This window comes from Corythoichthys intestinalis, chromosome 13 (genome assembly GCF_030265065.1).
Source record: "Corythoichthys intestinalis isolate RoL2023-P3 chromosome 13, ASM3026506v1, whole genome shotgun sequence".
In the NCBI taxonomy this organism is placed as follows: Eukaryota; Metazoa; Chordata; class Actinopteri; order Syngnathiformes; family Syngnathidae; genus Corythoichthys; species Corythoichthys intestinalis.
The window spans coordinates 2,041,618-2,185,796 of record NC_080407.1 but is presented as its reverse complement, the minus strand read 5'-3'; the positions used below and the strand labels follow the sequence as shown (position 1 = coordinate 2,185,796).

The window sequence follows — 144,179 nt, the reverse complement described above, 5'->3', positions numbered from 1 at the left end:
CAAATCATGGTGGAAAATAGTCCGGACAGTCAGGAGGCTGCAGCTGAAAAATAGGAAAGGGGACACCGGGTGACTAATGATGAAGAGACTAGACAACTAGATATTCACATTGGAAAATAGAAATGAAATAAGACAAGTGGTAGGTAGAGTGAGAAAAAGGAGATAGAACTCAGTGGCTGTACTTCCCCCAGCATTATAGCTTCTAGTGCAGCTTGGACTAAACTGTGAGTCTACTCCGACTTCAACTAGCCTGACCATGAACTTTGTCGAATAGGAACGTTTTTAATCTAATCTTAAATGTGCAGACTGTCTCGGCTTCTTTAACATTGGCTGTAAGCTGATTCCATAAAACAGGGGCTTGGTGGCTAAAGGCTCTAGCTCCGACAGTACTTTTAGAAACCCTGGGAACTACCAGTAGACCTGCATTCTGAGAGCGAAGTGTTCTGTTGGGGCAGTATGGAACCAGAGCATCGGTGAGATAAGATGGCCCCAACCCATTAATGGTCTTAAATGTAAGAAGGAGGATTTTAAATTGAATTCTAAACTCGACTGGAAGCCAGTGAAGGTCCTGGAGCACAGGGGTGATGTGCTCTCTTCGATTGGTTCCTGTTAAATGTCTTGCTGCTGCGTTTTGGACTAGCTGAAGACCTTTTAGAGAACTTTTAGGACAAGCTGCAAGTAGGGAGTTACAGTAATCCAATCTCGATGTAACGAACGCGCGAATTAATTTTTCTGCATCGTTTTTAGATAAAATATTTCTAATTTTGGCTATGTTGCGCAGGTGAAAGAAGGGCGTTCTGCAGGTTTGTTTAATGTGAGCTTTAAACGATAAGTCAGGGTCGAGAACTCCTAGGTTTTTAACTGTGGTGCTGGAGGCTACACTTACATTGTCCAGAGTGACTATCTGGGCAGCTAAAGAGTCTCTCACACTTTTCGGACCTATTATAAGGACTTCTGTCTTTTCGGGGGTTAAGTAGAAGATAGTTAAGTGCTCATCCAGGTATTTATATCTCGGACGCAGGTGCTTAGTTTGTCCACTTGCCTGATCTGCTCAGGTTTAATTGATAAATACAGTTACACTTAGAGTTACCTGAGACACTATTATGGAGGAAGATTTTGGTAGCAACTTGTTGGTTCATTTTTATTTATTTTTTTAGACATTGACACCTTTTCCAAACGATATCTCGATTCTTGGCAGGAGCATATCGATAACCTTTTGGGATACAAAGTATCACGATATATCAATATTTCGATATTTTGTCACTCCTATACGGTATACATTTTAGTTTAGTGAAAACAAAGCTTACCCAGCCTTCGCACTTGCGTGTTTTGCAGTAGTAATAACTGCCTCTACAGATAACAAATCACCTTCATTGCCGTGCGTTACTGGATCACTTCATTAAGACGCTTAGATGCCCATTAATGTCACTTTATTTATTTCATCCTGGTTGGCGCGCCGACCGCAGGCTTCCGCAAGTGAAACAACATTATCATCATGACAGTGTGCTGCAATCCATTTACCAGAGGGCTCTCTGTAATAGCTCTCCAGGTACGTTCACATTTGCAGCAACTGCTTCCGAACAGAAGGAGGAGATGCGCACAGTAATCACTGTGTTTTTGCAGAGAAAACGGCGTTATTATTCAAACTTCACTGTGAATAATTGAGCAAGTGAATGTGCTGGGAAGGGCCCAGAAATGAGACAGTAATTCTGCTTGTGTGTGTACCTTCTTAGCATTCGCCTGCTGCCTCTGCTTTGAGGAGCAGCCATTACTAATCGCTAAGAAATTTCCTCCTTTTCCTACCTGCGGGGCCTGTCAGGTCATAAATGAAAAGGAATTAAGTAGAAATCCATACGTTTCCGAGACTACCTCCATCCAACCCCCACCTCGTGCAACCCCGACGCCGTATATCATTAGAGGAGCAAATTAAACATTAGCGCTTGGGCTGCCGCTAGTTTGGGCTAATTGCTAATCAGCAGTAAAAGTTGCCTGGCACGGAATATTGCTTACCATAAGCTAAAGGTAATTTGCTTCTCAAGGAGAGCTAGACCCGCTCGTCTGTTGTTGTCCAGAGCCCATGCCTAATTACTGCCGGAGGGTGATGACAGTCACTCAATGAAGATTAAGACGGAGGCGAAAAATGGAAATGTGCCATAATGTTGGCATAAACTAGAAGTGCTTCCTTCTGCTTTTCTTTGCCTCAGACTGCTTGAAGGAATGCAGTTTGGTCGGAGAAATCTGAAACACCATGTGACAAAACAGCCACAACAGACTAGGGTAATGAGTTTTGCGGGTGATCATACATTCACAAAAGGGGACACATACTGTTGATAAGTCAACTAGAGTTATGTACAGTGGGGCAAATAAGTATTTAGTCAACCACTAATTGTGCAAGTTCTCCCACTTGAAAATATTAGAGAGGCCTGTCAACATGGGTAAAGCTCAACCATGAGAGACAGTGTGGGGGAAAAAAAACACAGAATATCACAGTGTTTGATTTTTAAAGAATTCATTTGCAAATCATGATGAAAAATAAGTATTTGGTCAACACCAAAAGTTCATCTCAATACTTTGTTATGTACCCTTTGTTGGCAATAACAGAGGCCAAATGTTTTCTGTAACTCTTCATAAGCTTTTCACACACTTTTGCTGGTATTTTGGCCCATTCCTCCATGCAGATCTCCTCTAGAGCAGTGATGTTTTGGGGCTGTCATTGGGCAACACGGACTTTCAACTCCCTCCTCACACCAACAAGAACGATAAGCAAAAATCCCAGAACCACACGGGGTTACCTAGTGAATGACCTACAGGGAGCTGGGACCACAGTAACAAAGGCTACTATCAGTAACACAATGCGCCGTCAGGGACTCAAATCCTGCACTGCCAGACGTGTCCCCCTGCTGAAGAAAGTACACGTCCAGGCCCGTCTGCAGTTCGCTAGAGAACATTTGGATGATCCAGAAGAGGACTGGGAGAATGTGTTATGGTCAGATGAAAGTTAAGATAGAACTTTTTAGTAGAAACACAGGTTCTTGTGTTTGGAGGCGAAAGAATACTGAATTGCATCTGAAGAACACCATACCCACTGTGAAGCATGGGGGTGGAAACATCATACTTTGGGGCTGTTTTTCTGCAACGGGACCAGGATGACTGATCTGTGTAAAGGAAAGAATGAATGGGCCCATGTATCGAGAGATTTTGAGTGAAAATCTCCTTCCATCAGCAAGGGCATTGAAGATGAGACGTGACTGGGTCTTTCAGCATTACAGTGATCCCAAACACACAGCCAGGGGAACAAAGGAGTGGCTTCGTAAGAAGCAATTCAAGGACCTGGAGTGCATCTCAACCCCATAGAAAATCTGTGGAGGGAGTTGAAAGTCCGTGTTGCCCCAACAACAGCCCCAAAACATCACTGCTCTAGAGGAGATCTGCATGGAGGAATGGGTCAAAATACCAGCAACAGTGTGTGAAAAGCTTGTGAAGAGTGTCAGAAAACGTTTAGCCTCCATTAGTGTCAACAAAGGGTACATAACAAAGTATTGAGAAGAACTTTTGGTATTGACCAAATACTTATTTTCCACCATGATTTGCAAATAAATTCTTTCAAAATCAAGCAATGTGATTTTCTTGGTTTTTTTTCCACATTGTGTCTCTCATGGTTGAGGTTTACCCATGTTGACAATTACAGGTCTCTCTAATATTTCCAAGTGGGAGAACTTATTTGCCCCACTGTATGTATGAAAACTGGGTTTAGGTAAAGAATTGAGTTCCATTTGTTGTTGTAAGAATATTGAAAAATCTCTTAGCATGACACGAGCAAGCTCATCTCTAGAATCTATTCTACTCAGAGTTTAGGAAAATTATCTGCCACAGCAGAAATGTACCCAGACACATCCAACTCAAAACCAGATCCATCTTGATTTGCCTTTTGTTATTCCCTTTTTGGAATGGATCTGCAGTCAGAGACTTGCTAGTCAGTTGGCTGCCGCTTCCCTTGTCCCCACCCCCCCCCAAGCAGATGCACTGGGACACGTTTAGATTGGCCGTTGGAAATACCAACTCTGAGTTAGTGAAGTCCAAGTTATGATGGATTGGGTCATTAAACTAGGAGCATTGTTGGGGAAGATAAGGAGCAGCTGCGTTGGCAGATGAAGAACAAGTGACAAGGAGAAGGGGAAAAATTATGTGGCGGATAGAATGAGAAAGTAAGGATGTTGGTCAGAAAGGCAATAAGATACAAAGTTCTGATCAGTTGAATTCCAGAGACAACTACTTAATTCATGCTTTAACATGTATTTTAATGCATAAAAGCATTGTCCGTTCGTTCCTATAGATATGACACGCTGAAACCTTGCCTTACCTGAATATTTAGTGGCATAAATGTTCTCTTACTTGCAAATCATCAGAATAGTGCGCACTTAAAATGTCATGTCTGCTTCTCACAAAATTTTCAGAGAGGACGCTACATTATAGCACACCTTAATGATACTGACCTGCCCAAATACCAAGGAGATTAGAATGCCAACATGAGTCTTTTTAAAATGATAGCTCAAAACTTCCCATAGTCCCTCACTGGTGCTTTTGGAGGCTCCAATTTAACTGCCCGACTCCTTATTTACTTACTCCAAAACAGCTCCAGATCATTATGTACAGTAAGTAGTTAGATACTAGACGATCAGGGAGGAAAGGATATGTTTGCGGTGTGAAAGGCAGCCTGGTTGGATACCACAACACTCCAATCAATACATCGTTATAGATCATAATCATGTGAAGGGTATAATCGCCTAAAACCTATCAATTATAGAGAGAGAGATAGCCAGGGCCTCCAAATCCTGGCCCGCAGCCCTCTTCCTCCTTGGATTAGGATCTGAGATTGGGTCGGGATCATAGGGGCTGCGCCCGGGCTGACCAGATATCAGATTAATGACCACTCCAGGGGCACACATCTCAGCCAGTCGTTACAGAGAGAGGGAGCAGCCAGTTACTGAAAAATAAATAATACATCATTTGGTCTGGGAGCTGACATAATTATCGCCTAAGACGCCGGCTCTGTGGATAGTACATGAAATATCTCAGACAGAATGATGTCAGTCTGTTTGGATAGCACTGGGCACATGTGATGGGGGAAGCCAGATTGTTCCTTTGCAAACACTATAGAAAAGAACGGATGGTTGGATGCAACTGTGCATTCTCTTCAGTTCTGGATCCGTTTGATGTCGGTTTTATTTTCCATGGAAGGACAATCTAAGATTATTCTGTTCCAGAATGGAGTCTGACCGTCTTGAACCTGAGCGAAAGCCTGCCACAGTGTGCTTCCGATCATAGAGATACCACATTTTTCCTGCCCTGCGAGGCCAAGCTGGTAAGCCACTGGCATCCCCCTGCTCAAACACCTTGTTGCCAACAGCAAGGCAATTAAAGTCACAGGAAGTCATTTCGCATGCGTGTGTCTGCAGCCCAAATCTCCAATCAGGAACCTGCCTGTGAGGTGAGGCTCTCTTTGCTTCCCACAACTGCCATATGTGGAGCCCTCCTGCCTTCAGCTCCCCCTACCTCTCTGCTTTCACTGAAAAAAAAAAAACAGCCTGACTGTTATGAAAAAAATGCAACTACAAAAACAAATATGTATATTTTCAATTTATCTCACCTCACATACCTGTCTGTTCCCCACAAGACTTGGCATCTCTCCTGGCTGCCCCTCCAACTCGGTATTTAAATTCAGAATTCCTAAGCGGATTTTCTCAATTTAGCTATACTTTTAATCTTTGGCGAAATGAGTGATGACTTCTTTCAATAAAAAAAAAAAAAAAAGAGGGGGGAAAAAAAACTGACAGGCTTACAGCGCACACCGGCGGATTAGTTTCCCGTGGAGATGAGGTTTTCCTTTGTGCTGCCGTGTGTCTGTTTGATGGGGTTTAACAGGAAGCGTTGGTGCTGAAATTGGATGCAGCGGGGATGGTGGCTAGATGGCCCGGGTTCGATACAGACCCCCCGCACTGCAACTTTGCCCCGTGCCTATTCCTTCATTCCCCCCCCTTTCCCTCGGGTCTAGTGACTGAGCCTTTAAAGACTCATAAAATGAGGGCCGGATACACAAACAGAAATAGTGCTGGCACCAACACACTAACAAATATGCACACTCCGTCTAAAAACGCCTCTTTTGAAAAGTCCATATTAAATCCCACCTGCGGCCTAATCTGCTGCATCGTCAACACTTTGTTGTGACGGATGCACACCACGCTGGTTGTCAGTGTTTGATCATCATGGGACCTTGACTTACGATTTTTAAGGTCCATGCTTAAAAACTCAACTTACAGTGCCCTCCATAATTATTGTCACCCCTGAAAAAGATGTGGTTTTTAGCTTCTAGTATTTTTTTTTTAATTCAAATAATATGGGACCTTAATGGAAAAAAAGAGAAAAGCCCAACCTTCAATACAAGTGCATTCATTCAGTGGGGAAAAAATCCCACATAGAGAAAAAAAATATTTGAAATCAAATAATGTGTGTCACAATTATTAGCACCCCTGGTGTTAATACTTTGTACAACCCCCTTTTGCCAACATCTGACCAAAGAACACGGTCCCAGTTGAAGCCTGGGACCGTGTGTATTTTTGTGTGAGACCAAGATTGAGCTTTTTGGCAACAAACACTCTAAGTGGGTCTGGCGTGCCACGAAAGATGCGCATGCTGAAAAGCACCTCATACCCACTGTGAAGTATGGGGGTGGGTCAGTGATGCTGTGGGGCTGTTTCGCTTCCAACGGCCCTGGGAACCTTGTTAGGGTGCATGGCATCATGAATGCTTTGAAATACCAGGACATTTTCAATCAAAATCTGTTGCCCTCTGCCCGAAAGCTGAAGATGGGTCATCACTGGGTCTTTCAGCAAGACAATGACCCTAAACATATGGCCAAATCTACACAGAAATGGTTCACCAGACACAAAATCAAGCTCCTCCCATGGTCATCTCAGTCCCCAGACCTTGTTTTGTTGACAAAAGCGCGTTGTACAAAGTATTAACACCAGGGGTGCTCATAATTGTGACACACATTATTTGATGTCAAATATTTTTTTCTTTATGTGGGATTTTTTTCCCCACTGAATGAATGCACTTGTATTGAAGGTTGGATTTTTCTCTTTTTTTCCATTAATGTCCCATATTATTTGAATTTTTTAAAAAATTATTAGAAGCTAAAAAACATCTTTTTCAGGGGTGCCAATAATTATGGAGTACACTGTATCTCCAATCATATTTCCTCATGAAAACGAATGGAAATGCCACTCATTCATTCTACCCTACAACACAAACTTCTGACTGAATTCTTCAAATTATGCCAATACTTAGGGGCCGTTTACATGGTGACTCTCCGAGAATACGAAAAATTTCAGATTTGCATTTGCGTCTCCATTCGAACAGTGTCGCATTTCCGCATGAAAACGATGTATTCATGCCAGGCCCTACGGGGCAGTGCAGATTTACAGGGCGACAGAGAATGATGCACTTTGACCCCACCAAGCTCCTCAGCCCGGAAAAAATATGCCCGCCCACTCGAAGCAATGGCATTTTTCTTTTGTTCATAAAGGCACAAAAATGGAAACATTCAACATATTGAATTTAAAAATATTATTAAAACAGTAAATTAAAGCCGACATTCCGCCATATGTGCTGTTTTTAATGTTGATGGAGAAAATATTATGTGACCCGAAGTGAATTAGCACATTATGCCTTATGATAAATTCAATCCGGGTCAAAGGGCGGAATGATTGGGGAAAATATTACCCTTTGTGATGTATGATTGCTTCTGTGACATAGATTGTAACAACTTCTATTGTTTTTCACCTTGTTCCCGTAGTTAGGAGACACGCTTGAGTAGGGAATCTCACGAGATAAAAGTTTTGCACCCATAATACTTACCATTTGTTGCATCTGTTGCAGCACAGCTCATTTGTCCCATGTGAAAAGTCCTTTTTCAAGGGGGCTGAACCAAAAGTAGCTTTAATGTTTGTCATTAGACGGGGCCGCGCCACTCGGAGGCGGAAGTTGGCCTCTACGCCTCCGAGGGGTGCGTCCTTACAAAAGCGGACGTTTCCGGGCGACCCGTGAAGTCGCCCAGCTTTGTCCTTTTGCCGCTTTACTGGAGTGTTGCTGGCTTCCCACTCATTTTGTCACGGTAAGCGATTTTCATTGCTAAGGGGACAACTAGTTGTGCTGTAACGATAACGCGGGGATTCTGGGATTGACAAACTCAAATCTAGCGTCACGTTACCATTGTTTTTGATACTTGTTGCTTGCTCTTGTGGGATTGTAATCAATAAATCCCATTTATTCTGCATTTTCTAATCAATAAACATCGTCTATTGAGCAAAAGTGTGCCTGTTACTAATTCACTGCGAACCTGGAAATTTCGGAAAACATGTTTAGTAGCATCGCTGCGCACGCTCAATGTGATGTGTATGAATGCTGACGTTAACGGTGCGGTCTTGCGCCGCGGGAGCCTTTGATATGCATGCCGAGGAAGCCCCCCTCAATCCTCCGCAATCGGATTCTTCCACTTTGGAGGCAGGATTCAGAATTTTTCGTCTTTGCCGACACCATATACACGCGAGGCGAGTCCGCTACTCAGTCATTGCATCTTTGTGTCGCAGAGTCGCCATGTAAACTGCCCCATAAAGTGATGTTAGCCAAGCCGTAAGTTACTTTAAAGGTCAACGTCATGACAGATGGGCTCAGCTTGACTGGGCTCAGACAGTCTGAGACACTTGGCTAGATGGGAACCGGGCTCTGGGGTTCCCCAAAGCAGCCATGCTCAAAGACTGGGTATCTATAGCCCACCATTATTGCTATAACTCCTTAATCCAGTATAGAGGATTTAAGCTTCTTTGTTTGCTCATTTGACTGTGTGGGTGCCATATCCCAAAGCTGGGCGCAGGATTAGTCAGGCATTGTGTCAGTGGTTTGTGATGATGCCGGGTAGTCGGGAGGGGGGGGGACTGCTTGATTAAACATTGGGAAAAAAAACAATATGAGGTTTCATTTGCGGAAGACCTGCAATGAGGCAGAGGGCTCCCACAGGGACACTAAAGCTCTGGAATACATGGGACACTACGGTTTAAATAATCTGTTGACTCATTTTTTTTAATCGACGCAACCTTGCTCACCAGCAGCCGGAGAGGCATTTTAAAGAAGCTCACAGTGCAAAGAGCCATTCTCATCATTTCCTTTCTTACATATAAAACGGCAGCCAGCGCTCAGGCTGAGAAGCGTGACAAATCACTGGATGGAGTCTTCCCGACTGCACCTTTTTCTATGAGGTCGGGCGAGCAATAGGGATGAGAGTGGGCGGGTTTTGGCATTCCTTTTGGCACCAGGCACTTGACCTACTTTTTAATTAATTGGGATGCATTACCTCCCCAAAAAAAGGCTGTAATGAAAACCATAATGACATTTGGTAAAACGGCAAGAGACTGAATGGATGAATTACAAACCAAACCGTTGACCCCCAGGAGGCATCGCACCTATTGTGATGTGTGTAAGCCGAGCAAGAAGAATAAGCGCAACACCTTTTTGGAGGAATGTTTACAGCAGGAAAGCTTTTAAAGCCCACAAGCGTACATTTTCCAAAGCGGGGTACAACCTTGAACCTAGTGATCAAAGTCAGCAAAAGACCGATTCTCAGATGTGGTTGAATGTTTATCTTGAGCTAGGGGTAAGGTGTACCGATTAGGAGTGGGAACAGCTTGGTACCTCACGATACGATACGATATGGCAATACAACGATTATCAATACACTGGTCAGGAAATCACTCTAGAATATTCTACAAACAACTAATAAACAGAAAAACAAGCTTCTGCTGTGAATTGGAATGAGTGTACTGCAAGTAGACGTCCCATCCATTTGAACTGGGAGGGTGGCAGCGAATGAACATTCGTTCATTCGCTGCCATCCCTCCCACTTCAAACGGATGGAACGTCTATGGCCATCCGTGGCAGCCAATGCCAGGCAATGAGGTCATTTTGGACTATTTAACCCTTAAATACCTGCAACATGAAGCAATTATCAGAGAATCCCAAAATTTGAAAAATAAGGTCCTAATGAAACCTTTTTTTCCACTTTGTAAAAAGAAAAGTCAAAATGAATATGTGTAATAAGTAGGAGTGGGAACCTTAGGGTACCTAACGATACGATACAATTCGCGATACAAGGCTCACGATAACGATTATCTCACGATATCACAATACAGCTATTCTCAATATATTGGTCAGAAATTTGATACATGATATTCTACGATATAAGTGTTGAAACGAAAAGAAAAAAAAAGATATTTCAAAATAGAAAAAGTACTGTTTAAGTCATTTATTAAACAGTGACACCTTTTCAGTGCAACATTGCTGTAAAATATAAATCTACTGCAAATTGTGTGCCTGCACATATAGAGGAAACAAACCACAACCACTGATATTTCTTTGAGAGCTCATGATGAATGGCACCCTTAATTTCTTTAAAGTTTTAAATCTTAAAAAAAAAAAATTAACAGTGCTGTAGGCGTCAGTCAGCAGTTGAGCTTGGAGTGGGGCGATAATAAAATTGGTGGGTCTTTTCTTCATATGTGACCTTTGTTGCCAAAAGCATTGGTTTGAGCACTTCCACCATCTGCTTCAGCATTTGAGATGTCCGCCTCAGTCACAATTTTCCTCACCTTAAAAACAACAAAATAAAACAAAAAATATTAGTTACTTAATAGCTTTTGAGTTGAAATCCTGATTTTTTTTGTGTGTGTTGGAAGTATTGAATGAATTAAAACATTTCGAATTGAATGTATAGAAATTAAAAATGCAATAATTACCTATTTTTAAAATGTAGGCTACATTAATTATCATGCACATCACCTTATATATCTTGGAAGCTCGTCAAACCCTTTTTATAGCTTATTGCATTAAAATGGCAGTAATAACAGTTTGTGTTGTAAACTAGATAGAAAGTGGTTCTAAAATAATATCAAATAAATCAGTAAGTTCATGTAGGCTTATTCGATATTCGTTTTCATCCATTTTAGGGTCCTGGTTTATTTTATATCACTCAACACCAAAAGTCATCAAAATAATACATGCAAAATAAAAAATCTATTACATTGCAAAACTTTCTTACCTCAAGTGATGAAAGTGAAGCAGTGAAGAAATCCGTGTCCACTTCGTCACCAGCTAGCAGTGAACCTTATTTTTGTTAGACAATTCTTGCATACAGCAAAGTCCTTGTTCACCTTACTTCCTTTCTTGCTGGTGTAAAATCTAAAGTGTGTCCGTCCACATGTGTGATTTGTAGCAATATTTTTCTCACTTTTTCCTCCACCGTTCCTACGAAGCTTTATTTTTTTCAACCCATTTGGAGCTCCCTCTCTTCTTTAGACGGCTTGCGCGCACTTTACCTTCACCGCCACTCTTGAGCGCTCCTAGTGGACCGCCAAGGAATTGCCCAACAAACAGCAGTTTACAGCATCTAATGGGCAATATGTCAATTAAAAGTATCGATACTTGGCGGGAGCATATCGATAATCGATCGGGTTGCAAAATATCGCGATATATTGCTGTATCGAGATATTATCGCACTCTTTGTAATAAGTAGAGGCAAGCGAAATTTCCGATCCTTAAATTATTCGCGATTCGGCCGTGGAAGATTCGAGAACGATTCACAAACTTTCAAATTTTGATTATTGAATTATACCAGGTAAAGCGGAACTAAAACACAGTCAGCGCGGTCTTTGGGACGCAATGAGGAACGGACCGAGAGTAAATATCATGTTCAACTCATGCCGCTAGATAAAAAAAAAAAAAAAAAAATTATACCTGACTGCGGCCGACAGCCGCTACAAACAACGCCCGGTTGCTAGTTGCTACAAACAAACGGCTACAGTAGATATCATATATATGTAGAAATAGATGCAAAATGACAGACGACGGCGATGGTAGAACATGTATTATTGAACAGAGATGCAAAATGACGGACTTGCCGGCGTTAGTAAACAGCCGCCATCTTAAAGCAGTAGACTTCTCTAGAAGGCTCTGTTGTAGCGAATCTAATTAACTTTTTATCTAAAAATACTCCTAAATCGGCAAAATCTTGTCTTGAATATATCTTTAAATGATGAAACAGTTTTAAAACTTTGACATGTCAAAAGTAGACAGAAGGGAAATTATGTAATAACGGGAGCAACTTTAACAACTGTAACGGTCGATTCACAACAATAAATTAATTGAATGTAGTTTAAAGCTGCTGATACAGAATGGGGACTGGAGTATTTTATTTACTGTTATTTTTGTATATTTGTTTACTGTTATATGTTAACTTGATACTGAAATAGTAGTTTGGTTTAGCCTGAGAGGATTTTTGAACAATTTTGGAACTAATGTACAAAACATTTAAAGGAAAAAAAAAAAAGGAGGGGGATGCATCAATAATCGTTTTATAATCGAATCGGAGCCTCTGCATCGTAATCGTAATCGAATCGTTAGGTGCCCAAAGATTCCCAGCTCTAGTAAAAAGCGCTCTAATATCTATGACCCCTTGCCAAATCCTGTTTATTTTTCTCATGGAACCTGCAGATGCATGTGTTGACTTGCATCCATCATTTTTTTTTTTTTTTCAAAAAGAAATCAAAATTCTGAATTAGTCTCAAAATCATGAAATTTTAGGTGTATCAAATGTGATACATTTGGCAATAAAGGGTTAAGGTCTTTTACCTGTTGATTTTCAGTTACTTCCTGTTGATTTGGGGGTATTTTACGGGTCACTTCCTGTTTATTTTGAGTTACAGAAGAGGAAGTGACCTGGGAATCACCCAAATGAATAGACAGTGACTCAAACTCAACAGGAACTGAACTGTAAATGCCCTGAAAATCGGACAGAATGACTGTGAATGCTCTGGTTTCAAACGTTCCATGTCTAAATGGATTCGGCGTCGTGCACCGTCAATGCAGAGTTAACTGAGACACTATTATTATTTTGGTAGCAACTTGTCGTTTTTTTTTTTTTTTTCCTTTTTTTAGACATTGACACCTTTTTAAAACGATATCTCGATTCTTGGCAGGACCATATCGATAACCTTTTGTGATACAAAGTATCACGATACATCACTATTTTGATATTTTGTCACATCCCTAGTACCGAACAAGCAATTTTCTGTTTCTTATACAGGTTGGTATGCATTTTCGCTGCCATTGACGGTAATAGATGTCTGATCCATTTGAACTAGGATGTTTCCAGTTGAAATGGCCAAAACATCCTTCGCAGTTAATGGCAACTGATAATTGAAGGTAGTATCTTGATGCCGTGGATTTCGCGATGAAACGCGTCATGGTAACAGAAGTATCGCTCAAGAAAGGGCCGTCCCCTCAAAACTTAATCCATTTCTTCTTCTATTTCTATATTTTTTGAATTTCCAATATTTGACAAAAGCTTGTCACAGGCACTTGGGAACTTCAAATGTCTCCTTTCACACAAGTAGAGCAGGTGAGACAGGGTCCAGAAAGAAATAGAACAAAGAAGCATATTATTACAGGCAATTAGAGCCTCTCATTTCCCAAGTCTACCTGACATCAGAGAGAATAATTCAAGTCCCTGCTTTTATTCTTTATGATTTTCATTCTGACCTCTCAGGGTTCCAGCCATAATGCGTTTCCGCAATTAGCCTTGTTATGTCAATGCCGCTCAAAAATTTGAGTGCAGGATTCCTAATTACCTTATATAAAGTACATAACCTGACTGAAACACGCTTACCACAGTGGCTGCCATTGACACTGCCAACCACTCCCATTGAAAATGGTTTGGACATCTATTGCCGTCAATGATATAAAACGGGCTAAACGGCACCCGCCCCCTTTACAATCTAGACATCCCACGCCAATTCGCGCTTCAAAATTTGCGGTTTCAGTTATTCGCAGATTTTTGAGGTACTGTATAAGGCTCCCTTTACACTTGAGTCATCTTCATCATCAAAGTGCGCAGGTGTTTCTTCATCGTCATCATCATTGTCAGTGAAGGAAGGAGCCGCTGGAGTCTAATGTGTTATTTTATTTTTTTTCCATTTTTTTTCGAGTTTCAATTTTTTTTTTTTTCCCGATTTATTTATTATCATCATCGATATCATTGCAGTTACAAGCTTTGTGATATTATTAACCTGAAGAAGCAAAACCCCAAAATTAAAAAATGTAAAGTTGTATGCCGTGCTTGAAAACCATTTATAAAAACATACATATGGCGGAAAACACTAAGTTGACTTGAAGTTCTGCTCTGAGGCCCGCAATTTGGCCAAATTTCAAAACTGGCCGATATGACCGTGTGATACATCATCAAGCTTAAAATTTCAATTTTCTGGGGGAAGAAAAAATTTGGACTGGAGGGCATTTAAAAAAAACAACAACTCTGAACTGGAGGTGCGAGTATGAGAGAGCATAATTAAAGACGCCACAATTTGTTTCGATCACCGAAGTATCACTGAATGTCAAGACACATTTGTCAATGGCCACCGCTGGATTTTGGGTGATTTTATGGGTGAAACATGGTAATGTAACAAGGGTCGAGATGCGGAAATCGCAGACATCAAGGAGTGGTCGGGATGCTCTTTTTCATATATTAAACATTTATATTAACGTTATATATTAAACGCTTTAAAAAAAATAATTTTCCTTTGTTTGGATCGATAATTTATCATCTAACACATCAGGGAAAATCTGACAGTAACTAAAAAAAATACATTTAACCGATAGTTATGAGGTAGGCATCCATGAAGGTGTGCATAATTTGGGTTTTTTTGTTGTTTTTTTAAACGAAATATCAATTAATGATTCTAAGCTAAAAATGACAGCTATTTTGAATAATAAATATAATTACTTACCTTCCTTTTATGGCTGGGTTGAAACAAAAGTGATTGTGCGACGTCTGTAAACAGGGGTTACCCCACTAACCCCACTATTTGAAGAGTACTGCTTTAGCTTAAGTTTAAGAACCACTGTCTTACATGCATGTCTTTCCAATACTGTCAAATCTGAACAAATACAGTGAACACAATAAACTGTACTGGTGCACGATAATTATCGGTCCAATAATAGAATTTATGACGTCATCCCGATAAATCCAATAACATTTATAATCGGACCGATAATATGTACTGTTCTGGCTTTACAGTTTATACACTAGTCTGGGAAATCAGTTGACCATTTGGGGGGCATTGCTCCCACCTGCTGGTCAGAATAATTCACTGCATCTATTTTTTGTTACAGTAGTTTCGTTCAATTACTTAGACATTGCGGTGTCTAACGGTAGCATTGACAGTCGTGAATGCTTTCTTTTACGTTTCCGCTTCGGAAATATATGTAAGTATTTTATGTTTACTATAACATATGGATGTGCAATATATGTTTACTTCTGTGGTGAAGGGTCATATGTACAGAACTTCATAAGTTGTGTTATAGAAGCCAGCCAATGCTTTAGTAGCTCAAGCTAGTGTGCAATGCTATACATATAATAGTTGTGTATATAAGTGTATTTTGCAGCTTGTTGTGTATTGAATATGTGTATTTTTCTGTTGTACTTTCACAATACTAAGACAAGTGTCTTCCCATAAAAGCAAGAAAAGACCAAGCCTTGTGGTTTATGGAAGTGCATCCATTCTTAGCTGGCTGTCGGGCAGTGCAGAAGTGAAACGCACTGTTTTATTCATGTCATTATAAAAAATCTAGTGAGATCAAAGGCAAATCTATGTTGAATTCATCACTAGTTGTTGTTGTTGTTGTTTTTTTAACCTCCAGGTGTTCAAAAACTTATAAAAAATTATATATTTATTATCGGTTATTGATATCGGTATCGGCTTTGAGGAGCAGGAAGTTATCGATATCGATTTTTTAAAAATGGATATCGTGTACCCCTAATAAAGTGGCCCCGCCTCTACTCCCAATTTTCTCGAGAGGGTCTCCATTAACCGCGATAAACTAGCGATCGCTGTGATGACTAGGTGTACCTAATGAAGTGACTAAGGCCAAGGCTTGGCAGCAAACGCCTTTTGCGCATCGCCTTCCCACTTCCTTTCCGCCCTCGTGCTCCCGTTCGCTCGCTCCCTCTCTCTTGCTATTTGAAGCAACTATTAGTGTTTTAACACCACAGGAAAGCGGCTTCATTGAAATGCAATGAAAACTGCGTGGAGAAGGCAAAGTTAACTAATGGGCTCAAATTTTCAAACGAATGCAAGATTAAAGTCAATTGAATCTCCCATTGGGTTTTGACTGAAACCCTTTGAAAAGAAGCCCCACAGTGGGTTTCAGAAATGAAAAATAGGGCTTGTTCTAAAATATTAATAACATTTTATACCCTCATTATAGTGAGCAATAACATTTGTTCAGAAACGCGTCTTTACCTTGAGGTGCCTTTCAGTTTTTTGGGTTTTGTTTTTGGAGAGAATGTCTTCGCCTTTTCACCTCAGTCATCCTTCAACACTATGTAACTCATTGACACACCAGAGGGTGGGATATCATTGCAAATATATTCATATTTGATCCGGGGGCCAGGAAAACCAGCCGCCTTCTGTGATGCTTATTTCATTGTGAGCGTTTTCGGTGAGCCGTGATCCCGTTAAAATGAATGAGAGGGGAAGACGTTCCCTGACAATATTATCGCGTGTTGGCTGCCAAGAAAACGGAGAAGGAGGGAAAAAAACATGTCAAGGAGCGGAACTGAAGAATAACCAACAGAGGAATGGGGAAGAAAGAGGAAAAGAAGGTGTTGTCTGACTTTAAACCTTAGAGAGAGAACCGCCGAGATTCCTTGGAGGGCGTTTTCACCCCCTTTCCTGCACTATTATTTAAGGAGCACACGCAGCAGATCCTACATCAACTATGATGGCCTACTTTTTCAACTTTATATACCATGAATTAAATATATCGTACAACACGGGCCCACGTTCCGATAAACGAAGCCTGCGCGAACAACATTGGGGAAACTCGCTCTCGTTCTTCCACGAAGGATTCTTTGTCTTTGGCTTTTACTGACACGCATCTCTCGGGGAGTCTTTGGAGGATTTTTAAAAAATGTGTCAAAAATCGCATCGGAGCTGCGAGACAAAGAGCAGCAGGCCCGAAGGAGTGACAGGAGGAGGATCTGAAAACTCTTGCATCGCACGTAACGGGCTAGAAGTCATTAAAAACATCACTGCCGGCCTAATTAAGACGGGACATCTGGTCTTTCCTCACAGAATGGATCGCAGCAGAGTACAAATAACTCCTCTATGACAAGTTGAGAGGTGTCATACATCTCAGTGATCGTCAATCAACATGGGAGTTATGGGAGCGCCTTCATCATTAATGAGCAAATGCTTTGTTTTTGCCATTTAAAGAAAACAGATTAAAAATATATAATTAAAAAAAAAAACAAGGATCCCCCCCCCCCCCCCCCCCCCCGTGTTCCAAAACTGCTCAATATCCCTTTTATGTTGCTGCCAATTAGGTGGAATAAACTTTACGCTGTCTTTGATGATAGCAGGGAAAAAATTAAGTTGGCTTGAGTTTCGCAGCACCGATATCTTCCATTAAATGGGTCGATCAAGGATTTGGCTTTAGCTAAAAGAACATACAATACGTGTGGAAAATGTACACAATCAATTGTTCTTATTGCTGCTGTTAAATTGAAAGGCAAGTCAAGGCAAATGTATTTATACAGCACAATTCAACACAAGGCAATTCAAAGTGCTTTACATCACATGAAGATCATAAAAATCGCATTAAATCAATAGAACATAAAAACAAAGACAATCGAAACAGGAAATAAAATTATAAATAAAAATCGCATTTAATCACGAGTAGAATAAAAATTTTTTTTTTAAAATACTACTACTACTAATAATAATAATAATTGAAATCAGCAATGTAGATAAAGCACAAGAGTAATAGAAAGCAAATAGATTGACATATATAGACAGTTATGGATATGCAGTGTTAAAAGCGTTTTTAGCTCTGATTTAAAGGAGTTCACAATTTTAGCATACTTCAGACCTTCTGTTCCAGAGGTGAGGAGCATAATAACTAAATGCTGCCTCACCCTGCTTGGTTCTTGTTCTTGGAACATAAAGGAGACCGGTTCCAGACGACCTTAGGGGTCTCGATGTTTCATAGGAATCTAACAAATCAAGCATGTATTTTGGTCCGAGGCAATTAAGTGTTTTGTAGTATTTTATAGTCTATCCTTTGACTCACTGGAAGCCAGTGTAATGATTTCAAAACCGGTGTAATGTGGTCCATTTTCTTTGTATCTGTGAGGACTCTGGCTGTAGCATTCTGTACTAGCTGCAGCTTCCTGACTGATTTTTTATCATGACCTGTGAATATACCGTTGCAAAAGCTTAAAGTGATCCTCGATCTTCAAGACAAGTAATTCTTAAAAGATAAATATTAGTATGAGTTATAATAATTTCATATTAAAACCCCTCTTAATGTTTTCGTTTTAATCAAATTTGTAAAATTATTTTAAATGATAGGTCTCCATTATTGTTACGTCGCAGTGCGTGACGTCACCGGGGCGAACTTCCAGCGTGTCACTCCTAGCTACCCCAACATGTCGTTGGTTCTACCCTTCCAATTTGAACCAGATCGGAAAAGTGAAGAGGAGGACAGCACTGTCGGACGTTCACAAGACGAGCAGCAAAGGCAAAATGAGAACAGGAAATACAGTCCCTTATAAGAGAATAATTGGGCAAAACTGGTGATGTACTCGCAGCAAGTGCTTCTCAATGATAACGGAGCAGAGAGTGTATGCTGTTGAGAAGTCCGTTTTTTGTTGGCAGATCTTCAAGGTAAGATATTGCGTTTTCAAACTTATCCCAGTATAATTATTAGAGGTGTGCAAAATTTCCGATTCTTAGATTATTCGCGATTCGGCCATGGAAGATTCGAGAACGATTCACAAACATCCAAATTCCGATTATTGAAATATGCCAAGTAAAGCGGAAGTACAACACACTCAGCGCGCCGCGCGGACTTCGGGACAGAACGGAGCGGGAGTAGCTAAACATTATGCTTCTCATTAACCGGCCCCTCGGGTAATGCCAACGCTCAACTCACGGCTCTAGCTCAACTCATGCCACGAGATAAAAAAACACAACAACATACCTGACTGCTGCCGAAAAGCTGCTACAAGTACAGCTAAGCTACATAATGTTACGGTAGATATCATTTATATAGGACTAGATGGATTATAGACTCGGTAGCGTTAGCAGCACATCTGCAAAAAGCTAGATGCGGGCGTTAGTAAACAGCCGCCATCTTAAAGCAGTAAACTTCCCTGCAATGCTGTTGTAGCGAACCTTCCAAGCAAACCTAATTAACTTTTTATCTAAAATACTCCTAAATCGGTAAAATATTGACTTGAATCTATCTTTAAAATAGTTTTAAAACTTTCACATGTCAAAAGTAGACAAAAGGGAAATTATGGAATAACGGGAGCAATTTTAACAACTTTAACGGTTGATTCACAACATTAAATTAATTGAATGTAGTTTAAAGCTGCTGATACAGAATGGGGACTGGAGTTTTTTTATTTAATGTTATTTTTGTATATTTGTTTACTGCTATATGTTAACTTGATACTGAAATAGTAGTTTGGTTTAGCCTGAGAGTATTTTTGAACAATTTTGGAACTAATGTACAAAACTTTATTTTATAAAAAAAAAAAAAAAAGGAGGGGGGTGCATCAATAATCGTTTTATAATCGAATCGGAGCCTCTGTATCGTAATCGTAATCGAATCGTTAGGTGCCCAAAGATTCCCAGCTCTAATAATTATGTTGATTGTTAGTGTCCAGAGCTGTCGTATGCTTTACATACAGTACAAGCCAACAGTTTGACGGGAACAAATCCTGGAATCGAGTGTAATCCATGTCTTGTACATTGTAACGCGTGGTAGGTAGGATACGTGCGTAAAAGTACCAAAAAGGGGAGAAGCTTTTATTCACACAAAAAATAATATTTTCACCTTGACCACTCGTCACTCGGGAGCTCAGTGGTACGCACACACGCGTTCCCAGACGAACCCCAACATAAAAGTAAGGTCCATGTCAGAGTCACTGTCATCACTGTAGCGTGCCATAGTGCTTTGATTATTTGGTATGACTTGGGGAAAACTCCCATGAAGAATAGTCAACAAAAAAGATAGCAATAGTAATCCAAATCCGCGTTTTTTTCACTCACTCAAAGATCCAGGAGTTAGACCGATTGTATGGCAATGTTGCAACTGCGATCTGGCCGTCGAATCCACAAAATGGACTGATCCCAAAAGCCGCTGTGGGACCGACGAATCCAGAAACTAGACAAATCGGAAACCATTATTGCAGCCGCGCTGGGACCGTCGGATCCAGAAATTAGACGGATCCCTTACTTGACTGAGGATCCAGGAAAAATGTGCGGGCACCAGTTGTAACGCGTGGTAGGTAGGATACAAGCATACAGGGACCAAAAAGGGGAGAAGCTTCCACTTTTGCACATTTATTCACAATAAATAATAATTCCACCTTGACCATTCACGTCACTCCACTTGTTACCATTTGACTGGAAATTGCATCCAAAAGCAACACATCGTGGCATTTTACTAAGCGAGTTTAGGCAGCAATACGCAATTGTTGTACACGCTACACATTTGGAAACATCCCATTTAGGTCACATGGCGCCAACTATCGGTCAAAATATGTACTAAATATGATAAAATATTGCCATTGATTCAACATTTTATGTGTTTCTAACAACATGTTTTAGTACAAGAGAACAATTGTGGTTTATTAGAGCCTACATGTATTTAAGGTAGAGGATCACTTTAAAGCAATGCTTTTGATGACACTATTTCTTAAACAAACGCTGTGTTACCTGAATTTCCGAAATCCAAACCTATGAGAATCGGTAGAACTTACTGTCTTTCCGTATGCAGCACCATGACTTTCCTCTATTAGGCATCGCGCTTTGTTTTTTTTGTTGTTTTTTTTTTTTGGGTTATGTTTTTTTTTTTTTTTTTAACCATAGATACCGAAGGAGCCAATGCATGAAAATAATTGGAGCCCAAGGGGTAATATTTGTTCTCCTGAAATAATAATTATTCCTATGGTCTTTGTGTGCCAACAGTGAGTCACAGAGGGAGAGCAAAATCCACCATTATGTTTTCATCAATAAGCGTTTGAGGAGGTCTGTGGAGGCAGCTGTATTTCGTGCATGTCAACAGACCAACTGTTTACATGGCTCACACAACTCCAGCCGCATGCTCATTTACCTTGTGACTTTATGATGGACCACTTTTTTTTTTTTTCGCCACCAGCGGATTAAAACGGGTTTAAAATAGCTTCAAATAGCTTTTCAAAATGAATCATGACAACGATCAGGGACTATATGCTGCTTTTCATTATTGATTTTAAAAACATTTCCACTCTTTATCTTTTTTGGGGGGGTAAGACAAACCAAATCAATAATAGGTTGTCCAACTGCCTAACTCTTTGGATGCCATTGGCAGCGATAGATGTCCGTACTAGACATGTGCCGATTACCGGTTTCAAGGTATGAATACATCAAGGTTTTAAAACCACAAAAATCTTCCCGGGGTGTGGCCTCCCCTCTGCCTGGGCTGCCGGCCGCGGGAGCGGGGGGAGGTCGGGGCTCCGATCTCGCGTCACCCCGCGGCGGCTCCTTGACGTTCTCCTGCTTCCGCCTGGGCATCCGTCTCTGCCTGGGCATCCGCCCTGCGCTCCGTCGCTGGTCTCTGGCTGGGCTCCGGCGGCGGACCATGCCCTACCCTGGGCTTGGTGGTCTGTTGCGTGTCCCACAGCGTGTTGTGCCGGTTTGGGGGCTGCGGTTGAGGCTCGCGGGCCGGTTGGGAGACAGGGGTGGGGTTGGCGTGGGGTCAGTGGTGCGTCCCCTGTTTCCATCCCTGAAGGCTGGTTGATGGGGGGACCTGGATCCCAGGGGGTGACGATGGCTCCTTTGCTGGGCTGCACAGCCGACCCCCACTCCCGCCCGCCCTCACTTCCCAGGCTGGCCGGATGTGGGCCGTGGCCCTGGGGTGGCGCCCGTGCGGCGTCTCCGCTCGTCTGCGTGGCTGTCGCGTGTTTGGTGGGGCTCGCGTGCGGCTCAATGTGATTGGGCACGCTCGGGTGGGGGACCCCGGTGCCAGGATGTGTGATGGGGCGGCGTAGGGTCGGTTGCTGACGGGCTTAGACTCACAAGGGATTCACACGATTACTGATTTCTAGATCACAGAGCTGATTGTACACTCCACCCCTCCCAATCACTTAGCTTATAGACTCCCCCAGCCCCCTCCCCTTCTTTCCCTGGTCAACAGGCCCCCATATGGTGTCAATCGGAAATACATCTAGCTGACGATAGCATATTCATTGTTAGTGTAGGAGTGTATTTCTTGTTGTTGTTTGGTTTTCTTTTCTTTCTTTGCTTGTCTTTCTTTTCTTATGTTCCCCCATGACCCCTTCCTGTTCGCTGCTTTGTCATAATAAACGAGGTATGTGAAACCATTTCAGACCAACTGGAAACTTAAACTTCCATTCTCCATGTCAAACAGCAGAACAGGACAGTTTTTTTTTTTTTTTTTAAGAAAAAAAGGTTTCAAAACCACAAAAATTTTCCATCATACCGTCGCTAAGGTAGTAGCTATGTTTTTTAATGTCCAAAAAATGCATGGAGAAATCCCTCGCTTGCACCTGTAAGGCTTCTTAACCCTCCCCCACCAGTTGTTTCTCAGTGTCAGTGACTCAGCTGTGCTACATGATGGCTGGAGGAGGTAAAACTCCTGAACTTTTTCCCCCATCGAAGAATACGAAATGGCTGGTATGGGAATACTTCGGCTACAGAAAAGTTCCAGAGGGCCGTGACTTAGGGGAAGAGATGTACATGTAAATCATGCTTGCAGAGGGTGGCTGCCGAGGAGGCAATACCTCCAATATGAGCTCACATTTATACAAATTAAAGGTTAGTAAACACTGTCATGAACGTTTCCCAGTTACGAGAGTTAACACCAGCGTGTTTAGTGTGTGTAGCTGTGGTAAATGTGGTGGGTTTTTTCTCGCAACTGAGTTGAGAAAGAGAGTGTGTATAATGTAAACATGATATGAGTCATACACACGTGTTTTTATGGAAGATAATTCAATTATTTTTGTTCTGTTGGTCATAATGTTGAGCTATGGCTGTGGGTTTAGGCTCACCTAAAGGACTGCATTTATTTGGATTTTATTTCGAATATTTTGTTGTCGTTTTTTAAATTGATTTTTACTTCACATTATACTACGTTCCAATTTGCTAATATGTTCTGAAAAACAGAAATCCTGTTCAATGGATTTTTTTTTTGTTTTTAAACCCAGATATCTCAAACACATTTTAGAGCTTTAATTGCAATACTGTGAAACAGTGATATTTTTGCTTAAGGTTTTCATACCGTCGGAATATCATACCGGCACATGCCTAGTCCATACCATTTGAAGTGGAAGTAAAAAGTAACGTAAAAGTTTTTCAGTGATATTGACAATAAATGGCGATGCGATTGGATGTCTGTCAGTGACAGCCAATGAGCTAATGTGTGTATTTTGGAATCGCACAGCCAGTGAAGAGAAGTTGCCGCAACCAACAATCTTAAAGTAGATAACATTAAAAGCCAAATATTTGCAGTATCTGAAACCTGGTATCTAAAGTAGCACACTTGTAATCCAGTCCTTTTTTTTTTTTTTTTTTTTTAATCTTTTGTTTTTGTCTCCCCACTTCCTGATAAGGTCAAAAAAGCGAGTGCGGCTTACAACAGAAACTCTTTCGAATCAATACCACTTCCTTTCCCAGCCCTTAAAAAAACCTTTAAGTACATCAAAGAAGTCTTTAGCAGGTTGAAAATAAGGCAATTTGTATGTAAATGGCTAATAAAGCAGAACTTTAACTAATGCATGAGCTTTCCCATTATTGACATGCGATAGTTGAAAATCGCTTGGTTCCTTGATAGCTGCTGTCTTATCTCGGCAAGGATTTGCTTATCCTCCTCTTATAATAAATGTTTCCTGCAATATTAAGCAATCCTCCAAGGAGGTAAATACTCCGATGCAGTTGATTATTTAGCCAGGTAGGCTAATTTCTTCATACTGCCACAGCCGAGGAGCAGCGGCCACATTATATTACCTGCAAGCAAAATATCAATTTCAAATTGAAATTAGGATGCATTATTGATTGACCCGTGATATTGTTCCCCCGAGAGCAAGTGCCAATGGGTTATTGTTTAATATGAATGATAATGCTGAGCCTCTATCTGGAAATAAGGTCCTGGTGTCCTACCTTGGTCTGTGGAATAAACTCTGATTGCTTCAATGGGATTGTCACGGAAGCAATACTGGACGAATATGAAATTCTCTTATACAGTGGGGCAAATACGTATTTCGTCAACCACTAATTGTGCAAGTTCTCCCACTTGAAAATATTAGAGAGGCCTGTAATTGTCAACATGGGTAAACCTCAACCATGAGGGACAGAATGTGGGAAAAAAAACAACAGAAAAACACATTGTTTGATTTTTAAAGAAATTATTTGCAAATCATGGTGGAAAATAAGTATTTGGTCAATACCAAAAGTTCATCTCAATACTTTGTTATGTACCATTTGTTGGCAATAATGGAGGCCAAACGTTTTCTGTAACTCTTCACAAGCTTTTCCCACACTGTTGCTGGTATTTTGGCCCATTCCTCCATGCAGATCTCCTCTAGAGCAATGATGTTTTGAGGCTGTCGTTGGGCAACACGGACTTTCAACTCCCTCCACAAATTTTCTATGGGGTTGAGATCTGGAGACTGCATGACTTTGAAATGCTTCATACGAAGCCACTCCTTTGTTGTCCTGGCTGTGTGTTTGGGATTATTGTCATGCTGAAAGACGCAGCCACATCTCATCTTCAATGCCCTTGCTGATGGAAGGAGATTTTCACTCAAAATCTCTCGATACATGGCCCCATTCATTCTTTCCTTTACACAGATCAGTCGTCCTGGTCCATTTGCAGAAAAACAGCCCCGAAGCATGATGTTTCCACCCCCATGCTTCACAGTGGGTTTGGTGTTCTTCGGATGCAATTCAGTATTCTTTCTCCTCCAAACACGAGAAGCTGTTTTTTTACCAAAAAATTCTATTTTGGTTTCATCTGACCATAACAAATTCTCCCAGTCCTCTTCTGGATCATCCAAATGCTCTCTAGCGAACCGCAGACGGGCCTGGACGTGTACTTTCTTCAGCAGGGGGACACGTCTGGCAGTGCAGGATTTGAGTCCCTGGCTGCGCATTGTGTTACTGAGAGTAGCCTTTGTTACTGTGGTCCCAGCCCTCTGTAGGTCATTGACTAGGTCCCCCCGTGTGGTTCTGGGATTTTTGCTCACCGTTCTTGTTATCATTTTGACGCCACGGGGTGAGATCTTGCATGGAGCCCCAGATCGAGGGAGATTATCAGTGGTCTTGTATGTCATCCATTTTCTACTAATTGCTCCTACAGTTGATTTCTTTACACCAGGCGTTTTACCTGTTGCAGATTCAGTCTTCCCAGTCTGGTGCAGGTCTACAATTTTGTCTCTGGTGTCCTTCGACAGCTCTTTGGTCTTGGCCATAGTGGAGTTTGGAGTATGACTGACTGACGTTGTGGACAGGTGTCTTTTATACCAATGATGAGTTAAAACAGGTGCCATTAATACAGGTAACGAGTGGAGCCTCGTTAGACCTCGTTAGAAGAAGTTAGACCTCATTGACAGCCAGAAATCTTGCTTGTTTGTAGGTGACCAAATACATATTTTCCACTCTAATTTGGTAAAAATCAATCAATGTGATATATTTTTTTTTTCCCACATTCTGTCTCTCATGGTTGAGGTTTACCCATGTTGACAATTACAGGCCTCTCTAATCTTTTCAAGTAGGAGAACTTGCACAATTAGTGGTTGACTAAATACTTATTTGCCCCACTGTATTTAGATCCACACATAAATGTAAGTTTTGAGGGAAATTGTTTCAGTTTCGCTACAACTTCTGACCAAATTATAACAGTAATTATAATTCTGTTCTGCACCAGCAAAATCTTTGACTGTTTTGAAGGCCCCAAGCATCACAAGCAGTATATCACAGGGAAGGACTTTTTGTGTTAATGATGCTTTCCTGCTTGTTGCGAGCCTGGAAAGCTTCCCTAAGACGTGACTCCATGCTAAGCTTAGTCTGCCAGCACACATGTCGCCGCACGCTGTTTGCTCATTAGCACCGGTCAGCTTAATTCTGGCCACCTTTAGGCTGTGTTGGGCTCTGTGGTGCCGTGGCAAATTACAAGTCACACTGCAAAATAAACACTTTGAAGGCGAAAGAATGTCAACTTGATAATAACAAACTATGTTGTATAGGAGTGGGAACCTCTTGGTACCTCACAATACAATACGATTTGCGATACAAAGCTCACGATAAAGATTATAGATACATTGGTCAGTAAATCATTCTAAGATATTCTACAAACAACTAACAGAAAAACAGGCTTCGAGTGTGAATTGGAATTAGTTTATCACTAGTAGACGTCCAATCCATTTGAAGTAGGAGGGTGGCAAATTCGCTGCCATCCCTCCCACTTCAAACGGATTGAACGTCTATGTCAGTGGCAGTCAGTGCCAGTCAATTAGGTAATTTTGGGCCATTTAATGTCTCACTGGAACAGCACCAAACAAAAGTTCCAGCATCATCACCTTGTCAAGAGTCAGGAATCTGCATTGGACAAGGTGATGATGCTGGAACTTTTGTTTGGTGCCATTCCAGTGAGATTTACAAAGATGATTGCCTGGACAAGACATCAAAATTCACTCAGTCCTTGATGATATGGGGCTGCATGTCTGGCAAAGGCACTGGGGAGATGGCTGTGGTTAAATCTTCAATAAATGCACAAGTTTACATTGAAGTTTTAGACAGCTTTCTTATCCCTTCAATTGAAAATATGTTTGTCATTTTCCAAGATGACAATGCATCATGCCACAGAGCTAAAACTGTTCAAGCATTCCTTGGAGAAAGACTCATCCAGTCAGTCATGGCCTGCAAATAGCCCAGATCCCAACCCTATTGATAACATGTGGTGGAAAATTGAAAAAATTGGTCCACAGCAAGGCTCCGACCTGCACGGATGATCTGGCAACTGCAATCAAAGAGAGGTGGCACCAAATTGATGAAGAATACTCATCAAGTCCATGCCTCCGAGACTGCAAGCTGTAATAAAAGCCAGAGGTGGTGCTACTAAATACTAGAGATGTGTTTGAATTGTTATTTCTTTGTTTGTTTCTTATGATTCCATTTTTTTTTTTCCCTCAGAATTGAGTGATTCCATAAATATTTCCCTGCACTTGCTCTATAAAATTAACATTTACTGACCACCACAATATTTTTTATTCATTTCTTTTAGTGTTTTCTGAATGCTAAAGAGTTGCACTTTTGAAGTAATTCATTTAGGGCTGCAGCTATCGAATATTTTAGTAGTCGATTAATCGATGGACTAGTTAGTTTGAATAATCGAGTAATCGGCTAAGGAACATGAAAAATTAAAATACCTTAGCTGAGCCTCAAACGGTATAATTTTTTTGTTTTAAATGGGGATCTATGTACAACAAAAGAACAATTGGCTAACTTGCATAGAAAAAGTCCACTAGCTTAAATGCTAAAGTTTTTTTTGTTTTGTTTTGTTTTTTACAATGCTCTTAACAAACGGTTCAGACACATTCCCACAAAAAAACGGCTAAATATACCTATAAACTAAATTATGAATGCATTAAAAAACATTAGCGCATAAAAAAAAACTTAGCTTACGTTGGGCTTTACAGGGAGCAGTTGGATCCAGCCATGTGAAAAGAGGCAGACCAGAGGGCAGTGTATCCACCCTAATCAATAAAACTAAATGCAAACACTTTAAAAAAAAAAAAAAAAAATACAATGCTTCTTTAATTAAACAAATCCTCAAAGCAACAAAATTTAATCAGAATATTTTTTTTCTCATCGAATACTCGAGTTAATCGATTAATCGTTGCAGCACTAAATTCATTATTTTTTTCAAGCTTTTTACCTGAGTTTGTTCTAAATGTCTGAGTGAGTGCTCGTCCAAGACTGCTGATTCCATACTTTTTGCTAGGGGTTGTATTATGGTGGAAGATTTTGACAACAACTTGTTGGTTCCTTTTTTTATTTATTTATTTTTTTAAACATTCACACCTTTTTAAAACGATATCTCAATTCTTGGCAGGAGCATATCGATATCCTTTTGGGATACAAAGTATCACGATATATTAGCGTTTCGATATTTTGTCATACCCCTAATATAGATCCTACCCACCGACGTCACAAAATCACGCGATCGCTGTATTGTTCCGCCCCCTTGTCCGTCATTTTGTGTCTGTATTATCAATGGTCTCAATTGATCGAGCAATTTATAATGCATTTCATGGAAGACCCGGTGCTTTCGGATGCGTTGCATAAAAGGCGTTATGTGGAAAAGCTTCAGTTTATCCATTCGCCAGATCCATATTTGATGCCTAAATCGATGTTTTTCGACCCGCTGTCTCTGCTAGCTACCCTGATATTTACAACTATCTTGTCCACACAAAATCAGCCTATTCTCACGAAAGTTTGAAAAACTTTAAGAGCTTGGAGGCTTATAAATACTTCGTTGCTGGTTGGGTGAAACAGGTCCTCGTCCACGAAAATTCGGCAGGAATCTATCTTGTGCTTGGAAACGTGAGTTATGAAATTTTCAATTCAAAACCTTTTGTTCTTGCTAACATCCACTGTCAAGTCTAATGTATTTCATGTCATTTGTCAATGGAGCTAGGGCTTTTAATGTTTATATGGTTTAGCGATAGCACTCTCACTACATACATACGTGTGTGTTGTCGGCGATTAGCCTAGCAATGATCTTAATTGTGGTTGTCAGCCCAAAACCCTCTAAATATATATTAAATGCATCTTACCAGATATAAAATGACTACTACATAATCTGTGGTAATCGTTTGGAGCCCAGTTTTCTCGTCGAATCGCAGCAGCCCATCTCGCTCTCTCCTCTCCGGGTCTCTCGGAATCCGGTAGAACTTTAAGTCTCTCCGTCTATCTTCTCTGTTATTGCAACCGACCGCCACACACGCCTTCACCATTTTGATTATTAATGTTAACGAGCAAAAAAAACACGCCGTAAATAGGAGGAATGTACGCAGCCGTAACAGGTAAACATGATGTGTTGACGGACAAATGGGCGGCACCAGTCAGGAGAGCAGAGTTGTGACGTCACGTGGGTAGGGTCTATTGTCGCTTAAAGCAATCTTGGAAATGGCATGTCACTCCACTTTATGGTAGTTTCCTGCTCAAATCTGAAAAGTTATATTCATTTATTGACACTGAAAGAGTTCATTTCCACTACCTCCCATCAAGAAACTGATTTCGCCAGGATTTCCACTTGTGTGATTCAACCCAACCAGCGGCTGTTTGGGTTTGATCCAGTTGTCTGTCACAAGCTCTGGCTGCTGATAAGTACATCCAGTTGTAGGGCATTGATTAATTCATGGTGTTGCCTTTAAATATGCACAATATGGCAATCCACAGAGACAAGCGTTTCGTCTCCAGAGGAACAGATGAGGCGACGCACTGCCAAAGGAAACAGACCAAGGGTGGTTAATTATTAAAAACGTCAAAAAATAATCAGTGACATGGGCGGAAACACTACGAGACTTGTGAATGATGGATGTTCAGCGCGACCAGTTTTTGTGAAACCACCCCTCTAGTTAATATCATCAAATACACTGAAAAATACCGTAATTTCATGACTATAAGGCGCACCACAAATTTACTTGTAGAATCTAGGGAAAATTATTGTACCCGTTTATAACGCGCACCCTATTATTATAATTAATCGTAATTAATCGCAATTCAAACCATCTATAAAATATGCCATATTTGTCTGTAAATTATTGTTGCAATGGAAAGATGAGACACAAGATGGATATATACATTCAACATACGGTACATAAGTACTGTATTTGTTTATTCTAACAATAAATCAACAAGATGGCATTACCATTATTAACATTCTGTTAAAGCGATCCATTGATAGAAAGGCTTCTAGTTCTTAAAAGATAAATGTTAGTACAAGTTATAGAAATTTTAGATTAAAACCCCTCTTAATGTTTTCGTTTTAATTTCAATCAAAAAATAAACTAGTAGCACGCCATTGTCGATGCCAATAATTACTTACACAAATCTAACGGGTGCTGAAGCCTATAAAATCAGTCGCACCCAAGCGCCAGCAGAGGGCGACAAAACTCCGAAAAACACAACAAGTACACATTTCACTGTGCTGTCATTTTATTGTTTGAGCGGGGCATGTGTGTTTATTCCGTCAAATATTTTAACGTGATTAATTTAAAAAATTAATTACTGCCCGTTAACGCAATAATTTTGACAGCCCTATTCAAAACATTACCATAAACTGACAATATTTACGGTAATAATATGATTTGGCAACTTCTCCAACTTACCAGAATCTGGGAGAAAACAAAACAGATGTGACTTTTCTTTTAAAGGCTGCTGTATAACTTGCTCGTTTCATCATGATGAAAAAAATGTTTCTTCCATGGATTGATACGGTAAAATGAAAGTGAGAACGTAAGTCGGAAACCCGAGAGAGCTCATCGCTGTCGACACGTCAGTAACAATAGGAACTATTGTTATTTGGGTTTGAGTTTCCCGAGGGACAGATATAGTTGACGGACACACACAGGAAGTCTGTGTTGTTATGTTTGTTATGGTCCGAGTTGCGGAGCTGCAATAAACGTCGACTCAAATGAGTTCAAGAAACTAAATTCTGTGCTTTATGAAATGTGAAAAAAGCTGAATTTAACACAGACGAAATGATTTGGCCGATCAGCGTGAAGTATTACCGAAACAAAATGGTGACGTCACGTACCGTAATTGTCGGCAACGGATCGCCGCATACGTTTCTTTAACCCAACGTGGCCGTGTCAATTAAAAAAAAAAAAAATCGGTTTATATATATTAGGGCTGTCAAAATTATCGCGTTAACGGGCGGTAATTAATTTTTTAAAATTAATCAGGTTAAAATATTTGACGCAATTAATGCACATGCCCCGCTCAGATTAAAATGACAGCAGTGTAATGTCCGCTTGTTTTTGTCGTTTGGCGCCCTCTGCTGGCGCTTGGGTCCAAATGATTTTATGGGTTTGGGGAGTGAGCATGGTGTAATGACATCAACAATGGCGAGCTACTAGTTTATTTTTTTGATTGAAAATTTTGCAAATTTTAGTAAAACGAAAACATTAAGAGGGGTTTTAAATATAAAATTTCTATAACTTGCACTAACATTTATCTTTTAAGAACTACAAGTTTTTCTATCCATGGATCGCTTTAAGAGAATGTTAATAATGTTAATGCCATCTTGTTGATTTATTGTTATAATAAACAAATACAGTACTTATGTACCGTATGTTGAATGTATATATCCGTCTTGTGTCTTATCTTTTCATTCCAACAATAATTTACAGAAAAATATGGCATATTTTATAGATGGTTTGAATTGCGATTAATTACGATTAATTAATTTTTAAGCTGTAATTAACTCGATTAAAAATTTTAATCTTTTGACAGCCCTAATATACATATATTTCTGTCTCCATCCATGTACCCGTTTATAATGCGCACCATGATTTTACAAGTTGATTTTGGGGGGGGGGGGGTAGTGCGCGTTATATTCGGGAAATTACGGTAAGTTTTTCCTTCAGAAAAGTGGAATGTAATTGTTACATCCACTCAATATCCCGATTAAATGCAGTAAGTGAAAGGCCCCATTATTGGAATCCATTGGTGCGGATTGTCTGGCATATCCTTATTACTAGGAAATTGCAATATTGACCAAATGTCAGCTGAGGAGCAATACAATGATTGAATAAAAGAGGATACATAATCGAAGCTCGGGATTCTGAACAACAAGTCTGGGAAATTCTCGGAATGATTAGCGCAGGTGGATGGACGCTCACATCCATTTCGACTTGTGTTAGTTTATTTGAACGATAATATAGTCTTCCGGGCAAAAATATAGAAGCTTGTTCAGTATCAACATATTGTTGGTGTAAATTGAGACAATCACAGGATAGGATGGAATTCTCCTTCAAAATGTGCCCCCCATCTGTTTGAAGCAGACCCCCAGAGCAAGCGTCGCTAACACACACTGTTTGATGAGCGCTACACTTGCCTAATGGACCTGCACGAGCTCATTTGTTTGAAGCAATTATTTCGAGGCAACTTTGTCAGTGAAGTTTCCTCTCAGACTCCGAAGATTACTAGCTCAGAGTGACTGAAAGGCATCAGGACATTTTCTTTTGAAAGAAAAAGCGTGGAAAGCCATGTGTTGATACAGAAGCAATTTCAACACATACCATCAGTCAAATTAGTACTGCGTAATAAGATAAAAATATTCTATCACGATGTAGGCAGTTTTTTATCACTTTAATGACAAGATTTGTAATATTTTTATTTGACACACCAGAAGGTGGGATAGTATTGCATATACAGTGGTATGAAAAAGTATCTGAACGGTGATCTGATCCATGCCAAAATCACACAGATGAAAAAACAGTGTCTGCTTGAACTAAAACCCCTCAAACAAACAGGTTTTCTTGCCTGGCACAGCCAGACTATTCTCCCTGTATTTTTCAAACACTGTCAGATTTGTTTATTTGCGTGACGTGTTCTTAATGAGTAACGTCACTCTTGCGCGCCGAAAGTCGTGTCTACAACAATACGGATGGCGAACGGGAGAGCTGAGAATATGTTTCAATCCGCGGTAAAACCAGTTTTAAATGACCAAAACACATCGAAACAAGTCATTGACAACAGTCAACATGGCTCGCGCTAGCCATGTTGAATAAACGTCTCCATTCTCCGCTCACGCTAATTACTTGTCGCTTTTACAACGTCACGTCTGCCCGTCGCTGATTGGTCCACTCCGCTGTCTGTTTGCTGTGGCTTGCTCCGCCCTTGGAATTTGATCCGCCGGATGGTCGGTATACCAATCTGGTATACCAGGCAATAGGTTTTCATATTTTAATGAGGATAGCATGCAAACAATGACAGAAGGGGGAAAAATAAGTAAGTGAACTCACTGCCTAAGGACACTTAAAGAGCAATTGAAACCAATTTTTACCAAACATTTTAAGTCAGGTGTGTGCCCAGTCACTGATGAGCGGTTTAAAGCTGCCCTGCCCACTATAAAACACACACCTGGTAAGAATTGTCTTGATGAGAAGCATTGTCTGATTTGCATCATGGCTCGGTCAAAAGAGCTGTCTGAACACCTGCGATCAAAAATTGTTGATTTGTGTAAGGCTGGGAAAGGATACAAAAGCATCTATATAAATCTGGATGTTCATCAATCGACAGTCATAGAAGTTGTCTATAAATGGAGAGAGTTTGGCACAGTTGCCTCTCTCCCAGGGAGTGGCCGTCCACCAAAGATGACGCCAAGAATTTGGCGCAGAATACTCAGAGAGGTAAAAAAAGAACCCTAGAGTGTCTGCTAAAGACTTACAGAAATCACTGGCACAGTCCAATATCTCTGTGCTCACATCAACTATATGTAAAACTATGGCCAAGAATGGTGTTCATGGAAGGACTCCACGGAGGAAGCCACTGCTGTCTAAAAAAAAAAACAACGGTGTAACATGTTTAATGTTCGCAAAATGGCACTTGGACACTCCATAAAAATTTTGGCAAAATATTTTTTGGACTGATGAAACCAAAGTTGAATTGATTGGGAGTAATACACAACGTCATGTGTGGAGGAAAAATGGAACGGCTTACCAACATCAACACCTCATCTCCACCATGAAGCATGGTGAAGGGAGCATCATGTTTTGGGACTGTTTTGCTGCCCCAGGGCCTGGACAACTTGCAATCATTTAATGGAAGAATAATTTCAAAAGTTCATCAGGATGTTTTTCAGGAAAACCTGAGACCCTCTGTCAGACAGTTGAAGCTAAAAAGAGGATGGATGCTGCAAAAAGACAATGATCCAAAACACAGAAGTAAATCAACTTCAGAATGGTTTCAGACGAACAAAATATACGTTCTGGAGTGGCCAAGTCAAAGTCCAGACTTGAACCCCATTGAGATGCTGTGGCATGACCTAAAGACAGCGATTCATGCCAGACATCCCAGGAACTGAACTCCAGCAGTTTGGTAGAGAAGAATGGGCCTAGATTAGTCCTGATCGATGTGCCAGACTTATCTGCAGCTACAGGAAGCATCTGGTTGAAGTTATTGCTGCCAAAAGGGAGGGCCACAAAATATTAAATGTGATGGTTCACTTACTTATTTTTCCCCCTTCTGTCATTGTTTGCATACTATCTTCATTAAAATATCAAAACCTATAAACGTTTGGGTGTTTTTTTGTTAAAGCAGACACAGTTTTTTCATCTGTGTGATTTTGACAAAGATCAGATCACATTTGATGGTGATTTTATGCCGATATGTGAGAAGTTCCAAAACGTTCAGGTACTTTTTCATGCCAGTCAGGGCCGGCCCAGGCCATTTGGGGGCCCTAGGCAAAATAATGCTAAGTGGCCCATATTTTTGGCCCACCATTTCGTCACAGTGTACTGTGAAACCCATACATGCAATCCAACCCATACGTCCATATTTTGTATATTAATCAGATTTCGTTGCACTGCATACTTCAAACTTCTCACCCCAAATGATTGTCAGAACTTACAGTAGATAGCGCCAAACCTTTTTCTAAAAGAGGAAGTTAAGGAAGGACTTTTATTTTTTTAAGCTTGCAGTTAAGGATCAAAACTCACCAAAGTCAAATAAAGCAAACTGTAGTAAACAAAATGGAATATAAATTAAACAATTTCCAAATTGGGGGCCCCCTAGTGGTCAGGGACCCTAAGCAGCTGCATAGTCTGCGTATAGGCTGGGCCGGCCCTGATGCCACTGTATATTCAAATACAAAATAAATCATTCATAATCAATTTTCGTCATATCGCGCAACGATTGTGACAGTGAGCCAGGGTCACTAAACACGCATGAGATGTCGCCAAAATAAACCCTCCCTCAAAGACGAAGCGCCGTCGCGAGTTGACGAGCAACACCTGACATGTAAGGACATTAAATAGCACATTTTTCATCGCTCAACTATTTTGGATTTCCAAACCTTGGCGGATTTCCATCGCTCATCCTCCCCCACGACTGATCAGAAGAACGCATTTGAAAACAGCCCTTAGCCAAGCTTAAAGGAGTCTAAGACGAGAGATGGGGATGGGGGTGGGATCTCAAAATGGCTACAGAAGATGACAGGCCCAATGTGTTGCCGAGCCGGGATCGCTCGGCTTGATCCTTTTGTGATTCCCTTTTTTTCTCCGGCATATCAATCCCCTGGATGGATAAGAGTGAGACAGCTCTTCCTGTTTCTCCTGTCTCCATTAGCTCCCCGGCGGATCCGCCTGATGTGAAGTGACTCCAGCTATAATCTCTCGCTAAGTTTGTGTGTTGTACAACTTGGCACGGTTTAACTCAACTTCCCAGATTCTTTTCTTAGGGTGCTAAGAAGCGTGCGTCCCCTTTTTTCTCCAGAGTCGCTGCAATATTGTGGCCTCACACACTCAATAATGCAGTCAAAAGTGTCTTATTCTGGCTCAATCCAGGAGGGAAATCATTCTCTAACAGTTTCCTTTCATAAGTACCGTTCGGGGCTTAGCTCCGCTGTGTTTATCCCAGCCCACAAATCACTTTAGCGAATGGTCAGAGAACAAAATAAATGATGGCTGAGGTTTCCCAGATGGCGTTAGGAGTTATCAATATGATTTGATTGAGGGGGGGGGGAAAAGTGGAAAGCTGTAATTTTGTGCCTAGCCGTGCATAAAATCCACTCGGACCGTCTTGAGTAATGTTTATCCTCCTTTCCTCATAACAAGCAGAATAAGTCCACTTGACATGAAGAGCAGCATCCAATACCTCAGCCGGAGTGATTCTGAAAAGGACCGAGGTGACTCGCCTCTGCCGGAATTTTCACTTTATAACAAGCTCCCCCTCTCGCAATATATTCCGAGGCGCTTGTTACCGGCGGGCGGAGATGGCATCTCAAACGACACGTAGCGTGTAACGAAACGTGATCCACGTATTTCGCCCAGGTCCCTGGAAGCATATGATCACATGGGGATTAGCCCCATAACCAACTCTCTGACAGAGCAGTCAATTAAAATAGGGCGACTTGTTAAAAAATATAAATAATTAAAAAGAACACCGAGAGAGATGTAAAAAGAGTTTTCTTGTACATCAACCGCGTCAGCCTCCGCCGTATGTGAGTTGAAGCCCTCTCCATCCCTGAGGGGCTTTGAACCCCAAAGGAGTATAATCTACATGCCTAATTTACGGTTTGACGACACAATGGATTTCAGTCAAATACTTTCAGGTCTGCTATACGCTGCAAAATCATGTTTTGGAGCTTCTTCAATTACTTATATTATGGCTCTGTCCTTCTTGGGTGTCACTATTTAAATGTATTTTTAGGTCAATTAAGGCGCCTTAAAACGGTGGAACCGACTCCCTCTTTTCAACAGGGGTGTGTCGACTGTTTATATTGCAGTTCTGCCGCTGACAGTGACTCATTCTAGTAAGAAAAAGTACTTCCCAAAAGGGAAATCAAAATCCAGAGGAAAGTTGTAATGGATTTTATATTCAATAGCGATGTAGATTATTTATTCATGTTTTCTTTCAGAAGGGTCCCCATTTAACAATGTTTATTATGGCTGTAACTGAAATTTGCAGTGGTGTAAAACTTCAGTGTTTCCAAGCCAGTAATCAGTCTGACATAAAAGTTTCAAATATTATTAGTATTATTATTACATAATATAAAATTATTGTGGGAAAAATCCCACATAAAGAAAAAAATATTTGACATCAAATAATGTGTGTCACAATTATTAGCACCCCTGGTGTTAATACTTTGTACAACCCCCTTTTGCCAACAAAATAAGGTTTGGGGACTGAGATGGCCATGGGAGGAGCTTGATTTTGTGTCTGGTGAACCATCTCTGTGTAGATTTGGCCATATGTTTATGGTCATTGTCTTGCTGAAAGACCCAGTGACGACCCATCTTCAGCTTTCGGGCAACAGATTTTGATTGAAAATGTCCTGGTATTTCAAAGCATTCATGATGCCATGCACCCTAACAAGGTTCCCAGGGCCTTTGGAAGCGAAACAGCCCCACAGCATCACTGACCCACCCCCATACTTCACAGTGGGTATGAGGTGCTTTTCAGCATGCGCATCTTTCGTGGCACGCCAGACCCACTTAGAGTGTTTGTTGCCAAAAAGCTCAAACTTGGTCTCCCAGGCTCTCCCAGGCGTCAACTGGGACCGTGTGCTTTGGTCAGATGATGTCAATGAATTTTTTCTTTATGTGGGATATTTTCCCCACTGAATGAATGCACTTGTATTGAACGTTGGATTTTTCTCTTTTTTTCCATTAAGGTCCCATATTATTTGAATAAAAAAGAAATATTAGAAGCTAAAAACACATCTTTTTCAGGGGTGCCAATAATTATGGAGGGCACTGTAAACCGCAGCTGTCCTCACTGTATTAACACCAAAAGATATTAACCGGTAACACTTTATTTGACAGCGGCATCATGCGACTGTCATAAGAATTGGCTGCAAAGCTTGCCGCCACCTGCTGTCAACGCTGTTGTTGTCCAGCATGCCTCTTAGCATGCATTGCAGCACTACAGATGTAAATACCCTAATTTTTGGACTATAAGCCGCTACTTTTTTCCCCTCATTTTGAATCCTGCGGTTTATAGTCCAGTGGGGCTTATTTGATGATTTATTTGGGTTAATAGGTAACACTTTGTTTGACAGCGGCATCATAAGACTGTCATAAGAACGTCACAATTATGACATGACACGACACTATCATGGGCATTACTGAATTATTATGACAGATGTCAAAATGTGTCATGTTGCATATTATGTCACTAACTCCATTTATGTCCAGCTCAGATCTTTTACGTCCATTCAAAAGTGAGATAATTTGCTGGATGACACTAACCGACATCTATTATAAGCATTCAATAATGCCTATGACAGTGTAATGTAATTATGACAGTATTATGACACCACTATCCAAGAAAATGTTACCAAATACCATAACTAGCAATTAATACAGTAACTGAAGAAATAGTTAGCACAGGACATGAATTTTGATTGTTTTTACATCTGTAGCTCTGCAATGCATGCTCGGAGGAATGTTGGATGACAACAGTGTTGACAGCAGGTGGCAGCAGAGGTTGACTGTCTCCCCCAAGGGAGCAGTGATGGTCAAATGAGGATTTTTAAAACAGTAAGGCTTTGCACTAAATTGGTTCAAAGCTTAATGGTGGTTCATTTGGTTTCATGACAATCTTATGATGCCATTGTCAAATGAAGTGTTACCAGTTAATATCTTTAAGTGTAAATATCCCATAATACAATGAGGACAAGTGCGGCTTATAGTCCAGTGCGGCTTATCTATGAACAAATGCCGTTTTAATGTCAATTTGGTGGTTGGCGGCTTATAGTCAGGTGCGCCTTAAAGTGCAGAAATTACGGTAACTATTAAAATTCACATTCTGTGCTAATTATTTCTTCATTTACTGTTACAGTTGTTTCATTAACTGCTAGTTATGGTATTTGGTAACACTTTATTTGATAGTGGCGTCATAAGACTGTCATTAGACAATCATAATTATGACATGACACTGTCATGAGCATGAGTGAATGCTTATAACAGATATCATTTTGTGTTATCCGGCAAGTGATCTCACATCTGAATGGATGTAAAAGAGCCAAGATGACACTTAATGATATAAACATTCAGTATTGCCCATGATAGTGTCATGTCATAATTATAACGGTCTTATGACAGTCTTATGACGCCGCTGTCAAATAAAGTGTTACCTATTAACCCAAATAAATAGAAAAATAAGCCGCACTGGACTATAAGCCGCAGAATTCAAAATGAAGGGAAAAAAAGTAGCAGCTTATAGTCTGAAAATTACGGTAATCAAAAGTCCAAATTAAGTTGCAGTAACTTCCTGGCCACAAGGTTTATCGCCATTTCGGCTGTTAACTCATGCATAAAAAAAAATTTTAAAAAAAGCAAGATGGATTTTTTTTTTTTTAAATCATTTCACAGATAGCAAACAACAGGTGCTATTGGAAAGAAGAGTGACAGAGCCTGCAGCCTTGTGAAATGAAGTGATTAGCCATCTTAATTAGCTGTCGTCTTTGGCCCTGGCCTTCTCTGCATGATGGAAAGTTGTGCTTAGAGGATCAATATGGAGTAAAACAACAGCCACCCACAAGGCTCCTCTTAATCAACCATTGCTTGGCTTGAAAGCTGGGGGGGTGCAAGGGGAAAGTGGCAAGAAACTCGGGTGGAGGGTACTATCCACTCACTTGATTGGCATCTGATGGCATTTTTTCCCGTTTAATAGAGCAATAGTCATTTTTCTAACTGCCATATAATTTACCGGTCGTCGGGACGCATTTGCGCCCTCTTGTGGGATTAATAGCATATTAAGAAATATATCGTATTCCAGGTTCACGTGATGCTGTTCATTGTGTCAAAACTACGATCATGAGAAAATTCACACATGACGCATATAGTGGATGCAACATTCATTTCTGTTGGCTGCGTGGCGCGCCACTAAAATTGATGAATTATTCTGTTTATCTCCTATTCCACAATGACTAATCTGCATATACTGTATACAAAATGTACACGGGTTTAATTCTTTCTCATGGTTTTTTATTTCATAATGCAAAACAGGCGAATTAACAATATGAAAATCAAGAATTTCTCATTTCCAAAATGAATGAACTCACCTATTTTTGCAGTGCTTTGCATTTTAGTGCACCAATTAGCAACAGCGGAGTACAAAAAAAAAAAAAAAAAAACAGATCTGTGACCCAATTTTGTCCCAGTCTCTAGTTTGGGAAAAGTAGCTTTGAGGCATTGTAGGAAGATCAGGTTGGCGATGCCTAAAAATTGATGCAGACTTTTCATGGGAGACCAGGGGTTTAAGGGAGTACAATATTTCTGTTATTTCAATATTCATGACTTGAGTGTTGTTACATTTCAATTCTTTACTCTCCATTTTTTTTTTCTTGTAAAGCTGCCAATATAACCACTTAAAGTGCCCGTGACAGGATAAAAATCTTAAATAGCATTATTATGTGAATTAAAATCACATTTTGAGACAATTTGACTACATACACACAATTTGGCAAAGCGTAGATGACGAGAAATTAGTCTTTTAATCTGCCGTTTAGCCCCGCCTGTCATTATAGCGCTCTAGCGTCCCCAGATGGATGATGACATCGGCAGGGTCACGATTTCAGCTGATTTAGGATTCAGCCCATTGAGGGGGAAAGATTCAGAACGTGGAAAATGCAACAGACAGAAGCAAAATGTCATCGTTGTTTCAATCACTCTAATATTTTTACAGGATATTTTTTTTTAATTTTCCCCCAATTGCTAAATAAATGGTATGCTCATGACAAATAACAGTCTTGTGCTAAATGGAATATGAAATATTAAAAATGAATTTATTCTGTTCAACAGGGCAAAATTACTGCATAATGGTCAAAACTGCTGAATTTTTGCACCTCCTGAAGGGTATTTTATGCCACCGGAGTTATCCGGCTTTTTCATTTCCCCACCCTGGCTTCGGAGCGTAAACAAAACAGGAGGCGTGACAGCTAGCCGACATGCTAACCAGAACCAAGCTGCTTTTCCAAGTCTTTTTCACACCTTTCGAAAACGAAAGATCACACAAAACCACCCAGACTCATGTAACACACAACGGCTTCACCGATCGGCCAGCCCCCGGCGGCGAGCAAGTTACGGGTCGTCGTTCTGCTGCGCCCCAGTGGCGGGCAGTGCTTGTCACCGGGGAGGGGAGGGGAAACGCCGAAAATGTAAACAAAACAGACGGATTGTTATCAACCACAAAATACAAGCCACCTCCTCATTAAAACATTTGCCATGATCCCAGTATTTGGCACTTTACAAAACACGATGTTTACTCCTTGTCCGTCCAATGGTTCCTCGGTTGTCGGACTTGTTTTGGCCATTGTGGAGGATCTTTTAGAAATCCAAATAGCCTCACACCACTCTCCCTGGTGTAGCAGCAAAAGCCTGCAGCACATTGGGCTGGCGGGATGCAAAAAATAAACGAATGAATCCGCAAAATCAGCTGAAACTGCAGTCCTTCTGCATGGTATATAGTAATGGTTGTTTTGTGAAGATAATCTCTACCGCTGACGTCACATTGGCCTTCTTCCTCAACCTGAGACTAGAGCTGGAAGTCACTCATTTTCATGGCGCAGAATTCAAAAAATTTAATAAATATATTAGGGCTGTCAAAATTATCGGGTCAACGGGCGGTAATTATTCTTTTTTAATTAATCACGTTAAAATATTTGACGCATTTAACGCACATGCCCCACTCAAACAGATTGAAATGACAGCACAGTGTCATATCCAATTGTTGCTTGTGTTTTTTGGTGTTTTGTCGCCCTCTGCTGGCACTTGGGTGTGACAGATTTTTTTGGGTTTCAGCACCATGAGCATTGTGTAATTATTGACATCAACAATGGTGAGCTATTAGTTTATTTTTTTGTTTGTAAATTTTACAAATTTTATTGAAACGAAAACATTAAGAGGGGTTTTAATATAAAATTTCTATAACTTGTACTAACATTTATCTTTTAAGAACTACAAGTCTTTCTATCCATGGATCGCTTTAACGGAATGTTAATAATGTTAATGCCATCTTGTTGATTTATTGTTATAATAAATACAGTACTTATGTACAGTATGTTGAATTTATATATCTGTCTTGTGTCTTATCTTTCCATTCCAACAATAATTTACTGAAAAATATGGCATATTTTATAGTTGGTTTGAATTGCGATTAATTAATTTTTAAACTGTGATTAACTCAATTCAAAATCTTAATGGTTTGACAGCCCTAAAATATATCGATCGCTTCCACACACATCCAAGCTGTCCATTTCATTCAGGAGCACAAAATACCATGTGCAATATGAAAGAAACAAGCTTTTCTGTTTGGTTTTGTGTTGGTTTTCTCCTAGTGTGACTTGTCCCTGTGATTGCCCATTGATTTCACCTGTTGTGCCTCCTAGTTCATCCTCCAACCTGCATCCTCCTGTGCTCACCTGTTCCTCGTTGTGTCGTTACCCCTTGTCTATGTGTGTGTGTGTATTTAAGCTCCCAGTTTCTTTTCACTCCTTGTTGCGTCATTGTCTATGTCGATGTCGAAGTCCCGTTGAAGTCCTCGTGTTTTAGTCCCTCCGATAAAGTAAGTTTTGTTTGAACCTTGCATTTTTGATCCCCAGTACTTTTGGTTGTACTTTGTGCTTTTGTTAGTTATTATTGAAACGTTTTTTGAGTTCACCGCCACCTGCCTTGCTGCCTTTTGTTTCCCTGCATTTGGGTCCACACCACCTGCCTGCCCGGTTTTCCTGACATTTTTGATGTCACAGGCACTTGAATGACTTATTTTATCACAAAATGTGACTTTTTTTCCCCTTGGAGCTTGCCCCATACATCTTGGTTTCTATGTCAAGCAACTTTTTCTTAGTTCACGTCTCTAAATCCACCGCGTGTCTGCTTTTAGTTTGTTTCCCGTGTTGACCTTTGTCTCTTTTGTCACTGTGTCTTACAGGATACCACAGGCAAATGATTATGGAGAAGACGTCTGGGAAGCAATATCCCATCTTCAGCGACGAGGAGAACGGTCCTCATAGGTATTAAATTGACTGTTCATTCTTGTGTGTGTCGCGGCGACGACCGCAAATCCAATATAAATGTCCCATTCTGGGTGGCACACTTTGACTGTCAACTGACTGCAATCAGGGATTGTCGGCGAGAGATTAAAAGATATTTTCCTCTTCAGGCGGAGTAAATTGGTTTTGGATTAAGGCTGATTGATTGCTGCTGAGGTATACAGCGGTCTGTTTGAGATGTTCAGTTTCGGAACACACAAGTAATTTCAGACCAAGCTACTCAAGGAAATCGCACCGGATGGAATCGATAGATATTATGTAGCAGTTACCAGCACTGCGCTGTTCAAGGTTATCATCATTAAAGGCTTGAGGAAATATTATTCAAAGGAAAATCTCGGAGTTTGCATGTTAATATGAAATCCGGGAGTGTAGCACATGTTAATGACGAGGTGTGAGGTTCCAACGCTTCCAACTTTTTGGCTCAAGCAAACTTTCAGTCAACAGCGGTGCCTTGACTTTAGAATTTTATACTCGTCATGCAAACCACATCTCTAATGATCTTTCCCCATTGAGCTGAAAGGAAAATGCCATTCATCTGTTCCTTTATAGAAACGCAACCAATGGTGCTTGAAATATGCCTTAAAGTGGAGACGCAATATGATGTTGACCTTTCCTACAAAGGCGATTAGAAGACAGCAAGTCCAACTGATGTGTTATCACATAATCACGAAGTGATTTTTTTTTCTTCGACTTCATACACGGGGGTCCGTGTGATCTGAGATACCGTGATGGAGAAAAAAATGTCAGTCGGTGTCTTAACCGCTGTGGAGCAGGTTGGTTTGACAACATGGGTTACCATGGTGATGTGTCCCGCTGAAAAGTAAATTAGCTTTTTGAGCCAAACTGAAGATGCCTTGCCATCACAGCATTTTTTTGTTGCTTAAGTAAAAAAAATTTTTTTAAAATAGGAAAACGGCAAAGATGGTTTCAACTTCTCAGCAAGATACAGTGGGGCAAATAAGTATTTCGTCAACCACCAATTGTGCAAGTTCTCCCACTTGAAAATATTAGAGAGGCCTGTAATTGTCAACATGGGTAAACCTCAACCATGAGAGACAGAATGTGGAAAAAAAAACAGAAAATCACATTGTTTGATTTTTAAAGAATGTATTTGCAAATCATGGTGTAAAATAAGTATTTGGTCTATACCAAAAGTTCATCTCAATACTTGGTTATGTACTCTTTGTTGCCAATAACGGAGGCCAAACGTTTTCTGTAACTCTTCACAAGCTTTTCACACACTGTTGCTGGTATTTTGGCCCATTCCTCCATGCATATCTCCTCTAGAGCAGTGATGTTTTGGGGCTGTCGTTGTGCAACACAGACTTTCCACTCCCTCCTCACTCCGTGGCGTCAAAATGATAACAAGAACGGGGAGCAAAAATCCCAGGACCACACGGGGGGACCTAGTGAATGACCTAGAGAGAGCTGGGACCACAATAACAAAGGCTACTATCAGTAACACAATCCTGCACTGCCAGACGTGTCCCCCTGCTGAAGAAAGTACACGTCCAGGCCCGTCTGCGATTCGCTAGAAAGCATTTGGATGATCCAGAAGAGGACAGGGAGAATGTGTTATGGTCAGATGAACCCAAAATAGAAGTTTTTGGGTAGAAACACAGGTTCTCTTGTTTGGAGGAAAAAGAATACTGAATTGCACCATACCCACTGTGAAGCATGGGGGTGGAAACATCATGCTTTGGGGCTGTTTTTCTGCAAAGGGACCAGGACGACTGATCCGTGTAAAGCAAAGTCCGGCCCGGGGGCCAAATGCGGCCCGTGGTCAAATTTCATCCGGCCCCCAGCCTCTGTCGTAAAATCAATAATGTCTGGCCCGCATAATGAAATGGTAAGAAGTACTGCTACCAGCATCTGAAGTAGCTTACACACTAAATGCTGCTCCTCATTTACCCACTAAAAGAAAAAAAGAAGAAAAAAAAAAGGGAATTTGACTGTGACGCCCGACTCTGTAAGGATAAGTGGAAATTGGACTATTTCTTCACTAAAATACGCAACAACTGTGTCTGCCTCATTTGCAAAGAGACAGTCGCTGTTTTTAAAGAGTTCAATGTGAGGCGATATTACCCAAAAAAACACACTGACATGTCCGACAAGATTACAGGGAAGATTCGCAGCGGGAAATTGAAGCAAGCTAGTTTAATTTCACAGCAGCAGTATTTTGCAAGAGGCCAAGAGTTGAAAGAGAACGCAACAAAGGCTAGCTGCGAGATTGTTGACATTACTCATTAAAAAATAATAATAAAGCAAATGTGACACACAGAATGGCTTGCTAAAATTTGCTCAAATATATTGTTCTAATCTACGTAAAGGACGTCAGCCAAGTTCGGCCCCCCACATTTTTACCACACCAAATCTGGCCCCCTTTGCAAAAAGTTTGGACACCCCTGGTGAAAAGGAAAGAATGAATGGGGCCATGTATCGGGAGATTTTGAGTGAAAATCTCCTTCCATCAGCAAGGGCATTGAAGATGAGACGTGGCTGGGTCTTTCAGCATGACAATGATCCCAAACACACAGCCAGGGCAACAAAGGAGTTGCTTCGTAAGAAGCATTTCAAGATCCTGGAGTGGCTTAGCCAGTCTCCAGATTTCAACCCCATAGAAAATCTGCGGAGGGAGTTGAAAGTCCATGTTGCCCAACAACAGCCCCGAAACATCGCTGCTCTAGAGGAGATCTGCATGGAGGAATGGGCCAAAATACCAGCAACAGTGTGTGAAAAGCTTGTGAAGAGTTACAGAAAACGTTTGGCCTCTGTTATTGCCAACAAAGTATTGAGATGAACTTTTGGTATTGACCAAATACTTATTTTTCACCATGATTTGCAAATAAATTATTTAAAAATCAAACAATGTGATTTTCTGGGGGGGGTTTCCACATTCTGTCTCTCATGGTTGAACTTTAACCATGTTGACAATCACAGGCCTTTCTAATATTTTGAAGTGGGAGAACTTGCACAATTAGTGGTTGACTAAATACTTATTTGCCCCACTGTACATTAAATTCAAAATAACGCAAAATATATTTTCCATAAATTGTCCCGTTTACGGCTCAGATGTGATTAAAGACATTCAATGACATTTTAACTAATAAAAACACTACATTAGTAGCTATTAGATCTTATTTTTTCCCGCACCAGGGATAGGGCTTGTCACAGGGCTCATTTTCCATCGTAAAATCTCACGACATTCCATTCGATTTGAGCCGATGGATTTAATTGAAATAACACATCTCACGTTTGAATTTTAAGTGGCGTTTCCATCATCTCTCGGTCTCTGGATTTTATTTGCTGTTCCGAGTCAAACGGATGAATGAAACGGCCTAGAACGCCAGCGCCGGGCGGCGGGCTCTTCTGACTGCCGATGTCCTCCTGTTTTATATTCCGACGAAATGAATAGACGTTTGAATTAAGTAATCTCCACTAACTCTCTGAGGGGTAATAAGATGGGTCAGTACTCTTTGGCCCGTGTCTCTCTTTGGATTTGCACAGTTCCCTTCTGACCTATTACTGAAGGAAGGTGATTCTCGGGACTTTTTGTCAGAGGAGAAACTTGTGTCCGTCGAAAGAGAAAATTGCCCTGTGAGGGAAAATTGTCATTAAAATTACGTCTACCTTGACCCCCTCACTTCAAGGTCGTAGCAATTATTTTGCACGTCTTTAAGGGACGCCTTTGCCGGTCGTTAGTGGAAGACTCTCCCTTGGGTTACCTCCCTTGGGAAGAGTGGGTCATGTTTGTAGGGGTCTCAAGGACAAGGGCCCAGTCCTTAAGATCTTAAATGACCTGAGAAGTGACTCGACTGAGGGAAATGATAGTCGGAATACGAGAACTAGTTGATCATGGGAAGTCAAATATGTTCAATCCATAGACTTCCAAAATCTATTGACCTGACACTTTGTCATTCTTTGCGTCACGCCTTATCAGAGGGGGGCGAGCTTACGCTTGGATTTAACTAACCCTGCCTTCTTCCCGTAGTTAGCTGGGATAGGCTCCAGCACCTCCGCGGCCCTCGTGAGGAAAAGCGGCATGGAAAACGAACGAATGAATGGATTTAACTACGAAAGCTGTACCGCATACAAACAGGAAGGATTGTCTCTGGAGTGATTTGTTCGAGGACTCAAGGTAAATATTGAATTTTTCATACCATGCAGGGCCGGCCCAGGCCATTTGGGGGCCCTAAGCAAAATAATGCTAAGGGGCCCATATTTTTGGCCCACAATTTCGTCACAGCGTACTGTGAAACCCATACACGCAATCCAAGCCATACGTCCATATTTTGTATATTAATCAGATTTTGTTGCACTGCATACTTCAAACTTCTCACCCCAAATGATTGTCAGTACTTGCGGTAGCTAGCGCCAAACCTTTTTCTAAAAGAGGAAAGAAAGAAGTTAAGAAAGAACTTTTATTTTTTTAAGCTTGTAATCAAGTATCAAAACTCACAAAAGTCAAATAAAGCAAACTGTAGTAAACAAAATAGAATATAAATTAAACAAATGCCAGATTGGGGGCCCCCTAGGGGTCAGGGGCCCTAAGCAGCTGCATAGTCTGCATATAGGCTGGGCCGGCCCTGATACCATGCATGCGTGATTGTAGCATTTATTCACAGGAATTTTCTTCTTTACACGTGGAGGCGGCTAATTTTCGTAACTGACTAGTCTCATAGTTGGCAATATTTACGCGAAATAATTGCTACCTGCACATTTTTTCTTTTGCTTTTAACCAATAATCGGGACTGTTTTATGTCAATATCTATAATGAAGTCAGGGATTCAAGCATTTATTCACAAGAATTTTTGCCAGAAAAGCTCCTTTTACATCACGCAGCCGCTAGCCTCATTCGCTAACATAGTAGCATGGTACTTCGTCAATATACGTAAAATAAACACTACCTGTACGGTTTCTTTGCTTTTAACCAAAAATCGAGACAGTTTTACGTCCATATCTATCAAGAATTATTCACAAGAATTTTTGCCAGAAAAGCTCCTTTTACATCACGCGGCCGCTAGCCTCATTCGCTAACATAGTAGCATGCTACTTCATCAATATACATAAAATAAACACTAACTGTACGGTTCATTTGCATTTAACCAAGAATCGAGACTGTTTTACGTCCGTATCTACGAAGAATTCGGGGATTTAAAGCATTTATTCACAAGAATTCTTGCCAGAAAAGCTCCTTTTACATCACGCGGCTGCTAGCCTCATTCGCTAACATAGTAGCGTGCTACTTCATCAATATACGTAAAATAAACGCTAACCGTACGGTTTCTTTGCTTTTAACCAAGAATCGAGACTGTTTTACGTCCATATCTATCAAGAATTATTCACAAGAATGTTTGCCAGAAAAGCTCTGTTTACATCAGGCAGCCGCTAGCCTCATTCGCTAACATAGTACCATGGTACTTTGTCAATATACATAAAATAAATGCTAACCGTACGGTTTCTTTGCTTTTGACCAAGAATCGAGACTGTTTTACGTCCATGTCTATGAAGAATTCAGGGATTTAAGCATTTATTCACAAGAATTTTTGCTGGAAAAGCTCCTTTTACGCCAGGCAACCGCTAGCCTCATTCGCTAACATAGTAGCATGGTACTTCATCAATATACGTAAAATACACGGTAACCGTATGGTTTCTTTGCTTTTAAACAAGAATTGAGACTGTTTTACGTCTATATCTATGAAGAATACTGGGATTTAAGCATTTATTCACAATAATTTTTGCAGGAAAAGCTCTGTTTACGCCAGGCAGCTGCTAGCCTCACTGGCTAACAGTATACAGCGTATAATGATAATAAAGGGATATTCTATTCTAAAATAAGTTGTCTTTGTATATAGAATCTATTTACATATTATTTATCATTGATTCTGCATGTTTTCCTCATGTGTTAAGTTTCTGATGTTAAATTGAATGATTTATTAGCTGTTGAAACCTTGCAGTAATTTAAAAAAAAAATTAGTTGCTATTTTGGTCAAAAACTTATATATGTTAAAAATAGCTATTGATCCTGAAAATATAGGTGATTATCTCTGCATTTGGTGATTTTTGTGCATCTAGTGTAAAATCTGAGACTTTTATAGCCATTTTAAGTTGTTTTATACTTATATAGAAAATAATTTAGCGGGATTTTATAAGGGAACGACTTTTTAAAATTTTTATGCAGCTGCTCTCGGTTTCCCGTGTCATGTCAATAGGTTATGAAGTCAATGGTTCAATCTTTCAGTCAAGTCAACATGTGATTGCAGTCTCAATAAAACATTTATTCTGTCTTGAGCGGTCTTAATTTAACTTCTAATAATGTTGAACAGTGGCCATTTTTGGTATGTGCGACAACACTCTTTTCCCATTCATCACTAAATTGCTCTCCAACCGTCGTCATAAGTGCTGCGACGATTAATCGATTAACTCGAGTATTCGATTAGAAAAAAAGATTTGAATTAAATTTTGCTGCTTTGAGTATTCGTTTCATTAAAGTGGCGTTGTAATGGTTTGTTTTTGAAAGTGTTTGCATTTAGTTTTAATGATTTGGGTGGATACACTGCCCTCTAGTCTGCCTCATTTTACATGGCCAAATCCAGCTGCTCCCTGTTTAGACCAACATAAGCTAGGTTTTTGCTTGTATATTTAGCTGTTTTCTGTGGGAATATGCGTTGGAACCATTTGTTAAGAGCATTGTTTAAAAAATAAAATTTAAAAAAAAGGATTTTATAGCATTTAAGTTAGTGAGCATTCGCTATGTAAGTTAGCCAATTGTTATTTTGTTGTACATATGTAATATTTAATATACTTTTTTTTTTTCTTTTATAATACCGTTTGATGCCCAGCTCAGGTATTTTAATTTTTTCATGTTTACCCGATTACTCGATTATTCGAACTAACTAGTTCATCGATTAATCCACTACTAAAATAATCGATAGCTGCAGCCCTAGTGTGTTATCAAACGTTTAAGTAAGAAATAAGATTTTTTTTATTTTTTTTTTAAGATCTAGAAGTTTTTGAGTGAAAACCGTAAAAAAGTTTTTTTTTTTTTTTTTTTTTTTTTTTAGTCTGTTGGCTGTTTTCAACAGTGTACATCGAAAATAAAGACATTGATTGACTGAAAATGGTTCAATATTCGATGAAATGTCTTTTTTTCTCATGTATATTTATAATTACTACTTACCTAAAATATATATATATATATATATATATATATATATATATCTTATCCAATGACTCGATTAATCAATAGAATTTTCAGTCGAATACTCGATTACTAAAATATTTGATAGCTGCAGCCCTCGTCGTCATGGTAAGTGCCCTCGTTTTTTCGAAAGTGCAAATGTATGACATTAGCATCTCCCTCGTGATTTCTTGTTTTAGCACAGCGGCTAATTAGCCGGATGTTAGGAGTGGCACTGATTGGCATTACAAAAAAGCTGCACGATCACTATTCTACTCTTCAGTGCGGCACCCAGTCTCTCCTTTCAAAGTTGCCATCAGAGGAATTATTTAAGATAAAAGACATTATAGGGAGGGGGGGGGGGGCTCCCTTGACAGATATTATCATTACAACCCTTTATGAAAAGTTTTTTTTTTTCCTAAACTTCCTGTGTCACTCACACTGACTCCCAACGGGCAGGGAGACAAGGGGGAATATAGGGGGGAGTGAGTGAGCACTGTCAGCTGGAGTAAGTGTGACTTCACTACAAAAGGTTAGCACATCTGACTGTCAATAGTAAAGTCTTGTGGGTGGGTGGGAGGAGACATTGGAGGTGAGCTGGTGAAGGTGGGAGGGGGTTTGGGTGATGCTGGGTTGGAGGGGGGGCGGCTGCGCTTTGAGAGAAAGAGATACTTTGATATTTCGGAATGTAAGGAGGGTGAATGTGGAGAACTGGAGGTTGGGGATCTAATTACCGGGCCATAATTGGGGGCTGGGGAATAGGGTTGCCGTCCTCTCAACTCGCTGCAGATCAATTATGTTAAGAGAACATCTGTAAGTAGAGCTTAATGAGGTCCATTAGAGCAACATGCGCTGCCTTCCCTAACGGTGCTTGTCAGCTTCTTGGATGAGCTGGAGTGTGTTGCTGACTGGGGACCTGGCGGAGGGGCTTAAATAGGAGAGCGCCGGCTCCACTTGGAGAGAAAGCAGACGGTGAGGAGAGAAGACCGCGAGGACCGCGAGAAGAAAAAGGACTTACGGAGAACTTATGCCCCCCTGTGCCGGTTGGAAGTGACAAAGTTGGATTTTGGACAGCCGCGGCCGATCTTCAAGGTTTGTGAGTTTACTCCCCCGATTTTCGCTGTGCGTAAAATGCGCGCGCGGGCGCGCATCCTGACGGACAAAAACGTGGAGTCTTTTCAGTCTTGGTCTTTCATCCATTCTCCGTTCTTGAGAGTTTTAGGACACCACAAGTGAATTGAGCTCCTTTTTTTTTGTCCGTGCGTAAAATGCGCGCAAAGTAAAAAATGGAAAATACTTCCCTCATCCATCCTCGCGAATCATTTGAGTGAAAGGCGGGTGGGTGGGAGGGCACCCGCGGGGAGAGAGAGGGTGGCAGCGGCGGCAAATTGCATGATTACCAAGATAGGCCGCCTTGAAATAATTCAATCCATGACAAAACCTAATTACGGCCAGGTAATACCCCTGTCAGCTTTAATGCATCTCATCACTCATAATGGCGCGCGGAGAGCGTTTTATGACCCATCTCATTATCGTTTTGAGCCTCAAATCCGAGTGCCAGAATTTTCAAGACAATAACTTAGACGTGGAATATATGTAAAGTTATTCGTTGTAGTTTGAGTGGCGATTCAATTGAAAGTGTGCAAGTTTTGGACATTATAACACAAGCGACTCGTACAGTGCGTTTAATCAAACAACATTTGGTGACATATTTTAGAGCCTCTTGAAGTTGTCAGGACGATCAATCAAGCGTTTATTGGGAGGGTGCATTTTTTCCCCTCCTAACTTCTGCGAGCACCTGTAGCCTGGTTCTGATCTTCATACGCACAAAAAAGTGGCGTGTTTTTCGTGGAATCATCTTCTTGTCGCTCTTTTGCGCACGCAAAATGCTCCTTGGCCATGTAAGATTAGTGACTGCGCCGTGAAGGAGAAGCTCTTCTTTGTCGTGCTGTCACTCGGCTCTCGCTCTCTCTCACTCTCTCTCTCACTCCACCTCTCTCTCTCCTCCCTCTCTCTGTCTCTCACACACACAGCTCCACACACTGGTGGCAAAAACCTGCGCGCAAACAGCACGTTCGACGACCTTTGCTTCATTCCCACGTTCTGCTGATCGGAACCTCTTTTTTGGTGGTTTTTTTTTCCTCCCACCCTCTCATCGGCTGGATTGCCCCCCTTCATCTGTGTGTGCGCGCGTGTGTATGTAAAACAAAGCCAGCTGCTCGACCGGACCGGGTTGCATGCTGCTGAAGCGGCTCAACAAATGCAGAAAAGGGAGAAAAGTTTCGGTAAGAAGGCTTTATTTTGTGGTTTGTTTGTCTGATTTCTCCTAATAATTTCCCTTGTGAGGCGTTAACGCCATATCGAATTCGTTACGGCTGCACTCTGCTGCCATGGCAACGGTAATTAAAGTGATCGGGTGAAATGTCAGCAAATAGTGGGAGGTTTAGGTGCTGCTGGTGCTGATGGGGTCGTTTCGTCCGACGTCCTTCATCCGGGAGCGATGCTTGCGATCGCGGGGACGCGCAGTCCCAAGATACGGAGAATACAGGCAAATAAAATAGATACCATTAAGGCTGCGAGCAGCTGTGATTCCCCCTCCTTACTTTATAGGAAAATGACGCTTTTGTTCAACCTCCCCCTACCCTCATTTCCCCGGCAATCGGAAGAGCCAAGTGGCCGAATTCCTACCGTGCTTCTCCTTCGCCTTGATTGCAAGGGGATTCTGAACCGGCTCCCCCTTTTCCCCCCCTGTTATGGGTTTGGTAATGAGCAGCGGGGACTTTGTAGTGTTAACGAGGCTGCAGGACGGATCAGTGCAGATGAACAGGAGCGGCGGAGAGGAACCAGGGGCGAGCAGCCCGCGCGCTCTCTAAATCCAGCCAATTAACAAATCAACAGCCGCAACTCGCTGGAACAAATGAGCTGAGCTCTTCGGCGCGCCGCTATACTGCCTTTGAAAAACAGAAGTCTCATATTCATGTACTGGCAAACTTGTGCATGTTGAAGGCTAAAACATTCGAAAAAGTGCATACAGGAACTGAAGAGGATGACTATCTTCTGTGAGGTTATTGGACGAGAAGAATGTGGTTTGTATACCACCTTAATTATGTTCAAAACAGTGTGACTGAGAGCAAGAATTCCAGAAATAGTAAGGGGGTCTCACACTGGAATCACAATAATGGAATCACATTAAACTGTCCTGAAATGCATGCAGAAATTGTAATAGACTGCAAGTCATAGTGAAAACTGTCAAATTGAACACACAAGGTGCGTGTTTTGGATTGAACTTGGATGGATGGATGGTTCTGCAGGGCAAAAAATGAACAACTTTGAAACAGGATGAAAGTAATGAGTTTAAGACAGTGAAGTACACCCAAACACTTCTTGGTTTGGTGAAGAAATGAGCAATTTAACCACACATAAACAGCTTGCAATCAAGAAATTATATTGAAAATGAACGAGTAAAGTTGAAGGGAAAAGGACAACCGATTTCCAACTAAAGTGAGGAATAGTGCATGTGTGTGGTGAATAGCGGACAAAGGGGTAAAGGGGGTACGCCTCTCCTTAGGGAATTGTGGGAGAATACTAATTCCAGCCCGGTGCCCCCACCCCACCTCTTCTTCAAGTCCCACAGTAGAGCAACAAAGGCTCACCCCAGTCAGCTCAGGCCAAACAATGCGGACGGGCTGCAAAGCTTCTCGTCTGTAGCCACGCCCCTTTAAATACAGAGCAGGTCAACACATTGAAAAAGGGTAAAAAGAAAAATAGTAACCAAAAAGTGCTGTTTTTGTGGCTGTTTTGACCCACCCCGTTCAGCCACACTTCCTTTAAAAAAAAAAAAAAAACTTTTGTAAAATAGTCTACCTTTCAGCACTAAAAAGTTCTTTCTGTCACGATGTCCTCTAAGTGATGATGCAGAGCAGGATTTATGAACGCCATCCCCTAGATAAATATCTCTTTAACATTTCTTTTTAGCAGCCTCATCACTTTTTCCGCAATCTCACCTCACACGCAAGCAGGAAGTGTGCTTTACATTTCAAGCGTTTCACTTTCTGTCTGTTTGTTATTTTGACATTTAGAAAGATGACACGCACTCCAATTTTCACATCTTTTCATATCGGTGTGTTTTTTGTTATTTAGCGGGGACGTGTTATGCTTAAAGTGCTTCAAAACAGCGTGGTGTTGATGTTTTTCTGTCTCTGTCATGCAGTGATTGTATTCCCGTGCCCTTTATCAGGCAAGAAAAACACATTTGGAAACTTCAAGAGAGAGTTTGATGTTTTAAAACAAAACACTCTGCGTCACATTTATATGGCGGAAAACACTGACAAGACTGAAAAAGCAGTTTCTGCTCTTGCACTCCTCTTTAAAAGAAACGGCTGTATTTTAAGCTAAAACAACTGTTGTGTTTGATAGAACAATATATCTATATGCTGCCATAGCAGATTCATGGCGCATGAAGCCCCGAACTATTTTTAATTTGTCTGTTTTACCCTGAAAACCCCCGTTTACAGACGTCGCGCAACCGCTTTTGCTTCAACCCAGTCATAAAACGAAGGTAATTAATTATGTTTATCATTCAAAATGTCTTTCGTTTTTAGCTTCGAATCATTAAATGATGTCTCATATTTCATTTTTAAAAAAAACGACTTAAAAAAATTATTCACTCACATATTTGAAACTTTTAAACAAATTATGTCACAATGAAAATAAATGGCGTCTGTAAAAAAGTCACGGATATCTACCTCATAACTATTGCTTAATTGTATTTTTTTTGTTACTGTCGACTTTTCCCCGATATGTTAGATGATAAATAATCAATCCAGACAAAAAAAAGTAAATATGTGAAAAAGAGCATCTCGACCACTCCTTGATGTTTGTGATTTCTGCATCGTGACCCTTGTTATATTACCATGTTTCACCCATAAAACCCCCCAAAAATCCAGCTGTGGCCATTCACAGCTGTGTCTTGACACTCAGTGATACATGCTACATGGAGTTTTTGGATCGAAACAAAGTAAATGCGTGATAATATCTCGTTAAAGTCATGGCGTCTGTAATTCTGTTCTTGTGTGCTCTCACTTTCAGATAGGGTTTTGCTGTTTAAAAAACATTTAAAAAAAAAAAAAAAATGCCCTCCTGTTCAAAATTTTCTTCCCCCAGAAAATTGAGATTTTAAGCTATCCAATGATGTATCACACGTGCATATCGGACAATTTTTAAAGTTGGCTAAATTGGGGGTCTCAGAGCGGAACTTCAAGTCACCTGAGTGTTTTCCGCCATATATTTGTAGTGTATTTTGACTGCTGAGTCAAAATGATTTCTTGTTTTCTTTTGTTTTTGAATGGCCGCATCTGACACTCCCTGTCAAAATGGATTGGACATCTATTCATCATAATTGCAGTCATCGGTAGCTTTTTCTGGTGTCTTGATTTGTTTTTGTTTCTCAACTCGTTACAGGTATACAAATGCTTTCCGTCCAGCCGGACACGAAGCCAAAAGGCTGTGCCGGCTGCAACCGGAAGATCAAGGACCGCTACCTACTGAAGGCCCTCGATAAGTACTGGCACGAAGACTGCCTCAAGTGTGCCTGCTGCGACTGCAGGCTGGGCGAGGTGGGCTCAACGCTCTACACCAAAGCCAACCTCATCCTTTGTCGGAGAGACTACCTACGGTAAGAGATGTTTTTCCAGAGCGTTAAACACTCGACGTGATGTTTAAGGGTGTTTTTTTGTCATTCAAATTGACATTTTTAGAAGCGAGGTTACATGCAAATGGAACAGAATTGCATTTTTATCTACTTTTATAGAGACGAGTAGTTTTTGAAACTTTACAACAAGTACCTACATTAAAACACGTGATGGAGATTTTATTCCGAAAAAAATATTTAATTGGGTTGTTCCGATCACGTTTTTTTGCGCCCGATCCGATCCCGATCGTTTTAGTTTGAGTATCTGCCGATCCCGATATTTCCCGATCCGATTGCTTTTTTTTTTTTTCTTTCTCCCGATTCAATTCCAATCATTCCCGATAATTTTTCCAGATCATATACATTTTGGCAATGCATTAAGAAAAAAATGAATAAAACTCGGACTAATATATATATATTCAACATACAGTCATACATAAGTACTGTATTTGTTTATTATGACAATAAATCCTCAAGATGGCATTTACATTAATAAAGTTCTTTCTGTGAGAGGGATCCACGGATAGAAAGACTTGTGACTTTGTATATTGTGACTAAATATTGCCATCTAGTGTATTTGTTGAGCTTTCAGTAAATGATACTGTAGCCACGCCCAAATGCATGATGGGAAGTGGAAACATGACTGTGCGTAGTGCTACCAATTGATATATCTTCTCTGCATTGGGAAATAACATAAGGTGTTAAGAAAAAGATCAATTGCTACCTTGCTTCCCCACATTGCTTCCCATGATATTTCTAATCATAGGGAGAGGGATTGTGAGGCTTTGGCCAATTAAAAAAAGGCTCCAAAGGCTGCCAAAACTCATTCTTATTTTACGCTGCCTTTTATCTCTCTATATAGGTAAGACAGCGCCATTACAAATGGAGCGCGACAATGCGTGGGTGGGTCATGCAGCGCATGCATTCATTGCATTAAATGTTATAACGTGTATAACGTTTTTTTTTTTTTTAATTGTTACCGCCGTTATCGGGATAAATTTGATAAACCCTACCTTAAGCCAAAACTAAAGACTCTGGATGAGTGTAACATATTATGTTTGTAACGTTAAATACAATTGGAAAACGATTTAATTAAAAAAATATAGATATATTAAAAAAAGGCATGGCCGATATTTTTTTGCCGATTCCGATACTTTGAAAATGACGTGATCGGACCCGATCGATCGGGATGCATCTCGATCGGGACATCTCTAATATTTAACTTAAGCAACTGCATGATTACATATATGATAGGCCTTGAACGATATTGGAAAAAATGATCATTGCGATATTAGAAAAAAATGAACATTGTGATATAGCGGAAAACACTCAGGTGATTTGAAGTTCTGCTCTTAGACCCCCAATCTGGCCTAATCTCATAATTGTCCTATATGCATGTGTGATACATCATTGGGAAGCTTAAAATCTCAATTTTCAGGGGGAAGACAAATTTTGAACAGGAGGGCATTTTGAAAACAACTTTTTTTTTTTTTTTAAACAGCAAATTCCTAACTGGAGGTGAGAGCACGCAAGAGCATAATTAAAGACGCCATGATTTTAACGAGATACTATCGCGTACTTAACTTTTTTCGATCCCAAAACTCCATGTAGCATGTATCAGAGTTTCAAGACACAGCTGTGAATGGTCACAGCCGGATTTTGGGGGGATTTTATGGGTAAAACGTGGTAATATAACAAGGGTCGCGATGCAGAAATCACAGACATCAAGGAGTGGTTGGGATTTTCTTTTTCATATATTTACCCTTTTCAACATTTTTTTTTTTCTTTGTGTGGATCAATTATTTATCATCTAACATATCGGGCAAAATGCGACAGTAACAAAAAAAATACAATAAGCGATAGTTATGAGGTAGATATCCGTGACTTTTTTTACAGACACCATTTTTTAAAAAAATTTCATTCTAACGTTATTTGTTTAAAAGTTTAAAATACGCGAGTGAGTAATATTTTAGTCGTTTTTTTTTTTTTTTTTAAACTACTAAATATTAGACATCAATTAATGATTCAAAGCTAAAAATGACAGACATTTTGAATAACAAATACAATTACTGAGCTTCTTTTTATGGCTGGGTTGAAACAAGCGGTTTCGCGACGTCTTTAAACGGGGGTTTCCAGGGTAAGACGGACAAATTAAAAATAGTTCGGGGGCTTAATGCGCCATGAATCTGCTATTGCAGCATATAGACATATTGTTCTATCAAACCCAACAGTTCTTTTGGCTTAAAATACAGCAGTTTATTTTAAAGAGGGGTGCAAGAGCAGAATCTGCTTTTTCAGCCTTGTCTGTGTTTTCCACCATATATACAGTATATTGCCAAGGCTATACACTTACTTTTTGCATACATAGGTTGTACCTAACTTTTTTTTTTAAGGTGCACCAGCACAAAATGTAGGCGCACCCACATTTTTCATTGCATCATCTTTAATGCCGTACTTTTACTTACTCTCCTTAACATTCATATAATTCATATGAGTAAGTCCACTGACACTTTGACGCTCACGCTGCCGAGAACAGCCTCTCACTTACGCAATGAATAAGTTGGCACAGCACAATTAGGCTAGTTTCTGAATACACAATTCAGATTTTTTTGTCATACTTTTTTTTTTTTTTTTCTTTTGGCTTGCTTGTTCAGACTGCATTTGTCCATTGAGCAAGTATTGCGCATGCGCACTAATTTGCAGTCCGACACGCGCTGAGGAAACTGACCCCCATGCGCAGAAGCATCAAAACAAAAAAACTACGCACTGTGCGTGCATGACAGTCAATTTGCCCCAATTTGGCCATGTAAGCAATACTAAAATATTCCTCATTTGGCGCACATTAAGAAACCGAGCATTATCATGCTTATCCTTTTCTTCACTGTATTTTTTTATGACTGTGTTCAAGCCCGTCTCCTGCATAGTAAAAGCTAGTCGCTAACGCTAATGAACAGCTACAACGCTGCCGTCTTGCGTGCCGCTTTTGCTCTTTGCTGATGTAGTTGCTGCATGAATTCCGATTTGGGAGACTTGACAGTTCAGACCGCCGCCACATTCTGGAAAAATGTGTCCCAGATCGGATTTAAACCACATCCGAAAGTGACCCAGATCAGATTTGAAATGGTCCATTTTTATGCGACTTGTACCAGTCAGACCATCAAGTTAATGCCTGAGTCAGAAAAACACAAAAAAAATTGGATGTGTGCATTAGAATAGAATAGAATAGAATAGAATAGAATAGAATAGAATAGAATAGAATAGAATAGGTCGTTATTGTCATTGTCAACAACAGAACTTTGTGAACAACAAAATTAGATGTGGCACTCCAGTATAGACATATGTATTTGATAAGACTTGCAGTATGAACCGACTGGGCTGCAAGATTAATGACAATTAACTAGGGCTGCAGCTATCGAATATTTAAGTAATCCAGTAATCGACTGAAAATTCTATCGATTAATCGAGTAATCGGATAAAACATTTTTTTTAGGTAAAGAGCAATTATTAATATACATTTGAAAACAAGACATTTCATCAAATATTGAACCATTTTCTGTCAATCAATCTCTTTATTTTTGATGCACATTGTTGAAAACAGCCAACAGACTAGAAAAGACTAAAAAAAATAATAATAATAATAAGACTAATTCACTGCTTTTACTTAAAAAACTTCTAGATCTTATAAAAAAATATATATATATTTCTTACCGAAAAATGTCATTACGCTTGATATCAAACATCACTTAAAAGTTAGGTGTTTTTCCCATGTGTTTGAATAAAATTTCCGTTTGTGTCAAGCTATTTTTAAGTTCTAGTTAAGTTTTAAGTTGGTCTAAACTGTAAGTCTTGATAGGATTTTGAGTTTTTGCAGTGTTCAAAATAAATGTACGTATGATACCTGCTGTATTGGAGCATATTAGGGACCAGTGCTTCTTGGTGTTTTATCCAGCACTGACTACTGAGCTAAAATTGTCAGTGAGCATTATTTTTTATTTTACACCCTCATCACTCTACAGCGCTATGTTTTCACAGATTAAATAAAGCCTGTATGTAAGACATGTTAGCCACGCATCGACAGTGGTCATAATTGATAGAAAACTAGCCCTCCGCAGGGCTAAGTTACGTAAGCTAGTGACAGTAACGTTAATCTTATTTATTAGCGCTATGTAGTCTACTGCTTTAAGATAGCGGCTGTTTACTGACGCCGCCCTGTCTGTCATTTCGCATCTAGTTCTACTTACATATGATATCTATGAGACGCATCAGAACTTAGCTACCTGCTACCACTGTAGCATCATGCGGGCGTAGTTTTTAGCAACGTCGGCGTGGCTTGTAGCGGCTGTCGGCTGCAGTAAGGTTTTTTTTTTTTTTATTGGTTCTTCCTCTACGCATGTGACGTCAGCGCGTTGTCCCGCATTGAAAGTACTCCGGGCAAAACGTGATGCTTAGAGCTGGCAAAATGAAACGATTCCTCGAGGTGAATAAAATTACTCGGATCAGTTTTTTAACTCGAGTTACTCGAGTTGCTCGAGTATTCGTTCCAGCTCTGCAATTAACGCATTTGTGCCTTTCACCGTAGAGCTATCGAAGCTTAAGAGAAACATGAATATATTTTGTGAATTAAAAACCCGATCCTTTTCACCCGATTCCGATCCTCTGAAAAATGGTGTGATCGAATCGGGGATATTCGTAACTTATATAATGCTGTTTAATCCAGGCTTTCTGTCAGGGAAAACGCGGGCAGGGCAGGTAGACGGTGCAAAATGATTTAATTAAGGCACGCAAAAAAACAAAGTATCAACAAATAATGTGGAGATCCCAAAAAACACAGCAAACTAAACTCGGGTCACTAACAAAAGGGTGGGTATTAAAAACTTACTGAGGCGAACACGAGGGCTTGGAGAAACGCGAGACTGCTGACCAGACTGTGGACATGGACGTAGACAGACTTTGACAATGACGCAACAAGGAGTGAAAAGAAAATGGGAGCTTATATACACACGCGCAGACAAGGGGTAACGAGACAACAAGGAACAGGTGAGCACAGGAGGATAGACTAGGAGAAGGCACATCAGGTGAAATCAATGGGCAATCACAGGGACAAGTCACACTAGGAGAAAACAAACACAAAACCTAACACTTTCTGTATATAAAAGGGATCCAGGATCTGCACACTTGCTTCTTTTAGTAAGTAAAACAAAAGTTTACATGTTAAAAAAAAGAAACAGTTGCACATCCTACAATGTGACGATTGCGCATGTGCACATTGCGATGGCAATGTTAAAATGATAAATTGTGCAGGCCTTATATATGATTGTGTACGCAGTTCAACCAAATAAAAGTAGAAAATACTTCTCTGGGCGGAACTCATATAAATTGGTGCCATCTACTGGGCATTTTGTGTGAGCAAAATTGTCTCCAAGCAAGCATCTCTACCAGTCAACGTGGAATGGACGTCTATCAGTGGCAGCCAACAAGTTAAGCATTTTGCTTTCAGCCTGTTCCAAATATTTTCCATAAATTCCCCACATGGCAAAGGGCCAACTGGAAATCACTAGTGCTGAAAAGCAACACATTGTGTGTACTTTCCCGAGGTATGTGGCCAATTCCGTCATCTTATTCTTTCATCTTCAAGGTGACTGAATTGATTCGGTGTTTGCCGCGACATCTCCCCAACACGCTGCCGGCTAATGAGTGGCAAATCCAGCAAACGGCAGCACTCCCCTCAAAAAGTCCGGCAATCAATGGCCGGGATATTACGAGAACGCGGCAATTTTCCACTTTCCATCACTTGCGGCGACGTTACATTGACTCGGCCTAACCTTGCCTTAAAATTGAATGATTTACGTTATCGGGACTCGCGACAGATTCATGACCCCCGCAACCGCGCGCGCGCGGTCGCTCTCATGAAAAGCTCTTTCTGTATATTCTTTGGACTTGTGTTTATCTCGCCGTGTCAGCGAGGGGAGGAAAAAAAACATCACGATTTCAGACTCTGTCCATTTTTCTATCCTGACACCAGTGCTCCTGTTCTGTTTAGCAGGTTGGTATGTTATTAAGCCTGACATAACAAGGGTTAATAGAATTCTTCAGGGGTCCAAAACCAGCAGAGAAGTAATAATCCCCATAAAATGAAAAGAAAGAAACAGCGGGAATAATACTTAAGGCTTCCGCAGTCCCCGGTGCGATTGAATATGACGCACAGCGAGGAAATGCAAACAAAATTACAGGTATTATCTCCTAGAGCTTGATTTGTACTTTGCTCCCTATGAATATGGAGAAGGACGTATCCATCAATGATCCCTTTGCAGCTTTTTCGGCGGCGATTCCAGGTAATAGCACCACTTTGTTTATGCTGATGCGCTATTTTGGCGGCACGGGAAACGCATTTCCGCTTGAAAATGAAGCCCGGCGTGAATCCGAGAGCCGTCGCCAGCTCCGAGGCCAGAAGGGGCGGCCGCATGAAAAAGCTGTTGGGCATCAGTTAATGGAAAACTGTAAATTCCGAGCATCCATTTTAAAGACGGCGCCAGGAGAAGGCTTTATTTATTTATCTATGTATTCATTCATTTTTTTCCCCCCAACTTCCAATTTTCCTCTACAGTGGTTTTACTAAGATTGTGAACGCAAGCAAATGCGCACACCAGTCAACACAACTGGATTTATTCATTTTTTTGGGAAAGCTGAGCGATAACCAAATGTAGACATGGTGTCGTGTAATTTTTTTTTTTCTTCACGCCTCTCCTACAGAATCGACCGTATTCTTGTGAACGCAGAAAAAAGTACAAAATAGCTTTTTTATATCTGCCATCAAGCTTATTACGCATTTGTGTGTCGGCGTCAGGCGTGACTGTGACATCACGTCAACCTTTATCACTGCAGACTGACAGGTAGTGAAGAGAAAAAAAGCTTAGCCTGTCTCAAAGCCATCTATTCTGCTCGGAAATCTCATTTAGATACATTCCCGCTCGTGAACATGTGTCATCGCTTTAATAAGAAAAGGGATATTCCGTTCGCCCCGGCGTGTGATTACTCACAAACGTCGTTTTCCGAGTGCAAACACATTTGAATCAGTGTTAAAGGCCGCGTTTTCAAATAAACCAATAGATTCTTCACCGACAGTGGATATAAAAGACTAAACAACCAATTTTGTGAGACATTCACTGCCATTAACGACGATGGACGTGCAGTTTCGGGCTGCAGCTATCGATTATTTTAGTCGTCGATTAATCGATGTAGTTCGAATAATCAAGTAATCGGATAAAAAACATAACAAATGTAAATAACCTCAAACGGTATAAAAAATAAATAACTGAGGATCAATGTACAACAAAAGAACAATTGGCCAACTTACATAGCAAAAGTTTGCTAGCTTAAATGCTATAAAATGCTAACGTTGTTGTTTTTTTTTTTTTTTTTACAATGTTCTTAAATGGTTCAGACGCGCGATACAACGAAATCATTCTAAGATATTTTACAAACAACTAATTAACTGAAAAACAAGCTTCTTGTGTGAATTGGAATGAGTTTATCACTAGTAGACGTCCAATCCATTTGAACTGGGAGGGTGGCAGCATCCCTCCCACTTCAAACAGATTAAACGTCAATGGCTGTCAGCAGTGTTGTTAATCTTACTTTAAAAAGTAATTAATTACAGTTACAAATTACTTGTCCCAAAAAGGAATTGCGTTAGTAACTCAGTTACCTGAATGTAAAAGTAATTAGTTACTTGACAAAGTAACTAGTGATAATTTTCACAATTAAAAAAAAAAAAAAAAACTAGGGCTGTCAAAGTTATCGCGTTAACGGGCGGTAAATATTTTTTAAATTAATCACGTTAAAATATTTGACGCAGATACCCCGCTCAAACAGATTAAAATGACAGCACAGTGTCACAATGTCCACTTGTTACTTGTGTTTTTTGGAGTTTTGTCGGCCTCTGCTGGCGCTTGGGTGCGACTGATTTTATGGGCTTAAGCGCCCATGAGCATTGTGTAATTATTGACATCAACAATGGAGGGCTACTAGTTTATTTTTTGATTGAAAATTTTACAAATTTTATTAAAACAAAAACATTAAGAGGGGTTTTAATTAGGGCTGTCAAACGATTAAAATTTTTAATCGAGTTAATTACAGCTTTAAAATTAATTAATCGTAATTAATTGCAATTAATCGCAATTCAAACCATCTATAAAATATGCCATATTTTTCTGTAAATTATATATGTATTCTGTAAAATAAATTGTTGGAATGGAAAAATAAGACACAAGATGGATATATACATTCAACATACGGTACATAAGGACTGTATTTGTTTATTATAACAATAAATCAACAAGATGGCATTAACATTATTAGCATTCTGTTAAAGCGATCCATGGATAGAAAGGACTTGTAGTTCTTAAAAGATAACTGTTAGTACAAGTTATAGAAATTTTATATTAAAACCCCTCTTAATGTTTTCGTTTTAATAAGATTTGTAAAATTTTCAATCAAAAAATAAACTAGTAGCCCGCCATTGTTGATGTCAATAATTACTTACACAATGCTCATGGGTGCTGAAGCCTATAAAATCAGTCGCACCCAAGCACCAGCAGAGGGTGGCAAAACTCCATAAAACACAATAAACAAGTGGGCATTTCACTCTACTGACATTTAAATCTGTCTGAGCGGGACATGTGCGTTAATTGCGTCAAATATTTTAACGTGATTAATTTTAAAAATTAATTAACGCCCGTTAACGCGATAATTTTGACAGCCCTAGTTTTATTATAAAATTTCCGAAACAAAATGGTGACGTCACGTACCGTAATGGTCGGCAACGGATCGCCGCATACGTTTCTTCAACACAACGTGGCCGTGTCAATAAAAAAAAAAATCGGTTTATTTTTATATACATATATATATATATATATATATATATATATAAATATATGTGTGTGTGTATATATGTGTATCCATGTACCCGTTTATAATGCGCACCATGATTTTACAAGTTGATTTTGGGGGAAAAAAGTGCACGTTATATTCGGGAAATTACGGTAATTTGTTTAAGCCTGAGAGGATTTTTGTACAATTTTGGAACTAATGCACGAAACATTAAAAGCAGCTAATAGCTGGGGGGCGGCATCAATAATCGATTTATAATCGAATCGTAGCATCTGAATCATAATTGCAATCGAATCGTTAGGTGCCCCAAGATTCCCACCTCTAATATATATCTGCCATGTTTGCATTGGGAGAAAATGATTTTACTGTTTACTTGGAAAGTCCATTTTAAAGCAAGTACTTTTGTACTTGGGTTAGGGGCAGTGTTGTTAATAACGCCGTGAGAATATAACAGCGTTACTAACGGCGTTATTTTTTTCAGTAATGAGTAATCTAATTAATTACTTTTCTCATCTTGGCAACGCTGTTACCGTTACTGAGGCGGGAAAGGCGTGCGTTACTATGAGTTACTAAGTTGGTTGAATAAAAAAAGTCTGAGAGAAACACTCACGGAGACGAGAGAGCAGAGCAGGAGTGGGGAAGACGCCGTTGCAACCGCGATGCTAGGTGGCTCCAATAATACCTGACTGTAGCCATAGCCTACAAACTACGCCCACATGATACGGTAGATATCACATATTATAGAATTAGATGCAAATGACAGACCCGGCTGCATTGGCAACATGTTTTAAGGACTACATGCGTTAGTAAACAGCCGCCATCTTAAAGCAGTTGACTTCTCAGGAAGGCTCTGATGTAGAGATCCTTCCTAGCGAACCTAAGTAACTTTTTTTTTTTTTTTTTTAATCTAAAATGCTCCTAAATCGGCAAAATCTTGACTTAAATCTATCTTTAAATGATGAAACAGTTTTAAAACTTACACATGTTGAAAGTAGACAGAAGGGAACTAATGCAATAACGGGAGCAATTTTAACAACTTTAACGGTTGAGTCACAACTTTAAATGACTTCCACACATAGCAAAGGTTACTATCTAGTTATCGCAATACCCTTGTGTCTAGTTAAGTAGAGGGTAAAGAATTGGGCTAGGGCCAATTGTCCCAAAAGCCCTTTAAACTTCACATTGTGTGACTTTTTGAGGAAAAAAAAAAAAAACATGAAAATTATCATTAGTTACTTTGCCAAGTAACTAATTACTCTTACATTCAGGTGAGTGAGTTACTAACGCAATTACTTTTTGGGAGAAGTAATTTGTAACTGTAATTAATAAATTTTTTAAAATAAAATTAACAACGATGGTTAGGGGTGTGACAAAATATCGAAATGGTGATATATCATGATACTTTTTATGCCAAAAGGTTATCGATATGCTCCTGTCAAGAATCGAGATATCGTTTTAAAAAGGCTTCATATGTTTTTTGTTTTTTTTTGTGTTTTTATTTAAAAAGGAACCATTAAGTTGCTACCAAAATCTTCCATCATAATATTGCCTCAGTTAATTCTAAGGCTGCCATTGACGGTGCTCGACGCCCAATCCATTTAGACTGGGAACATTGGTTCATTCAAAACCAGAGCATTCAGTCATTCGGTCCGATAGTTTGAGTCACTGCCTATTCATTTGGGAGATTCCCAGGTCATTTCCTGTAACTCAAAATAAACAGTAAGTTACCCATAAAATACCCCAAAATCAACAGGAAGTAACTGAAAATCAACAGTCTTAAATGGCCCAAAATTACCTCATTGCCAGGTATTGGCTGCCACTGACGGCCATAGACGTCCAATCCGTTTGAAGTGGGAGGGATGGCAGCGAATGAACGAATGTTCATTCGCTGCCACCCTCCCACTTCAAATGGATCGGACGTCTACTAGTGGTAAATTCATTCCAATTCACAGCAGAAACTTTTTTGTTTGTTTGTTTATTAGTTGCCTGTAGAAAATCCTAGAATGATTTCCTGACCAATGTACGGATAATCTTGTATCGCCATATCGTCAGATCATCGTTATCGTGAGCTTTGTATCGCAAAATCGTGAGCTACCAAGAGGTTCCCACTCCTAACCTGGGTAATTTTTTTCTTAAATACTTGTACTTAAGTCAAAAAAGTGAGTTCTTCATCCACCACTGAACAAACATACAACCCTGTCTTTGCCACTGAAAGAGTTAAATACAGAAGCAAATTTCTTTCCTTTTGTGGAAAAATGAAATATGTCCCCCCTTGTTTAGTAAGAATGCAGAAGTACAAAGAAAATCTAAAAAGGCGAGCGAAAGTTTGCTTAAAAGCACCAGGTGGTGACATCTTCATTTTTCACAGCCCAGAAGTGAGCCTGCGCGGCTCTGCTCGTGCTCCCCTATGCATTATTCTTGCTTTAAGCAGCGCGTCTCCTCAGGGGGAAGCGGAAAGGGGGGGCGGGGGGTATTGTTTTACAACACACCCAGCTGCGGCCTACTTGCCTGGCCCGGGGTTCTTTTTCAAGGAGTTGTCTTCGGTGACCCCTCTCTCTGGCAGTTATTAATAATAACACGTGCCGGGGAATAGTTCACCTTGTAGCGCTCAGGCCGCTGCTTGTATGTCTAGCCTCGTACAGAGGGGTCTCTGGGGGCAGCGTTGGAGGAAGGAGGGAGCCCTGAAAGGTAAAGCCAACCAAGTTGAGATGCACGCAAAAGACATCATATTGGTCGATTGATATCGTTAAAACGATCGTCACGATCGCCAATAGAGGTGGGAATCTTTGGGCACCTAACGATTCGATTACGATTCAGGGGCTCCAATTAGATTATAAATCAATTATTGATGCACCACAACCCTCCCCCCTGCTTTTAATTTTTGGTACACTAATTCCAAAATTGTTGAAAAATCCTCTCAGGCTAAACAAACTAATACTTTAGTATTAGGGGTGCAACGGTTCAGTTAGCCCACGGTTCGGTTTGAACCTCAGTTTTGGGATCACGGTTTCAGTTCGGTTTCGGTTTGCGTTTTGCATTTTTATTTTATTTTATTTTTTTAATTGCCTTTATTTTGCTTTTAAAAAAATGAAATACACTTAAAATGTAAACATTTTCGACTGTTAAAATGCCTCTTAGCTCTTTGGCTAGTGTAGTGACTGACTACCGTAATTTCCCGAATATAACGCGCACTTTTTTTCCCCAAAATCAACTTGTAAAATCATGGTGCGCATTATAAACGGGTACATGGATGGAGACAGAAATATATATATGTATATTACACATATTTCGTCTGTGTTAAATTCTGCTTTTTTCACTCTTCATAAAGCACAGAATTTAGTTTCTTGAACTCATTTCAGTCAACGTTTATTGCAGCTCCGCAACTCGGACCATAACAAATGTAAGCACACAGACTTCATGTGTCCGTCAACTATATCTGTCCCTCGGGAAACTCAAACCCAAATAACAATAGTTCCTATTGTTACTGTCGTGTCGACAGCGATGAGGTCTTACGGATTTCCGACTTACGTTCTCACTTTCATTTTACCGTATCAATCCATGGAAGAAACATTTATTCATCAGGATGAAACGAGCAAGTTATACAGCAGCCTTTAAAAGAAAAGTCACATCTGTTTTGTTTTCTCCTAGATTCTGGTAATTTGGAGAAGTTGTCAAATCCTATTATTACCGTAAATATTGTCAGTTTATGGTAATGTTTTGAACTACCAATGTGCTATGCTTGTGCTGTGTTTCACCAGTCAGTAAAATGACATTTCTGTATTGGTACACGAGCTCTGTTTTCTTGTATTCTTCTATTTATTGGTGCTAAAATTAGGGTGCGCGTTAGAAACGGGTACATTGATTTACCCTAGATTTTACAAGTAAATTTGGGTTGCGCATTATACACAGGTGCGCCTTATATTCTGGAAATTACAGTACTGAAATATACACACAGTAGTAAAACAGTTACTTGGCAAAGTAACTGGTGTTACCTTTCATGTTTTTTTTTTCTTTTCATTTAAAAAAAAAAAAAACAAAAACAAAAAACAAGAATATAGTAACCTTTGCTATGTTTGGAGGTCATTAAATGTTGTGAATCAACCGGTAAAGTTGATAAAATTGATCCCGTTTTTGCATTAGTTCCCTTCTGTCTACTTTCGACATGTGAAAAATTTAAAACTGTTTCATCCTTTAAAGATAGACTCAAGTCCAGATTTTGCCAAATTAAGAGTATTTTATATAAAAAGTTACTAAGGTTGCTAGGAAGGTTCACTACAACAGAGCCTTTCTAAGAAGTTCACTGCTCTAAAATGGCGGCTGTTTACTAACGTTACCGAGTCTGTCATTTCGCAAGTTGTTCTGTATGCATGAGATATCTAGGCATAGATAGTAGGCTGTCAGCTACAGTCAGAAAATATTGGAGCCGCCTAGCATCACGTTTGCTACAGCGTCACAACAAACACTCTTCCCTCTCCGTGTCGCTGACTTTTCTCGCATCATTCAAACAACGTATTAGTGCACATCGTCTCATGCCAAAACGGTGACGAAATCCAAACGGTGGGAAAAAAACGTCATGCACAAAAAACGTACAGATTTTGAACGTAACGTACGGCGTACACATTTAAAAATCTGTGCTCACTTGTACAAATTACGCCGAGACCGTACAACTTGAGAGGTATGAATTATAGTGGACTGTCACAGTTAGGTAGTAGCACTCTGTAGCATGGGATGTCCAACTATCAGTCCACTATCATGGACGTTATTATCTTCGATGGCTTTGCGTGCCATTTCATAAATGTCGGGGATTACGTTGTTGGAGAAATATGTCCGTGAGGGAACAATGTAACGCGGGTCAAGCGTTGCAAATAAATTAAGGAAGCCCGAGCTGTGTTTTCACTTGTGTCATCTTCGGGGTTGGCCTGCTCTGAGAAAGTGATATCTTTGGGTGATGCCGGCTGAGGTGCTGCAGTCATGTTATAAGTGTTGCCATTAGCATAGGGAACAAGTGCTGAGCAATGCTTGCAAATTGTCCCCCCCCCCAATATTTTCTCTCCCTCCACATTGTCGTCCACGGGGAAACCGAAATGTTGCCACACCGCAGATTTGAAAGAAGCCGGTCCTTCCTCAAAATTCAGTCTCTCCACTCCTACGCTCGCCATAGCTTTTTGTTTTCTTGTTTCACTTTCACTTCGCTCGTAAGCGAGGGAGGGCGTTACTCGGCTTCTATTACACAGGTGCTTGACAGCGATCGGACATTTCTCCACAGCGGTGCTTCCCGTCACACAAAGGCACACAGAGCTCGACCAATTCATTCCACAAGCGTTCGGAATAAATTAATTGCAAAACCGAAAAGGCGCGGTTCATAAAGGCGTATTGAACTGTACAGGGCGAACCGTACGGTTCGGCTTTGAACCGCAAACCGTTGCACTTCTATTCAGTATCAAGTTAACCGTTAAAAACCGTAAATAAAATACTCAAGTCCCCATTCTGTATCGGCAGCTTTAAACTACATTCAATTCATTTAATGTTGTGAATCAACCATTAAAATTGTTAAATTGCTCCCGTTATTCCATAATTTCCCTTCTGTCTACTTTCGATGTGACGTACTGTCTACTTTTTTTTTAGATAAAAAGTAATTAGGTTCGCTACAACAGAGCCTTCTAGAGAAGTCAACTGCTTTAAGATGGCGCCTGTTTACTAGCGCGGGAAAGCCTGTCATTTCGCATCTAGTTCTTGGTATATGATCTAACACGGCCGTCGTCTGGCATTTCACATCTAGATGTAGATATATGTGATATCTACCATAGCCGTATGTTGCCGTATGTTTGTAGCAATTAGCAACTGGGCGCTGTTTGTAGCGGCTGACGGCCACAGTCAGGTATTATTGTTTTTTTTTGTTTTTTTTTTATCTAGCCGCATGAGTTGAACATGATATTTACTCTCGGTCCGTTCCTCATTGCGTCCTGAAGACCGCGCTGACTGTTTTATTTCCGCTTTACCTGGTATAATTCAATAATCGGAATTTGGATGTTTGTGAATCGTTCTCGAATCTTCCACGGCCGAATCGCGAATAATCTAAGAATCAGAAATTTCGCACACCTCTAATAGCCAATAGAATAAATAGTGGCGCGTCGTGATATAAATGGCGAGATTTTTTTTCCCGCAACGCCCAGTCCTACTTCAAACAAAGTTTTCTCGACTGGCATGTAATTACAAGCAGGTATCATGGACAGTCCTGCCGAAGCGATGGAGGGTCTGATTAGCGGCATCAAAGAAGGCTGAGAGGGCCGACGATGCGGCGCGGGAGAGGTGGGAAAGATGAAGGCTAAAGATGCCGGAGTGGCGGGGCTGACAGACTAAGTGCTGCATTCTCCACCTCCAAGTCCCCATTAAAAGCTGAAGCAGCCAAAGCCTTTTGTGCATGCTGAGTGCTCCATTGTAATAACAAGCAGCCCAGATAGGATTCAATCTGGAGCCTGAATGAAGCTTTCCAGACAAAATTCTGCCACTAAAGTGTTCAAAGCACTCGACAAATTGAAGGCTCCCTTTTCTTCTCGAGCGCAAAGAAAATATTTTAAGTTTCCGAGGAAGGCATTGTCACGTCGAGGCGGCTTTTTTTTCTTTTTTCTGCGGGAGTTTGCGCAGCTTGACATCCTAATTGATTACGTGGAATTCTGACAGCGGCTGGTTTTATCGAAATGTGAACGGCGTAAGTGATACTGGTGGCATTCGCAGGCACAGCGGGCACGTTGACCTTTTGCAGAGCCACATTTGTCAAGACACAGATGGCTACCCTTTTTACCCCCCCCCCCCCCCCCCAAAAAGGGCAGAAAAAATACAAGACAATGAATAAATGGATACAGTGAGGAAAATGATTTCACGCATTTTAAGACATTTGACCTGCCGCACACCGAGAAGCGTGAAAAAAAATTCAAACATTTCAAATATGTAAACATTTGCGTGATCATGCATACAAATGGCAACCAATGAGTTAAGCGACCAATGACTTGCAAATTAGGGGTGTGACAAAATATCGTGATACTTTGTGTCCCAAAAGGTTATCGATATGCTCCTGCCAAGAAACTATGGAGGTAGATTTGTGTCTTTATTATTCAATCCAAAAAAAAGTTGCTTCAATCAAATAAAAAGTTGCTTCAATCAAAATATATATTTTCAATCGAAGAAAACGTCACTTCAATTAAAAAAAAAAAAAAATGTGTTTGAATGCAAAAATAAATTTGAAACTCAAAAAAATATATTTTAAAACTATTTTTCTTTGATTGAATTTTTTTTTTTTTTTTTTAATTGAAACAACTTTTTGGATTGAAGTCGTAATTTTGCGTTTGGACCACATTTAGGCTAGAACATTTGTGTCTTTATTATTCAATCAAAAAATAAGTTGCTTCAAACAAAAAAATATATATATTTTCAAATCAAATCAAATCAAAAATTTTCAAAAATTTAATCGTAGAAAAAAAAGGTTTGAATGTGAAAAAATATTACAGACTCAGAAATTTGCATTTGAACACTTTATTTTTCATTCAAACTGTTTTCTTTGATTGAAGCAATCCTTTTTGTGTTTGAGCCATATTAGGGGTAGAAAAACTATTCAAAAAATCAAAAAACTATTTTTAATCAAAGAAAAAAATCATTTGCAAAAAATTTTTTTTTTTGAAAATATATTTTTTATTTGAAATATATATTTTTTTTATTGAAGTGTCACTTTTTTTGAAAAGGAAAAAGTTTTAAACTTTTTTTTTTTTTTTTTCTTCAAAGTGGAAAAAGTTTTGAAGGCACTTTTTTTGTTCGATTGAATCATTTTGACACAAAGATTCAACTTCAACGCTAGTTCCGGTGTGTTTGAGTGGCAGGTGATTACGCCAATGGCATAGAAGTATAAAGCAAGAATAATGGGCTCCATCCAGCCATCGGAGTCTTCTGGAGTCCAAGCCAAATATAGGGCACCGGTACGGGGGTGTGACATCGGCAATGTGTGTTAAATGCGTCAAATATTTTAACGTAATTAATTTTAAAAATTAACTACAGCCCGATAATTTTGACAGCCCAAGTTTTTTTTTTTTTTTTTTTTTTAATTGTGAAAATTATCACCAGTTACTTTGTCAAGGAACTACTGTACCGTAATTTTTGCACTATAAGGCGCACCTGACTATAAGCCGCCAACCACCCAATTTGGCACGAAAACGGCATTTGTTCATACATAAGCCGCAAAGGACTATAAGCCGCAGCTGTCCTCACTGTATTATGGGACGTTTACACTAAAAGATATTAACCGGTAAATCCTTATTTGACAGTGGCATCACACGACTGTCATAAGCGCTAATGAACCACCATGAAGCGTCGAACCAGTTGGCTACAAAGCATCAAGAAGCTTCATTTGGCCATCACTGCTCCCTTGGGGGAGACAGTCAAACTCTGCTGCCACCTGCTGTCAACACTGTTATTGTCAAACATGCCTCCCAGCATGCATTGCAGCGCTACAGATGTAAATAACAATCAAAATTCATGTTCTGCGCTAATTATTTCTTCAGTTACTGTTCCAGTTGTTTCATTATTTGCTAGTAATGGTATTTGGTAACACTTTATATGACAGTGGCGCTATAAAACTGTCATAATTATGAAATGACACTATCAAGAGTATCAATGAATGCTTGTAACAGATGTCATGTTGTGTTATCCAGCAAATTATCTTACTTTTAATGGATGTAAAAGATCCAAGATGGACATAAATGGAGTTAGTGACATAATTTGCCGGATGACACAAAATGACATCCGTCATAACTGTCTAATAACAGTCTTATGATGCCGTTGTCAACTAAAGTGTTACCCATTAACCCAAATAAATCAACATATAAGCCGCACTGGACTATAAGCCGCTGGATTAAAAATGAAGGAAAAAAGTAGCGGTTTATAGTCTGAAAATTACTGTAATTACTTTTACATTCAGGTATCAGAGTTACTAACGCAATTACTTTTTGGGAGAAGTAATTTGTAACTGTAATTAATTACTTTTTTAAAGTAAGATTAACAACACTGCTGACAGCCATAGACGTTCAATCCGTTTGAAGTGGGAGGGATGGCAGCGAATGAACGAATTCGCTTCCACCCTCCCACTTCTAACGGATTGGACGTCTACTAGTGATAAACTCATTCCAATTCACACTAGAAGCTTGTTTTTCTGTTAATTAGTTGTTTGTAGAATATCTTAGAATGATTTCCTGACCAATGTTTCGATAATCGTTGTATCGCCATATCATCAGATCATCGTTATTGTGAGCTTTGTATCGCAAATCGTATCGTGAGGTACCAAGAGGTTCCCACTCCTATTGCAAATAAAGCGATTTCCAGCCTTAACTAACCTTCTTGATGGCAGCGTTCAAATAGATGGAAGCAGCGCCCATAAAAATGAGAGCAATACTAATCAGACACATTATGGGATATCTCTTGTTAGCAGAATTCATGAGGGTTTAGAACCATTTTAGCGGCGCCGCATAATTAGCCAGTCTCTTTGAGATTACAGTGGAAATAATTAAGCTTGTGGAAGCGTGGACCAACTGTAAATAGTAGAATGGGGAGCACGGCTTTTCATGCTGACGGCTTCAATTTTTGACATTTTAATTTTCAAGTAAAGAGACAAGATACTGATTAATCAGAGATCTATTGTTTTGATATTGCATGACGTTTATAGAACTTTGACTCATTCACTCCCAGCCATTTTCACCGGTGCAACCCCCTTCGCTCCCGGCCGTTTTACTGGATTTTGACTGATTTTGCAAGGCCTGCAGAAAATTCTGTTCTTTTGCTAAATAAACATGGAACCCACCAAAAGAAAGATTAGACTCTCTTCTTTCAGCAGGAAAAGTTAGTTCATATCTTTTTCCATTCTTTAGAAATCAGCATTAGAAAATAGCTTCGTTTGAGCGATTTTCCAATTTCTGATGAAAAAACAGAGAAATTGATCTTTTTGTGAAAGCATACATTTCAAACATAACTTTGACTTGAACACAGCTATTTTTTGCTTGACTTACATCCCAAACACCTGAATAATGTTTTCCTTTTACAACATAACATAAACAACAAGACAAATAGAGCTTTTGATAGCAAAGTAACAATTTATTTACACGAAGGCTGTCAAAATTATCGCGGTAACGGGCGGTAATTAATTTTTTAAATGACGTTAAAATATTTGACGCAATTAACGCACATGCCCCGCTCAAACAGACTAAAATGACTACAGTGTAATGTCCGCTTGTTACTTGTTTTTTGGTGTTTGGCGCCCTCTGCTGGCCAACTCGAGTCCAAATGATTTTATGGGTTAGTACCATGAGTGAACATGGTGTCATTATTGACATCAACAATGGCGAGCTACTAGTTTATTTTTTGATTGAAAATTTTACAAATTTTAATAAAAAGAAAACATTAAGAGGGGTTTTAATATAAAATTTCTATAACTTGTACTAACTTTTATCTTTTAAGAACTACAAGTCTTTCTATCCATGGATCTCTTTAAGAGAATGTTAATCATGTTAATGCCATCTTGTTGATTTATTGTTATAATAAACAAATACAGTACTTATGTACCGTATGTTGAATGTATATATCCGTCTTGTCTTATCTTTCCATTCCAACAATAATTTACAGAAAAATATGGCATATTTTATAGATGGTTTGAATTGCGATGAATTACGATTAATTCATTTTTAAGCTGTAATTAACTCGCTTAAAAATTTTAATCGTTTCACAGCCCGAATTTACACATAACTAACTGAGAGATGACGCTGTTGTGGCTGCAACAACCAGGTAAACTTTTCCCTCATCGCCGGCTCATTAAGATGAATTTTTTTGAGTGTCTGCGGGCTCTGCTCGCGAGCAGCACGGACTCAACGGCATCGTCCGCTGCAATGGTGGTCCCTGTCGTTCTGCTCGGTTGTCCAGCGCCTGGCATCCCGGGCGTCCTCTAGGTTGTTCTGCTCACGCGTCCGTCGCCTGGCATCCTGGATGTCCATTCGGTCGTCTTCCGCCGGCACCCCGGCCGTGCGGCCTGGCTGTTCATTGCCATTGAATCGGGTTGCGGGTCTTACCCCATGCGCTACTGCCCTCCAGTGGCCAGTTTTATTGCTTTAAAATTGATTTTCAGCTTTGTGCTTTGGAGCTACCGTAATTTCCCGAATATAACGCGCACTTTTTTCCCCCCCAAAATCAACTTATAAAATCATGGTGCGCATTATACACGGGTACAGAGATGGAGACAGAAATATATAATTATATATACATAAAGACCGACTTTTTTTAATTTACACGGCCATGTTGTGTTGAAGAAAAGGTATGCGGTGATCCGTTGCCGACCATTGCGGTACATGACGTCACCATGTTGTTTCGGTAATACTTCACTCTGATTGGTCGAATGATTACGTCTGTGTTAAATTCTGCTTTTTTCACTCTTCATAAAGCACAGAATTTAGTTTCTTGAACTCATTTGAGTCAATGTTTATTGCAGCTCCGCAACTCTGACCATAACAAACGCAACAACACACTTCCTGTGTGTGTCCGTCAACTATATCTGTCCCTCGGGATACTCAAACCCAAATAACAATAGTTCCTATTGTTACTGTCGTGTCAACAGCGATGAGCTCTCGGATTTCCGATTTACGTTCTCACTTTCATTTTACCGTATCAATCCATGGAAGAAACATTTATTCATCATGATGAAACGAGCAAGTTATACAGCAGCCTTTAAAAGAAAAGCTACACCTGTTTTGTTTTCTCCTGGATTCTGGTAAGTTAGAGAAGTTGTCAGATCATATTATCGTGCATGTTGTCAGTTTACGGTAATGTTTTGAACTACCAATGTGCTATGCTTGTGCTGTGTTTCAACAGTAAGTAAAATGACATTTCTGTATCTGTACACAAGCTCTGTTTTCTTGTATTCTTCTGTTTATTGGTGCTAAAATTAGGGTGCGCGTTATACAGGGGTACAATAATTTTCCCTAGATTTTACAAGTAAATTTGGGGTGCGCGTTATACACGGGTATATTTGGGAAATTACGGTAAATTGAATCAGAACCCAGAGATGTCTCTTGTGAAAAAAAACGTAAAAGACGTATAAATACATCTTTGAGACACTGAAACAATTAAAAATAGAACGTATGTATACGTTTTGGGGAGCAAATGAGTTAATAGCCAATCAAGGTCAATCAAGGTTCTTTGAGTTTAAGATCAAGGACAGAATGCAATAAAATGGCAATTACAGCTATTAGCTTGATACCTTTTTAATGGCTGATTGTAAAAGGCCCGAAAGCGCTCCCCTGTATGTGTTCGGGATTTAAAAGCACCCGAGATGCCGCCGCTGCTGTGATTCCTCCCACACATCTTGAGAGGAGAATCTGACAGTGTGGGCTGTTAAAGTGAGACGAGCGATTTAAAAGATTGGCCGAGGCAAAAAGTCATGTATCGTTTATCGAAATAACGCCGTAAAGAGAAACGTTTTGGCTGCTCTGGCTTTGTCTCCCTTATCATCAAATGTTCGACGATGACACCAGGAAGTCACATTGGCGATGAACGGGTTTCAAACTGCTTTCTAAAACTCAAGACCTAAAGTGTGCTTGCTTTTAGCTGTTTGTTAGGAATAGTAAGACAATGACCTTCGGGTTTCCTGTTGCGTGTTCTACCAGCTGCCAGAAATGTTAATTTGTTCGCCGTTTTGCTGACTGGCGTCCCAACCTGCTTATTTGTCAGAACATCGAGTCATGACATTGAGGTCGATCTTTTTAAACTTTGTGTGCCTTTTTGAGTAGCTCAGTGTTGTTTCCATTGCCATACTGTCGTACAATTACAATTTGATCAGACAGCATTAAATCCAAGTCATAAAGTCAAACTTTCGAGTTGATTCTCGAGTTGGTTGGCTACTATTTTCCTTTCTGATCCTCTTGTTGCGGATTAGACAGTGAGATGATTACTCACCGGTGAATAGACAGCTCACTCTAGCCGAACACGGTGTTTACTGTAATGGTCCGCTTGTGCCGCCTGCGCCTTTATGTGTTGTTATTGTTGCTCTATTGATTTCCCAGCGTCACGTATTCTTGCTAGACTTATGTAATTCTCCGAGGTTTCTTTTTTGTTCTCGCTTACATCTTCAGGTTGTTCCCACTCACGTCTCGCCGCATCTATCGTGGGCTTTTGTGGGGCGTTGACACTGACAGAGGCTTTTATCGTCGTAATTGCGTTGAATCTTATGGAAAATATTGAAGTTAACAGGGCACACAGGTATTGTGAGTGCGAATGTTGTCTGTCTTTATATACAAGTACATCAAATTGGGTGAATCTTTATACAATTTTAAACTTCTGTGGTCGGTTTTTCTGTTACATTTTTCCAAAAGTGTTGATATGAAGTCCATATTTTTAGATGAATAAAGCCAACCGTGGACTTCATAACCTATTGACATGACACGGAAAACGGGGCCAATTCTCAAAAACTTCAAATATTTTCAAAACCAAAGCTGCTACCGACCTAAAACCAAAACAGGCACCTAGCTTAGCCATATATAAGTTGCCATGAGCAACGGCATCAAAAAATTCAATGTCTTTCCCTTATAAAATCCTGATTAATTATTTTTTATATAACACAACTTAAAATGCCTATAAAAGTGTCAGATTTTACACTAGATGCACAAAAATCACCAAATGCAGAGATAATCACCTATATCTTCAGGATCAATAGCAATATTTAACATATCATACGTTTTTTACCAGAATAGCAACTTTTTTTTTTTTTTTTATTAACTGCAAGTTTTCAACAGCTAGTAAATCACTCAATTTATCATCAGAAACTTAATACTTGAGGAAAACATGCAGAATCTATTATAAATAATATCTAAATAGATTCTATATACAAACACAACTTATTATAGAATAGAATTTGCCCTATATATTGTATATTGTATATTATCATGATACACTGTATACTGTTAGCGAATGAGGCTAGCGGCCGCCTGACGTAAACAGAGCTTTTCTGGCGAAAACTCTTGTGAATAAATTCAGACCATCTATAAAATATGCCATATTTTTCTGTAAATTATTGTTGGAATGGAAAGATAAGACACAAGACGGATATATACATTCAACATACGGTACATAAGTACTGTATTAGTTTATTATAACAATAAATCAACAAGATGGCATTAACATTATTAACATTCTGTTAAAGCGATCCATGGATAGAAAGACTTGTAGTTCTTAAAAGATAAATGTCAGTACAAGTTAAAGAAATGCTATATTAAAACCCCTCTTAATGTTTTTGTTTAATTAAAATTTGTAAAATTTTCAATCAAAAAATCAACTAATAGCTCGCCATTGTTGATGTCAATAATTACACCATGCTCACTCACGGTGCTGAAAGCCATAAAATCAGTTGGACCCAAGCGCCAGCAGAAGGCGCAAGACACCAAAAAACACAAGTAACAAGCGGACATTACACTCTGCTTCATTTTAATCTGTTTGAGCGGGGCATGTGTGTTAATTGCGTCAAATATTTTAACGTGATTAATTTAAAAAAATAATTACCGCCCGTTAACGCGATAATTTTGACAGCTCTAGTTTTATCCGATTACTTGATTAATCGATAGAATTTTCAGTCGATTACTCGATTACTAAAATATTCGATAGCTGTAGCGCTAATCATCGTTAAACTTCCATAAGTGTGATGTGGCAACTCAATGTGTAAGTAACAGGCTGTTCTCAGCAGCGTGAGCATCAAAGTGTGAGTTGATTTGAGTGGACTCACTCATCAAGACAAGCATTTTGCGATGTTATTCTTGTTGAAAAAAATAATTCACATTGTGAAGGCGGAACAGTTGGACAGTAACATGTTTTGGAACTTTTGTTTCCACAAAAAAAAAAAAAAAAAAAAAAAAACAGTATCGGATCAGGACTCAGTATCTTCAGATTCTCAATCAGGTGACTCGGACTCTGGTGCAAAAAAATGCGATCATCCCTCGTAGAGCTGAAACGAATACTCGAGCAACTCGAGTAACTCGAGTTTAAAAACTGATCCGAGTAATTTTATTCACCTCGAGGAATCGTTTAATTTTGCCAGCTCTAAGCATCACGTTTTGCCCGGACTACTTTTAATGCGGGACAACGCGCTGATGTCACGTGTGTAGAGGAAGAAGCAATAAAAAATATATATAAAAACCTTTCTGCAGCCGACAGCCACTACAAATGACGCCGACGTTGCTAAAAACTAGCCCGCATGATGCTACGGCGATAGCAGGTAGCATCTGATGCGTCTCACAGATATCACATGTATGTTGAACTAGATGCGAAATGACAGAGTCAGCGGTGTTAGTAAACAGCCGCCATCTTAAAGCAGTACACTTCTCAGCGCTAATAAATAAGATTAACGTTACTGTCACTCGCTCACGTAACGTTAGCCCTGCGGAGGGCTAGGTTTCTATTAAGAGCACTGTCAATGCGTGGCTAACATGTCTTACATACAGGCTTTATTTAATCTGTGAAACATAGCGCTGTAGAGTGATGAGGGTGTAAAACGGAAAATATGATAAAGCTAACTGTCAATTTTAGCTGAGTAGTCATTGCTGGATAAAACACCAAGTAGCACTGGCCCCTTATGTGCTCCAATACAGCAGATATCATACTGTAACGTTGACAAAGAGTCACCCGCTTCGTTAGTTTGCAATTATTTCTTTTTTGGGAACTTGTGGAACGACAACAACAACAGGAAGGCACGTCACTCGCTCTCCTGCACCTCCCTCACCCCCGCACGTCACGCGGTGCATTCAGGAACGCATGCAAATATCCCCGCCATATTATAACCTTATATGTTACAATGTATTTATTTTGAACACTGCAAAACCTCAAAATCATATCAGGACTTACAGTTTAGACTAACTTAAAACTTAACTAGAACTTAAAAATGGCTTGACACAAATGGAAATTCAATTGAAACACGTAGGAAAAACACCTAACTTTTAAGCGATGTGTGTTATCAAGCGTCATGGCATTTTTAGGTAAGAAATATATGTATTTTTTTATAAGATCTAGAAGTTTTTTGAGTGAAAGCAGTGAATTTTTTTGTCTAGTCACATCTTAGATGCAATTGTTGGCTGTTTTCAACAATGTACTTCGAAAATAAAGACATTGATTGACTGAAAATGGTTCAGTATGAGATGAAATGTCTTTTTTTTCTCATGCATATATAATTGCTCTTTACCTAAAAAATATGTTTTATCCGATTACTCGATTAATCGATAGGATTTTCAGTCGATTACTAAAATATTCGATAGCTGCAGCCATAATCCCTAGTCATTACAGTAGGATTGCTTGCTGAAATCCGGTCAAAAGTATGCCAAATGAACACATCTAAAAGCGGCGTTTTCCGCCCTGTGCTCCCCTCGGGGCCTTTTGATACACAGCCACAGCTCTGTTTCATCAACGGCCTTATCTAATTCTCTGTCCCAAACACATCAACCAGGGTAATGAAAAATTCATTGAGTCAGTTACTTTGTGCAATTGAACACATCCATCATCTTGTGTTACTTTGTAATATAGTAAATCATGCGGCCGTCCCAATCATGAACCCCGTCTGACCGAGCAGACCTCTCCGTAATGAATATTGACTCCCATTGTGTTAAATTCATTCAAGCAAATCAAGTTTTTAAACACTCAAAGCCGCCGTGTCCCACTTTGCTCTTTCAAGGTTTTTCATTAAACACGCTAGAAGTTGATTACCTGATAACTGAACTCGGCTAAATTTGAACTTTCCTCCACGGCGGCAAAACGTGCGGATTCCTCCGTGATATGCTCTCTCCTTCCAGATTAACCTTTATGGCCCTAATAAATGGTCTATATTCACATCAAAGGGATGAGAGGATGGCGCCGGGCCTTATGGGAAAGGGGGACGCGGGCCCGCTGAAAGAGCCGGAGCTGAGCTCCCCTTCTCATTGAACGGTAATCTTCACTGTCCACTCCAAAATTATGCCCCCCTTTGTCTTTTTAATTAAACTCAAGTGCAGTTAGGCGGCTATTTGACCTCTGCTGGCCCCTCTTTACTGGCTGTGCCGCAGGTCATTTCCATGCATATATTAATATCCCCTTTCCTCTTGGGCGAGGCTTTACAGATTAAATGGAGTTTAAAGTCTCGTCATTTCCCATTTTTGGGATTCTCGTTACGTAGCCACTGAGATTTTTTTGTTAAGAATACAGTATAAATCATACATGCTAGGTTCTATTTTAATAAGACCAGAGATGGCGGGAGATTTATGGAGGGAATAAGAGGTTTGGTTGCAGTGCAAATACTTTCAATGCGATGGGGTACTTCTCTTGTTGGTTCAGGGCCAAATGAATCACATTTTGCGTGCGTGAGGCTGTGCATCACTGCTTAGTAGGAGTGGGAACCTCTTGGTACCTCACGATACGATACAATTTGCGATACAAAGCTCACGATAACGATGATCTGACGATATGGCGATACAACGATTATCGATACATTGGTCAGGAAATCATTCTAGGATATTCTACAAACAACTAAGAGAAAAACAAGCTTCTAGTGTGAATTGGAATGAGTTCATCACTAGTAGACGTCCAATCCATTTGAACTGGGAGGGGTGGCAGCGAATGAACATTCGTTCATTCGCTGCCATCCCTCCCACTTCAGATGGATTGAACGTCTGTGGCGGTCAGTGGCAGTCAATGCTAGGCAATGAGGTAATTTTGGGCCATGTAAGGTCTCACTGGAACAGCACCAAACAAAAGTTCCAGCATCATCACCTTGTCCAATGCATATTTTTGACTCTTGAAACCTTGTCCAATGCAGATTCTTGACTCTTGACTAAGTGATGATGCTGGAACTTTTGTTTGGTGCCGTTCCAGTGAGGTTTACACTTCAATAAATTCACAAGTTTACATGGAAATTTTAGACAGTTTTCTTATCCCTTCAATTGAAAATATTGTTTGTCGTTGGCACCAAATTGATGAAGAATACTCATCAAGTCCATGCCTCAGAGACTGTAAGCTGTCATAAAAGCCAGAGGTGGTGCTACTAAATACTAGAGATGTGTTTTGATTGTTATTTCTTTGTTTGTTTCTCATGATTCCATATTTTTTTCCTCAGAATGGAGTGATTCCATATATATTTCCCTGCACTTGCGCTATAAAAGTAACTTTTACTGACCACCACAATGTTTTTTTATTCATTTCTTTTAGTGTTTCTGAATGCTAAAGAGTTGCACTTTTGAAGTAATTCATTATTTTTTTCAAGCTTTTTATCTGAGTTTGTTCTAAATGTCCGATTGAGTGCTCGTCCGAGATTGGTGATTTCATACTTTTTGCTAGGGGTTGTATTATGGTGGAAGATTTTGATAACAACTTGTTGGTTCGTTTTTTTTTTTTGTTTTTTTGTTTTTTTTGTTTTTTTAAACATTGGCACCTTTTTAAAACGATATCTCAATTCTTGGCAGGGGCATATCGATAACCTTTTGGGATACAAAGTATCACGATATATCACCGTTTCGATATTTTGTCACACACCTACTGCTTAGACCTTTTAAGTACAGCACTACCTCCACTTACATACAGAATTTTTAGGTTACGACACGTCTCAACAGGAAAATAGTGCCTCTTGTTACAAAAGAAATTTCAGGATACAAGAGGCAGGAATACAGTACGGGCTCCTACTCACGCAATCAAAACATTTTTCAATCAAGATCAGAGTTTTCAGTTCCAAACCATACCATAGGTAACCAAACCGTCCCACTTACTGTTAATTGAGTTTACGTCACGGGCCTCGAGCCTCACCGCTAACACGGCACCACCGCATATTTGGCTTCTCCCTCTGTTTCGCAAGCGTGTGAGAGGATGATAACAGACTAGCTATTTACCTCTCACGGATTTGCAGCATTCTCTCCTGCCAAGTTTGGCATTCGCTGCTTTTATTTTGTTTCACAGCCGTGTGTTTTGGAAGCGTCCGCTGTATGCCCTCGCGCTGTACTATCCTGTTTGAAAGAACCCGATGTTTCCCATGTGAACCTGAACTGTTAATGTTAAATAGCTGTGAATATGAAAAGCCGTAAGTCGGGCAAGTTTCAGATTTGACACTGTAAAGAACCGAAAACTTTGGTAACAAACCGATCCACTGTATCTGCTTCAATATCCCATTTTCCTCCACGCCTACTGTATATTTGGACTATAAGTCGCACCCGAGTAAAAGTCGCAACAGCCATAAAATGCCCAATGAAGAAGAAAAAAACATATATAAGTCACATTTTGGGGGGAAATTTACTAGATAAAATCCAACACATAGAACAGATATGTCATCTTGAAAGGCAATTTAATATGAAAATACACTAGAGGACAACGTGCTGAATAAGTGTACAATATGATGTTACATGACGCATGAACAACGAAATGCGAATATAATGTCCTCACCTGGACGCTACGTTTCGGTCCTGGCTATACAGCGAGCTAAACTCCCAGATGACGATGCGGGACGTCATTATAATTTGCTGAAATCAATTTCGTCCTCGATACCAAACAGGTTCGCGTCAATGTAGATAAATGATAATTAGGTGCTATTACAGCAATGACACAAACGGTTAGCATGCGTTTGCTAGCATTAGCACATCGTTGAAACAACCACACAGCTGGCTCTAAGTGCCCAATTGCGGGTGGATACACACAAACGTTGCCTCTGTAGAGATATTTTACAAGCATAAACAATGAACGTAGGTTTGCAGCTGAGTTTCTCTCTCTCTCTCTCTCTCTCGCCCACTCGCTCAGAGACGCTGCGTAGCTGTCCGTCTTCTTCTGGGGTGTGGGTGCTCTTCTTCGCGTAAACAAGTGCGAGTGCGCCCCCACTTCGGCGTGAAAGCGCCACAAACTAAAAGCATGCATTTCTATATAAAAAAGTCAATGATACAATTGAACACACATTGCCAAAGGCAGAACGCGAACATGGCCATAGCTATTAAGTTATTCAGATAACTATAGCATAAAGTACATGCTAACAAGTTTACCAAACTATCAGTGTCACTCCAAAACACCAAAATAACATATTGCGTTAACCCTTTAATACCTGCAATATGAAACAATTGTCAGAGAATCACAAAATTTGAAAAATAAGGTCTTAATGAAACCTTTTTTTCAAATTTGTAAAAAGAAAAGTCAAAATGAATATGTGTAATAAGAGCTCTAATATCTACAACCCTTGCTAAATCCTGTTTCTTTTTCTCATGGAATCTGCAGATGCATGTGTTGACTTGCATCCATCTTTTTTTTTTTTTTTTTTTTTTCAAAAACAATTGTCAAAATTCTGAATTAGTCTCAAAATCATGAAATTTTAGGTGTATCAAATCTGATACATTTGGCAATAAAGGGTTAACGGGCGGTAATTAATTTTTAAAATTAATCACGTTAAAATATTTGACGCACGTGCCCCGCTCAAACAGACTAAAATGACAGTACAGTGTAATGTCAGCATATTACTTGTTTTTTGGTGTTTGGCGCCCTCTGCTGGCGTTTGGGTCCAACTGATTTTATGGGTTAGTACCATGAGTGAGCATGGTGTAATTATTGACATCAACAGTGGCGAGCTACTTGTTTATTTTTTGATTGAAAATTTTACACGTTTTAATAAAACAAAAACATTTACAGGGGTTTTAATATAAATTTTCTATAACTTGTACTAACATTTATCTTTTAAGAACTACAAGTCTTTCTATCCATGGGTCGCTTTAAGAGAATGTTAATAATGTTAATGCCATCTTGTTGATTTATTGTTATAATAAACAAATACAGTACTTATGTACAGAATATTGAATGTATATATCCGTCTTGTGTCTTATCTTTCCATTCCAACAATAATTTACAGAAAAATACGGCATATTTTATAGATGGTTTGAATTGCGATTAATTACGATTAATTCATTTTTAAATTGTAATTAACTCAATTAAAAATTTTAATCATTTGACAACCCTAATCATGATGTGTTAATAATTTCACATATACAGTGCCCTCCATTATTATTGGCACCCCTGAAAAAGATGTGTTTTTTAACTTCTAATATATATATTTTTTTTTAATTCAAATAATATGGGACCTTAATGGAAAAAAAGAGAAAAATCCAACCTTCAATACAAGTGCATTCATTCAGTGGGGAAAAAAATCCCACATAAAGAAAAAATTATTCGACCTCAAATAATGTGTGTCACAATTATTAGCACCCCTGGTGTTAATACTTTGTACAACCTCCTTTTGCCAACAAAACAAGGTCTGGGGACTGAGATGGCCATGGGAGGAGCTTCATTTTGTGTCTGGTGAACCATTTCTGTGTAGATTTGGCCATATGTTTAGGGTCATTGTCTTGCTGAAAGACCCAGTGACGACCCATCTCCAGCTTTCAGGCAGGCTTCAACTGGGACCGTGTGCTTTGGTCAGATGAGACCAAGATTGAGCTTTTTGGCAACAAACACTCTAAGTGGGTCTGGCGTGCCACGAAAGATGCGCATGCTGAAAAGCACCTCATACCCACTGTGAAGTATGGGGGTGGGCCAGTGATGCTGTGGGGCTGTTTCGCTTCCAAAGGCCCTGGGAACCTTGTGAGGGTGCATGGCATCATGAATGCTTTGAAATACCAGGACATTTTCAATCAAAATCTGTTGCCCTCTGCCCGAAAGCTGAAGATGGGTCGTCACTGGGTCTTTCAGCAAGACAATGACCCTAAACATATGGCCAAATCTACACAGAAATGGTTCACCGGACACAAAATCAAGCTCCTCCCATGGCCATCTCAGTCCCCAAACCTTATTTTGTTGGCAAAAGGGGGTTGCACAAAGTATTAACACCAGGGGTGCTAATAATCGTGACACACATTATTTGATGTCAAATAATTTTTTCTTTAATTGGGATTTTTTCCCCACTGAATGAATCCACTTGTTTTGAAGGTTGGATTTTTCTCTTTTTTTCCATTAAGGTCCCATATTATTTGAATAAAAAATATATATGTATTAGAAGCTAAAAAACACATCTTTTTCAGGGGTGCCAATAATTATGGAGGGCACTGTAAGTCGCTTCTGAGTATAAGTTGCACCCCCAGCCAAACTATGAAAAGAAACGGACTTATAGTCGGAAAAATACGGTACTTTCCTTTTTTCGCATGTCCATTCCGACAGCCGAGTCGGTGTCAAAGTTGATGTTTCACATTAGGGTGGTCACCTGAACTCCAAGCCTCACATTGTTAAAGGAAGTACGCGAGCAGGAGTCAAGCCCCATTATGGAACCGTGGGAGCGGTGGAACCTGATCCGCGAGTCAGTCGGTTCGGGTTTGCTGGCAATTAGTCTGGTAATGCGCGTCGACACAGCGGTGTGTGCGGAAGGAGGCCTTGTGTGGCAGACCCGCTTAATGAGGCCTTTATGGAGATGAAGTAGGGGTACGGGCAGAGGAAGACACCGAGACGAGCTCCGGCCGCGCTGATCGTAGCTGGCTGCGGCTGTTAAAACAGTGAAAGCGGGGAGACGAGGGCAGAACGGTGGAAAACAGCATTGCAAATTGCTGATTGGTCGGTGTCAGCCCCACTTACAGACGTTATTTGAATGGTTTAGGCAGGACTGTGAGACCTGCGCTGAACCCCTGAGCGACTTCTCAATTAGTGGGCGGCCTAGCGGAACTGCCAGACACTATTGTGCATCCCCCAATACCCAAGCGTCATCGCGCTACAACCTCGCAAGCCGTGTTTTTGCCAGATCGAGCGATCGGGTACTCGCCGAGTTATTTTACGTCGACTTGACGGGAAGACGTCTTATCGGGCCATTTTTGTTTTCATCGCGGCGGCTTTGAGGACGCAATACGATGTTTTTGATGTTGCTCTTTCTTCCGTGATAACGGCACTCTCCGGATTGGAGTCGCGCGAGGCTTTTGTAAAACCTGAATACGGCAGATAACGCACTCCACAATGGAGAAGTCCGCCTTGCTTAACCAAGTCGAGCCGGTGCCCGTTGCCGTGCTACGCTTGTGTGAAATGAGATGTAAATGTGGCAATTTTAAAAGCCTGATTTATTCATGAGGATGCCAAAAGAAAGACAAGAATGCTAATGCTACACACTGCTTTGCCCTTGGCTGGGCCGCATTGACAAACAAGTCGTTCACCAAAGGAATTAACAACTTCATTAGGTCACCTGACAATATTACATCACTCGGTAGAAGAACTATCTATTACTGCAGATGTTGCTGAACACGTATTTGCCGAGTTGATATAAAACTGTCGACACGATCCGGTTTTAATCTGGGAATGTTTGCCAGTGAAAATGAAAAATCTCTCAAGCGAAAATAATTCAAAGACTCATTATTGGTATCCAATGTTTATTGGTTTTGGGGAAGGGGCGGGGTGTTTGAAGGAATCGATGTGGTGCTGAGGTCATGCCTTCCACTTGTATATGGCTTGCGTTTGGAGACTGAAAGGACACACTGGTGACCGGCTACCGCCGCATTGATTGCGCTCTATGCCCGTTTCTCCGGGTGCTTTTAATCTGCGAAATGGTAAATAGGCAATCAGAGGGATGCGCGGCAGCCTTCAAATGTCGCTCCTGTGATTTCTCAGCCACCTCCAGCCAGGACTTGATCAATGGGTGGGACAAATCAGTCTTGCAATTCTCTGATTTTAAAGCTTTAGAGACCGTCCGGAAATCAGAATCATTTTTCAGTCTCGGTCATATTGCGTGATTGAATTGCGTGAGGTTTCCTAGAAGATTAGTTCATTCTCTCTTCTTGTATTCACTTCCAGACATTTTGAAGTCATTGTCAAACAATTTACACAAAAGGACAGTTTGCCCTTCACTTTTTCGAAAGGACAAGTGCTTATCCCAATACAAACAATTAAAAGGCGGTCTACCTCAGTACTCTAGAGAGCACCCTTACATTTTAATGGTTTCCCGCATTTGGTCCGGACCTGCGAGGCGTTTGTATGATCTCATTAATTAAATTGGCATTGCACTAAGTCCATTCATTAGCAGTGTGGCCTTGGTCTTGCCTTTACATATTGTTGCCTTATCGGAACGTTTTTCCCGCTAAATAATAAGCTAATACGCTATCAGATAGATTTGCGATGGGACAGTGCCAAAGCCTCACTGTCACATCACGCTGAATTCTATTACTTAGTGAAACATAATCATGTCCATTTTAGGGCTGTCAAAATTATCGCGTTAACGCGCGGTAATTAATTTTTTAATTAATCACGTTAAAATATTTGACGCAATTAACACACATGTGCCGCTCAAACAGTATTCTGCCTTTTGGTAAGTTTTCCAGCAAGGTTTTTTGTGCTGTCTAACAGCGAACTCTTGTGGTTGCTTTGCGACATGGTTTATTGCTTTCTTGCCAGTTCAATATGGCTGCACGACGTCTCGTCTCGTGACGCCTCCTACGTTGTAATGTTGTGCTTATATGATCCTTGGACAAGATTTGTCCGTAAGTATGGTTGTTGTAAAGAATGTACATATTATGTTAGTAAGCGAAATGTTATATTTTTTGTATGAGACGCTTTTTGTTTATGTTTAGTGAACCTGTATAGCATGCTAAGCTAACGTTGCTGCTAATGCAATGCTTGTGTACTTTTTTTTTTTGTAGTTTCACTACGGTCTAAAGAGGACAGTGGTTTAAGGTTATTTTATTAATAAATTAGATGAAAAAGGAAGAAGTCTGATTATTAAGGCGTCGTTCACTAGCTGTCTAGCTTTGGAAAAAGTAGACGCTTCGGAGTGAGGACAGCATAGACAGATTTAAATGACAGTAGAGTGAAATGCCCACTACAGTCCTTATGTACCGTATGTTGAATCTATATATCCATCTTGTGTCTTATCTTTCCATTCCAACAAATTATTTTACAGAATATATATATAATTTACAGAAAAATATGGCATATTTTATAGATTGTTTGAATTTCGATTAATTACGATTAATTAATTTTTAAGCTGTAATTAACTCGATTAAAAATTTTAATAGTTTGACAGCCCTAGTCCATTTATTACTTTAACAATCCATTTTATACAGTGCCCTCCATAATTATTGGCATACCTGGTTAAGATGTGTTTTTTAGCTTCTAATATGTTTTTTTATGAATTCAAATAATATGGGACCTCAATGGAAAAAAAAGAGAAAAATCCAACCTTCAATACAAGTGCATTTATTCACTGGGGAAAAAATCCCACATAAAGAAATAATTATTTAACATCAAATAATGTTTGTCAGAATTATTAGCACCCCTGGTGTTAATACTTTGTACAACCCCCTTTTGCCAACAAAACCAGGTCTGGGGACTGAGATGGCCATGGGAGGAGCTTCATTTTGTGTCTGGTGAACCATTTCTGTGTAGATTTGGCCATATGTTTAGGGTCATTGTCTTGCTGAAAGACCCAGTGACGACCCATCTTCAGCTTTCGGGCAACAGATTTTGATTGAAATTGTCCTGGTATTTCAAAGCATTCATGATGCCATGCACCCTAACAAGGTTTCCAGGGCCTTTGGAAGCGAAACAGCCCCACAGCATCACTGACCCACCCCCATACTTCACAGTGGGTATGAGGTGCTTTTCAGCATGCACATCTTTCGTGGCACGCCAGACCCACTTAGAGTGTTTGTTGCCAAAAAGCTCAATCTTGGTCTCATCTGACCAAAGCACACAGTCCCAGGCTTCAACTGGCTTCAACTGGGACCGTGTGGGACCGTGTGCTTTGGTCAGATGAGACAAAGACATTTTAAATCAAAATCTGTTGCCCGAAAGCTGAAGATGGGTCGTCTCTGGGTCTTTCAGGAAGACAATGACCCTAAACATATGGCCAAATCTACACAGAAATGGTTCACCAGACACAAAATCAAGCTCCTCCCATGGCCATCTCAGTCCCCAGACCTTGTTTTTCTGGTAAAAGGGGGTTGAACAAAGTATTAACACCAGGGGTGCTAATAATTGTGACACACATTATTTGATGTCAAATCATTATTTCTTTTATGTGGGATTTTTCCCCACTGAATAAATGCACTTGTATTGAAGGTTGGATTTTTCTCTTTTTTTTTTTTTTAAGGTCCAATATTATTTGAATTAAAAAAAAAATTATATAATATATATATATATATATATAAAACACATCTTAACCAGGGGTGCCAATAATTATGGAGGGCACTGTACGCCACTTTTCCCAAAAATACCAAATGAAATATTACCAAATATGACCTTTTCAACAGACAATACTGAAATTCTTCCTCCTTGGAGAGTTTCTGATGGAATGATAACAGAATTGAATGAAGGCAAAGAGATTGCTACGGACAGCCATGACAATCCAGTTGAAGGGAGTCGTGGGAATATTTATGTATTCGGATGCATGTTAACATTTCAACAAGGTGTCAATCAGCCAGATTTCACCTGATGGAGGAGAACGTGTCGTCTGGTGCGGAATCAAACTCTTGCGCTTTGGGATTTTGGCAATCGCAAACGTCGCACAGTCTGTCGTCAAAATGCGTCAACATATGTGCTGCTTTTTTCATGGTTGAAAAAAAAAAAAACGGCGGTTTTGATTCTGCAACTAAATACCACCACCAGGAAAATGATTAACAGTAAGTGCAAATAACACCCCCGAAAAAATTTTCGTTTACCCGTAAACGCCGATTTGTCACAGATTTTTCGTTTTTTGGGACGTCCAAATTTCCCATCCCATTTCAGAATCAACAGAAAATGAGCAGATATCAATAGGACGTCCCCCCAAATGTCCCCGATTCCATTGACGCATTTGGAATTCGATGCCACTTACGGCCATGGACGTCCAAGTTTCCCATTCATTCCCAATGGCATTAACATTGCATTGACGCCAATTTAGACAGATGCCATTGATGGCCATGTATATCAATTCTATTGATGATAATGTACTTGGATTTTGACGCATATGGATGTCGATGCCATTGACGGCCATGTTCGTCCAAATTTCCCATTCATTTTCAATAGCATTTACTGTATTGGCCGGAATACAAGACAGTGTTTTTTGCTTTGAAATAAGATTGAAAAATTGGGGGTCGTCTTGTTTTATCACAATAGGTTTATTTACATTTCAAAAACCAGAAGCCATTCATTTACGAATGTGATTGCACTTTAATTATTAAATAAGTTATCAGATATTAAGATTTTGAATGAGGCAAAATAACATGCTTTTTCTCTCAAATATATTGTTATAATCATTTGTTTCAGATGTACTGTAATTATTTTCTGGATATAAAAATTAATTTGGTGTTCAAAAAGTCTTTTTTTCTAACTTGAGTGTTGAAAAAGAGGGTGTCGTCTTATTATCAGGGCCGTCTTATATTCGGGCCAATAAGGTACTTCAATGCCATTGACAGCCATGTTTGTTGATTCTATTGATGCCAATGTACTTGGATTCCATTGACGCAAATATAAGTCGATGCCACTGACGGCCATGGGTGTCCAAATTTCCCATTCATTTTCAATGGTAAAAAAACAAATGCCCCCAAATCAACAGAAAATGACCAGATATCAATAGAACGTGTCCCCCAAATGTCCCAAAATGACCTGATATGACGAGAACACGACCTCCAAAAGTCCCCACATGACCTGGTGACGTGTCCCCAAATGTCCCCAAATCAACAGGATTGATCTGATATTGTCCCCAAAATGTCCCCAAACCAACCTGGGCGGGGCTAAAATCTGTATCTCCACACAGCAAAGCCCCAGAGTAATTTTCCAGTTAGTAATAACATTTTAAGCGACAAAACAGAAAACTGTGTTTATCCGTGCTAATACTACCAATAATTTTCCGACCATTTGTTTTAATATATTCAGGCTTGTCTTATAAGACAAATGAAAATGTATTTCCTTTCGACTCACACTTTTAATGAGATGCTTTCTAGATGTTAAACTCTGGCAAAGTAGTGCTTTAAACGTAATGTTGGCTACCATTAACCCTTCCCCTACATCGCCACTCACTTCACACGCCAAGCAATTACCTCGCCAATAATGCACCGAGCTCACAAATGTGCAAATGTGAATTTCCTGTAATTACTCCGAGCTTTTCACGCGTAATCTGAAAGTGCTGAGAGGTCAAACTGGGCGCCGGTGATTGGGTCTGAAGGAGGGTCAGACGCGCACACACACACACGTCGGGGCGGTCTGTTTTCACCCGCATTTAATTGTCCCGTTGAGAGAGGGGTTACATTTTGTTTAGCAGAGGTCAAGAGTGCCTCCTTTGTTTTGGTTCCCAAAAGCATGGAAAGAATGCCATCTGATGGAACAAAATGACAGGCCCTCAACGGCAATATCATTTAGTATTCGTTTGAAGTGCAGCCGTAATTAATTTGAGAGGAAAGCCGAGCACTGAAGCTCTTGGAACTTTTTCTCGTTTGGAGTGGAGCTGTCGCCACAATGCGAAGCTGCGTTCATGTCAATGTGTCCCATTAAAGATTTTATTCCGGAATCTCGGTTTCAAAAATGTCTTCCACGAACAAATGTATTTATATTCTCAATTTGACGGCTTTATATTTTCACCATTTACCTCAGTGTGGGCACATATTTCCAATTGGACTAAAATGCTTACTCTTTCAGGCTCCTGGATGCTTTATTCTTTTGGATCATCCCCTCCAGTGGAGATTAGTTAAATTAGCTGTGAAGAGCAATGACTCATGGGACTGTGCATGTTTGGTACAGATAATTGCGGGCCTTGTGTGTGCCACTATCTGGCACCAGTCTTAGCATAGCAGGTGGGCTGGCACTGGGGAAAGTGCCTATCCACTGACACATCTGGTCAGAATCTCTCATTTGGTCGTTCTCTGCCCAAAAACGATTTCAGTTTGAATTGAGTCGAGTTGTTTTTGCATTTCGGGCTCTATTTCAAACGATATGGCTCACTGGTTAGATCACGAAAAAATGACGGGAAAAGATACAAGCAGGGTTGAAAGTGGCTAGAATTTCTTGCCGGAACTCCCCGACGTAAAGGTCGCCACGGAGCCAGAAATTTTATTGATTTTCATTTTTGGGGGGTCAAACCTCTTCAACTACTGAAATGCAAAGAAAACTGTTTTAGCACAGTTATTTCTTTGACACATACAAAAACCGATTTTCATTCAAAATTGAATTTTTTCAATGATTGGCAAAATAAAAGTCAACAAAAACAGCAATAACCCCAACCTCTGTCTCCTAAGTTTTATTTTCCCTCACATACTAAATGCCAAATCTCAATTTTCACTTTTGTTTTTTTAATAATAAATATATAATAGGGGTGTCAAACGATTAAAATTTTTAATCGAGTTAATTACAGCTCAAAAATTAATTAATCGTAATTAATCACAATTAATCGCAATTCAAACCATCTATAAAATATGCCATATTTTTCTGTAAATTATTGTTGAAATGGAAAGATAAGACCGAGATGGATATATACATTCAACATACGGTACATAAGTACTGTATTTCTTTATTATAACAATAAATCAACAAGATGGCATTGCCATTATTAACATTCTGTTAAAGCGATCCATGGATAGAAAGACTTGTAGGTCTTAAAAGATAAATAAAAATAATAAATAAAAAATATAAATATATAAATAAATAAAATATATAAATATTTATAAAAATTTATAGAAAATAAATAAAAGATAATAACCAGTACAAGTTATAGAAATTTTGTATTAAAACCCCTCTTCATGTTTTCGTTTGAATAAAATTTGTAAAATTTTCAATCAAAAAATTACTTGTAGCCCGCCATTGTTGATGTCAATAATTACTTACACAATGCTCATGGATGCTGAAGCATATAAAATCAGTCGCACCCATGCGCCAGCAGAGGGCGGCAAAACTCCTAAAAACACAACAAGTACACCTTTCACTTTGCTGTCCCTTTAATATGTTTGAGCGGGGCATTTGTGCATTAATTGCGTCAAATATTTTAAGGGGATTAATTTAAGAAATTAATTACCGCTCGTTAACGCGTTAATTTTGACAGCCCTAATATATAAGTAACAAACATTCAGAAAAATAAGTACAAATGACTTATATTATGTAGAATGAAATGGAATATATTTTGAAGATTGCGCAAACATTGACTTTTTTAACTCATAATGAAATGAATAAGTAGCCTAACATAAATGAACAAATATAAGTCCAAAGTGCACATTGACAGCTAAGATGTTCTGAACCTCCCCATCAGAGCAAATAAAACTAAATATGAGAAATAACTGCAGCGAAAACTAGAGGTGTGCAAAATTTCCGATTCTTAGATTATTCGCGATTCGGCTGTGGAAGATTCGAGAACGACAAACATCCAAATTCCGATTATTGAAATATGCCAAGTAAAGTGGAAGTACAACACACTCAGCGTGCCGCGCGGTCTTCGAGACGCAATAAGAAACGGAGCGAGAGTAGCTAAATATCATGCTTCTCATTACCCGGCCCCTCGGGTAATGCCAATGCTCAACTCACGGCTCTAGCTCAACTCATGCCACGAGATAAAAAAAACACAAGAACATACCTGACTGCTGCCGAAAAGCTGCTACAAAGTACATCCACATGTTACGGTAGATATCATTTATATAGGACTAGATGCAATATAGATTCGGTAGCGTTAGCAGCACATCTACAAAAAGCTAGATGCGGGCGTTAGTAAACGGCCACCATCTTAAAGCAGTACACTTCCCTGCAAGGCTGTTGTAGCGAACCTTCCAAGCGAACCTAATTAACTTTTTATCTAAAATACTCCTAAATCGGTAAAATATTGACTTGAATCTATCTTTAAAATAGTTTTCAAACTTTCACATGTCGAAAGAAGACAAAAGGGAAATTATGGAATAACGGGAGCAATTTTAACAACTTTAACGGTTGATTCACAACATTAAATTAATTGAATGTAGTTTAAAGCTGCTGATACAGAATGGGGACTGGAGTTTTTTATTTACTGTTATTTTTGTATATTTGTTTACTGCTATATGTTAACTTGATACAGAAATAGTTTGGTTTAGCCTGAGAGTATTTTTGAACAATTTTGGAACTAATGTACAAAACATAAAAATAAATAAAGAAATAAAAAGGAGGGGGGGGGGGGGGGATAATCGTTTTATAATCGAATCGGAGCCTCTGAATCGTAATCGTAATCGAATCGTTAGGTGCCCAAAGATTCCCAGCTCTAGCGATAACTGCAGCAGCTGGGGAGAAACCCCCATGCCGTCCGTGGAATAAAATCAAGAATAAATATTGGTGGAAACGGATTACGCTACACAAGCACTTTTTTATGATTGTTGTTTACACTTGTGTATGTAAATCTGATGTTGGTAGATTGTTTTCTTCTTGGAGCTGAAATGCATGTGTGGCAGCTTAGCATTTTTTTTTAATTTTTTTTTTTACATAGCGTTTTGACAGTTGCTGTCACATTTTCGGAATCAAAGCACTGTGTACTGTTCCGGCCCTGAATCTTATACCGGAACTGCATTCCTGACCGTTCTGGCCCACTTTCACCCCTGGATACAAGTGATTAGTTTCAATGAGCAAATTATACTCGTGCTGCATGTCTTAAAACTTGAGCCACGTTCGGAAACGATGCTCCTCACACAAGTAACAAAGAACATGACCTTGCGCGTACGGCTTATCTTTTGAAAGTTGCTTCATGTAGAAAAGCAGATGTTGTTCAACCTCTCGGCAGAGGTTATATGGGAGCTAATTAGGTGGCGTCTCCCCGAGCTGACAGTTACTGGGGGAACGTCGCGCCGTATACCCGGCAGTCTCCCGGAAAGCGGGCCATAATTCATCATTAGGATATCAGAGTCCAGGTGCAGATGAGAACTGATAGAGGCTGGCAGCCAGGCAAGTCGGGGCACTCGAGGAAGAAAATCTTATCCCGCGGACAATTCCCAGGTCACGGCCACGGTAATTGAAATAATTTTGCCCCGAAACGTTGTTTAATCACTGACAATCACACAGGCTGGGGGTATTAAATTGAGGAACGCCAGAGTCTGATTACATCTGCCACCTTTAACTGTCTCCCCTCCCCCTTCCTATCTGCCCTGTTGTAACTTTCTTTACTTTGCGGCTATATTATAAAACGGGAATCATTGGAATTCATTCCGCAGACTCCCCGCGAGTAAATTCGTCGTTACGGACAGGCCGCATCAGCAAATGGACTAAGCGCAATCCCATTTAAAAAAAAAAAAAAAAAAGCCCATGTTGAGATGCAACAAATCATTTGTCTGTTATTAACCCTGAGCCTGTAATTATGCAGATTACCATAGATTTTCCTTGGGTGCCTGGAAGTGAGATCCCGGGGTTGTTCTCGGCGTGGCAGGCGGACGAGGGAACGGCCATGCATTACTGAACTTGCCACATTCATCATGTTGACTGATGGCACACACAGTCGCTCCCTGGGTCCCAGTGGTTAATGTAGTGGGTAATTAACTGTCATTTGCCTAGTAATAGGCCGATGATCAATGGTTTGTGAGGAAACAAATTCTAATCCGGCAGCTGATGAATGCATGCCGAGGCTGGGGCAATTGAAGTGGTGGGAGGGATGGGAATGATGGAGATCGGGGGGAGGAAGGCTGCAGCTGGAATTTTAAATGGATACTGGAAAGCAACCCCTCTTAAAAATAATAACAACAGCTTTGGCTGAGGAAGTACGTACATCGGTCGACAGGCTTGCTTTTCAAAATAAAACATTTTTGTTGGCCACTTTAAAATCCGACAAGCTAAAATTCAAATAAATAATAATAATATACTGTATATACCTACTACAATAAATGAATTATTTATTTTAGGACTGTCAAAATTATCACGTTAACGGGCGGTAATTATTTTTTTAAATTAATCACGTTAAAATATTTGACGCAATTAACGCACATGCCCCGCTCAAACAGATTAAAATGACAGCATATTGTCATGTGCACTTGTTACTTGTGTTTTTTGGAGTTTTGTCGCCCTCTGCTGGCGCTTGGGTGCGATTGTAATTGTTGACATCGACAATGGCGAGCTACTAGTTTATTTTTAGATTGAAATTTTTACAAACTTGTACTAACATTTATCTTTTAAGAACTACAAGTCTTTCTATCCATGGATCACTTTAACAGAATGTTAATGTTAATGCCATCTTGTTGATTTATTGTTATAACAAACAAATACAGTACTTATGTACAGTATGTTGAATGTATATATCCGTCGTGTCTTATCTTTCCATTCCAACAATAATTTACAGAAAAACATGGCATATTTTATAGATGGTTTTGAATTGCGATTAATTACAATTTATTAATTTTTATGCTGTGATTAACTCGATTAAAATTTTTAATCGTTTGACATCCCTAATAATAATATACTGTTTATACCTACTACAATAAATGATTTATTTACCTTTTCAGGCGTGGACAGGCAACAATCCAGACATAAAGCATTGATTTGTATTTACATTCAATTAAACCCTAAAAGAGAAAAGGGTGACGGGAGAAGCCGAAGCTTATTAAATCGCGTCCCCAGTAAGGACGCAAATTATCGAATAACAATTTTGACTTTTCAAATTGTGTGATTACAAGTTTTTTTTTTTGTTTATCCACCCCTGCCCTCCCCTTGATTGTGTAAATGTTCATCTTCCCAATAGTCATTGTCGATCACTGCGATTAGTTTGTTTTGTTGATTCGATCCGGTAGATTAGTTCATAGTTCAGTGTGAGTCCGTTCATTTTGTTGATTTGATCCAGTAGATAGAGGATAGATGAGGACAGATGGCAGCCCGCGTCCGCCACCTCCTCCAGTATATTCATTCCTCGTCGCGGTCTTCATTACTTGCTGCATTCCGACGAACAATCATCTCCAGATTGAGCAGCTCCGTGGTCATGTTCATACCATTCTGGTTGTGGTAATGTTGGATGCAGTTAGGTCGTTCTTCACCTGTGATATCTCGTCACAGGCCTTGTTGAGACTGGCGTGCACTACAGTGATAGTGCTCAGTAGTGATAGTGGTAGTGGTCAATTCCACTGATTTCCTTTGGCCCTCCAGCATTTTCATGATGATCCGACGAATCCAGTGGGCTCCGAGCCCTTGCAGAAGAATCACAGCCATCAGCATGATGAACAGGTAGATGTCCTCGACGTCCTCCGCTTCGAGTGTGGTCAGACACAGCGGCCGCCATTTTCTCCACCCATCCTCCATAAATCCAGACTTGAAAGTTTTGCCCGGACGTGGGCATTGTCCAAGTTCTGCTCGCATTGTAGAGAAGATCTTGTCCAGAGCACTTAGGCTACGTTCATACTACAGGTCTTAATGCACGAATCCGATCTTTTCGTCTTTTTCCGACTCGAGTGAGGCATTAACTTGACGGTCTGAACGTGACAAGTCGCATAGAACTGGACCATTTCAAATCTGATCTGGGTCACTTTCGTATGTGCTTCAAATCCGATCTGGGCCACGTTTTTCCAGACTGTCGCGGCGGTCTGTACTGTCCAGTCTTTCAAATCGGAATTCATGCAGCAATTACGTCATCAAAAAGCGAGAGAGACGCTACGGTAGCGGTGCAGCTGTGCGTTATTAGCGCCTAGCTTGCCTTGAACTAGGCTTTTAGGAAGGGTCGGACTTGACAACAGTCATAGAAAAATAAAAATGGGTTGAGGATAAACCTGAGAATGATCGGTTTTCTGTCTGCTCCATATTTCAACATTGCTTACACGGCCGAGAGTCGGGGCAAACTGCCCGTATGTGTGTGTGACATGCACGGACGGTGCGTGCATGCTATCTATCCATATACTCTGAATATAAGCCGAAACTGGGATTATTTATGTCTGTTATTTGTGTCCTCTTTTTAAAAAGCAAAATATAATATCCCTGGAATGACAGATGACAGCCAGCATGTGTGGTCATTTGTTTTGATGCTTCTGCGCATGCGGGTCGTCTTGCTCAGCGCGTGTTGGACTGCGAATTAGTGCGCATGCGTAATACTTGAATGGACAAAGGCAGTCTGAACGGGTACGCAAAAAAAAAAAAAAAAAAAAAACAGATAAGACAAAAAAATCGGATTTGTGCATTAAGACCTCTAGTATGAACCTAGCCTTAGTGACCAATTTAAAAATGTTATACCCCTATCTTTGAAGTTTCCCGTTATGCAAAAGCATGTACCGTAATTGTCGCACTATAAGGCGCCACCCACCAAATTTGACACGAAAACAACATTTGTTCATAGATAAGCCGCACTGCACTATAAGCCGCAGCTGTCCTGTATTATGGGATATTTACACCAAAAGATATTAACCGGTAACCAAATGACCAAATGAACCAACATGTAACTTTGAACCAATTGGCTGGAAAGCTTCATTGCTTCAAGAAACCTCATTTGGCCATCACTGCTCCCAGTCAACCTCTGCGACCACCTGCTGTCAACACTGTTGTCCAACATGCCGCCTAGCATGCATTGCAGTGCTGCAGGTATAAATTGCAATTTCAATTCATGTTCTGTGCTAATTATTTATTCAATTACTGTTCCAGTTGTTTCATTAATTGCTAGTTATGGATTTTGGTAACACTTTGACAGTGGTGCCATAAGACTGTCATTAGACAATCATAATTATGACATAAGACTGTCATGAGCATTAATGAATGCTTATAACAGATGCCATTTAGTGTTATTGGGCAAATTATCTCACTTTTGAATGGATGTAAAATATCCGAGCTGGACATAAATGGAGTTTTGCTGATGACACTTAATAATTATCTCTAGAATGCCCAGCTGAGGTCCATTTGGCCTTTCCCAATACAAATACCCATGCTCCAGAATTCTCTGCGACCTCTATTAATGACATCTGTCATAAGCATTCAGTAATGCCAATGATAGTGTCATGTCATAATCACGAAGATCTTATGAACCCAAATAAATCAACAAATAAGCCGCACTGGACTATAAGCCGCAGGATTCAAAATGAAGAAAAAAAGTAGCGGCTTATAGTCCGAAAATTACGGTAGCTCGTAGATTTTAAGGCAAGTCGCTTGTTGCCAAGTGAGTCAACGCTTGAATCTCAAAAGTCAAAGAAAAGGCTTGGGTCACTATCTCCAGGCACTCCTGTATATTACTATCTCTACCAAGCAGTGCTCTGAAACATCCTGTTTTGTTTACATCTTTTCCTATATTTTCTCTCAATGATAGTAATTTCACGAGTTTCCTTGGTGTAAATATGCAAAGCTCAATCTTTTCACCTTGGCAAAGTTCTTAGTTAGCGATGTAAAGGCAAAACTTTTGCCAATATATTCCTGCGTAAGGTACGTCATGCACAACTCTCCGTAATGAGGAAGGAGTCATTGTTATTTTTGACACACTTAGTTCGCCAAAGCTGAAACAATCCATTTGGCATGACACCACTTGTGCATTCGCCAAAGGAGACGAGTGCCTCGCACACTCCAATCCGGTTTTGGGGTCCGCTGGGCTAAAGCCTTGTGGAATAATTTAATTGGTATCTGTTTTTCCCCCCTCTCTCTCCACTCATCAAATAGGTACCACTGAGCCGTACCGGGCTCTAATACACAGTGAACGCCTCGTGACCGACAATACAAGGTATTGAGCACTGACTGCATCAATACCCTTTCAAATTCAGATTTGCGCAGAGCATGAATTTTAATTTCAGTCTGTATCTCCGAGCCCTTTAAATATACATGCTGTCTTGTCAGCCGTGGATATTAAGTGTATGTCAAGCCTGCTGTTTTACATTGTTATCCCGCAGCCCTCCAGACATAACAGGCAGCTGTTAGAATAAGAGAAGGCCACGAGAAAGGTATTTATTTATTAGCAATTATAATGCCCGGCTAAATGTATTGAATCGGCAGGCTCCGGGTCCTCAGCTAAGCCGTCATCCTCTGATTGCGTGTGAGCCTGTGCCTTTGAATTCATTACAAGCAAAACCACGCTTAATTTGCCTCCTCCCCTGAGAGCCATTAGCGCCCGTGACATCAAACTGGCAGAGCGGCGAAAGACGAGTGGCAGGTACGCTCCATCCATCTTCCCTCCCCGCAGGGCGAGGCAGGTTTCGAAGAGTCTTCGCCACACCGGAGCTGCTAGCGCCATCCAAAAGATGGTCATCGGGCTCTCTTATTGAGTGGGGGAAAAAAATACCGTTTGATTTGAGAAGCAAATGTGTTGTCCCCGGAAGCCAGCGCGGGCCGGAAGGCGACGTTGAATCATTTAACGCGGTGGTTAATGTAGCACATAGGTACCAAATGAATTATGCAGCAAACAAGTGGATGAGAAGCAGCCGGGAGGTCTGTTTAGGAACCTGGGGGGTCTTTGGGCTTCTCATTTTCTTTTCAACGAGCACATCCGTCACCGACGCAAGAACAATGCTGCTCACAGGCTGGAAAACATTATCAAAGATTTAATTTCTTGGATTCAAAGCGTAGAACGACATCGACAAAAAAATAGGTTCACTTGGAATTGAATTAGAACTTCAACCTCGTTTTTGGGGAAGTTGTGTTTCCCAAAGGACATCATACCAGTAGCGGTGTCGTCAACTGATATTTTAAAAAGAAAAAAATACTGTCAAGACATTGCGAGTGAAATCTAATGTCACAGGACTTCTATACAAGGAGTGGGAACCTCTTGGTACCTCACGATACGATACGGTTTGCGAAACAAAGCTAACGATAACGGTGATCTGACGATATGGCGATACAACAACTATCGATACATTGGTCAGGAAATCATTCTAGGGTATTCTAAAAACAACTAATAAACAGAAAAACATGCTTCTGCTGTGAACTGGAATGAGTTTATCACTAGTAGACGTCCAATCCATTTGAAGTGGAAGGGTGGCCATCCCTCCCACTTCAAACGGATTGAACGTCTATGGCCGTCGGTAACAGCCAATGCCAGGCAATGAGGTCATTTTGGGCCATTTAAGGTGATTTATTTACTCTCGGTCCATTCCTCATTGCGTCCCAAAGACCGCGCTGACTGTGTTTTACTTCCGCTTTACCTGGTATAATTCAATAATCGGAATGTGGATATTTGTGAATTGTTCTCGAATCTTCCACGGCCGGATAATCTAAGTTATCAGAAATTTCGCACGCCTCTAATAATTACCGTAATGGCCCGAAATATAGGACCGCGTTTTTTGCATTGAAATAAGACTGAAAAAGTGGGGGTCGTCTTATATTCGCGTTCCAGACATTATACCCATTTACGACGCTAGATGGCGCCAGATATCATTGAAGCGATGTTCTGTCATGACAGATCTCAGCTACTCAAGTTTAACCAGTTTGCATTATTTTATTGCAATGTTTTTCCTTTTTCAGATTTGTTTCAAGGCTTCAGTTACAGTTAGACTTCACTTTGATGGTTAATGCAGTTATTGCAATTTTGTTGTTTTATCACAATAGATTGGCCAGAAGCCATTCATTTACAAATGTGATTGCACATTAGTTTACATTAGAGATGCCGATCGATCGGGTCCCATCACGTCATTTTCAAAGTATCTGAATCAGCAAAAAAATATCGGACATGCCTTTTTTTAATATATATATTTTTTAATTAAATCGTTTTCTAATTGTATTTAACATTACAGACATAATATGTTACACTCATCCAGAGTCTTTAGTTTAGGCTTGAGGTAGGGTTATCAAATTTATCCCGTTAACGGCGGTAATTTTTTTTTTTTTTTTTAATTTATCACGTTAAAATATTTAATGTAATTAACGCATGCGCTGCACGACCCACTCACGCAGTGTCGTGTTAAATCTGTAATGGCGCCGTTTTACCTATATATAGAGAGCTAAAAGGCAGCGTAAAATGAGTAGAGTGAATTTTAGCAGCCTTTGGAGCCTTTGTTTAATTGGCTAAAGCCTTACAATCCCTTTCCCTACGATTAAAAATATCGTGGGAAGCAATGTGGGGAAGCAAGGTAGTAATTGATCTTTTTCTTAACACCCTATGTTATTTCCCAACGCAGAGAAGATATATCAATTGGTACCACTACGCACAGTCATGGTTGCACTTCCCATCATGCATTTGGGCAGAACAGTTAAATGGCTACAGTATCATTTACTGAAAGCTCAACAAATACACTAGATGGCAATATTTAGTCACAATATACAAAGTCATATTTATCCTTTAAGAAGAAGTCTTTCTATCCGTGGATCCCTCTCACAGAAAGAATGTTAATAATGTAAATGCCATCTTGAGGATTTATTGTCATAATAAACAAATACAGTACTTATGTACTGGATGTTGAATGTATATATTCGTCCGAGTTTTATTCATTTTTTTCCTAATGCATTGCTAAAATGTATATGATCGGGAAAAATTATCGAGAATGATTGGAATTGAATAGGGAGCAAACAAAAAAAAAAAGCAATCGGACCGGGAAATAGCGGGATCGGATCGGGAGCAAAAAAACATGATCGGAACAACCCTAGTTTACATATTTAAATGTACAGATATTAAGATTTAGATGAGGCAAAATAACATGTTTTTTCTCTCAAATATATTGTTATAATCATTTGTTTCAGATGTACTGTAATTATTTTCTGTTTAAAAATTGATATGGTGTTCAAAAAAAGAGGGGGTCGTCTTATAATCAGGGCCAATACTTAGACATTTTCTAAAAATTGGACCTCCCCAAATAAAGTTCTTTTTGTTCCTGTTTCTTTAACTTCAGCACGAAGAATTCAAGTGGAGAGCAGCGGTCTTTCGTTATTGATTTCAGCAGAAGACACAACGGGGAATAGTAACACAAGGTCGTCTATCGAGAATCTTTGAGAGCAAAGTAGTGTGACAGACTTTTTAAACAGAGCGGGTCAGCCAAATTTCAGGAGTTGCGAGACAGACAGCGCAAATGAAACGTTGAAACAGAACACCGTTTTGATTCGAGCCGACAGGCAGAAAGCTTATAACGTGGCTTTTTTACGCCAATACCTTCCATCGTTTATAATCTGGGAGCCTTGAGAGCATGCTATCTGAAAATGATTCGGGTTAGTGGAAGACAAGGACATTCACCCCTGCAGAGTAAGCGGCGTCTCACTGTGACTTTGTCGTAAGCCGCAATACAAAGTGCCGCTGTTAGGCCCGAACACGTGCTCATTATCTCACACTAGAGCTATCATATCTGCCTTTTTCTTTTTTTGTTGGTTTTTTTTTTAGATCAATTACCGTTCTTTGGAACCAGAGAAGTCATCATTTCATGCGAGCGCCTTTTGGCGATACACATTTGTGGAGGAAAGGGGAAAAAAAAAAAAAAGGACACGATAACGCAGACGTATCTAAATTTAGAGAGCTCAAAGGAGGAGGCATAATTCTTTTAATTAAGTCAGTAATAATCCATAGAAGAGGCCCTCTTTGTTTTTACCTAGCTACCACGTTCCATGCAATATCCTTCATTGTCTCAAGGTGTGTTGACAGTGGCCCTTAATTCTGGAGGTATTCATGAGGGCGCAATCTATCTGCTTCCTTTGCCTCTGGGAAACATACTTTCTGAAGGTTAATAAACAACCCTGCATATCCCGAGCCCTGAGATCATTTATCAGATTGCGATCTCTTACAGACTCAGAGAGTGGCATGCCGTTTTATCATTTTAACAACGATGGCTAAAAGTGCCCGAAGAAGTCTGCTTAATAGGTTATTTTGTTATATGATTTCGTTATCAGATTCCTTTCTCCCTTGTAGCCTGCTCTAGGTCGCTGTGTAGTAACAGCCCTGAATCCCTAATGAATACTCCCATTAAAGTCCCTGGAGCAGGCAGAGAAATAATAGGGTCCTCCCTGGGCAGTGGTGGAAGCCATGTCCCATCTATTTCAATGGCACAAGCTGTGGCCTTACAATTCTTTATTTATTTGGAATGCTTTTGGCCAAGCCCAATCTAGCATTTTTGCCCTAGAATACCGATACTAGTCCCTATCACCAGGTCAGGTATTTTACTAATATGGCTTTGTTGTCACTCTTTAAGCAAATTTTAACGCAACCATACGCCTGTGAGTATGTTTTTTTTTGGTTTACATCTTTATTTTCTCACAAAGAAGGACTAATATCACTTCAGTTTACTGAGCTATTGCGATCTTCTGCCGCAATATGTCAAAAGTTTTTCTCAAAGTCAACTTTTTTTGTTCGATTTTCGTCACAACCCTGTGAAAGTGCGGTGGATGATTCACCTGACTTCCTTGCAAGCATCGTGGCTTCAGTTTCCACTCTGATGACGACCCTGAACTTGATAAGTGGGATAGAAAATGGATATAATAAAACTATGAATACAGCGTAAGCCTATAAATGCGAAGGTGTGCTCATGTTTTTTTTTTTTATCAGTTTAATCAGTACTTTTTATATGGTTGTAAAAATCACTTGACCACTGGTCATATGAAGGCACCGTAATATTCTTCCCTTTTCGGTTAAGCAAAAGTTAATCATAGGGTTGTTCCGATCATGTTTTTTTTGCTCCCGATCCGATCCCGATCGTGTTAGTTTGAGTATCTGCCGATCCCGCTATTTCCCGAGCCGATTGCTTTTTTTGCTCCCGATTCAATTCCAATCATTCCCGATAATTTTTCCCAATCCTATACATTTTGGCAATGCATTAAGAAAAAAATGAATAAAACTCAGACGAATATATACATTCAACATACAGTACATAAGTACTGTATTTGTTTATTATGACAATAAATCCTCAAGATGGCATTTACATTATTAACATTCTTTCTGTGAGAGGGATCCACGGATAGAAAGACTTGTAATTCTTAAAGGATAAATGTGACTTGAATATTGTGACTAAATATTGCCATCTAGTGTATTTGTTGAGCTTTCAGTAAATGATACTGTAGCCATTTAACTGTTCTGCCCAAATGCATGATGGTGACTGTGCGTAGTGGCACCAATTAATGTATCTTCTCTGCGTTGGGAAATAACATAGGGTGTTAAGAAAAAGATCAACTACGACCTTTCTTCCCCACATTGCTTCCCACGATATTTCAAATTGTTGAGAGAGGGATTTTAAGGCTTTAACCAACTAAAAAAAGGATCCAAAGACTGGCAAAATTCACTCTACTCATTTTACGCTGCCTTTTAGCTTTATATATAAGTAAAACGGTGCCATTATAGATTGAACGCGACAATGCGTGAGTGGGTCGTGCAGCGCATGCGTTAATTGCGTTAAATATTTTAACGTGATTAATTTTTTTTAAATTACCGCCATTAACGCGATAAATTTGATAGCCCTACTTTAAGCCAAAACTAAAGACTCTGGATGAGTGTAAGACGTTTTGTCTGTCACGTTAAATACAATTAGAAGACGATTTAATTTAAAAAATATATATATATTAAAAAAGGCATGTCTGATATTTTTTTTGCCGATTCCGATATTTTGAAAATGACGTGATCGGACCCGATGGATCAGCATCCCGATCGATCGGGACATCTTTAGTTAATCACTTTACTTACAGTGGGGCAAATAAGTATTTTGTCAACCACGAATTGTGCAAGTTCTCCCACTTGAAAATATTAGAGGCCTGTAATTGTCAACATGGGTAAACCTCAACCATGAGAGACAAAATGTGGAAAAAAAAAACAGAAAATCACATTGTTTGATTTTTAAAGAATTTATTTGCAAATCATGGTGGAAAATAAGTATTTGGTCAATACCAAAAGTTCATCTCAATACTTGGTTATGTACTCTTTGTTGGCAATAACTAAATAAAGTTTAATCAGTACTTTTTATATGGTTGTAAAAATCACTTTACCACTGGTCATATGAAGGCACCATAATATTGTCGTAGTATTCTTCCTTTTTCAGTTAAGCAAAAGTTAATCACTTTACCTACAGTGAGGCAAATAAGTATTTAGTCAACCACTAATTGTGCAGGTTCTCCCACTTGAATATATTAGAGGCCTATAATTGTCAACATGGGTAAAAAAAATCACATTGTTTGATTTTGAAAAAATTTATTTGCAAATCATAATGGAAAATAAGTATTTGGTCAATACCAAAAGTTCATCTCAATACTTTGTTATGTACTCTTTGTTGGCAATAATGGAGCCCAAACATTTTCTGTAACTCTTCACAAGCTTTTCACACACTGTTGCTGGTATTTTGACCCATTCCTTCATGCAGATCTCCTCTAGAGCAGTGATGTTTTGGGGCTGTCGTTGGGCAACACGGACTTTCAACTCCATCCACAGATTTTCTATGGGGTTGAGATCTGGAGACTGGCTAGGCCACTCCAGGACCTTGAAATGCTTCTTACGAAGCCACTCCTTTGTTTCCCTTGCTGTGTGTGTGGGATCACTGTCATGCTGAAAGACCCAGCCACGTCTCATCTTCAATGCCCTTGCTGATGGAAGAAGATTTTCACTCAAAATCTATCGATACATGGCCCCATTCAGTCTTTCCTTTACACAGATCAGTCGTCCTGGTCCCTTTGCAGAAAAACACCCCCAAAGCATGATGTTTCCACCCCCATGCTTTACAGTGGGTATGGTGCAATTAAGTATTCTTTCTCCTCCAAACACAAGAACCTGAGTTTCTCCCAAAAAGTTCTATTTTGGTTTTATCTGACCATAACACATTCTCCCAGTCCTCCTCTGGATCATCCAAATGCTCTCTAGCAAACCGCAGACGATCCTGGATGTGTACTGGCTTCAGCATGGGGACACATCTGGCCGTGCAGGATTTGAGTCCCTAGCGGCGCATTGTGTTACTGATAGTAGCCTTTGTTACTGTGGTCTTAGCTCTCTGTAGGTCATTCACTAGGTCCCCCCGTGTGGTTCTTGGATTTTTGCTCACCGTTTTTGTTATCATTTTGACGCCTCGGGGTGAGATGTTGCATGGAGCCCCAGATCGAGGGAGATTATCAGTGGTCTTGTATGTCTTCCATTTTCTAATAATTGCTCCCACAGTTGATTTCTTTACACCAAGCGAAGAGTGAAGAATTACAGAAAACGTTTGGCCTCCGTTATTGCCAACAAAGGGTACATAACAAAATATTGAGATGAACTTTTGGTATTGACCAAATACTTATTTTCCACCATGGTTTGCAAATAAAATTATTTATAAATCATACACTGTAATTTTCTGTTTTTTTTTTTTTTTCCACATTCTGTCTCTCATGGTTGAGGTTTACCCATGTTGACAATTACAGGCCTCTCTAATCTTTTCAAGTAAGAGAGCTTGCACAATTGGTGGTTGACTAAATACTTATTTGCCCCACTGTACTTGACAATAAATGATGCATATAGTGATGCGGTACACTCTATTTACGAGATCCCGTCACTTCTGTATTTTCGGGGGGAATAAGAGTGGCCAAACAGTCTTTGAGGCTCTGAAGGCGGGATCTATTTGGGGTGCAGTGTTTATAAAGACTGCACACAAACAAACTGATACCATCAATGCCCCCTTGGGCGGACGCAGTCAGTTAGACTTGGTGAGCACAAAGAGCTGCCACTACGGCGTTTCACACCATTATACTTTGACTTTTTAGTCAGTCCGGAAAGCGCCGAACTCCCAAACTTGCCATTTTACGGTTCCTAATATTCAGTATTCAATGTGATATACAGGTTGTTCGGCGTGACGGGGAACTGCGCGGCCTGCAGCAAGCTAATTCCAGCCTTCGAGATGGTCATGAGAGCCAAAGAGAACGTCTACCACCTGGACTGCTTCGCGTGCCAGCTCTGCAATCAGAGGTGAGTGATTGAACCGCGCTGAACTGGCGTCTCTCCGCCGCTACCTGTATCCGGCCAAATGGCTGCTCGGGGAAGAACGATTGCGCCGTACTGACCCCGCTGCTGATAGTTGAACATTGAGAGATTTATCACTCTAACAAGTGACCAGAGAGATACCCCAGATGGACCCTGAGATGATGATCTTGTACTACTACTGGAGAGTTTTAGGCTAGACAAAGCTAGAGGGGCCTCTACTCTGTCTATACATATTTTTCCATCAGTCTTCATTACTAGCAGTCCAGGCAAACCCTGAACGTGGTCAGAGGTGACTGCTTGTTGTGCCTTTACTCTTACTTTTGATTGGCAGTTACTGAAGTCATCGACAGTATGTTATATGACACATCTTACCGATAGAGCTTAACAATTTGGAGCCCGACGGACATTTCCCAGAACAGGGGTGCCCAAGTCCGGTCCTCGAGAGCCCCTATCCAGCTTGTTTTCCATGTCTCCCTTCTCCAACACACCTGAATCAAATAATCAGGATCATTGTTAGGCTCCTGCAGCACTTGCTGATGAGCTAATCATTTGATTCAGGTGTGTTAAGGAGGAAGACATGGAAAACAAGCTGGATAGGGGCTCTCGAGGACCGGACTTGGGCACTCCTGTCCCAGAAGGTATTGCTCAAAACCACCTTGTTGCTTATTAGACGAGTTGGAATCCGTAATGTAAAAATTAGGGCTGTAAAATGATGAAAATTTTTGATTGAGTTAATCACAGCTTAAAAATTAATCGTAATTAATCGCAATTCAAACCATCTCTAAAATATGCCATATTTTTCTGCAAATTATTGTTGGAATGGAAAGATAAGACACAAGACGGACAAAAACATTCAACATCCTGTACATAAGTACTGTATTTATTTATTATAACAATAAATCCACAAGATGGCATTAACATTTTAACATTCATTCTGTTAAAGGGATCCACAAGAAAGACTTGTAGTTCTTAAAAGATCATTTGAGTACAAGTTGTAGTAATTTTAATATTAAGAAAAAGAATGTCTCCTGCTCCACCCAAATGCATGATGGGAAGTTGGGTAACCATGACTGACAGTGGTGGCTGCAAATGGTATACAGTATGTTCTGCATTGTGTTCAATTAGGCGTGCTAAGAAAATGAACGTCTCTTGCTCCGCACAAATGCATGATGGGAAGTTGCGCAACCGTGACTGTCAGTGGTGGCTGCAAATGGTATACAGTATGTTCTGCATTGTGTTCAATTAGGCGTATTAAGATAAAGAACGTCTCCTGCTACGCCGAAATGCCTGATGGGAAATTGGGCAACCATGACTGTCAGTAGTGGCTGCAAGTGGTATACACAATGTTCTGTGTTGTGTTCAATTAAGCGTGTTAAAAAAAAAGATCGTCTCTTGCTCCGCCCAAATGCATCATGGGAAGTTGGGCAACCATGACTGTTAGTAGTGGCTGCCAAAGCCTAAGCCAATAAAAGGCGCGGTCCAATGAACGCCTATGTCCACTCGCATTTCTCTGCATTTTTCGCTCTCAGTGTGCTAAAACGGCGTCATTGTTAACTGTTTAAGGCTGTAAACTGTTAATTGCGCCAAATATTTTAACGTGATTAATTTAAAAAATTAATTACCGCCTGTTACCGCGATAAGTTTGACATCCCTAGAAAAAAAAAATTAAAAACTCAAAATAACATTCTGATAACTACAGAGTCGGCTACATTGAAAGACTACATTGTGAATTAGACCGCATTGTTACAGTATATTTGTGAAAACCGACCTCTTTATTCATCCTCCATTGACCGTGGACTGAGGATGCATCTTGAAGTCATTGCGTTTCCACGTATTGTAATTCAATGCAACAAAAGGTAAACTATCTCCGCTGCGGTAGGTGACCACAATTGAGTTTGCAATCGCGAAGGTTACAAATGGCACAATCAGACCGAAAGAGCATTCTTCTCAGCGATGCTGGCATCCGCACTCGGCAGACAAATCGTGCATACTAAAAAGCAAGAGACCTGGTTACGCACAATTAGCACTTGGTTATTGTCTTGCCACTTCAGCCGGCTGCACCGCACAGCTTTTCCTAATAGAAGAAGTCAGCTAATCTTCATCAGCAAGAGCCAGGCAGGCCAACCTTGCTCTCCCGCATTAAAACCCACTTAAGCGCAGGCAAATCTTTCTTTTTACATTAAGGCGGCTGATGAACTGTTGAATAAAATTGACGTTTGTGTGTTCGGCACGGTCCAGCGCGGCCTTGCAGGCGCCATTTAGACGCCCATCACAATTTTTGCCGGAGTCTGCCCACGGTTTATGGTGTGGCACCGGCTTTAATTGAAGCTGTTTGTCAGCTTTGACTTTTTGTTTTCCACTTTGTTACTAGCTTTTTGAAGCCGATATGTACTATCATGTCTAGATATATATAGGGACGCTTGAGAATTTTTTGTTTCGTGAAGTTTTTTTATATACAGTGGGGCAAATAAGTATTTAGTATTAAGCTCTCCCACTTGAAAATATTAGAGAGGCCTGTAATTGTCAACATGGGTAAACCTCAACCATGAGAGACAGAATGTGGAACCCCCCCCCCCAGAAAATCACATTGTTTGATTTTTAAAGAATTTATTGGCAAATCATGGTGGAAAAAAAGTATTTGGTCAATATTAAAAGTTCATCTCAATACTTTGTTATCTACCCTTTGTTGCCAATAACGGAGGCCAAACGTTTTCTGTAACTCTTCACAAGCTTTTCACACACTGTTGCTGGTATTTTGACCCATTCCTCCGTGCAGATCTCCTCTAGAGCAATAATGTTTTGGGACAGTCATTGGGCAACACAGATTTTCAACACCCTCCACAGATTTTCTATGGGGTTGAGGTCTGGGGACCGGCTAGGCCACTCCAGGACCTTGAAATGCTTCTCACGAAGCCACTCCTTTTGTTGCCCTGGCTGTGTGTTTGAAATCATTGTCATGCTGAAAGACCCAGCCACGTCTCATCTTCAATGCCCTTGCTGATGGAAGAAGATTTTCACTCAAAATCTCTCCATACATGGCCCCATTCATTCTTCCCTTTACACAGATCAGTCGTCCTGGTCCCTTTGCAGAAAAACAGCCCCAAAGCATGATGTTTCCACCCCCATGCTTCACAGTGGGTATGGTGCAATTGTGTATTCTTTCTTCTCCAAACACGAGAACCTGCGTTTCTACCAAAAAGTTCTATTTTGGTTTCATCTGACCATAACACATTCCCCCAGTCCTCTCCTAGATCCTCCAAATGCTCTCTAGCGAACCGCAGACAGGCCTGGATGTGTACTGGCTTCATCTGGGGGACACGTCTGGCAGTGCAGGATTTGAGTTCCTGGCGGCGCATTGTGTTACTGATAATAGCCTTTGTTACTCTGGTCCCAGCTCACTGTAGGTCTTTCACTAGGTCCCCCAGTGTGGTTCTGGGATTTTTGCTCACCGTTCTTGTTATCATTTTGACGCCACGGGGTGAGATCTTGCATTGAGCCCCAGATGGAGGGAGATTATCAGTGGTCTTGTATGTTTTCCAATTTCTAATAATTGCTCCAACAGTTGATTTCTTTACACCAAGCGTTTTACCTATTGTCTTCCCAGCCTGGTGCAGGTCTACAATTTTGTCTCTGGTGTCCTTCAACAGCTCTTTGGTCTTGGCCATAGTGGGGTTTGGAGCGTGACTGAGAGAGATTGTGGACAGGTGTCTTTTATACCCTTAATGAGTTAAAACAGCTGCCATTAGGCAAGGCAAGGCAAATTTATTTATATAGAACAATTCAACACAAGGCAATTCAATGTGCTTTTAATGTATAATTAATACCGGTAACGAGTGGAGCCTCGTTAGACGTCTTTGACAGCCAGAAATCTTGCTTGTTTGTAGGTGACCAAATACTTATTTTCCACTCTAATTTGGAAATAAATTCTTTAAAAATCAAACAATGTGATTTTCAGTTTTTTTTCTCCACATTCTGTCTCATATGGTTGAGGTTTTGACAATTACAGGCCTCTCTAATCTTTTCAAGTAGGTGAACTTGCACAATTGGTGGTTGACTAAATACTTATTTGCCCCACTGTATATGAAATTTTGCGGGATTTATTATTTCTTTCTTCTGATTTTGCCGTGACAGCCTAAATTCTTTAATGCAATGTTACTCTTCTATTATTTTCAGGGGCATACGGTATACAAACATGGCAATGAAACTACAACAAATATCTTCATAGCGTTATCAAATTTGTTACTTGTATTAAAAGAGAAAAAGAGCATTTTATTTTGTAATGTGAATGAACTTGGGAAAAATGGCCACGTGAACATATGCGCTCAACTTTACGTTCCAAGTTGTCTTTGTTGTTTGTGCTGCCTTAATCCGTATTTGTGGGGAGTAACACATTCCGGTTAGGTAAAATGCTCCACATTTATAGTGTGATTAATAGATTGACCTTCAGCAAATTGCTCTTAGCTCTCTCGGGATCTCACTTTTCCTGAATAGTTTATCCGCCTTGTTTCGGATGGCCTGAAAATGGGCTCCTGCGCTTTGTCTGGCATACCGATCCCGCCGCTCGCCTCGTTCATTGGCACCGGCTCTGTCCCCTCTCATTTCCCGGCCTCAAACAAACACCAAAGACTGACCCCCCTCGCCTCCCCCCCGCTTTCCCATTGACCCGTTCCCCCGACAGGCCCTTCAATAAAGCAATCTAATCCATCTCGCAAATGGCCCAGAGATTTCTCTGTGGAACGTCGTCAGAAAATGTGAAATCTGATAAACAGAGCAGGCGATCGGCGGGTCGGCAAGGGTCACGCGGTGTAATTATCCGTCGCTCCGCCAGGTCAGCCGCTGCGCAAATTGGCGTTTGAAGGTTGAATTGCTACAATCACGTATGAACATACAGCCGACTCCCCCCGCGGTCCGCCATTTATCAACCCGTGTCTTCCGTCCCTTTGTGGGTGCATTCAGACTACCCGAGAGAACTCGGACGCCGGTGATTATTCTGATTCCATCACTGTAGGACTCTAATAGTCATCGCCATGCTCTGCTATTAAAGGCCTTGGTTAAGTGATCGGCCAATTAGTGCATGAGAGCGAGCGACCGTGACCTTTGTTCTTTGTCACCATCACTGTCAAATTGACAGCAATCTATGTATTGCCGTGAAGGCAAAGCAATGAAGAGTGTGATAAATTGTAGAGTCTCATCGGTTATCTTACTTGTGCATCTGCCGGGCCGGCTTTGTTCCCCCCCCTCCCACTTTTTTCACTCCGAACATGACTTTGAAATGCTATCAAGCAAAGGGGAGTGACTACCCCCTTGTCTGCGGTCCATCAGTGAAAATATAGGATCCTGCATCAACCCTGATTCCTTGTGTCTGCACCCAATGCGGCCTCACTCCGTTAAACCAAACATAAATCTAACATTGTGACCTTCCCAATTGCCCGGCCTGTTATTCTCCCTACCTGAGCGGCGGGGACGGAAGCCGGAGCCGAAAGGAACGGCCGACCGCTTCCGAAAAGAGGCGTCGGGAATAAGGAAGGAGATATGAGCCTCCGTCCGGCAAGCAGTTAGCCACAGATCAGCCGTGGGGGACAGCTAATCGATGAGGCTGTCGTCCAGCCTCATCATCTAGCCGGTGCTGGCCCAATTTCCCCCTGATGAGCTGGAGGCCACAGTCTAGGGAGGCTGGAGGAAGGTTAGAGCAGAGAAGAGCACGATGGGTGACAGTGCAGGGGAAGGTCAGAGCTGATAAGGGGGTGGTGCAGAGGGGGTCTTCATACTTGAGTTTACGAAGGAGAGACTGACGCCAATTGGGTTCAGCGCAGCAAAGCTCAGCCACGGGAGCCTTGTATGTCATGAGTCAGGCTTGTTAGACAGGGGCCTAATAGGCAATAAGGGACATAGTTGTCACTTTGTGTATGATTGGTGTCGAGAACTGCGAGCGTGTGCAGGAGAGACAATCGCGCTTCCTGATCTACCGAAGGGGGGAAATAATCACGGCACAATAACATTTTGAAAAGTACAGTGGGACGAATAAGTATTTAGTCAACCACTAATTGTGCAAGTTCTCCCACTTGAAAATATTAGAGAGGCCTGGGGGTAAACCTCAACCATGAGAGACAGAATGTGGAAAAAAAAAACAGAAAATCACATTGTTTGATTTTTAAAGAATTTATTTGCAAATCATAATGGAAAATAAGTATTTGGTCAATACCAAAAGTTCATCTCAGTACTTGTTATGTACCCTTTGTTGGCAATAACAGAGGCCAAACATTTTTTGTAAATCTTCACAAGCTTTTCACACACTGTTGCTGGTATTTTGGCCCATTGCTCCATGTGGATCTACTCTAGAGTAGTTTTGGGGCTGTCATTTGGAAACACAGACTTTCAACTCCCTCCACAGATTTTCTATGGGGTTGAGATGCACTCCAGGACCTTGAATTGCTTCTTACGAAGCAACTCCTTTGTTGCCCTGGCTGTGTGTTTGGGATCATTGTCATGCTGAAAGACCCAGCCACGTCTCATCTTCAATGCCCTTGCTGACGGATTTTCACTCAATATCTTTCGATACATGGCCCAATTCATTCTTTCCTTTCCACAGATCAGTCGTCCTGGTCCCTTTGCAGAAAAACAGCCCCAAAGCATGATGTTTCCACCCCCATGCTTCACAGTGGGTATGGTGTTCTTCGGATGCAATTCAGTATTCTTTCTCCTCCAAACACGAGAACCTGTGTTGCTACCGAAAAGTTCTATTTTAGTTTCATCTGACCATAACACATTCTCCCAGTCCTCTTCTGGATCATCCTCATGCTCTCTAGCGAACCGCAGACGGGCCTGGACGGGTACTTTTTTTCAGCAGGGGCACATGTCTGGCAGTGCAGGATAGGCCTGAACGATATTGGAAAAAACTATTGTTGCGATTTTTTGGGGGTTGCGATATATTGCGATATTATATTACGATATTTTTTTAAAAATTATATATATTTTTAAAAAGAAATTTTCACTCGATGACTTGAATAGCTGTTTGGAAGGACTTTGGATGACTCACCATCACCACAGTGTACAGTGATCCCTCGTTTTTCGCGGTTAATCGGCACCAGAACCCGCCGCGATAAGTGAAAAACTGCGAAGTAGCACCCCCACCCCCAATTTTATTTTATTTTTTGTGTTTTTTTTGCTCAATGTATTTATTCAAATTTAGCATTGGAAAGAGATACATATAAGACATGTTTTTCTCACTTTTTCCCCCAAAGTGATTTAAAAAATGTATATAAAATGGTTTTTAAGCACTTCAAATGTCAAAATTATGATCAGTTTTAAACATAACTGTCCAACCAAATCATTTTGAACAAGAATAAAGGACTGTAGTTGATAAATGCTTGGCTTTATTAAATGCTTCTGTTTATCTACCTTAGCTGTGAGCGTTGGAGTGACATGTAGAAATTTCAAACTCCTCATGATCACTTCTGGCATTTATATGTCTCCAACGTCCCCACACACACACAGACATTCATTCCAGCGCGGCTTCCTTGCAGAAACTGTTTAACAAGTTAAACAATGATTGACAGATTGCTGCCCGGCTTCTTTGGCCAGATCAAAGCCATCGTTAACTTTAATAAGTAAGTGCAGCAGTGACTGAGAGGAACAAAGGGCTGGGAGAGGGAGGTTGTGAGGCTGTGCGCAGAGTAGAAAGCAAGGCTAATATGGATTTTTTTAAAAAACAAAAAACTATCGCACATGCTTGCGATGGGACTATCGCGCACATCGTGATGGCGATGTTTAGACGATATATCGTTCAGGCTTAGTGCAGGATTTGAGTCCCTGGCGGCGCATTGTGTTACTGATATTAGCCTTTGTTACTGTGGCCCCAGCTCTCTGTAGGTCATTCACTTGGTCCCCCAGTGTGGTTCTGGGATTTTTGCTCACCGTTCTTGTTATCATTTTGACGCCACGGGGTGAGCTCTTGCACGGAGCCCCAGATCAAGGGAGATTAACAGTGGTGTTGTATGTCTTCCATTTTCTAATAATTGCTCCCAGAGTTAATTTCTTTACACCAAGCGTTTTACCTATTGCAGATTCAGTCTTCCCAGCCTGGTGCAGGTCTACAATTTTGTCTCTGGTGTCCTTCGACAGCTCTTTGGTCTTGGCCATAGTGGAGTTTGGAGTGTGACTGACTGAGGTTGTGGACAGGTATCTTTTATACCGATAATGAGTTAAAACAGGTGCCATTAATACGGGTAACGAGTGGAGCCTCATTAGACCTCGTTAGAAGAAGTTAGACCTGTTTGACAGCCAGAAATCTTGCTTGTTTGTTGGTGACCAAATATTTATTTTCCACTCTAATTTGGTAAAAATCAAACAATGTGATTTTCTGGGGGGGGGGTTGCACATTCTGTCTCTCATGGTTAAGATTTACCCATGTTGACAATTACAGGCCTCTCTAATCTGTTCAAGTAGGAGAACTTGCACAATTGGTGGTTGACTAAATACTTATTTGTCAATTCGTATCGTTGACTGACATTTATACTCGTTAATTACAATTTTCAGGATGATCGTGGGCGAGTGATTGAATTTTCAGGTGTACTTGCTCAAACTCAGTCCAATGCTACAGAAGTGATAGAACCGTGCTTCGGTGCAGATGACTAATGATGCCAAAACAAAGAGTTTTCAAGGCGAACTCTCCAATTGTCCTTGTGCTATCCGACAAGGCGGTCCAAATCGTATGACTAAGTATTTGTGTACACTTTTTCCTCATTTGAGCGAATAGCGACTTCTCTAGTTAACACGTGCCTCCGGGGCATATTGCTGGCATGTTTTAAGTGCGCCTGTGGAAGCCATGTTTTCCTCCTCTACCGCCCTGCAACAAGAGGTCTCTAAAGACTCATTAGTCACACTCACCTCTCGGTAAAGAAAGGGAAAAGGAGAGATGAAGAAAGCGTCAGAGGACGATGACTGCATGCAGACTAAGCATCTGTATGACTATGGACCATAATACGAATGCAACTAGGCGTAGAATTGTATTAATGGTGTCGAGACTCCTCTAATGAACCTCATTAGGAAAGACTGATAATATAGAAAACATTTTTAAAGTTTCATTGAAATACTGTATTCCGTAGTTTGAAAGTACGGCTCTCGGTTTTCCGAAAGTATGCCGTTGCCGACAGCAACACTAATTGACTGTTATTTACTTGATTTTAAGGTCCAGTAAAAGCAAACCACTTTCCAAGCTTGACCTAATAGCGCCGCGTATAGAAAATGCGCTCTACTATTGTTTGTTCCAGAAACTAGAAATAGTCGGGGGCGGCAAAACGTCCTTTATTAGACACGCCTGTGATGGGCCCCAGTGTAATATCCTCATCAAAATTGGCGCACAGATGTCACATATGCTGTTGACATTTCACCGAGCAGAAACAATTTGTCCGTGTGAAATAGGGGAGAGGAAACGAGCGCGGGGAGGTGAAAAGGGGGAGAAACAATTCGACTGGAGGAGAGAGTGCAAAAAAATGAGTTGACATGAGGTCATTATGGGAGTGGACACAGTGTAAGCAGAAAAATAATAGTTCAGAGGCCTTTATGTTGAAGCGGAAATATGTAGAAATTTGACCCGAAGTGCTGCTCAACACAGAGAATCAGACAGTGCAAATATGATCATTTATTTAATCCATATCTCAGCATTGTAATTTACTTTGGAGTCAGCCAGTCCACTTTTCAGCATTGCAGGTAAACAACAAAAATGAACGTTGTTTTACTCATGCAACCAAATAGATCAACAAAAAAGCATATTCTAACTGAGGAAAAAGTTAGGACACCCTTCTACCTAAAAGCTAGCCTGGTACACCAGACTCAACGCTGTTCCAGCTATTGAGTCTGGCCACCCTTCCCACGGAAACAATTTCCAGGGCGGAGCAAGCCACAGCATACAGACAGCGGAGTGGACCAATCAGCGACGGGCAGACGTGACGTTAGTAAAATGGCGACTTCAGGATGACGGACTTGCGCGCGGAAGTAAACATATGAAGAGAGCGGAGTTTATTCGACATGGCTAGCGCGAGACAGATTGTTGTCAGTGACTCGTGTCGATGTGTTTTTGGTCATTTAAAACTGATTTTACCGTGGATTGGAACATATTCTCGGCTCTGCCGTTCACCGTCTGTGTTGCTGAAGGGACGACTTTCGACGTGCAAGAGTGACGTTGCTCGTGAAGAACACGTCACGCAAATAAACGAATCTGATTTGTCGATTGATTTTGTATCTGCTCGAAAAGGCCGTCAATGGGATGGGTCCCAGACTATTTCTCTCTGTTTGAAAAATACAGGGAGAATAGTCTGGCAGAGCCAGGCTACCTAAAAGCTAGTGTTAACTTCAGTGAGACGCTTTTTGTACCCATCTACTAGTCTTTGACATCGGTCTGAAAAAAGTTTGCCCCACTCCTTAACGCAGAATACTTTTAGCAGTGACTGACTGTTGAAATGAGAGAGAACACCATGGTGAGATCAAAGGAGCTGTTTAATGTCTTGAAGAAGATTGTAGACACTTAAGGGGGTTTAAAAGATCTCAGAAGAAAAGAAAATCAGCCATTCCACTGTCCGCAACATAGTCTACAAGTGGAGGACATTGAAAACAACTGCCAACATGCCCAGCAAGTTTACCACGAGAGCAAACCGCAAGATACTAAAAGAAGTCTCCAAAAACCCTAAAATGTCATCACGGGACCTACAGCAGCCTCTTGCTACTGCTGATGTGAAAGTGCAATCAGACACAGACTTCACAAGTTTAACCTTCATTGTAGGTGTGCAAGGAGGAAACCTTTGCTCTCCAAGAAGAACATGAAGGCCATTCTAAAGTCTGCCAGAGTGAGTGTATAAAAAGACCAGGACTTCTGGAATAATGTTCTTTGGACAGATGAATCTTAAAACTGAATTATTTGGATACCAGAACAGAGGACATGTTTGGCGTAAACCCAATACAGCATTCCGGGAAAAGAAACCCATACCAGCTGTGAAGCATGGAGGTGGAGTTGTCATGGTTTGGGGATGCTTTGCTATAGCAGGATCTGGTCAACTCACCATCACAGAATCAACCATGAATTCTCTCGTGTATCAGAGGGTGCTTGAGGAACATATGAGAGCATTTATAGAAAAAATTAAAGCGGAAGCAAAACTGGAAGTTGCAATATGACAATGACCCAAAACATACCAGTCAATCCACCAAGGACTGGCTGAAAAGGAAGAAATGGAAAGTCCTGGAATGAACTTGATCCCATTGAGATGCTGTGGGGTGACTTAAAAAAGGCTGTACATGCAAGAAACCCCTCAAACATCTCACTCTTGAAAGTATTCTGCGTTGAGGATTGGGGCAAACTTTCTTCAGATCGATGTCAAAGACTGGTAGTTGGCTTCAAAAAGCGTCTCACTGACGTTATTTCAGCCAAAGGGGGTAACACTAGCTACAAGGTGGTAAGGTGTCCTAACTTTTTCCTCAGTTAGAATGTGCATTTTTCTTGATATATTTGGTTTAATGAGTAAAACAATGTTCATTTTTGTTGTTTACCTGCAATTAAATCACTTTGTTTTCCAGTGATAAAGAAAAACAAGACCATACATTGATATGTCAACATTTCTTAACAAAGACCTGAATATTTAATGGGGTGTCTTCATTTTTTCACATGACTGTCGTGTCACTGTACAGTTTTACTCCACATAGAAGATTTCCAGTAGGATCAGTTCCAAGTGTAGCGCTTGATAGAATTTTTTCCTAAGCAATTATAATCCCTTCCTCAAAGCATGCCTTTTGCCGTTTTTCCCCCCAAAACGCAGCGGCCTCACCTTTTACGGTCTATCTGTTAATTGGTCCCAAATGGATGTAACAAATCATGCTCTCAATCTGCCCTCCAGCGCTGAATAAACTCAATGAGCTCGTCAGGTACACAAGCTAGCGTGCGGCTTCCGGCTATGAATTCTGTATTCTTAGTCTCCGATGAAAGTCAAACAAGAGCAGAAACTGCCACCACTCTCCGCCCCAGCCCCCCGTACCCTCTGGTAAACACTGGCACCGGTGTTCGCCGACCTTGTCCAACCTGAAGGGAGATAAGCGACCCTCAGGACAATTCGGCCAGAGTTGCCTCTCGTTCGACATAATCTCCACTTGGCGCTGCACTGAAAGGTCGAAAAGAACCGTAGACCCCCATTTGTGCGGATGTAGCTTTCGGGTATGTGAGAGGTTTGGTATCATCTGCAGGTGGACGAGAACTAAACAAAGAAACACCTCAGTCAGAGAATCTTTGACCAAATTCTCTCCTTTCCTTCCTACTTTGGACCCAAAGGGTGCCGGCAGTAGGGGTGTGACAAAATATCGAAATGGTGATATATCTTGATTAGAGCTGAAACGAATACTCGAGCAACTCGAGTAACTCGAGTTTAAAAACTGATCCGAGTAATTTTATTCACCTCGAGTAATCGTTTATTTTGACAGCTCTAAGCATCACGTTTTGCTCGGACTACTTTCAATGCGGGACAAGGCGCTGATGGTGCGTACAGGAAGAAGCAAAAATAAATACATTAAATAAACTTACTGCTGCCGACAGCCGCTACAACGCCGACGTTGCTAAATACTAACCCGCACAATGCTACGTTGGTAGCAGGTAGCGTCTGATGAGTCTCATAGAGATCACATGTATGTTGAACTAGATGCGAAATGACAGACTCGGCCGCGTCTGGGCAGCGTTAGTAAACAGCCGCCATCTTAAAGCAGTAGAGCGCTAAGCGCTAATAAAGAGCGCTAAGCGCTAATAAATAAGATTAACGTTACTGTCACAAGCTCACGTAACGTTAGCCCTGCGGAGGGCTAGGTTTCTATTAATTATGACCACTGTCGATGCGTGGCTAACGTGTCTTACATACAGGCTTTAACATAACATACCGTTGTGGAGTGTTGAGGGTGTAAAATAAAAACTCAATAATGCTAACTATCAATCAGTAGTCGTTGCTGGATAAAACACCAAGTAGCACTGGTCCCTAATGTGCTCCTAATAGCCTGTATCATACATTTATTTTGAACACTGCAAAAATTCAAAATCCTATCAGGACTTACAGTTTAGACTAACTTAAAACTTAACTAGAACTTAAAAATGGCTCGACACAAATAGAAATTCAATTAATACACGTGGGAAAAAATCCAAACTTTTAAGTGATGTGTGTTATCAAGCGTAACGGCATTTTTAGTTTTATATATATATATATATATATATATATATATATATATATATATATATATATATATATACTTTTTTTTTTTTTTTTTTAATAAGATCTAAAGTTTTTTTTTGAGTGAAAGCAGTGAATTACTCTTTTTTTTTTTTTTTTTTTTTTAATTTTTTTTTTTTTTTTATTCTAGTTACATCTGAGATGCAATTGTTGGCTGTTTTCAACAATATACATCGAAAATAAAGACATTGATTGACTGAAAATGGTTCAAGATTAGATGAAATGTCTTGTTTTCTCATGTATATTTATAATTGCTCTTCACCTAAAAATATATTTGTTTTATCCGAATACTCGATTAATCGATAGAATTTTCAGTCAATTACTCGATTACTAAAATATTCGATAGCTGCAGCCCTAATCGTGATATTTTGTATCCCAAAAGATGGAGATATTGTTTTAAAAAGGTGTCAATGTTTAAAAAAAAAAAAAAACAGGAACCAACAAGTTGTTATCAAAATCTTCCACCGTAATACAACCCCTAGCAAAAAGTATGCAATCATCAGTCTCGGACGAGCACTCACTCAGACATTTAGAACAAACTCAGATAAAAAGCTTGAAAAAAAAGAATGAATTACTTCAAAAGTGCAACTCTTTAGCATTTAGAAACACTAAAAGAAATGAATAAAAAACATTGTGGTGGTCAGTAAATGTTAATTTTATAGAGCAAGTGCAGGGAAATATTTATGGAATCACTCCATTCTGAGGAAAAAAAAAATGGAATCATAAGAAACAAACAAAGAAATAACAATCCAAACACATCTCTAGTATTTAGTAGCACCACCTCTGGCTTTTATGACAGCTTGCAGTCTCGGAGGCATGGACTTGATGAGTTTTCTTCATCAATTTGGGTGCCAACTCTCTTTGAGTGCAGTTGCCAGATCATCCATGGAGGTTTTTTTTTTTTTTTCAATTTCCACCACAGGTTATCAATAGGGTTGGGATCTGGGCTATTTGCAGGCCATGACGTTGACCGGATGAGTCTTTCTCCAAGGAATGCTTTAACAGATTTAGCTCTGTGGCATAATGCATTGTCATCTTGGAAAATGACAAACATATTTTCAATTGAAGGGATAATAGAGCTGTCTAAAATTTCAATGTAAACTTGTGCATTTATTGAAGATTTAACCACAGCCATCTCCCCAGTGCCTTTGCCTGACATGCAGCCCCATATCATCAAGGACTGAGGGAATTTTGATGTCTTCTTCGGGCAAATCATCTTTGTAAATCTCACTGGAACGGCACCAAACAAAAGTTCCAGCATCATCACCTTGTCAAGAGTCAAGAATCCGCATTGGACAATGTGATGATACTGGATCTTTTGTTTGGTGCTGTTCCAGTGACACCTTAACTCATTTGCTCCCAGAAACGTATAAATATGTTTTATTTTTAAATTCTTCATTGTCCCAAAAACGTATTAATATGTCTTTTGCGTTTTTTTTTTGTTTTTTTTTTTATTTTTAACAAGATTATATATAATTAGTTATTGCCTGACTGATTGGAACGGTACTGCATTGTTTCGCCACAGGGTGTGCTGTCGTGTATTTTATGTTCAGTGTGAAGAAGAAGAAAGTTAAAAGGGGCATTAGCGGCCTGTTCTCAACTTCTCCCTCGCTCACTGCACTTTGGCTCTCATGGAGAGCACTTTCGCTCATGTGTTAGAAATAAACAATAGCCGACATGCAAAGTAGCAAGTATGTTGTAAAAATAGCGAGCTTAGTGGCGCGAAAAACGCGGGAGAGCTAAGTGAAGCTAACGAACAGCTAAGCGGAGCTACGCGAAGCTAAACAGCGCTAAATAAAGCGACTGATACTCAGTCCGTCGTCGTGGAACAGTCCATTGTAGTGCGTGTGTGGGGGGGAGAGATAATATAAATGCAGCATTCAAATGGCTTTTTTATTATTTTTGTTGTTTGTTTGTTTGGTAAGCTGACATAATTATACATGAGGAATAGTTGGGGGTGCTGCTGGCTCCGGTGGCCCAAGCACTTGCTCGTCAGGGCAAGGGCAGCTGGTTGGGGGCCCCCTACTGGTTGGGGGCCTAAGGCGATCGGCTGCTTCGCCTGAATAGTAGTTCCGCCTATGCTAGTTGGCACAGTGCTGGCTCCGTAGCCTTGCTAGCCTACAGCTCGTTCTTAATGATCTCTTCTGATGTCGCGCAGGTTTTGTGTAGGAGACAAGTTCTTCCTGAAGAACAACATGATCCTGTGCCAAACAGACTACGAAGAGGGCCTGATGAAGGAAGGCTACGCTCCTCAGGTCCGCTGAGGGGGGCACAACGGAGGAGGAAGACAGAGGAGTGGGAGAAGACTGATGGAAAGCTTGCAATCACACAACAAAAAGCACTATCGCTTCCTGTCCTGCTCCTGTCCCCCACGTGTACATAATGAAGCCTGGCCCGGAAGGGGTGGTACTCAGCTGTACAGAATAGCCATTGAGACTGCGGCATAGCAGGCAGCGGCCCCCGGAAGCGGACTCTTGAGTAAATGAATATTTTGTTTGTTTGTGACTGACAAGTGCTGCCTCTTTCTTCTTGGCAAACAAAAACACTGGCCTCAGAACAACCCAAAGCAAGTTGTTGGACAGATATTTACATGCATTCATGTTTGACCACAAGGACCGCGCAGTCCAACTACTTGAATCGAAAACACGCAGAGGTATTGTCAATCAGTGTATCTTTGGGATAAACACCTTTTTACTGGATGTTGTAAAGTGTAAACAGAGAAGTTTGAAAGAAAAAAAAATAATTTAATACTTGTGTGCGTGCGGGTGTGTGTAATTGCTCTTCATTTTTTGGGGGGGAGGAATTTTTCTCATGCAGTTTTGGTTTGAGCTGTGGAGTCTGATCAGTGTCAACCTGATCATTAGGTTGACCGGTTTGTTGTATTTTCAATGTATTCATTTTTAATGACAATATGATTGACATACATGATGTGCAAAAACTTTGGCCATAAATGATTGATAAACTTGACAAATTCTTCAATTCATCCAATCTATTAGAATCCTTACAACAAACGTTTTGTTAGATGGGGATACGGAGTACAGCGGTATGAAAAGTATCTGAACCTTTTGGAATTTCTCACATTTCTGCATAAAACCACCATCAAGTGTGACCTGATCTTTGTCAAAATCACACAGATGAAAAAACAGTTTCTGCTTTCACTAAAACCACCCAAACATTTTTAAGTTTTGATATTTTAATGTGGATAGTTTGCCGGAAGGGGGAAAAACAAGTAAGTGGACCATCACATGTAATATTTTGTGCCCCCACCCCTCAATTAGGGCAGCTATAACAACCAGACGCTTCCTGTAGCTGCAGATCAGTCTGGCACATCGATCAGGACTAATCTTGGCCCATCCTTCGCTACAAAACTGCTGTAGTTCAGTCAATTCCTGGGATGTCTGGCATGAATCGCTGTCTTTAAGTCATGCCACAGCATCTCAATGGGATTCTAGTCTGGACTTTGACTTGGCCACTCCAGCAAGTGTATTTTGTTCTACTGAAAATGATTTACTTCTGTGTTTTGGATCATTGTCTTGTTGCAGCATCCATCCTCTTTTTAGCTTCAACTGTCTGACAGACAACCTCAAGTTTTCCAGCAAAACATCCTGATAAGCTTTTGAATTTATTCTTCCATTAATAATTGCAAGTTGTCCAGGCCCTGAGGCAGCAAAACAGCCCCAAATCATGATGCTCCCTCCACCATGCTTTACGTTCGGGATGAGGTCTTGATGTTGGTGAGCGGTTCCATTTTTCCTCCACACGTGACGTTGTGCGTTACTCCCAAACAATTCAACTTTGGTTTCATCAGTCCACAAAATATTTTTCCAAAACTTCTGTGGAGTATCCAAGTGCCTTTTTGTGAACATTAAACGAGTAACAATGTGTTTTATAGACGGCAGTGTTTTCCTCTGTGGAGTCTGCACCATTCTTGGCCATAGTTATACATAGAGTTGATGTGTGCACAGAGATATTGGACTGTGCCAGTGATTTCTGTAAGTCTTTAGCAGACACGCTAGGGTTCTTTTTTTACCTCTCTGAGTATTCTGCGCTGAACTTTTGGAGTCATCTTTGGTGGACGGCCACTCCTTGGGAGAGAAGCAACAGTGCCAAATTCTCCCCATTTGTAAAAACCTTCCCAAAATGTCGATTGATGAACATCCAGACTTTTAGAGGTGGTTCTGTATCATTTCCCAGGTTTATACAAATCAACAATCCTTGATCACAGGTCAGACAGTTCTTTTGACCGAGCCATGATGCACATCAGACAATGCTTCTCATCAAGACTATTCTTATCAGGTGTGTGTTTTATAGTGGGTAGGGAAGCTTTAAACCACTCATCAGTGAATGGGCACACACCTAACTTAAATTGTTTGGTAAAAATTGGTTTCATTTGCTCTTTAAGGCCATGTTCACACGTAGCAGGGTTTTTTTAAAAAAAAAAAACGAGGATTCTGCCCTAATATGTTGGGGGGAAATAATTGCGTCCACACCTGCACGTTTGTGTAGGAAAAAAAAAAAACTTCCACAGCCAACCGCTTTCATTCATTTTTAAGTACATTCAAAACAACAAAATAATACCCGTTATTCAATAAGAAGCATAGCAAGAGTTTGTTAAAAAAAAAAAATGGAAGCAAAAAAGCGCTTATTTAATATACTCCAAATGTAAAAATTGGTCTCATGTGTGACGTGAGGACAAAATTTGTCGCAGCCAGTGACGTAAATCTTCGGTTATCAGTGTCCACATGATGGAGCCACAAACGCAGAATTCGCAAATCTTCCCCTTCCCCGTCGTTTTTAAGAACCCTGGTTTAATTCTGCGTGCGCATGTGGATGATAGGTCAAACCGTAGAAAAATATCTTCTTTTTACCAGATACCCTGCTACGTGTGGACATGGCCTTAGTCTCCTTAGGCAGATGGTTCACTTACCCCCCCGCCTTCTGTCATTGTTTGCATGCTATCCTCATTAAAATATGAACACCTATAAATGTTTGGGTGGTTTTAGTTAAAGCAGACACTGTTTTTACACCTGTGTGATTTTAACAAACATCACATTTGATGGTGATTTTATGCTGAGATGTGACAAATTCCAAAAGGTTCAGATACTTTTTCATACCATTGTACATAGAACAGGCAAAACCACATATTGTTAGTAGATAAAGTGAAATGAATAAACCCATTATATGATGATACTTTGGACTGATGCCATCGTTGGAATACTTTTGCACAGTGTTTGAAATTAGTGGCCAATAAGAATAATATACATGAATCAGGCACAGCCTTATAGACGTAAGTCACACGCTGGTTTACAAAGTGCGAGGGAGAAAATTTGAGTAAAATGTGAATTGGAAGGATATTTTTCAAGAAATTCCTTTAACATCGCATGTTTCTTCTTCATGAGCTTTCTCACACTTTGAAAACCACCAGATTTTTTGCGCCCACCCTTTAGCAGTATTTGTCCACTTGGATTCGTATCACTTTTTTTAAATGGGGATTGTATTTATGAAACTTCCACGTTGGGAAAGTGGTTGAGAGGTTAGGTGAACTTTCTGTAGATTTATTTATTTGTTCAGCGGCTCTTGTCCTGAATTTAGAATTGTTCAACACGCTGATACTTGAATGCAATCGATAGCGGACTCGAGACTCCGCTGGCCTCATCATGTTGACCTCCTCGTCGTGCATAAACTGTCCGGCTGTATACTCAGCGTTCATTCTTGACTTTAAAATGTTCTCTGTAAAATGTAGGTGTACATAAAAAAAAAAAAAAAAACTATTTCCTTTTGCTTGCCTATTGTACAATTCTTTCTTTTAATGTGTCATCCAGCATGAGATGTTTATTTTTAGGACAACGCTTGTAAATACTGTAATTGTAATAATTTTAAGCACAAATGTAATACAGTTTTATTGTGTTACGCAGAGTTTGGTGTCTTTTTTTTTTTTCTATCAGTTGACAGGAAAAATTTAGGGTTTAAGCTTTCAAACTCATTTAGAGGGTCTTGTGTTTGCTGGAGCTGCTAAGGTTAAGTATCTAGCTCAAGGGCAAAGCATTAGATGCAAACCAGCCATCAGGAAAAAAAAAAGCCAGTTCTTCTATTACCCTAACCAACAGAGCATGTTGCAGCTTATGATATATAACTGATTTGAAGTGCAATAATTTCCTCAATTTGTCTGATGCTTGGGGGCGGGGGAAAAAAACATTCCAGTTTCGGAAGACAACAACTTGCGACACAAGCATAGACTTCATAACTGTATTGACGGGTCACATCCGCAGTGGCGGACTTGGCAATTTTGGGGCCTAAGGCGAACATATCCAGGGGCCACCTTAATGGGTCAGGTGTTAAAAAGGTGAGAAGGGTGTGGAGGAAATATGTTCTAGTACATTAGGGCTGTCCGATTAATCAACTAATCTAATAATTTTCTTTTTTTTTTTTTTACTTATTCAGCAATAAAAAATTTTGTTGACGCTTATTAATTCACAAAACTATTTTGGAACACTTAAATTCTTTATTAAAGTACAAATAATCATGTAAATAACAATAATTCATCACAAATAAACAATGAGGTTAAATGCTGATAGCATTTACTAGTGCAAAAGAATGGAAAATAAACATTCAGAACACTGACTTTGCCTTTCCAACATTCAAAACAATTCTTTAAAAAAAATTCTAGCAATATTATTATAGTGTACTACTATATATAATAGTAGTATAGTAATGATAATAATTATTCATTGCCAGTCATATTTGTCATGAAGAGTGTCATTTGAAAGCTATTCTTAGTGTAGAATCTCTATTATGTAGTACTTACTCAACATAGTATAATATTAATTCTGAAGTAAGTGGGATTAACCCCAGAAATCATTATTTATATGACGTGCTTTTGCTGTTAACCAGCTGTTGAGTGTTATTGTATGACTGATTGGAACTGTACTACATTGTTTCGCCACAGGGTGTGCTGGCGTGTATTTTATGTTCGGTGTGAAGAAGAAGAAGAAGAAGAAAGTTAAAAGAGGCATTAGAGGCCTGTTCTCAACTTCTCCCTCACTGCACTTTGGCTCTCATGGAGAGCACGTTCGCTCATGTGTTCGAAATAAACGATAGCCGACGTGCAAAGTAGCAAGTAAACTGTAAAAATGGTGAGCTTCGTGGCATGAAAACAGCGGGAGAGCTAAGTGAAGCTAACAAACAGCTAAGCAGAGTTAAGCGATGCTAAACGGTGCTAAATGAAGGTAAGCGACTGAGACTCAGTCCGTCGTCGTGGAACAGTCCATTGTAGTGCGTGTGTGTGTGTGGGGGGGGGGGAGGGGGGGGGGTAATAATGCAGCATTCAATTGGCCTTCTTTTTTGTTTTGTTTTGGTTTTTTTTTTTTTGTTTGGTATGCTGACATAATTATACATGACGAATAGTTGGGGGTGCTGCTGGCTCCGGTGGCCCAGGCCGTTGCTCGTTGGGGCAAGGGCAGCTGGTTGGAGGCCCCCGACTGGTTGGGGGCCTAAGGCAATCGTCTACTTCGCCTGAATAGTAGATCCGCCTATGCACATCCGTCATCCGCTGCCTTCAAGTAGGGGGGGGGCATCCTACAGACTGCTTCAGTTATTCGCAGTCGGCCGCAGTTAGTCAACACAAGCAGGGATGCAACGCCAGACTTAGGTTGAAAAACTGCAAAGGCTGTCCCGCATACAAACAGGAGGGATTTGTTCGAGGTTTCAAGGTAATTACTATATTTTCCGTACTATGCATGCATTTTGAAACGTCGAGAAAAAAAATCAATGGGAGAAATTAGCCACTACAGCATTAGCATTATACTACGCAGTATTTATGTAAAATAACTGCTAACTGCCCGTTTTTTTGCTTTTAAGAATCGAGACTGTTTAACGTCCATATTGAAGGAGCTAGTACCTTTTCTCGTAGGCACCGTCTAACTGTTTGCATTATTCTAACACACTTAATATAATCAGAGAATAGTATCGTTTCTCGTATTTACTGTTTGACTGTATTACTCTAACACACCCAATATAAAATAAATAGCACTTACGCCAGATTTAGGTTGAAAAACTACGAAAGCTGCCCCGCATACAAACAGAAAGGATTCTCTCAGGAGTGATTTGTTTGAGGATTCAAGGTAATTATTATATTTTCGTACTATGCATGCATTTTGAAACTTGTGAAAAAAAATCTATGGAAAAAATTAGCCGTTACAGCATTAGCATTATACTTCGAGATATTTATGTAAAATAACTGATAAACGCCCGTTTTTTTTTTTTTTTTTTTTTTTTTTTTGCTTTTAATCAAGAATCGAGACTGTTTTTCGTCCATATTGAAGAATATAGTACCTTTTCTCGTAGGCACCATCTAACTGTTTGTATTACTCTAACACACCCAATATGAAATAAATAGCACTTATACCATTGTTTAAGGAAAACAAGCAGAATATAGGGCATAAAAATACGTGACGCCTTCTTATCACGGAAGCCCAATGTGTGCGTCATGCAACTGACTGAGCAAGATTGATGGTGACAAGCCACGTCTGCACCACCAACTCTCGCAATCAGTTCTCCCGGACAGTCCAGAACAAATAGCGGGATGCTCTGTCCCAACACAAGGAACACCGGAGAACACCCGATATCCAACTGATAACACGACTGACAAGACTCCAAGAGCCCCTTTGACGCTGAGCTGGCAAAATCCACAACTCTCGTTGCCCGGACAACTGTAACTCCTGAATCCTCTTGTCCAATCCACAAACACACAATAATTCTAAACATACCCTTCTTCTTGCCCACAGCCCGCCCCGCCACAGCCTTCAAAAGACTGAATGTTCAACTAATCGTGGTCATTTTTCTCGTTAACCTTTTGTTGACGTGTGATAGGGTGACCTTGCCTCCCAGCCCGAGTCTGTTTCGTCTTGCTGTTTGATCGCTGTCGACCTGAATAAATTGTCAACTTGTTTTCGGTGAGCCTTTTTTAACTTTAACTAAGGGTTAAGACTACGGTGAACGGGTTGAGTTTGGCCTTTTGGCCGGAATGTCGGGCTCCCACCGGCCCGGGTCGTTGGAGCTGCAGTCTGGCTAAAAGGTCAGATTCCTTAAATATCTATAATGAATTCAGGGAATTAAGCATTTATTCACAAGAATTTTAGACGGATAAAGCTCTTTTTCAACATATGGTGGCCACTATTTTCCTTACTGACTAGCCTCATAGTTCGCAATATTTATGTCAAATAAATGCTACCTGCACGTTTTTTTTTTTTTTGCTTTTAACCAAGAATCGAGACTGTTTTATCTATAATGAATTCAGGGATTTAAGCATTTATTCATAATAATTTTAACGGAACAAGCTCTTTGTCCATGTTTCCACTCGGTCAGCTTTGACGGAGATAGGCCCCCTATGAATCGGCCCCGCGTCGCGTCGATACATTATGAAGTCTATGACAGAAGTTTGGCCAATTTGCAAGTGTGAAACACAAAGCAAAACCAGGATTTTCTATTTTTAGTCGCGTTTGGTGTCAAACGTGGAACACGAGGAAACGGAACGCTTTCATTTCTACTTTGCCGTAAGCAAGCCTTCAAATGGAGTGATCTCCACGTGCGTGGGGGAGGGTTATTTCTACTAATTACCTGGATTTCAATTTGGAATCATCTGGAATGTTGAGGTAAAACATTTGGATTAAAGTTATTGCACTAATTAGTGAGGTGCTTCCAAAGTGCCCTGTGTAGTTTTGGTGAAAGCGACGCTTCCATCACATTACAGAGGATAATATCCAGCCCAATTAAGCTAATTGAATTTCCTTATCCAGAGACACGGGGAAAGAAAAAAAGAGAGAACGTCTTTGATTAGGCTCAAGCTGTTGAAAGTCCTTTAGTAGATGAAAACACTCCAGTCGATGGGAGATTACAGCCAAGCGAAATTAAAAGAAAGTGCAGCAACCGCGGGGAGGATTCGCACTAATGGCAGACATGTGTCATGTGTTATTTTACCCGAGTCAGATGTTAGCCCCCCGAATCCTAGCGCTGATAGCCTGGCATCATTAGTGCCGTGTTGTCTTTTGTGACAGGGATGATACATTGCAACGTGATGCCCATTTGCACCATTACCAGACGTGCCGATGAATAAAGGAGGGGTTTGTGTGGAAAGTACACCCTCGCTTTGTCATGTACGTTTGCCCCGAGGATAAATAGAATACGGTAACCGTGTTGTTTTGTCACACAAATTGATTTATGTCCTCACCTTTTTTTACGTGCGGGGAATCAGCACGTGCTTACAGTGACTGGGGGAAATGGAATAGGCAATCACAAAGCACTGCAAACTGAAATGAAATGTGGAAAAATAAAACACAATACATTTTTTATAGCTGTCCAAATTCATAACTGACCCGTGGATGAAATTTACAGTCTACAGTGGTGTCTCGGCGCGAAATCTTCAGAAAATTATGATGGAAATTTGCTCTAAAATGCTGCTACGTGTGATAACAGGGGCGTAGCTTTGCATAGGGACGGTAGGGACATAACACTAGCAACTTTTCAGGATCCTCAAATTGTCCCCACCAACTTATTTGTATTGTATAATGAGTTCAGTCATGTAGGTAATTTAGATTGTCTTTTTTATGTTTTAAGGATAGAATTGACCCTACAATTATTAAGTGATATATTCACATTATTTTCAGACTTACATTTACCTCTTTTACTTTACTCTTCCGAACCGTTATTATTTTTATTTAACCTCATATGCACGTTTGATTGGCTCATGACATGCCCCCCCCCCCCAACACACATGCACACCCACACAGCCCCGACCAAAATACAACATGTCAAGAGGAGGGATATTAGAATTTTTTTTTCGGCCAGCAGCAGCTAACCGGATAGCCAACCGACGTTGAAAAGAGGTTGAATCCACATTCCGCTGTCGATCCAATATCGTTGAATCAACGTCACTTTTGCACACTCAATTCATGTTGTTTCAACGTTGAAATCCTTACAAAACCTAGACGTTATTTGGATTATTAAGAATAATAGAACAACGCTGAATCAATGTTATGTTTTCGACCAAAACACCCGCTCATCCATAATTCAATGACTTTTCAATCATATTTCCCGGTCAATCATAAATCAACTATTTGTCAACATTAGTTTATCACCTATGAAACAATGTTAACCCAACCATCGCCTGACATACCATAGAACAACGTTCTTTCAACGCAAGGCCGGCCCAGCCTATACGCAAACTATGCAGCTGCTTAGGGCCCCTGACCACTTAGAGCCCCCAATCTGGCAACCTCATTTTATACGTTGTTAATAGAGCATAGTGAATAATGTGTCGCGCATTGCCGTTTATCGGTGCAAACATCCATTTTCTTGTCATTACAATCTGGCAACCTGGGGAGTGACGTTGAATCTGCTTTGAAATGATTGGTGGTCAAACTTGCTTGGAAAACAGATGCACGAATATGTCGAAGAGAATTTATCCTTCTGGAGCAGAGAAACGAAAAATCTGATTAATATACAAAATATGGACGTATGGGTTGGATTGCATGTATGGGTTTCACACTACACTGTGACAAAAAATATGGGCCCCTTGGCATTATTTTGCTTAGGGCCCCCAAAAGGCCTGGGCCGGCCCTGTTTCAACGTCACTTGATGCCAAATTGATGATTTTGATTGAAAATCAACATTTATTCAATGTCGGTCTGCTATCTGGGTAATATAAGGAATGTAAAAGACGTCAGTGTTGTGGACATGGGAAACACATCACTAATATTGCTCCTGAAAGTCCGACCTGCATCAGAGTTAGCATAACATTAAACTGTGTGAACATGCTATGAGGTTTTTTTCCAGTTATATTTATTAATTTAGACAGACAATGTTGAGTGGACTAAAGACAAATGTTTATTTTATTTTTATTTTTATTTTTTTTTTGCATTCCTTCACAGTTAAGTGATTATTAATAGGTTTGTATTTATTGTGTATGTTGAATTTGCTAATAAAATCCAGAAATTTATCCTGGAAATTTTCAAAAATGTTTCTTTAGTAGTTTTTGAAAACAAAGGTTTGAATCAAACGGTGTATCACCTGAACTAACACATGAAAGTTAGTATAAGTCAAAACAGATTTATTTGTTATTTATTTGTATCATTTGGCCTATCAATTAATTAGGTTCATATTCATGAGAAATGTAGCCTTGACCCCCGTTCACCCAATCTGTTTGGGTTTAATAATGTCCCTTCCGAAGCAAAAAGTGTACATGCAGGTTATGCTGTTATAGCGTCCCTACCAATTGTAACCCAGCTACAAATAAAGAGTTAATTAAATTTAGAATTTAAAAAAAAAACAGATAAAGGGTTAATTAAATTTAGAATAAATAAATAAAATGGCATTAAATTAAATAATACTTCTCTTTCAACATCATAAAATAAATCTGCAACTTGAAAACAAATTAAATTGAAAAAAAAAAAAGAAGCACTTAATAAAAGTAAGCCCCTACCCCAGCTGAGCTTGATGGCTGAGATCGACAGAAGCCTCACAATAGCCACAATCAGCTGGAGAGAGAAAAGACAATGCTAAACAGAGTGACAAGGTAGGAAGAAAAAACGATTTGATAAAATAGTTTAAAAAGTGACTAAAACCCTAATATCCATATCCTAGCTCAACAGGGACATCGGCAGAACACTTGAGAAGTGATCAGGAGCGTGGAAAACGCGTCTATTGAGCCTAAACTGTCTTGGTAAGCAAGCGTTCTACTCGGAGCAGACGAGCTAACAGCTAATGCTAATGATGCAGACGAGCTAACGGCTAATGCTAACGATGGTTTTCCTAATCATTAAGTTAAGAATGATAAACGTTATTTTTGTTCTTGAAAATAATAATTTTGTTTTGTTGGATTAAAAAAAAATGGAAAAGATGCATCTGAAAGTGAAATTGAAAGTTCAATGTTAAGTGAAATGACAATGTTAAAAATAACATTGTGTGCGATTGTTACAAATTCATGTACAATGTAAACGTACAGTAAATTTATTTGGATATGATTTTTCTCTCAAAATGAGATGAGTAAAATATCTGTTAAAAAAAAAACAACAAAAAAAACTACAACAGGTCAGGTCTTTTTGTGAGACTGGATTAAAGATATGAAGATTTCGGAAATTTGATGGTGAGCTTCCCAGCGTGAAAAGACCAAGAAACTTCATCCTTCATGTACTAGTCTTCACCGGGTAGGACAATATCATCTCATAGGATTCCATACAAACTTTGGAGAAAGAAATACCTTATACAGGATTAAGGAAAAAAAGTGATCACTAGATATTTGAGTGAAAGACAATTTTGTTTATTATTTTTGGGCCCAATTTTATTTTCTTATACTGTTCTATTGTTTTGTATTGCATTTTTGTTATTGTTGTTGCACGAAGTAAAAAATAATGGCAAACTGCATTATCTGAGCTATTCGTTCATGGTTACAGTACAACACGTACCCTAATTTTCGCACTATAAGCCCCACCTGACTATAAGCCGCAGCCCACCCAATTTGGCACGAAAACGGCATTTGTTCATAGATAAGCTGCACTGGACTATAGGCCGCAGCTGTCCTCACTGTATCGTGGGATATTTACACCAAAAGATATTAACCGGTAAAACTTCATTTGACAGCGGCATCATACGACTGTCAAAAGACCAAATGAAGCACCATGAAGCTTTGAACCAATTGGCTGCAAAGCTTTATTGCTTCAAGAAGCTTAATTTGGCCATCACTGCTCCCTTGGGGGAGACAGTCAACCTCTGCTGCCATCTGCTGTCAACACTGTTGTCATTCAACATGCCTCTTAGCATGCATTGCAGAGCTATAGATGTAAATAATAATCAAAAATCATTTTCTGTGCTAAATATTTCTTCAGTTACTGTTCCAGTTGTTTCATCAATTGCTAGTTAGGGTATTTGCTAACACTTTATTTGACAGTGGTGCCATAAGACTGTCATTACACAGTCATAATTATGACATGTCGCTGTCCTGAGCATTCATGAATGCTTATAACAGATGTCATTAAGTGTTATCCAGCAAATGATCTCACTTTTGAATGGATGCAAAAGATGCAAGATGGACAAAAATTGAGTTAGTGACATAATTTGCTAAATGACACTTAATGACATAAGCATTCAGTAATGTCCATGATGGTGTCATGTAATAATTTTGATGATCTTATGACAGTCTTATGACACCGCTGTCAAATAAAGTGTTAGCTAAAAAAATGAACAAATAAGCCGCACTGGACTATAAGCCACAGGTATCAAAATGAAGGAAAAAAGTAGTGGCTTATAGTCCGAAAATGACGGTAGCTCCCCTCGTCGAATTGGAATCTTCTGATTATTTTGTGCACTGCTTACATAGAGGTTACACAATGTTGAGACCAAACCTTCGCCCTTGTGTGATAAGATTCTACCTCTATTTATTTAATTCTTGCGAATTGAAACGGCATAATTAAATTTAAACGAAATGAATAAGTTTGAAAGTTCTCAGGCACTCGAGAGGTCCTTTTGGGGCGGAGGGAGGGGACAAAACGTCCACTCAACCCCTCGTCACAGCAATAGAGTGCGGAGAAAAAAATGAGACGGAACCTTGAGAAAAGTAAAGAACGTTTAAAGAACTGTGCCACGCTGGCTGCTCACGCACAAAGAAAAACACGAACTCTCCCACATCCGAATCTACAGTCATTAAAAGCGTTTAGAAAAAGTATTAGCTGCCAGGCTGTGTATCGTTAGCGTCTTCATCCCTGTGTTAATGCTGACCCTGGAGTTAGCGCTGCTCTCCTTTGCCAAACGGCTCCAGGGGCAAAAATAATGATCTTTACAGACATGCCAATGCTATCTGGACCAGATAACGCTGCTTTAATGACTCCTTATCCTTTGGCCCTTTCAAGGAGATGGGCGCCCTGGCAAATAAATTCCAGTTGTTGGGTCATTAGCTCTTTATTGCGGTGATAATGGATTTTGTATTTTTGGGTCTGATTTGAGTGTAAGACCCCAGCGAATTGGAGTCTTTGAACAATTAGTGAGCTCTCTGTAAGAATAAACAGCACTGGGGTCAATCCAGTTGCGATTTGTTCTAACGTCGGAATGAAAATAGATTTGCCTTGACCACAGGCTCATGCTAATTGTCAAATAATTGGGCTAGTGTGGGATTGCTAAATTCTCTCTGTAACAGTTTTTTGTCACATTGCACAAGATAACGCTTTTGTTTTTAGGTAAAAACTCATCTGAAGTATTTCAACTAGGACTGGTTTTGAAGGACTGTTCACAACTCACCATTTGCGGACCATGCCTTCATTTTAAAGTAATCCTCTGTGATATTTGCATTTGTTCTATTGTTTAAACCTTTCATAATCATGCAAATACCCATGCAATAACATTGGGGATTAGTGAAGGTTAGGGCAATTAAAACCTCTAATATGGAGTCACAACCTTACCCAGCAGAGTATTGATAAACGGGATGGAAAGAAGGTCTAGGAGAGACGCAATTAGCAGCTCATTGATTGCACGAACGTCCCATCGCAAATCCGACCCCGTCAAGTGATCTTCTGCCGTCGGGATTCATGGCACCATTTGGGTCTGTCCGCTCCATCTTTTGAAGTGGCGGGGTAACTCCTACCAGATGCCAGTTAAGGACCCAGTCCCGCAGGTCAACCGTGCGAGGAAAATTACAGCAATCCACCTTCCCACGCAAACACTCACCTGACCGGCAGAAGTTATTTCAAGTATTTAAAAAGATTGCTGCGCTTATGTGGTTTAATGCTCACAAATACAATGAATTAAACTGCTCCTCACGCCCCATGGAATCATCAGCTACAGACTTCTGCCAGTAGAGGGCACTTTATTGGCACGATCCAGAGACGCTGACTAACACAGATAATAAACATGCTTTTAAAGTGCGTACAACAGGATAAAAATAAGTCCTAAATAGCATTATTATGTGAATTAGAATCATATTTTGAGATGGTTGGACTATATACAACAATTTGGCAAAGCGCAGATGACGAGAAATTAGTCCTTTAATCCGCCGTTTAGCCACGCCTACAATTACAGGGCTCTAGCGTCCCCAACAGGAGGATTATATGGGCAGGGTCATGGTTTCATCTGATTTAGAATTCAGCGCATTGAGAGGGAATGATTCAGAACGGGGAACATGCGACGAAGAGAGCCGCAAAATGTCATTGTGTCAGTCCCTCTACTCCAATATTTTTACAGGATATTCTTTTCATTGAAGTATTTTTTTCCCCCCAATTGCTAAATAAATATTATGGTCATGACAAATAACAGTCTTGTGCTAAATGGAATATTAAATAATAAGAATACATTTCTTCAGTACGACATGGCAAAATTACTCTACAGTGGTCAAAACTGTCGACTTCACCTTGATTGTGGCACATCCCGAACGATATTTCATGCCACCGTAGTTAGTCAGGCTTTTGTCATTTCCCTGCCTGGCTTCGAAGAATGTAAACAAACCAAGAGGCGTGACAGCTAGCCGACATGCTAACCCAAACTGAGTGACGTCTCAGAGTCTTATTTTTGCTTTCCGAAGCGAAAAATCACACAAAACTAGCCCGGATCATCTCACACAGCGGCGGGGTTGTCTATTGTCTTCGCCGATCGGCAACCCACCCGGCGGCGAAAAAAGTTACAGCTCATTCCCCTGCAGCGGACAGGAGAGGTTGCCCGGGAAGCAGCTGAAGAGTACCAGCGGTTCGACGTCGGAGGAGCGCGTAGCTGCCACATGGTCAACATGAATATGGCGTAAAATAATGCTTTACTACACGGCGAAGACGTAAACAGTGAGAGATTGGCGTGCAGTTGTTGTGCAGCTAACATTAAAGGATGTGTCTGAGGAAAACCTTTCTACATGTCTGTCCATGATCAAACGTAAGTAAATAGTCCTTTATTTCAAGAAAGTTTGACCAGTTAACTTTGTATTCGCTGTATTCGTGGCCATTTTTAACGCAAAGTTGCCATTTTTGATGGGGTTGAAAATCTGACAGAACACCGGGCACACGAAGAGGGCAATAAACCGAGTATAGAAGGGGGTGTGCAAACAAGCCGCTGGTTGTCGGCCGAGTGGCATTCTCGTTGGACAATCAGTGTCATGTCTCGGAAGTCATGTTAGTGTTTTTTGTTTTGTTGGTGCAGAATTCCCTGCTTTTATTTTGATAATGGCATTCCGCCTGGTTCCAAACTTTACTTCCTGCTCTTCCCAATCAGGCTGAACATTTCCACCTGTGATCCATTGTATATATAGTCTGCACCTAACCTTGCCCTGTGTCGATTTGTCTTGTATCCTGCCATCTTCCATGTGACCAGCTCATGTAAGTCTTTTCTTGACTAAGGTCTCATCTGACCAAAGCACACGGTCCCAGTTGAAACCTGGGACCGTGTGCTTTGGTCAGATAAGGACCAAGATTGAGCTTTTTGGCAACAAACACTCTAAGTGGGTCTGGCGTGCCACGAAAGATGCGCATGCTGAAAAGCACCTCATACCCACAGTGAAGTATGGGGGTGGGTCAGTGATGCTGTGGGGCTGTTTCGCTTCCAAAGGCCCTGGGAACCTTGTTAGGGTGCATGGCATCATGAATGCTTTGAAATATCAGGACATTTGAAATCAAAATCTGTTGCCCTCTGCCCGAAAGCTGAAGATGGGTCGTCACTGGGTCTAACAGCAAGACAATGACTCTAAACATATGGCCAAATCTACACAGAAATGGTTCACCAGACATAAAATCAAGCTCCTCCCATGGCCATCTCAGTCCCCAGACCTTGTTTTGTTGGCAAAAGGGGATTGTACAAAGTATTAATACCAGGGGTGCTAATAATTGTGACACACATTATTCGATGTCAAACATTTTTTTCTTTATATGGGATTTTTTTCCCCCACTGAATGAATGCACTTGTATTGAAGGTTGGATTTTTCTCTTTTTTTTCCATTAAGGTCCCATATTATTTGAATTTTAAAAAAAATATTTGAAGCTAAAAAAACACATCTAGTGTGAAGTATGAAATGAATATGCTTTTTGGTGTCATACGCACTTTAGTCTGCCCCTCATGCACCATGGAATCATCAGCTACAGACTTCTGCCAGTAGAGGGCACTTTATTGGCGCTATCCAGAGACGCTGACGAACACAGATAATAAACATGCTTTTAAAATTGTGTTGGAGAGTGAGAAAGCCCTTTAAAAAGCAATTTAACTCAGCCTGAATATAATCACATGAAAGAAACAAAGCACTGCATGCTCAGGCCACAATTAACAGCAGTGCCAAAGTCAATACGGCTTTATCTGCAACCCTCACTTGTTCACTCAAATATTAATTATATTGAAAAAGCGGGTTTAGTGATCCGCATCCAACTTCTGGCCGGGTCATGCTGTTTTGGAAATGGAAGAGGGTTGGGAGTCTATTCTTTTCTCCCAGTTAGTAATGGAGATGGGCGTAATTTTGTTTGTTTTCTTGGTCCTCCAGTGCTATGGCGATCCATCGCTCCCATCCTCCACGGCTGTTGATGCCGACCCTGTGTGTTTATGAAGCGCTGTTTCCGTATGACCTAATCTCAAACAAATTGGAAAGATGATTGTCATCTGCGGGGGGTATAGAAGCTGCCTTATTCCCAACAATAACCTTCAGAAAACCTTTCAGGATGAAAAAGGCGGTGGGGGGGAGTGCGGGCCCGATTATTGAAAAGGCAATTTTCCCACCTAGCTCGTTTGGTTAGATGCAATGAAACTCTTATTTGTAGCGGGGAAATGGTGGAAGAGACTCCAAAGGCGATTCTCACTCTCTCCACGTCTCGCTGGAGGAAGAGGGTAATCAAACAGGGCAGATGGAGGATCTGAAGAACTTTGAGTATTGGCATTAGGAAGTAAATGATATTATCTTCTTTTTAATCTTCCAAAAAAAAGAAGCAATCATGGTGAACTGATTTGAATGGAAAACAGTACGTGTGTCGGCATTATTGTGTTGTCTGTGAGAATGTCCGTTCCGGTTCTGATGTGGACAGAAGGTCAGAGAGAGGCAGTGAAGGTTGGTGTCACGTGCAATGGTGATTGTTTGCGCTGTACTGACCAGTCTACAAAACTGCTTCCTTTTTGCCTCAGAGCAGTGGAAGACCTGCACTGTGATGTCAGAATGATATCGATGCTCAAGTAGTGAAAGTTTTGTTCTGACAGTTTTTCTCAGTCTTGGAATCTTTCACCTTCTGAATGACATCTTTTCACTCTCAGGATCGTTTTTCTAGAAATGAAAGAAATGCAGCTTTAGGAGCCAATTTATTAAAAATAACCCCGTCAAGCGCAAGTTACAGTAAAAGGGCTGAATCGCCGCACTGAATGCATTTATATACATCAAACTGAGTAATAATGTGATTAAAATTCCCATCTCCGACTGTGAAATTAAAGTGGTGATTATGTGGAAAAGCACCTGAGGTAAGAAAATGAGATCATATACAGATATTGCGGTACATAAAATGTAAATAAGTGGAAAAACCGTGAGAGAAAGCAGCAGCGTTTGAACATTGCTATGATGATGTAGCAGTATTCTACCACAGTGAATGTCCTGTCCTTAAATAATAGACGGTGGCCGAGAGGTGTCAGGCGAAATGCAAAGTCCAAACACTTTGCAAATAGAAAAAGCACAGACCCCAATTGCAAACGCTTTGCAAAAGAAAAAAAGCACGAATGCAAACTGCCACAACACGATCCCCAATTCCTAAAGCGCAATTGCAAATTGGCAAAAGCACGAACGCCAATTGCCACAACACGACAGCAAGTGGCTCGCAGCACGACCGCAAAAGGCTCGCAAGACAATTGCAAAGACGATGACCCAGAAGTTAAAATAAATAAATAAAAATAATAAAAAAGACGTCACTTTGTGTATTGCTATATGTGCTTTGTGACCATCTCTACGGGCCTCTGTAAAGTTGCCCCCCCCATCAGACGCAAATTTATATAAAAATGATGTTAATCGTTTGTGCTGCAACGGTTTTATAGATACAGTATTATGCTTTTATTGAGATATTAATTTCGAGTGGGGACGTCACTCATAGCTTTTTCTTAGCTTAGCTCCCGCCGCTAAGGGAGCGTACCAACTCTCTCAATAACAGAGGGGTGTCCTAACAACTAGCACAAACGAATGGCACCAATTCGGAACCATTTTGCAGTAAATGAGGGGCTTAGAGGGATGTCATCACTCGACATTAATATCTCAAGCCCCCCAATTTACTGCAAAATGGACCCGAATTTTTTTGTGCTCTGTTCGTGCTAGTTGTTGGGACACCTGTCTGTTATTGAGAGAGTTGGTACGCTCCATTAGCTGCGGGAGCTAAGCTAAGAAAAAGCTACGAGTGACGTCCCCACTCGAAATTAATATCTCAATAAAAGCATAATAATGTATTGTCGAAATTCACCTCCCCAGCCCAGCTGCACGGAAACAGCGACAGCCAAAACAAGTGCCGCTCGGCCGATGCTGCCTCGCGTGCGGCAACCGAGAAAGTGGAACTTCGTGCGTTCTCTTCTTGTTTTTAACCCTTTGTACTGACTCCATGTTTCAAAAGTTTGACGAAGACTCACCGAAAACAGGTTTACAGTTTATTCGTCGACAATGGTCAAAAACAAGGCAAAAACAGACGACGGAGAGACTATTCTGGATCCAAAGCAAGGCTACATAGAAAATGTTTCCGAGCAGCAAATCTGTCTTATCTCAGTGTCCAGTGTTTTTTAAGTCCGTGGGCCGGCCGAAGGTGTGTCCGGGCGTTGCTTTGGGATCATCCCTCTCTGGCCGGTTTCAGGCTGTTTAGGTTCGTGCGTGGATGGGATGTGGTTGCCACAGCGACCGACGCTGGTCTTGACGTCACAAGCGCCTGCTATCAACTTTGTTATCCGGGCTGGCACTACTTGTTTTAGGACAAAGCGCGCTGGTCTTTGTCCTTGTTCGTTTGTCGGGAGGACTGATTGCCAGAGTCAATCTTGCTTGTGGCGCACACGTTTGGGCTTCTGTGATAAGATGGCGTTGTGTATCTATTCTGTTTCTTTAAACTGTGGTGTGCTATTTATTTTACATTGGGTGTGTTAGAGTAGTGCAGTCCTACAGTGAATATGAGAAATGATACTATTCCCTGATTGATTATATTACGTGTGTTCGAGTAATGCAAACAGACGGTGCCTACGAGAAACAGTACCATTTTTCCTTTTCCCCCTCATGAGCGCAGATAAGGTGATTCACTTTACTGTGTTCAAGGCCACTGAGTGAAGTCTGCCTAAACTATAGTTAAATGAATGTGTTATACTAATGCAAACAATTATATGGTGCGTGCGAGAACGGTACCTTTTCCCTTCAGTATCTACAAAACCGTTGCAGCACAAACGATTAACATCATTTTTATATACAGTAAATTTGCGTCTGATGGGCGGGTCAACTTTACGGAGGCCCGTAGAGATGGTCACAAAGCACATATAGCAATATACAAAGTGACGTCTTTTTTATTATTATTTTTTTTA

At 40.3% G+C, this 144,179-nt stretch overlaps 1 protein-coding gene across 2 annotated transcripts; it reads left to right on the top strand.

Moving 5' to 3' along the window:
* Positions 1-50,823: 50,823 nt before the first annotated feature.
* Positions 50,824-128,659, top strand: lmo3 (LIM domain only 3). 2 transcript variants are annotated; one of them, XM_057855138.1, is made up of 4 exons: positions 50,824-51,232; positions 55,601-55,814; positions 109,276-109,401; positions 124,825-128,658. In XM_057855138.1, the coding sequence occupies exons 2-4, from the start codon at positions 55,609-55,611 to the stop codon at positions 124,928-124,930; spliced, it is 438 nt and encodes a 145-aa protein (XP_057711121.1). In that variant the 5' UTR covers positions 50,824-51,232; positions 55,601-55,608; the 3' UTR covers positions 124,931-128,658. The 2 variants fall into 2 exon arrangements, with proteins under 2 accessions (XP_057711121.1, XP_057711120.1); XM_057855137.1 differs by lacking the exon at positions 50,824-51,232 and adding an exon at positions 52,164-52,425 and having other exon boundaries at positions 124,825-128,659.
* Positions 128,660-144,179: the final 15,520 nt, after the last annotated feature.

Bases quoted from the DNA above. Each gene is read 5' to 3' on its own strand.
- lmo3 (XM_057855137.1), top strand. From the start codon at position 52,401: ATGCAGAAAAGGGAGAAAAGTTTCG. The intron at 52,426-55,600 runs GTAAGAAGGCTT...AACTCGTTACAG, and splicing joins GAAAAGGGAGAAAAGTTTCG to GTATACAAATGCTTTCCGTC. The intron at 109,402-124,824 runs GTGAGTGATTGA...GATGTCGCGCAG, and splicing joins TGCCAGCTCTGCAATCAGAG to GTTTTGTGTAGGAGACAAGT.